The sequence below is a fragment of the Dendropsophus ebraccatus genome, chromosome 4 (genome assembly GCF_027789765.1).
Source record: "Dendropsophus ebraccatus isolate aDenEbr1 chromosome 4, aDenEbr1.pat, whole genome shotgun sequence".
Classification (NCBI taxonomy): Eukaryota; Metazoa; Chordata; class Amphibia; order Anura; family Hylidae; genus Dendropsophus; species Dendropsophus ebraccatus.
Window position 1 is genome coordinate 23,893,695 of NC_091457.1, and position 144,179 is coordinate 24,037,873.

Sequence of the window (144,179 nt, forward strand, 5' to 3'; positions counted from 1 at the left end):
TCTGGAATCTGTAGACATGTACATAGCTATATAACCAAACACAATGCCTAATTCTTCTTCAGTAACAGCCTTGTAATACATGTAGGAATCAATGTTAGTTTCCTGAAGACAATTACTCTATGGAGCCGAACTACATAAGATTGAAGTTCACCTGCTCAGTCTACTTTGTGTTATGATTGGCGGCCATAGTGAGTGTCAGGAATCTCTTACATGCCTGTTCTCTCTTTTAATTTATGTAGTGGATATTAAAATAAGTCATTTATTCAGTATATAAGATCCCAGTACATTACCTGCAGAGACACCTGCCATGGCCACGACCCAGAAACTGCATCCTCACCATTCACAATCCTGGCATAACCAGAAATGACTGGCTTGATGCTTGGCACACCACAACCTGAGGAATAAGTACACAATAGCTATCAATGGAAGGAACCAGTCACCTCCATAATATATTATAATACTGAATGCCTCTACTTACCATAGCTGCCTCCTAACAGGACAAAGCAGGACAGAAGCCACAGAAATGCCATAGTGAGAAGTGGAGGATGAACGGGATTTGTGCAGCTTATATATCCACAAGTAGCCATTCACACATAGAGCTTTACTAGAGATAGGAGCGTCCATGTTCTTATCACACAACCTTGTACTGATATAGAAAATGTCGAAATGTGGAGGTAGAGGAAACTATGTGTAGGTGGGACAGGTGTTACGAGAGGAGCGGGTCTCACAATTACCACATGAAGTAACCAGATGTTCATAACCGTTTTACTTTATTATATTATTAGAGGTGATAAATCTTTTATAGATTGGGGGTTAACCAAGACATGTGTGAAAGATTTTGCATTAAAAAAGTAGCACAGCTTCTTCAGTTTCAGCGCTGTAGCTCAAGAGCCGGAAGTCAGGGTCTCCAATACATTGCTATATCATAGAGATGCATTGGAGAACCTTTCCTTTCGGCCTTCTCCTTTCTTTCAGCCTCAGCAGCGCAACATTTATCAAGTTGTCTCTCGAACTTTGAGGAGTTTTTCAATGCACTTTTTGGTGTTGTCAGGAATGTGCAGTGAGCCTGGTATGAACTGGGCTTGTTTTTACTTTTTGTCGACACACCCGCTTTTCTTCCAGCCTTCTGGCAATGCAGGAGTTACACTGCTCACTGCTGTCCTTGATTGCTGCAGCTGAGCAGTGTTTTTTGATTGACAGATGCATCTGTGGTGTCCTACTACAGGTGTTACGTATATACACCCCTTGCAAAAGTCTGTACTTATTGTATTATTGTGGTTATGAAAGCAGTATTAAGTTTTGCCACTAGATGTCGCTATATTGTGTATGTGTACTTGGAAGCCGCACAGCTGAAGGACATAAAGGGTTACCATTTCTTTGTTTGTCACCAGAATCTGTAGACCAGTAGGATTCTTGTTTTTTTCTGTCCTATCTTCACTCCTTGTTTCTTCTGTAGCATTCTTCACCCACTCACAGCGCACCTTACATGCTGGGAGGAAGTAAGTCACATGGGTGGAGGAGGAGACAAGGTCTTTCGTGTTGGACATTGAGGAGGAAGGACACAAGCCAGATAGCTCTCCACAGTGGTCCTATCTAGGCCCTGGCTCTCTGCTAGGTCCCCATACCTCAGATCAGTCTTAGCTAGCACCCCGCATGGGAAGGACGCAAAACAGTACACCTCTCACAACTTTCCTACAAGTAATGCTACACAGCACCAGTCAGTGTTAAAGCCTCTTAGGAGAAGAGAAGCAAGAGACAACCTCAACCCATGCCATGGTCAAGGAGAAGTTACAGTGCAGGACAGTATACACTGAAGCCAAAGAGCTAAGATGCAGTAAGCCAATGAGCTCTATCTCACAGCGCGGTTGTCAGCAGGGAACCTTCAGCATTCCACTCATCCCAGGTAACAAGGTCTGGGGCCTGTGTAACCCATTAGGAAGGTTCAGCCAATATAGGCATAGGTGGTGTGAAGACTGAAGTCAAACGTCAATACACGGGCACAGGTCTTCTCTTCTTCTTCTTCTTCTAAGTATTCTACCTCATCCTCCAACATCCCGGCAGAGCACAGTACTACATTGGTTGAGACTCTCACGACATCCTCCTCTCTGCTACTCTGTTTATTCATAGTACTCACACTACTCAGTCAACACAACTATATACTACCCTGCACTTTCACTACAGATCTGGTCAATGTATTTTCAAGTATTTATTTGGAACGATTGGCAAGTGTGTTTTCAAGTGCTTTATCCAGAGAAACCTTATATCATTGACTCTGTATTACCTGCTGCACATTTGCAAATAGTAAACCGCTTAACTACCTTTAGGAGACTGTGAGATTTCTCGCAGTCCACCTACACAGCACACACCGGCAACTTGGGACACTTCCTTCCTGTGGGTGGAAGGTTCCGATAGTCCAGGAGGGTCACTACACCACTCTGGCCATCCGTGATCACTCTAACCCAAGGGACCCAGTAGCAACCTGGCAGGACACTGACCACAGTTGAAAAGGGTACAATCAGCCTCATAAAATAAAAGCAGGCGTGCCATCACACCTGTGTGTTCACCTGGCACTGGTGTCACATATTTATACCTCGAGGTCCGGCTGTATCTCGGCCAACCACCACAGAAGTGGCATCACACCTCAACATCTAGCAAATGACCCTCCGCTCCTCCAATGTAACATCACCCAAGGGGTACACCACACCTCTACATGTCTGGAACCTTGAGGATCAGAGCGCTGGTCCAATGAAGATCCGGACCAGGCTCTTGATCCTCATAAATGAAAGCAGAGCCAGTTATTCCCTGCTGGCAATTAAGGTTCATACCCTGATCCAAGCTCCCCCTGTCTTTTCCTGCTATCCCTGTTCTTACTTCTTCTGTTTGCTTGACTCGTTACCTGACCTCCCACTTGACCTTTTGACTATTCGTTTGCTTTCCTGATTTTGTACTGCATAGTCCTTTTGGTTCTGACCTGGTTGTTGACTCTCCCATATTGTGTTTGTCTGTCCTATCTTGTTCAGTGTTACACTATTAAGTGTAGGACACGTCTTCATGGTTGTCCGCGGCCACCTAGGGCCGACTGAGGCAAGTAGGTAGGGACAATGGGTGGGTTTTAGCTTTAGGGCTCACTGTCTAGTCTTGTCTCTGACCTCCCGTCCTGACAGATGTATAGTTTTGTACACCCTTATTGTGTGGAGTAGAGGTGGAAAAAAATTGTAACTTAAAAGTCACATTTAACAAATACGGCTAAAAACTCATTACAGATATACCCACAGCTCTTCTATACTGAAGACACACCACTCCTTAGTGGTGACGGGCAAAAAAAAAGAAATTTTTCCCCCAAATCAGGTTGTCCTCAAAAATGTGTGACATTTTTTACGGCAATTAAAATTGCATCTATCCATACTGTAGATTCACTAGGCCAAATGCAGTGAATGGTTAAAGCATCCCTAGTTTACTGTAGATAAACTATGTCCCTGCCTCTGAAAAAATGGAGTTTGGGGGATTTAAAGGGTACCTGAAATTATGTGTAAAGATATATATTACAGTAGGTCCAACTACGATAGAAGAAACGGCTGGGGAGAGAGCATAATGGGAGTGCAATCCACTTCTTGGCCACTCGCTAATTGCGTCACTATTGTCTACGGGGCTAGAGTGCCGGAATTAGAGTGTCACACAACAAGGATCGCCCTATGAATGGAAAGTATCTATAAGATAAATTTACTGGAAGCCAGTCTGTCTACAATAGAAGTATCAGCATGTTACAGAATTTGGTGAGTTTGATATAGAAATGTCCCTATTGCAATGAACGAGATATTACTAGAGCACAGCATCTCGTGGATTACGAGTTCAACGCTGCTCAGTGTCTCGCTCTTTGCCTGCAAAATTGTTACTAATATAGTTTTGCAGTGACTAATATAATGTAGCTATCAACGCTTAGTCACTAGATGTTACTGTTGTATAAAACATATCCCTATTATTAACCTCACACCTATGGCTGACACTAATGCCTCTCGGCTACATTTAAAAACCAACGCCAGGATGTTGGTATATAATTTGATCAAACCAGATTTTTTTGCAACTCGTATTGTTCTGAAACATGTCTATGAGTTGCAATAACTTGCTGCATATAATATAGGGATGCACTGTGTTTCATATACTACATCAGTCCTCATTTCTCACCTGTTTTGTCCACATTGGATGCATTGAGAATGCATCCAGCGCAGACCTAGAGCCAGACAGCGCAGACCTAGAGCCACGGGACTGGTGAGAGGTGGACATTCACCAATTCTTTATATGGTATACCATCTTATTTATTAACGGAAACAACAATCGTTAACTGTGACAATATATACCATAATATCAATAGTGGACTGACAACTATTCTCTCTTCTCTATTGACATCCCAAGAATCATGCTATAGATATTTATATATTATATTTTACAGATACATATTTTTTTAAACCCTATATGTTTTTTTTTAATTATTATTATTATTATTATTATTATTATTATTATTATTATTATTATTATTTGCTCTATGTTATACTTTTTGCATGTATATGGTGTGATATACGCTTTAGTAAATTTTACCGATATATTTACCATTATTGTTTGCATTTATACACTACCACAGTAACACCATACTGATCTACATTGATCTACACAATACTAAAGAGTTATGATTTAGCCGTTCCAAGGGGGTCATGCTAGAGAGCCTACTAATAATACATATAATTTGATCAAACCATATTGCCTCATGTACCACGTGCAGGTCCCCTGGATCACACGAGTCCTTACACAAACTCGACACTGTGTCTGCGACCGCAAACCCCACAAAGTGAGCGCAAGCAGGGAAGGGAGGCCATAAAATGGCCCTGCAACCCCAATGTCACTGGAGCAAACCCCAAGCCCCCCCCCCAAACCCTGCAGGCAACGCCGGCGGAAAATGCTGCCACCAAGCAACACAAGTGTGAACATGGTCTTACTGCTCACCATTGTCTCTGCAGGTAGAATGGGAAGAATAGGAGGTACTTGCCATGTGTGCACAAGTGCTTCCTGCTGATTGGGGTCACATGGGTCTTATCCGGAGGAGTGCTAGCACTCAGAAAAGAGAGAAAAGTTAAATATGACATGGAGAGAAAGGAGCTGCTGCACCTCACACCTATGGCCGACACGAGTGCCTCTTGGCTTTATTTAAAAACCAACGCCACGACATTGGTAAATAATTTGATCAAATCATATTGCCTCATGTACCACATGCAGGTCCCCTAGATCCCTTCACTAACTCAACACTGTGTTGGTCGTCGACCACAAACCCCGCAAAGCAAGTGCAAGCAGGGAAGGAAGGCCATAGAATGGCTTCTGCAACCTTAACCCCTTCACGTCAGCCATCTGTATATATACGTTCCTATTGCACATGCCCGTGCAGTAGGAATGTACATATACGTTCCTGACTGACAGGGGCTTTGTGATGAGAACGGGATCGCTGCAGGGACAGCGATCCCGCTCTCATCTGTGTACAGCACCGGAGATAATGAGGATCAGCTGCGATCCCGCAGCTGACCCCCATTAACCCCTTAGTGACCGCCGAAACGGCGGTCACTAATGGGCCGGTGCCGCCGCTGTATTTCATCTCCCCCCACCGTGAATCCACGGTGGGGGAGATGAAATAAGTAAAAATCAGACCCCAGATCAGCCCCCTAGTGCCCCAGTCACTAACCCCCCCTCCCGCGGCGGCCATCGGATCCAAGATGGCCGCCGCGATCACTGTGAACAGACTAATGTCTGTTCACAGTGATCAAAAAAGAAAAATGAATGAAAGCCCCATGCTCTCCGCCACGGAGGTAGCGGAGAGCATGGGGCAGTCATCGGGACCCCCCCCCTGTGGGGTCCCGGTACAAGCGATCAGCGGTATATACTATATACCGCTGATCGCTTGTGCCATGTGCCGCCGGCACTTTTTTATCCCTGTCACCATGAATGATTGGTGACAGGGGATAAAAAGTGATGTCCCCCCACCCCCCAAGTCGCCCCCAACCCCCCCTGTCACCCCCCGTCCCCGAGTCACCCTCCCCTACCCCATTATACTCACGGATCCACGGAGCTCCTTCCTCTTCAGTGTCCTGGCTGGTTATGAAGTGCGCATGCGCTCCACAACCAGCCAAGCTCTGAAAATTTAAAGTGACAGAGACCAATTTGGTCTCTGTCACTGAACTATGATTACTGTGATAGAAAATATCACAGTAATCATAGTAATACAGTGAAAATGAATGTATAAAGTACAAAAAGTGACAAACATACAAAAAAATAAACACACACTTTTTATTATAGTAATAATTACAGTTTACTCCCAAATTACCCCTAACCCCCCCCAGATTACCCGTAACCACCGCAGGTTGCCCGTAACCACCGCACGTTGCCCGTAACCACCCCAGGTTGTCCGTAATCACGTCAGATTGCACGTAACCCCCCAGATTACCCGTAACCACCGCACGTTGCCCATAACCACCGCACGTTGCCTGTAACCACCGCACGTTGCCCGTAACCACCGCACGTTGCCAGTGACCCCTTCCAGATTGTCCGTAATCACCCCAGATTGCCTGTAACCACCCCAAATTACATGTAACCACCCCAGATTAGCTATAAGCACTTCACTCTATCCGTAACAATTCTAGATTGTCTGTAACCCCTCCAGGTTGCCCCTAACCACCGCAGGTTGGGCATAACCACCGCAGGTTGGGCATAACCACCCCAGATTGCCTGTAATCATGCCAGATTACATGTAACCCCCCCAGATTGCACGCAACCACCGCAGGTTGCCTCTGACCACCGCACCTTGCCTCTGACCACCGCACGTCGCCTCTGACCACCGCACGTCGCCTCTGACCACCGCACGTCGCCTCTGACCACCGCACGTCGCCTATGACCACCGCACCTTGCCTCTGACCACCGCACGTCGCCTATGACCACCGCACGTCGCCTATGACCACCGCACCTTGCATCTGACCACCGCACCTTGCCTCTGACCACCGCACCTTGCCTCTAACCACCCCAAATTGCCAGTGACCCCCTCCAGATTGCCCGTAACCACGCCAGATTACAGGTACCCACCTCAGATTACCTATTAGCACTTCAGTTTATCCGTAACCACAGCAGGTTGCCTGTAACCACCCCAGATTGTCCGCAACCACCCCAGATTGTCCGTAACCACAGCAGGTTGCCTGTAACCATACCAGATTGTCTGTAACCACAGCAGGTTGTCCGTATTCACCCCACGTTGCCCATAACCACCCCAGGTTGCCTCTAACCACACCAGGTTGCCTCTAACCACCCCAGGTTGCCTCTAACCACACCAGGTTGCCTCTAACCACACCAGGTTGCCTGTAACCACCCCAGGTTGCCGTAACCACAGCAGGTTGCCTGTGACCACCCCATGTTGACCGTATCCACCCCAGATTATCCGTAACCACCCCAGACTGACCGTAACCACCCCAGACTGCCCGTAACCACCCCAGACTGCCCGTAACCACCCCAGACTGCCCGAAACCACCCCAGATTACCCGTAACCACCCCACATTAGCTGTAATCTAATTTTTTTTTATTGTATTTTAGTAACTGCGCTATTCTAATAACTGTTACTAGCTGCGGTTTTGCTCCAGCAAATTGGCGCTTCCTTCCCTTCTGAGCCCTGCTGTGTGCCCATACAGTGGTTTATGCCCACATATGGGGTACCGTTGTACTCAGGAGAACCTGCGTTACAGATTTTGGGGTACATTTTTTATCCTGTTCCTTGTGAAATTTAGAAATTTCAAACTAAACCAACATATTATTGGAAAAAATTCAAGTTTTTCATTTTTACTGGCCAATTTTTGAATACTTTCCTCTAATACCTGTGGGGCCAAAATGCTCATCCTACCCCAATATGAATTCTTTGAGGGGTGTAATTTCCGAAATGGGGTGACTTTTGGGGGATTCTATTCTGTAGACACTACAGGGGCGCTGCAAATACACCTGGTGCTCAGAAATTTCTTCAGAAAAATCTGCAGAGAAAATGCTAATTGGCGCTCCTTCCCTTCTGAGCCCGGCTGTGTGCCCATACAGTGGTTTATGCCCACATATGGGGTACCGTTCTACTCAGGAGACCCTGCGTTACAGATTTTGGGGTGAATTTTCTCTCCTGTTCCTCGTGAAATTGAGAAATTTCCAACTAAAGGAACATATTATTGGAAAAATTCGAGTTTTCCATTTTTACTGTCTACTTTTGAATACTTTCCTCTAATACCTGTGGGGTCAAAATGCTCACCACACACCAAGATGAATTCTTTGAGGGGTGCACTTTCCAAAATGGGGTGACTTATGGCCAGATTTTACTCCGCTGACACTACAGGGGCACTGCAAACCCACCTGGCGCTCAGAAACTTCTTCAGCAAAATCTGCATTGAAAAAGCTAATTGGCGCTCCTTCCCTTCTGAGCCCTGATGTGAGCCCATACAGTGGTTTTATACCGACATATGAGGTACCTTTTTACTCAGGAGAACCTGCGTTACAAATTTAGGGGTACTTTTTTTCTCTTGTTCCTCGTGAAATTGAGAATTTTCAAACTAAATGAACATATTATTGGGAAAATTTGAGTTTTTCATTTTTACTGTCTACTTTTGAATACTTTCCTCTAATATCTGTGGGGTCAAAATGCCTCACCACACCCCAAAATGAATTCTTTGAGGGGTGCACTTTCCAAAATGGGGTGACTTATGGCGAGATTTTACTCCGCTGGCACTACAGGGGCACTGCAAACACACCTGGCGCTCAGAAACTTCTTCAGCAAATTCTGCATTGAAAAAGCTAATTGGCGCTCCTTCCCTTCTGAGCCCCGCTGTGTGCCCATACAGTGGTTTATGCCAACATATGGGGTACCGTTGTACTCAGGAGAACCTGCGTTACAAATTTTGGGGTACTTTTTTTCTCTTGTTCCTCGAGAAATTGAAAAATTTCAAACTAAAGGAACATATTATTGGAAAAAATTTGAGTTTTTCATTTTTACTGTCTAATTTTGAATACTTTCCTCTAACACCTGTGGGGTCAAATTGCTCATCCTACCCCAAGATGAATTCTTTGAGGGGTGTACTTTCCAAAATGGGGTGACTTATGGGTTTTTTTCTCTCTGCTGGACACTACAGGGGCTCTGCAAATGCACCTGGCGCTCGGAAACTTCTTCAGCAAAATCTGCAATGGAAAAGCTAATTGGCGCTCCTTCCCTTCTGAGCCCCGCTGTGTGCCCATGCAGTGGTTTACGCCCACATATGGGGTACCGTAGTACTCAAGAGAACATGTGTTACAAATTTTGGGGTGCTTTTTCTCTCATGTTCCTTTTGAAAATGAGAAACTTTAATCTAAATGTATATATTATTGGAAAATTTAAATTTTTCATTTTTTTACAGCCTAATGGTGAATACTTTCCTCCAGCCCCTGTAGGGTTAAAATGCTCATTATACCCCTAGATTAATTCTTTAAGGTGTCTAGTTTCCAAAATGGGGTCACTTATGGGGGTTTCCAGTATACAAACCTCCTAAATCAACTTAAAATAAGAACTGGTCCCTAAAAAAATCAGTTTTGGAAACTTTCACGAAAATGTGGTAATTTGCTGATACATTTCTAACCCCCGTAACACCCTAAAAAAGTAAAATATGTTTATGAAATGAAGCCAGAATAAAGAGGACATATTGGTAATGTGACTTAGTTACTAATTTATGTAATACAACTTTCTTTTTTTAGAAGCAGGAATTTCAAAGTTCATAAAATGCTAATTTTTTCAACTTTTCATGATATTTTGATGTTTTTCACAAAAAACACACAAAGTAGTGACCAAATTTTGCCACTAATATAAAGTGCCATATGTGACGAAAAAACAATCTCAGAATCGCTAGTATACGTTAAAGCATCACTGAGCTATAAGCGCATAAAGTGAGACAGGTCAGATTTTGAAAAATGAGCCTGGTCTTTTAGGTGCAAATAGGCTCGGTCTTGAAGGGGTTAATGTCACAGGACCAAACCCCAATTCCCCCCCCCCCCCTCATAATTCTAATTTTATATTACTTTTCAGGCTCAGTCGTATAATATTTTCTGTCCTCTGGTCTATCTTGCCTTGCTAGGTGATATCCTATGTAAGAAGGAGCATGTTAGTATTACGCTTAATCTACTATGTAAATTTAATTACTACATAATTTATAAATGATACTAAATAACTACTAGGGGGATATGTCATGATAAGCATTTTATGATGGAACATACAGTGGAGCAAGATGGGACAATCTTGAGGATTCCACACACATTTTATACTTTGCTACTTTTCTATGTCAAAAACATAACACAAATCTATAGCTATAAAACTTTTAACTTAATACAGCTATAAATAACTGGTCACATAATGTAGATACAATGAAGTCCTGCTCCTCTGGTAACACCTGTCTCACTCACACATAGTTTCCTCTACCTCCACATTTCGACATTTTCTATATCAGTACAAGCTTGTGTAATAAGAACATGGACGCTCCTATCTCTAGTAAAGCTCTATGTGTGATTGGCTACTTGTGGATATATAAGCTGCACAAATCCCGTTCATCCTCCACTTCTCACTATGGCATTTCTGTGGCTTCTGTCCTGCTTTGTCCTGTTAGGGGGCAGCTATGGTAAGTATAGGCATTCAGTATTATAATATATTATGGAGATGACTAGTTCCTTCCATTGATAGCTATTATGTACTTATTCCTCAGGTTGTGGTGTGCCAAGCATCAAGCCAGTCATTTCTGGTTATGCCAGGGTTGTGAATGGTGAGGATGCAGTTTCTGGGTCCTGGCCATGGCAGGTGTCTCTGCAGGTAATGTACTGGGATCTTATATACTGTATAATTTACTTATTTTAATGTCCACAATATAAAAGTAAAATAGAGAACAGACATGTTACTTAACACCTGGTAAAAATCCCCGGACCTCACCATACCCAGTACTCATAGCTAGAATTGGATAGAACTCAGATTTCCAAGCCACATTTTTCCACTTATAGTAAGAGTATTTGCCTCCAGCACACTAACATTCTAATATCCAATACTAAAAGATTACTGATAAGGAGACTTTAGGGAGTGTGTGGTTACATAGCCATGTTCATATCTACAGAGCTTAGAATTAGTTCATATACTGTTCTTTCATCTTGTGTTAAAGGCGGGAAACATCAGTAGTATAAGCCAAATTCATAGAATTGAGGTTTTGTGACTCATGGCTCGATAATTACATGGCCAGGGCTGCACGGACATCGCTAGTAATGTTCAGGAAGCCCTTTTTTTCATAATCCATTATCCAAACATCTTTTATTACACCGAGAGATGTGCAGCCAAAGTCAATAGGGATCACAGAGATTATGGGCTGAAGTGAAGTGCACTGCCACAAACTGCTTCCCTCTCGTTCTCCTGATCAGTGGGGTCCACAGCACATGAGATCCCACTTTTTACATGTCCCTGTGTCCCTGTCTTTAGCTACCTTTAGGTTATTATCTATTGGTTCATTTCTTAATGGACATTTCTTGGGAACTATTCTATATAAACAATAAGACTAAGTAGAAAAGATCACCTCAGTGCTACTCACTAAGAGGCTTCAAGCAGGTTCCGCCGGGGGTCCTTCGCTTGAAGTTCCACCCGTTTCATAGAGTCAATGATATTTGTTGGTGAATTCCGCCGTCCACCCAAAAAATTGACAGATTCCGTAGTGTGAACATACCCTAAGGCTCAAAAAATATAGGGCACTCATATGCAGTTCACAACCAGCTGCAGCTAAGCTCAAATGCTCGCAAAGTTGTGCGGTGCTCTGCATATGAAGTTTACGTATGCATACAGTGTAGAATGAAGATGAACTGAAACCTAATTCCATGATTAAGATCGCGGGATAGAGACTCGAGGGCTGAGTCTCCATCCCCCCATCCGAATTATGGAAATAAGTTTTGCTGAGTGCCACATCTTCAGTCACACTGTATAATATTCTATATATTCTAATATATCAGGTTTACAAATAGAAGATATTTTATTAAATCAATTGTAAAATTTCTAAAAAGTGAAATCCTCGATGGTAAAACATAACATTGTTCTTGTGGTTTTGTTTAAACATCAGAGCAGTGGAAATCACTACTGTGGTGGTTCTCTGATCAGCGATCTCTGGGTTGTCACTGCTGCTCACTGTGAGGTCAGGTAAGTTATGTATCATGTATTGTATAGTAAAGCTCTTTTAAACCATAGAGAGACCAGCCTTGATGGGTTACTGCGACCCATGCTGCCAGCTGTGACCACTACAAGTTGGTTGAATGTTATTGTAATGTTCTCTTTAAGAAATTATTTCACTAATTCCTATAATATTTAGTATACGGATTGTAACGCTAGGAGTTGTGGATCCGCTGTACCACCGCTAGCAATGACTAAGCAACACCAGGGACTGGAGTCTAAAGGTCCTATTACACGGGCCGATGGGGGGCCCAATCAATAATGTAAATGAACGCCGATCTGCTAGATTGGCGCTCGTTTACTGGGCCTGTTCTATTTACTGGGCCCGATAATTGTTTAGCAATGTTCTTGCAGCCCCTGTTTAAACACCATACATTACCTACACATGTTGCAGGGTTTCTCCTGCGCTCCTTCTTCCTCCCGGTCCCGTGTGCAGCGGCAGCTTCGGTGCGGCCTGTCTTAGCTGATAGACTGCTCAGCCAATCACTGGCCACAGTGGTGACAGCCAGTGATTGGCTGAGTGGTCTGTCAGCTAAGACAGGTCACACAGAAGATGCTGCTGCGCGCGGGACCGGGAGGAAGAAGGAGCGCAGGAGAAACCCTGCAACATGTGTAGGTAATGTATGGTGTTTGTAAGATCGTCGGTCGCCTGCTGTGCATCACTATTCCACGCAGCGATGCGTGGTGGGTGCCTGATGATTTTAGATTTGAACCTAAATTAAAGATCAGCCAATGACACGATCATTGTCTCTATACCAAGGAGCAAAAATCGTCCGAATCGGGTCGATTCTGCTGATTATGGCTCCGAGGAATAGATCCCTAAGGGGCCGCTGGTTTTCACCAGTCTCCACCACAAGGTGGGTTGGACTTGCTGTGGCAGGTAACCCCCAGACCACTATCCCTGGCTTGGCTTGCTAGCGGTGGCGGGCAAGGTGCAGCTGGAGACACGTAAGCTGACAGGCAGTATTGCAGCAGGACTCACAGCTGGAGTCAGGGCAACAGTCATGAATGGCAGGACTCACAGGCAGGAGTCACGGGAGAGTTGGGACCACACTATAAGAATAAAAATGAGAGGCTATAACACAGGGTCCGGGTAGAGGCAGGAATGTATAGGGGTGTGCTGGTGTGCAGTAACCAATTAAGGAAGTACTGTCTCTTTAAATCTGGGAAAGCCGACACGTGCATGCTCCAGGGGATGCGGATTCACACATCAGCAAGGAGAACACATCATAGGATCGTGGAGCGGTGAGGTGCCAAAGGGGAAGCGCTGCCGGGCCCGGGCATTTGAAGGCTCCTGTGTCCACAGAGAAAGAGAGGAGCTGGGAGAGCGAGTGTGGCAGTGGCTCACAGCACGGGATGTCGCCACAACCCTAACACGAATTCTGACATCATATAACCCATTGATATGGTGTAAATATTAGAGATGAGCAAATTTACTGTAAATCCGGGTTAGTGTGAACATGTATGCTTTGTATTTAAACCCCACTGCCTGGAGAAGATTGGAGAACATAAACTTACTGTAAATTCACTCATCTATAGTAAAGATACAGACACGTACCATACATAGTGGAGGTAGAAGAAACCAGCCATACCTACTCATATATCCCAATACTTTGCTAACCTTACATAGACTTCATTATAAGGGCTCTCCTCACACTGACGTGGCGGCTTTACCAGGAAACAATGACCCGAGGAAATGATTGTGAATATTCATAAAGTAATTACTGTATATATATGAGGAAGCTATAATATACTGTCCATTGTAGAGTAAAGCTTTGTGTATATCCTACTAATAGAGAGAAATGGTGATAAACCTGTATATGTGACATAACATAGACATGTGACAGAACTCTAGATATCATAAATATCATATAACACCAGAAAACTAATATGGTTGTACATCTCTATATACAGTACCTCTGACCATGTCGTTCTGGGTGAATATGACCTTTCCAGCAATGCTGAGCCTATTCAGACTAAATCCATTGCTAGGGTAAGTAGAAACCTTTGATTTCTTTTACTTATTTATTTTTTATGATTTGTTTATTTTGCCTTTTTAGATATGAAAATGCACTTACTATTATAAAAAGTGAATTTAAAGTGGATTTTTTTTTACAGGTCTTCGAACACCCCGGGTTTAGTTTTTTAACTGGTGTAAATGACATTGCGCTTGTGAAGCTGAGCAGCCCTGCTACTATCACCGCTCGTGTGTCCCCTGTGTGCATTGCCGCTAGTGCTGATGTATTCAGTGCAGGGGAGAGATGTGTCACTACTGGATGGGGTGACACAGATGGCAAAAGTAAGTATATACTACCAGACAATAGTGACTGATATAAAAAAAAATGTTACTCAATACAGTTAATTAGGCTATTATTTTCTTTTTTTTTTTTTTTTTCTAACCCTGTTTTTATTGAAATTTTTCAACAGCATCAAAAGGGAAGGGGTACAGAAAGGAAAGGGGAAGGTCAAAAGTAATATAGGAGTACGATCCAATGAGCATAGTGTCTACAAATTACAAAACAAAAATATGATAGCACATTTTTTTCCCCCCATAAAGATAAAGCATATTATAATGGATCGGGGGGCACCCAAAGGAAAGGAGGAGGAGCAGCATCTCGGGGAAGGAGATGAGGTCAGCAGTGAGACTTGATGTCAATGAAAATCAAACGGGTCTCTACCACTAATGTTCTGTTCTAAATACCATGTTGTATTGCAGAAGCATTGCTTCAGTCTGTCTCTTACAGTCAGTGGGATGAGAGGGAGGAACTTAGACCATGTGAGGTAGAAATGTTGGACCTTCTTTTCTTTGAGTAAAGAGGCCTGTACCCAGTCCATACCGAAAAGATGAACTAGTTTCTCAAGAAGGAGCCTTCTTGTCGGTGGAGAGGGTTCTATCCAGCAATGGAGAATGGACTTCCTTGCTGCAGCAGAGACATAAATTAGCAATTGTTTGTTGGTGGCTGATCGTATTGGGGGTTCTTCTGTTGTAATGCCGAATATACACCAAAGGGGGGTGAGGGAGCAGGGAAGTCCAAGACGGGTGGTGACAAATGTGACAACCACCTTCCAAAAAGCCTGTATAGATGGGCATGCCCATAAACGATGAAAGAGGTCAGCGTGTGGGGCCTTGCACTTTAGACAGGAGTGGTCTGTTGTGTTTCCAATAAGGAATCCCCTATGAGGAGAAACATAGGCTCTAAGGGTAATTTTATAAGCCATTTCCCAATAGAAGGCAGAAGGTAGGTATTTTGCGGCAGTGCATAAGGCTTTTAAGCTATCGTCCACCGTGAGGTCATCTATCACTGTGGTCCAGTATGATATTCCTGTGGTGGTGGAGTAATCATATTTGCGGGTCAGCCACATATAATAGGTAGTTATTTGCTTAGGGTTTAATTGCTTGAAAGGTGTCAAAGCCAGGAAAGGGTAATCCCAGTAATCACCAGACATGTTTCGAACCACCTTAACAATGTAACTATAACTTTGGAGATAAAAGAAGGGATGGGGACCCACAATCTCGTTGTGCAGGCAAGCTCATTGAAGGAGAGTGGTCGTTTCTGGGCCTTGTCTACCAGATGTGCCAGACAAGATATCCCGTTTGCATGCCATCTATGAAATATAGGCAGGGAGGTGCCATTTTGGAAGGTAGGGTTAGGCGTTAGTGTTAATAATAGGGAGTAGTGAGGGCTTAAGGAAAGTATACGCCTACTTTTAGTCCAGGCTTTCCAAGTGGTGTGCAGAAGTATGTTACGTTTGACATCTAGGGGTAGCTTAGAGTGGGGGAGGTGTAAGAGGTTGACCAGAGATATGTTTGATGTGAACTGTTGGTCAAGAGTTGTATCTGTATATACTGAAGAGCCAGTTATCCAGTCACCCACCACCCATAGCTGTGTCGCCAGACTATAGAGAGATAGATCGGGGAAGTTGATTCCTCCATATGATTTATGTTGTTGTAAGATGTGAGGTCCTATTCTTGGTCTACGCTTATTATTATTTTCTTTAATGTGTAACCAAATCCAGTGATACCAAGCCAGGTATAACATAACCCCACTGTGATCTACAGAATTTTAGAGAAATTATGGAAATGTTGTTTTGCCTTTAAGCCGGAACAAGTCCAAGTAAACTGCAGCAGGTGGCTCTGCCTATTGTCACCAATACCGACTGTCAGAGATACTTCGAAATTGAAATCAACATGATCTGTGCTGGAGCATCTGGAGCCTCCTCCTGCATGGTATGACACCACACATCTCTGCACGTGTTAAGTTTATAACCTACTTTACTCACAATACTCCAGTTTCTTGTAATTTTGACAGATTTTTTAAGAGCATAATGGCATTTATTTGTATGTAGAAGTATAGAATTCTTGGGGGAGATTTATCAAGCATGGTGTAAAGGAAACTGGCTCAGTTGCCCCTAGCAACCAATCAGATTCCACCTTTCATTCCTCACAGACTCTCACAGATTGGATGCTAGGGGCAACTTATTCAGTTTTTTACTTTACACCATGTTTGATAAATCTCCCCCCTTGTCTTTAGTTTCCCATATACCATCCTTTCATCCACACCTTCTCCCTATTCCTTGGCTAACCTTGATGGACATGTGTTTTTTCAGCCATTCTATGTAGTTATATAATGCATATAGGCACTACACTTTGCACAAATCAATAGTACAACAAAATGTAATAAAGGGCCTCCCTTTACTTATACTTTTAAGATGGCCTTACATTTGCAAGTACTGTCTGCTGGATGTTCATTTAGGAGTAAGATCTCCTGTTTTTCTTGTATACATGACATTCCCTCCCTGTACAATACTCTTCTAGTGTTGTGTTATCACTCCCAGAACAATAGCATGGGGGGAGGGGGGGTTAATAAAAATCCAACATGCACAGTTCTTCTCTCCTCTGACTTTTTTGACTGGGAAGAGTCAGAAGACCTCCGTATAGATAAAGGCCCTATTATACCAAGCGATTATCTTCTATATTAGGTCGAATATTAGCTTTTACTGCCGATAATCGCTTGGTGTAATAGCTAGTGTTAAAAGGCAACGACGGTTTGCTGTTATAGTTTCACCACTATCTATTATGGCCTCCCATTCCGCAGCTCCCCCACGGGGAACAATGAGCAAGTGAGAACTGACCTGTCGGCGATTGCTTGCTCCTCCGAGTAATAAGGCCTTAAAGGGGTTGTCCAGCCTGGGGGCACTTTTTTGGGGGGACCGGGGAGGAGGTGGCTGAAATAAAAGACGTCCACTTACCTCCCCGGTTCCAGCGGCGGGTCCCGCATCGCGGCGCTCCGGTCCCCGGCTCCCGCCCGCTTCCGGGTGTCTGACGCCGCCCGAGACGCTACGTCTCAGGGCCGCTCAGCCACTCAGTGAAAGAGACGGGATCCGTGTGAAGTCCGCTCGGATCCCGCCTCCTTCACTGAGTGGCTGAGCGGCCCTGAGACGTAGCATCTCGGGTGGCGTCAGACACCCGGAAGCGGCCGGGAACCGTGGACCGGAGCGCCGCAATGAGTGACCCGCCGCTGGAACCGGGGAGGTGAGTGGACGTCTTTTATTTCAGCCACCTCCTCCCCGGTCCCCCCAAAAAAGTGCCCCCAGGCTGGACAACCCCTTTAAGACAGCCTGACAAACCTGTTAAAGCCTGGTCAAGATTGACAACTAACACTTGAGACTCTGCTCTAGTATATTCTTTCTTTACCTGGTTATGAAGCACTAGATTCATAAAGGAAGAGGAATCATAAACCACAGACACATTCAACATGTTGCCATACACTGACCACCACATTCAGGGCCGGCGTCAGCACCAGGCATACTCGGGCAAGTGCCGGGGCCCACAGTGTCTCAAGGGGCCCCCCTGCACTTGCCCACACCATTTCTTCCCCTCTCCCTGCGCTCACACACTGACACACATCACACTGTGTGCAGGTGGTGAGCGCACACAATCATTACCTGAGGCTGGGGGGGGAGGGGGGATGAGCCGGGCGCAGGGATGAGGGGGGCGCTGGTGAGCCACTTAAGTCATTTTGTGGCTCCTCCAGGCCTCAGTCTCTCAGCGGACCAGAGGAGAGGGGGCGGGGCTCACTGCACGGCAGCCTGTGGAGGCCAAACAGCAGGTCAGGGCCCAGAAGCTTCCTCGCAGTGCTGCCTGTGCTGTGCTGCCTGCCCCCTCCTGTATTCCTGGGTCTCCTGACCCCTCCACAGCGGTCCCGACAGAGGGAGAAGATGTAACAGGACTGCCAGATACAGAGGTGAGTATATGTGTGACTGAGTATACATGCATATGTGTGCAAGTCTGTATGCAGGTATTGTGTGTGTGTGTGTGTGTGTGTGTAAGTCTGTATGCTAGTGTTGTGTATGAGTATCTGTCTATGTGTGCTGGGAGTAGGAAGGTAGGGTCACCTGTGGCATATCTGCTGCAGTGGATTTATTGCAGATTTTCCCCTTTACTTTCCATGGGGGAGTCACAATATGCAATAAATCCACTGTTGTATTGCTATTTTTTTCTCTCCATTTAGTGTAGGTGATCAGCAGTGTATTATAATAAGTATATAATACACTGCTGATCACCTACACAGAATGGATATATATATATATATATATATTATACACACACACACACACACTCATACAGGGGGGGGGGATAATAAGTATATAATACACTGCTGACCACCTACACAGAATGTGTGTATATATATATATATATATATATATATATATATATATATATATATATATATATATATACACACACTCATACAGGGGGGGATAATAAGTATATAATACACTGCTGTATACCTACACAGAATGGAGAGACATATACTTATTATCACCCTCCTGTATGAGTGTGTGTGTGTGTGTGTATATATATATATATATATATATATATATATATATATATATATATCTCCATTCTGTGTAGGTATACAGCAGTGTATTATATACTTATTATCCTCCTGTATGAGTGTATATATCTCTCAATTCTGTGTAGGTATACAGCAGTGTATTATATACTTATTATCCTCCTCCTGTATGAGTGTGTATATAATACACTGCTGTATACCTACACAGAATGGAGATATATATATACACACTCATACAGGGGGATAATAAGTATATAATACACAGCTGTATACCTACACAGAATGGGGAGATATATACACACTCATACAGGAGGATAATAAGTATATAATACACTGCTGTATACCTACACAGAATGGAGATATACAGTATATACACACTCATACAGGGGGATAATAAGTATATAATACACTGCTGTATACCTACACAGAATGGAGAGATATATACACACACATACAGGAGGATAATAAGTATATAATACACTGCTGTATACCTACACAGAATGGAGATATACAGTATATACACACTCATACAGGGGGATAATAAGTATATAATACACTGCTGTATACCTACACAGAATGGAGAGATATATATACACACACACATACAGGAGGATAATAAGTATATAATACACAGTTGTATACCTACACAGAATGCAGAGATAGAGCCTCTCTAAAAGTGATGCCACATGATTTACTATACAAAGGGGCCCGCTGAGGCTCTGTCGCCCAAGGGCCCACCAAAACCTGGAGCCGACCCTGACCACATTGTACATCCTAATGGTCCCTCATAAAGTCATATATACAGCTTATGCTTTGTACTTACTAGATCAGTTTTGAGGAAAGTCCCAGCTCCTGAACATGAAACAAAGCTGAGTTATACATTGTTGCTTACTGTCTGGTCTACAGACATTAGTGAAGATGCAAGACATTGCCACTTACCCGCTTATAGTCCGTGAGCCAGAATTTCTACCCCTTAGCCAGGAAGTATAGGGCGAATCTAAATCGGCCATCAAATCCAAAATGGTAACTGATTTCAGCAAAACCTCCTGAAATTAATTTCTTGTCCATTTCCCTCATCGCTGCCAGTACTTCCAGTTGGATTAAAAATAAAAAAATGAATCTAATTTCCCTATTAAATAATAAACCAACAAGATCTGTTCATCTGTAGTGAATATATTTATATGGCTCAGTATTAGAGGATTTTAGGGTTATAACATCCTCAGGTCTCCTATAGAGATGAGCGGACCGTTGGACTTTTGGTCCGACGGTATCGGCGCTCTCTTATCATGCCTGTGATCCCAGCCGCATACTTGCGCTCCCACAAATATGCGGCCAGGATATTCCAGGGAATTCAACAGGGATTCCCTGTAATATCCTGGCCGCATATTCCCGTGAGCGCAAGTATGCGGCTGGGATCAAAGGCATAATGAGAGAATGAACTGCTTTCGGACCAAAAGTCCGAGCAGTTCGCTCATCTCTAATCTCCTATATTTGTTTGCATTCCCTGATCACATGTAGATATTGCATCTGAGATCTGTAACTATCCCTCATTATACTGAAGCTCATGCAAAGAAGCTAATGTGCACCTAACATAACCCATAGAAAAGAAACTTCTATTCATACACATATACTTACGTCTTTTCTTCTAATTTTCAGGGTGACTCTGGTGGGCCTCTTGTATGCCAGAGAAATGGAGCTTGGACATTGGCTGGCATTGTATCATTTGGAAGTCCTACTTGTTCTCCTTCTTCTCCTGGAGTTTACGCTCGAGTCACCTCCCTGAGATCCTGGCTGGATCAGACCATTGCTGCTTACTAAAAAACCTACATGTTCTATATCTTCTGTTTTCAGTGAACTGTATTTAGTCTCAAGAGTAAATGACTTTAGTTTTATTTTTAATACTGTCATGTATCACCTCTGTAAACTTTTACCTAATGAAAACAATTTGCTGGACTATCAACTAATTGTTTATTCTCCGTCTTTGGAGCAAAACGGCAAAAAGGAAACTGGATATGAATGGCACCTAAAGGACCCCACTGACATAAAACAGAGTCCATTAGGTTTTCTGCATGAGGCCCGGCATTTTACCAGATAAATTAGTGCAACACGCCATGTACCAATCAGAGACTCCGACACAGGTATAAATCAAACCTAATGGCCATGTAATATCCCCATGTACTATCCAATACTCCCAACGTGTAAGAGGGTGGCTAGGAACAAAATGACAACATGATAGCATTCATAACTTTAGGAGATTCTTTGTACCAACACAACAGTCCATTGCTCTTAACTGGGGTAAGTCAGGGCGTCCAAAAACAGGTTCTTTTGGGGGAATATCCTTCTGCCTAGGTTAAGGGCACAGGTAGTAAGGATTATATTAAGGACACTATGGGGAGATTTATCAAACTGGTGTAAAGTATAATTGTCTTAGCTGCCCCTAGCAACCAATCAGATTCCACCGTTCATTTTTCAAAGAGTCTGTGAAGAATGAAAGGTGAAATCTGATTGGTTGCTAGTCGCAACTAAGACAATTCTACTTTACACCAGTTTGATAAATCTCCCCCTATATGTATTACTGAGGGTGTGCAGGTGTTACTAGGGAGAGGACACCTGTGTGGTGGCTGGGTAAAGTGGTTCCACTGTTTTGTCATTGTTTTTGTCACACTGGCTTAGGAGCTTTGACAAGGTGGTCTTCTGTACAATGTGAGCTGGAATCCACAAAATGTAAGTGCAATGCAAATGTATGTGGGTTAAGGCTTTAAAGCATATAGCAATTAATTTTTCCCCTGTGATGGGGGAATTGGAATCTGCCTCACAGGGGGTTTTGCCTTTCTCTGGATCAACATACTAGGATTCCCTTAGGTTGAACATGATGGACTCTTCTCTTCTTTCAACCACATCAACTATGTAACTATCGGTAACTTATCTGTTCTGATGGTATGTGGGGTGCCGTTTATTGTGAGAAATAGGTAAAATACAGACATGGGAGATTAGCAGAATATTGGCACACTTATTTACTTAAAGTGGTATTCTCATCTAAACTAACTGGCAGAGCTCGTACTTTTGCAAATACATTGATTAAAGGGGTACTCCAGCGGGGGGCACTTTTTTGCTGGGACCGGGGAGGTGGTGGCCGATGCAAAAGACGTCCCCTCACCTCCCCGGTTCCAGCGGCGGGTCCCGCATCGCGGCTCTCCAGTGCCCGTTTCCCGGCTGCTTCCGGGTGTCTTGTGAGACTGAGACGTGACAGCAAAAAAGTTTCCCCCCCCCCCCGCTGGAGTACCCCTTTAAGCAAAGTTACCTTCTTCTCCTAATATGCTGCTCTTTCCCTGCCGCTTCTTTGTTGACAGCTCATTCGCTAACTTGACTTTTGCATATGGGATGCCCCCTCCCTACCCCTTGAAACTACTCCAACCACAATAAAAAACCAACCAAAGATAAAACTGTCGGCTGCTGGTAAACAAAAAAGAAAGACAGGTGCGCTCCCTGGTGCAATATCTCAGATAATTCTTCTGTAGAAATGTGCAGAGGTGTGGGGGCTATCCCAATCACCTGAAAATGTTGTGCTTGAATATATACACAACTCTACACAACACCTCCACAGATGCGTCAACACAGCTCCTCCGAGGACACCGCTGTAGATCCAGTGGTGTAGATCCTAGCAGGGATCAATGGACCGCAATAGCCCCTTAAGGCTGAGCGCAGGAGACTTATGATCCAGTGCCGCATAGATGGTCTCGCGGCAGTGATTTCACAGAATATTACAATCGGAGCAAATAGTAGAATTTTTATTTCATAGATTGTGACGCGTTTCGGCCCATTAGTGCTATCAGGCCTTCCTCAAGCATGAATAAAAAGTGGACATTAACCTGTCTAAAATACCCTTCAGAATACATTCACTTCCGGGTTAGTCTTAGGCAGATGTGAGTGTATAACAAAGGGAAACATCAGCTCACCCTTTTGGCAATTGGTGGTCGTAGTATAATGCAGTTCCCCGGGAAGCAGGAGCACGTGAAAAAAGTTGCGGGACGTCACCCGTGTGAATTGTGTCAAAAACAAGGGGTATCCACAGCTCCTTAAAAAGTATATGCGTTTTTATTGGTACAGCTTAAAAAGTAAAAAAAACATTAAAACCGTGCCGACGCGTTGCGGAGGCAACCCTCCTTAATCATGGCTGGTGTGTATTTAAACATTCAATACCTTTATACATAACAAAAGTGTACCTCCTCCATCCAGGCCCCACCCCCGGGCGGGGAAAAAAGAGCAAGGGGGCCAAAATGGAGGAACCACGTGATACACATTATAAATAAACAAATAAATGATACTGAACCAAACAAAAAACAAGGCAAGTAAATAAGTACATTAGTAAATAAACATTAGGTCTGCGCTACACGTTTGGTGTTGTTTTTTTCATTTATCCCCTTGTAAAAATGAAAAATGAAGGCTAAAACAACATTTTAGTGTAAAAAATTGAATTTTTCCTTTTTTACACCACATTGTTCTGAAAATCTGTGAAGCACCTGTGGGGTCCAGATGCTCACCGCACCCCTTGTTACATTCCTCGAGGGGTGTAGTTTTCTAAATGGTGTCCCTTTAGGGGTGTTTTTAATGTTTTGGCACCCCAGAGCCTCTGCCAACCTGAAGTGGTACTTGTCAAAAATAACCAAATATAACGGAGGCGTTGAAATTCACTGGGCGCTCCTTTATATCTGAGGCTTGTGGTTGCGTCAAATAGCGCAATAGGGCCACATATGGGGTATTTCTATAAACTGCAGAAACGGGGCAATAATTATTGGGGTGCATTTCTCTGGTAATAGGTTTATAATTATGAAAAATATTGGATTACATTAAAATCTCTGCACAGAAAATTAAAATTTTCAAATTTCTTACACACTTAGCTTTTATTTCTGTGACTCCCCTAAAGGGTTAAAACACTTTCTGGATGTGCTTTTGCAGAGTTTGGGGGGTGCAGTTTCTGAAATGGGGTGCTTTGTGGGGCTTTCTAACATACAGGCCCCTCAAATACACTTTAAACCTGAACAGGTCCCTGAAAATATCTGATTTTGAAATTTTACAGAAAATTTGGAAAATTGCTGCTAATGTTTTAAGCTTTCTATTGTCTAAAAAAATTAAATATAGTTTAATAAATGCTGCCTCCATAAATAGACATGTTGCGAATGCTATTTAATATATAATTTAAGTGGCATAAACATTTTCTGTATAAGCAGGAAGGTTTCAAAGTTGGAAAAATGCATTTTTTCACAATTTTTCACGTTATTTTGGTGTTTTTCATAAAGATTCGTTATGAGTATCAACTCCATTTTACCAGAAATGTAAAGTACAATATGTCACGAGAAAACAATCTCAGAATCAGCCAGATAGGTAAAAGCATCCCGAAGTTATTAATGAATAAAGTGACACAGGTCATATTCATAAAATTTGTCTCTGTCCTTAAGGCCATTTCAGGCTCTGTCCTTAAGGGGTTAAGAGCAACCTGGGTCCCTTTAACCCTTTAAGGACCGTGCTAACTTTCGTTTTTGCGTTTTCGTTTTTTGCTCCATGTGCTTAAAAGGCCATAGCACTTGCATTTTACACCTACAGACCCACATGAGTTCTTATTTTTTGCGTCACTAATTGTACTTCGCAATGACAGGCTGAATTTTTTCCATAAAATATGCTGCGAAACCAGAAAAAAATTATATGCGCAGTGAAATTGAAAAAAAAAAACGCAATTATTTTTCTTTGGGGGGCTTCATTTTTACGCCGTGTGTCCTATGGAAAAACTTAGTTGTTATATATGTTCCTCAAGTCATTACGATTAAAACGATATGTAACATGTATAACTTTTATTGTATCTGATGGCCTGTAAAAAATTAAAACCATTGTTAACAAATATACGTTCCTTAAAATCGCTCTACTCCCAGCCTTATAACGCTTTTATCCTTTGGTCTATGGGGCTGTGTCAGGTGTCATTTTTTGCGTTATGATGTGTTCTTTCTATCGGTTCCTTGATTGCGCATATGCGACTTTTTGATCGCTTTATATTACATTTTTTCTGGATTTGATGCGACCAAAAATGCGCAATTTAGCACTTTGGGATTCTTTTACGCTGACGCCGTTTACCGTGCGAGATCAGGAATGTGATTAATTAATAGTTCGGGCGATTACGCACGCGGTGATAAAAAACATGTTTATTTATTTATTTATTTTTATTTGTAAAATGGGAAAAGGGGGTGATTCAGACTTTTATTAGGGGAGGGGATTTTTTATTAATAAAAACACTTTTTTTAACTTTCCCTTACAGTGATATGAAGCCCCCTGGGGGACTTCTATATACACAGAACTGATCTCCCATTGAGATCAATCCTGTGTATATAATAGAGCAATGATCCATCAGATCGGTGCTCTATTATAATGGTCTGCTGCAGACCATCTGAATAGATTGCCGAGCCGGGATCAGCGTCATTCCGACGCTGAGCCCCAGCCGGCTCATTAGAACGGATCTCCCCTCCGCGATCGCATCGCGGGGGGGAGATCCCCCACTGGACACCAGGGAGAGGGGGCACAGCTGCTATTCAAATGCAGCTGTCAGCTTTGACAGCGGCATTTGAATAGTTAATTAGCCGGCCGCGGCGATCGGCCGCGCCGGCTAATACACGCGGTCCCTGGCTGCACTTAGCAACCGGGGACCACGCGCTGCAGAGAGGGCTCACGCCGGGAGCCCTCTCTGTTTACTCTTAACGGCCGCATGACGGGTATACCCGTCATGCGTCGTTAAGAGGTTAAGAGAGAAATGGGTCCCTTTAAGAGTGAAATTGGTCCCTTTAAGAGCGATCTGAGTCCCTTTAAGAGCAACCTGGGTCCCTTTAAGAGCAAAATATGTGCCTTTAAGAGCAAAATGGGTCCTTTTAAGAGCTAAATTGGTCCCTTTAAGAGCAATCTGGGTCCCTTTAAGAGCGATCTAGGTCCCTTTAAGAGCTAAATGGGTCCTTTTAAGCGTGAAATTGGTCCCTTTAAGAGTGAAATTGGTCCCTTTAAGATCGAAATGTGTACCTTTAAGAGCGAAATATGTCCCTTTAAGAGCAAAATGGGTCCTTTTAAGCGTGAAATTGGTCCCTTTAAGAGTGAAATTGGTCCCTTTAAGAGTGACCTGGGTCCCTTTAAGAGCGACCTGGGTCCCTTTAAGAGCGACCTGCGTCCCTTTAAGAGCGACCTGGGTCCCTTTAAGAGCGAAATGGGTCCCTTTAAGAGCGAAATTGGTCCCTTTAAGCGTGAAATTGGTCCCTTTAAGAGTGTGCACTTGATTGCTTTCGGCCGAAAGCAATCCAGTCCAGTGCCTATCTTATTGATCTATGCAGTATAACTATACTGCATAGATCTCAATGATAGATCAGTGTACTTATAGTAGAAGTCCCCCAGGGGAACTTCTAGTATAAGTGTAAAAAAATAATAAAGTTTTATTAATAAAAAAAAAAAACTCCCCTAATAAAAGTTTAAATCACCCCCCTTTTCCCATGTTATAAATAAAAATAAATAAATAAACATGTTTGGTATCGCCACATGCGTAATCGCCCAAACTATTAATTTATCATATTCCTGATCTCTCACGGTAAACTGCGTAAGTGCAAAAAATTCCCAAAATGCAAAATTGTGCTTTTTTGGTGGCATCAAATCCAGAAAAATTGTAATAAAAAGCAATCAAAAAGTTGCATATGTGCAATCCAGGTACCAATAGAAAGAACACATCATGACGCATAAAATGACACCTCACACTGCCCTATAGACCAAAGAATAAAAGTGCTATAAGCATGGGAATAGAACGATTTTAAGTAATATATATATTTGGTAACAATGATTTCAATTTTTTACAAGCCATCACATAAAATAAAAGTTATACATGTTACATATCGTTGTAATCGAAACGACTTGAGGAACATATATAACAAGTCAGTTTTACCCCAGGGCAAACGGCGTAAAAACAAATACCCCCCAATTTAAAAAAAAATTATAATAAAACACTGTTTTGTTTTTTTTTTTCAATTACACCACACATTGAATTTTATGGTTATGCTGTTTACTTTATGGCTTTATGGTTATGCTGTGCAAAAAATAAGGGCTCATGTGGGTTTCTAGGTGAAAAAAATGCAAGTGCTATGGCCTTTTAAGCACAAGGAGGAAAAAAACAGAAGTGCAAAAATGCAAATTGGCCTAGCTCTCTAAGGGTTAAGGGAAATGAGGTGGCACATCTTTGAAAATCTTTCCATAACCACCCAGATAACAATTTTTCCCTTAGAGGGTGGTAAATCAGTGATAAAATCCATATATATGAGTCCAAGGTCTTGCAGGCAAGGGAAGAAGATGTAAAAGACCTTCAGGTAACCTACGAGGTACCTTGGACCTAGCACATACCTAACAAGCCTTTACAAAGAACATCTCTGGCCCAAGATGGCCACCAATAATGACGTGAGAGCAGATACTTTGTGCCAGCAATGCCGGGGTGACCTGCCAACACTGAGCAGTGGGTCTCTGAGACGAAGATTGGGGGGAACAAAGAGTTTCCCCTCCGGAGTATTCCGGGGGCTAGAGACTGAGAGTCTACCACTTGGGCATCAAGGTCAGGTTAAAGGGTGGCAACTACCACTACTGGTGACAAAATAGTTTCAGGTTCTTCCCTGGGTGCACTGCTGGCATCAAATCTGCGAGACAAAGCATTGGCTCTGACATTTTTAGAACCAAAAAGGCCAAAAGGTGATCTCGAAGTTAAATCGAGTTAAAACAGTGCCCACCTTGCTTGGCGAGGGGTAAGGCGTTTCGTCTAATCCAGATTCTTATGATCGGTTAGAACCTTAATTTTATGTTTAGCTCCTTCAAGAAAGTGTCTCCATTCATCGAAGGCCCATTTGATGGCCAGTAGTTCCTTGTTACCAATATCATAGTTACACTCAGTCTTGGAGAATTTTCTTGAGAAGTAGGCAACAGGTCTGAGGTTGATAAGTGTCTTGGAACCTTGCGAGAGTACGGCTCCAAGCCCTAACTCTGAGGCATCAACTTCAATAATGAACGGTTGATCAAAATCAGGCTGGATCTGGACTGAAGCCTCAGAAAAACACCTTTTAAAGGGGTTATCCAGCACTACAAAAACATGTCCACTTTCCCCCTACTGTTGTCTCCAGTTCAGGTGTAATCTGCAATTAAGCTCCATTTACTTCAATGGAACTGAGTTTCTTATCCCCACCCAATCTGGAGACAACAGTAGGGGGAAAGTGGACATGTTTTTGTAGCGCTGGATAACCCCTTTAAGCTGCTCAAATGCCAGTATAGCTTCAGAACTCCAATTCACTAGATCTGCCCCCTTCCTGATCAAGTCAGTCAGGGCTTAGCAATGACAGAAAAACCCTTAATAAATTTTCTGTAATAATTGGCGAAACCCAGAAATCACTGCAGTGCTTTAAGATTAGTGGGATGTTCACATTTCCCAATAGCTGCTACCTTCAGGGGATCCATACCAAATGAGTTAGGGGTAATATTGTATCCCAGAAATGACACCTCTTGGATCCCGAACTGGCATTTGGACAACTCAGCGTAAGGCTATGTTCACACTACATATATTTCAGTCAGTATTGTGGTCCTCATATTGCAACCAAAACCGGGAGTGGATAAAAAACACAGAAAGGATCTGTTCACACAATGTTGAAATTGAGTGGATGGCCGCCATTTAATGGCAAATATTTGCTGTTATTTTAAAACAACGGCCGTTGTATTGAAATAATCGCAGTTATTTACTGTTATATGGCGGCCACCCACTCAATTTCAACATTTTATGAACAGATCCTTTCTGTGTTTTTAATCCACTCCTGGTTTCGGTTGCAATATGAGGACCATAATACTGACTGAAATATACATAGTGTGAATCCAGCCTAAAGGTGATTTTTTCAGAGTAACTCCATAACTTTTATCTCCATACTCCCATTATCTCCTTCTCTGCTTGATAAGAATTAGCAGCAGAGAAGGAGATGATGGGAGTGGTTTGCCCTGTGCGGTCCTAAAGTGTTATCTCCTCCCCCCGTGCTGCCTTCTCCTGCCCCCCCCCGTGTCCCGTTTTGCGTACGGTAACAGGGAGATTAGCTAGCAGCTCCCTGCTGCTAGCTGCGCTTCCTCCTCCTCCTTCTCCCTGTGCTGCCGCCGCCCCCCTCCGTCCTGCCACGTGTCCTCCTCCTCATGCTGCTGCCGACCCCTCTGTCCTGCCACCCGTCCACCCCTCCGTCCTTCCACCCGTCCTCCTCCTCCCCGTCCTGCCACCCCTCCATCCTGCCACCTCTCTTTCCTGCCACCCAGCCACCCCTCTGTCCTGCCACCCAGCCACCCTTCCATCATGCCACCCCTTCATCCTGCCACTCAGCCACCCCTCCGTCCTTCCACCCAGCCACCCCTCCATCCTGCCACCTGTCCTCCTCCTCCTCCCCGTGCTGCTGTCACCCTTCTCCGTCCTGCCACCCATCTTCCTCCTCCTCCCCGTGCTGCCACCGCCTCCTCTGTCCTTCCACCCAGCCAACCCTCTGTCCTGCCACCCGTCCTCCTCCTCCCTGTCCTGCCACCCAGCCACCCCTCCGTCCTGCTACCCCTCTGTCCTCCTCCTCCCCATGCTGCCGCCTCCCCCTCTGTCCTGCCGCCCAGCCACCCCCTCCGTTCTGCCAACCCCTCCGCCCTGCCACCCTCTCCTCTCTCCTCTTACCCTCTCCCCTCAGTCCTGCGGCCGGTCTCCTGCCACCCTCTTCCCTGTCCGCTGCCACCCTTTCCTCTTACCTTCTCCCCTGCCACCCTTTCCCCTCCCCTGCCACCCTCTGTCCTGCCACCCTTTCCTCTTACCCTCTCCCCTTCGTCCTGCCGCCCCTCTCCTGCCACCCTCTCTCCACTCCGCTGCCACCCCCTCCTCTTTCCCTCTCTCCTTTCCTGCCACTCTTTCTCCTCCCCTACCACTCTGTCCTGCCACCCTCTCCTCTTACCCTCTCCCCTCCATCCTGCCGTGCCTCCCCTGCCACCCTCTGTCCTGCCACCCTCTCCTCTTACCCTCTCCCCTCTGTCCTGCCGTGCCTCCCCTGCCACCCTCTGTCCTGCCACCCTCTCCTTTTATCCTCTCCCCTCCATCCTGCCGTCCCTCTCCTGCTACCCGCTCCGCTGCCACCCTCTCCTGTTACCCTCTCTGCTCTCCTGCTACCCTCTCCCCTCCTCTGCCACCTTCTCCTTTTACCCTCTCCCCTCTTTCCTGCCGCCCCTCTCCTGTCACCCTCTCCCATTTGCGCTGCCACCCTATCCTCTTACCCTCTCTCCTCTCCTGCAGCCTCTCTCCTGCCACTCTCTCTCCTCTCCTGCCACCCTTAACTTTTTCCTGCCACTCTCTCCTCTCCATCCTGCCACCATCTCCCCTGGACCGGTGGTGATATAGTGTCCCCTGCCTCTGCCCTCTGCTGTTTTTCTGTTTTGTTTTTAGTAAAAAAATTATGACTGGATGCTATGCCGGTCGGGACTGGTTCTCCTCTCCTCCTGCACCCTGCTGCTGTCACCCCCTCCTGTTCTCCACTGTCTGGCATACCTTGTATGAGGAGGAGAGAAAAGAGAATGTGATGACAGGGGCTGGAGGGATTATTGTTGCTAGGGACAGTACTGTGAAGAGGAGCAACAGCAACAGCTCTGACAGTAAGTGATTGTCGTCAGTGTGTCTGTCTGGCTGCTGGAAGTGATTAAGGGGCCATTTTTTATCCCCTATTGCTGCTGTTCTGGGGTCACTTCCACACTCTGAGGTATATATTCTGATCTCCCACAAAGCATCGAGTCTGTAATGCATCCAGGACCCTCCAAGCACAACAGCTGCAAACAGTACAACTCCCAGCATTTACTGCAGTTTGAAGTCCTCAGGATGTGATGGGATTTGAAGTACAAATGAGCAGACAACTCAAGGGGTTGTCCTCTTGGAAGCTACAACTCCCAGCATTCTCTGAGAGCTTCATAAGTGTAAGGCATTCTGAGAGTTGTTTTTATTGTTATTCCGGGAGTTGTGGTCACAGATACATCAGCACAGGATGGGACCAGGTCAGCATGTCACTTCTGACCGGTTCTTTATTTGGGTGCCCCCCCATGATCAGTTCTATTGGTGGCCACAGGTACCCCAGTCCCATACTGGGGCCTGCACAGACTACAGTACAGTCCTTTAGTGGGCCCTGGCATCTGTGCTGTAGGGCCCTCCTGAGAAACCAGGACACATGTACCAGATACTCGGGCGTACATATGTGTGCGCCTTCAAGGCAGAAAGGTGAAGAAACAAATGGGTTATGGGGGGCCAAACACATTTTTTTTCACAGGGGCCCTTTGCAGTCTGTGTCTGCTCCTGCACACTGGTATACTATTATGTCCTAATTGTGGTTTCATGTGGACGCATGATTTTCATTGGTCAATGCATTATTGCGTAGCTACCATGAAGGCAGGGAAGGAGACTGCTATGGGGACCTTGCAGCAAAGGGTCTTCATAATATGCCACTGACAACCGACCCAGTGGGTATATGTATGTATCCGTGGGTATATGTGTGCATACCTCCCTTGCTAACCACATATTCTCGGCCTATTCCCCGATGCCAGCACTGACTCTGTCTGGTTCTTGGGAACCAGCTGCTACTCACACTGGGACCACATTAGTAGAGCGACCTGGTGCCCTTTATCCACAGAAGTCCAGCTTCCACATCATCAAATGTGATAAAAAATGAAGACCTAGAGGGCACTTACGCTGAACTTACTGGTGAGTAGCACAGTGGATCCACACTCGCTGTCTATTACACTGATAATAAGTGTATATTGGTAATTTGTATAGCTTTTGGGGGGCAATACAATACGTTATTAAAAATTTTCACCGGACTTCTCCTTTAATAAACTCACTGACTCCTGGCCCCCAACCCCCACTCCCCCTCAGAATAGAGAATATGTAAGAGGTTAAGAACTCATTCAATGAATGACAGGGAACCTCTTCTTTCTGCTCCACTACACAGTGCTCTTTCAGTTGTCACACAGGCCTGCGGCCTTCTTTTTCAGCTCTACAGCACTGCCAATGACTGACCTGGCAGCAGATCTGAGGTGTCAGAAGGTGGAGCCAGCCAGGAAACCATCCACAGGAGGACCCCAGGGCCAGGTGAATGGGGGCAGAGGAGAAGGAAGATGATGGGGATGGGGAGAGGGGTGGGGGGGTCGGCTGGTGCTTCATCATCAGATAGCAGTATTAAGCAGAGCACACAACATCACGCACACACCACAGTCACTGACACGCACACACCACAGTCACTGACACGCACACACCACAGTCACTGACACGCACACACCACAGTCACTGACACACACACACACCACAGTCACTGACACGCACACACCACAGTCACTGACACACACACACCACAGTCACTGACACACACACCTCAGTCACTGACACACACAGGCAGCAGCCAGCCAGCCCAGTACTCTGCAAAATATATCTGCTCCCCCTTCTCTTCCTCTGGCCTGTCAGCAACAGCGTGCAGGCTCTGCAGCATCCAGCAATGTGTGACAACTGACTGTCACTGTGTGACAACTGACTGACAATAAATGTCATGGTGAGACGGAATTGTCAGCGGTGCGGCCTCACCTCAGTGACTTCCAGACAGTGACCACATACACAGCCACTATCAGTGTCTGGCAGCACGTGCCCCTCCCAATTCCCTATCCATGTCTGGCAGTGGCCTGATCGGTATCTCTCTCAGAAGCAGGAGACAGCAGACCCACTGCCTCCACGATAAGTGTCTGACAGCGACCCCCTGGACTGGTAATGGGGCCAGCCCACCGGGTGTGCCAGATTACCAATCCATAGTTGCCAACATTTGAAATTTTTTTTCCAGAGCCACTTTAGCATTGACAACAAGGGGTGTGGCTTATCCTTCATGTGGTTTTAGTGGGTGTGGCCTATCGTGAATGTGGTTTACGGAGTGTGGCTTGTCACCAGTGTTTTGGGTTGGGTTTTTCCCCCAGAATTCTCCAGTTAGAACTTTACAGTCAGAACAACACAAAAGGATGAGGGTTGTAATAATAGTACTACAGGAATAGAGGAGGGGTGTAGTAGTGTACTACAGGAATAGAGGAGGGGTGTAGTAGTACAGGTATAGATGAGGGGTGTAGTAGCAATACAGGAATAGATAAGGGGTACAGTAATACTAGTAACTAGGAGTCATGGGGCCCCATAGCAAACAACTGCATGGGCCCCCATGAAACCTTAGTAGCTGGGAGTGACTGGGGCAGACTGGGGGTGACTAGAGCAGACTGGAGGTGACTGGGGTAGACTGGGAAGAGGTTCGCCTAGTGGATTCTAATTGTAACTTGTTTGAGAATCACTGCCCTTCGGTGGAAATATGTAAGTGAAAAATCAATTATTTTTGAGAATGCAAATATTTAATAAAAAATAGAAGAAATATGACATTTAGGTCTTTAGTAAGTGGCAATAGTCTGATCCAGCCAGGATCTCAGGACGGTAACTCTAGCGTAAACTGCAGGGAAAGAAATAGGACAAGTAGGATTTCCCCAGGAGACAACACCAGCCAAGGTCCAAGCTCCATTTCTCTGGCATACAAGAGGCCCACCAGAGTCACCCTGAAAATTAGGAGAAAAGAAGTAAGTATACATGTATAAATATAGGGGAGATTAATCAAACTGGTGTAAAGTAGAAATGGCCCCTAGCAACCAATCAGATTCCACTTTTCTTTCCTCTTTTCTATGGCTTATATTAGATTCACAAAAGCTTCTTTACATAAGCTTCAGTATAATGGGGCATACAGATCTGTCACATAGGGGGAGTCAGAAGTAACAGCTACGTGTGATCAGGGAATGTATACAGATATAGGATACCTGCAGATGTTATCACTCTAAGCTCCCTTGTTAATGATACGTTCACTGCAGATCAATGCATCCTGGTAACTTATTATTTAGTAAGGCTGGGTTCACACTACGCTTTTCCTATCCGTTTAACGTATACGCTTTATGAAAACAGATGCAATTGTGTGAAATCCGTTTGGATCCATTTTTCCTTTAAATTCCATTATAAGAAAAAAAAAAAAAGGAACAAAATAGTGTTGACTACGTTTTTCTTTCTGTTAAAAGTAATCAATTAAAAACAAATGCATTGAACGGATAGGAAAAAAACAGTGTGAACCCAGTCTAAGGGTGGTATTACACGGGCCGAGCAGGGCCCGATAATACCTGTAAACGAGCAGCGATCTGCTAGATCGTTGCTCGTTTACTGGACCTATTACACGGCCCGATAATCGTTTGACAAGAGCTGCAAGGACATCGTTACCGATGTCCTTGCAGCCCTTGCTAAACTGGCATACATTACCCATCCACGTTCCAGGGCTGCTCCTACGTCCGCTTCTCCCAGGGGTCCCGCGCGCTCTCTAGCGTCACAGCAGCCTGTCAGCTGGTAGGCCGCTCAGCCAATCACAGGCCGGGACTGCCGCGGCCTGTGATTGGCTGAGCGGCCTATCAGCTGACAGGCCTCTGTGACGCTAGAGCGCGCGCGGGACGCAGGGAGAAGCGGACGGCAGGAGTAGCCCTGGAACGTGGATGGGTAATGTATATCGTTAGTCGCCGGCCACGCACTGCTATTACACGCAGCGGTGCGCGGTCGGCGCCCGACGAAAATAGGTTCTAAACTATATCAACGATCAGCCGATGATCGTTGTCATTGGCTGATCGTTGCATTTATTACACAGAGCGATAATCGGCCGAATCGGGCCAATTCGGCCGATTATCGTTCCGTGTAATACCACCCTTAGGCTATAAAAATAATCTTTCTGTACCTTGCAGCACTTATTGGGGGACATTTATCAAGACTGGCGTACAAGTATGGCAGTCTTAAATAAAGCCCCACCCCCAGCTTCCTGGACTGATTTACTTAGAAAAACTGTCTGACGTTGCACGTGATGCAGACATTGCGCAGCTTATGTATACTTACTACACCTCCTCCCCGCCTTGCTGTTTACCTCTGGCCGTTCATCAAGCAAGCGGGGAATGACATGCGCTACAGAAAAGGGGCCAATCTGATAAATGTCCCCCAATGTTTCTAGTTATGCATAGAAATTCTTAGTAATAGGATTAGTGACAATGTGATATGTGAACACATATCTGCAATTTCATGTCACTTTCCAGGATCACTTGTTCATAGTTTGTACATCTGAAGTAACACTATATCTGGCCATATCATAACTTGTATGTGGCATTTACACCTGTTCTATCCTCTGTAGGCTTCATTTCTAATTCTTACTTATTCCTGGGCTACTTAGTGGACACTAGCTGCTATGATGTCCTCCATACACTGCACACATTCAAAGAAGAGGGGATCCTGCTTTACTTTGTCTCTATTGTACACATTAAGAAAGGGCAGCAGCATGGAGAGCAACATAGAACCCCAATGAGCAGTTATAAGTTCAGCACTGAGGGAAGTGTAACACTTACTAAATATAATCAGTATCTCTCCCCTTTATATACATTTCTATGGGCAGCTGAATCCTGATACTTCGGTCAGCTGATCTCAAGATAGATTTGAGCAGTTTATAAAGTAGCCTAAGTGAAAAGAAGCTTTTCCTTACATTCACTTGTACAAGCCTTGATGTAAAGTTTGCTGGGGCAATAGCTGGAAAAATGTGAGTAAAGTAGATAATGGACAGGACATACCTTGCAGGAGACGGCTCCAGCTGCTCCGGCACAGATCATGTTGCTCTGGACTGTTGGATAATCACTTCCGAAGTGTTTCTGACACTCAGTATTGGTGAGAAGAGGCAGAGCCACCTGCTGCAGTTTGCTTGGTCTTGTTTGAGCTAAAAGTTAGATTGAGATTGAGGTCGACCTACAAAGTATCTCTGGGATTCTGGCGATCAAGGTGCCGTCATGCTATGCCCAGCTAGGTATTGCTATATTGAGCTGTTATTGTCTAACATCTACTTACCTATACCATTTATGTATCCCCATCCAGTAGTGACACATCTCTCCCCTGTACTGAATACATCAGCACTAGCGGCAATGCACACAGGGGACACACGAGCGGTGATAGTAGCAGGGCTGCTCAGCTTCAGAAGTTTGATGTCATTTGTATAGGCAAAAGGGTTATAGCCGGGGTGTGTGAAAACCTGTGAAATAAATCTGCCTTAAAATCCTGTTATATAAAATTTTATTCAAGAGAAATAAAAATGCAGAACATGGCTGTAGTGTTTCTGCTTACCCTAGCTACGGATTTAGTCTGAATAGGCTCAGCAGAGGAGGAGAAGTCAAATTCACCCAGAACTACACGGTCAGAGGTTCTGTATATAGAGATGTACAACCATATTAGCTGCCGCAAAAGTTCTTATGTCTTATATTGATGAGATGTACATTACTCCAGTGTCATACATGTATACCATTCACAGCAGGTGCTACCACCATACCCACAGTATTTAGGTATGGATAAAAATGTTCTCCACAATGGACAGTATTTTATTCATTCCTCATTTATATACAGTGATTACTATTAGGAATATTTACAATCATTTCACCTAAAGGGTCATTGTTATCACTAATAGTTCTGGCTACAGTGCGCTTGTGTCATTCAACAATGACAGGATGGTTAAAATACTTCAAAATGTGTCCCTATCTCTCCCTCGACAATGGAACCTCCTCTCATATGACAGTGGACCTGGCTGGATCATGTCTCTGGGCTCCAGTTCCACCCTTTGAGTGATGTCACCATCTATAACCAGCCCTTTCAGCCTACACCACCATCTCTTTGCCTTATACACAGATACACATACAGCTTTACTGGAACATTTAGGAAGATGGATCTGTGTTCACAGCATGCTGCCTTGTGATGAATGATGCTACAGACCATACAGGGAGTGAATGAAGCAGGTGCTGCGATCTTTGGGTATGGTACTAGCAGGACTGCTAAAATATCAGTACTGAGCAACTGCTTAACCAGGAGGTACAACCAGGAAGTAGAGAAATATGAACCCAAAATCAACTCACAACAGGGGCAGAAAGGTAAGTGTTGCTATTTGCTTTCACAGCATATTAGTTTTATACCTTATGTCATAACTCCACTTTAATACTCATCAATGGGTCATATGATATGATAAACCATAAACTAAATACTATAGGTAGTAGTCAGTTACCAATGATAGCATGCTAAAATTCCTTGTCACTTGTCAGGGTGTCAGGAGGATTTATTCTACCAACATGTGAAGGTCCCAGCTGGCAGCATATAGTTGTCTCACATCAAAAATACCCATCAAGACTGTTTTGTCTATGGCTCTGTGGGATTTCAGAAGAGATTTACTCTAAAATAAATGATACAAGACTTACCTGACAGAACAGTGAGCAGCAGTGAGAACCCAGAGATCACTGATCAGAGATCCACCACAGTAGTGGGCTCCGGTGCTGGTCTATAGACATTTAATAAAAAAGATACATGAGAACAATGTTCGGCTTCACTACCAAAGATTTTACCTTTCTGTTGTTCTATTCCTCTTTATTGTTCTATAACCAAACATCTGATATCCCAGAATTCCCAATACTCTAGAACACATATAGAATAGTCCCCAGTGATGTTCTCTGAGAGGTCCATTAACAGTCCACAATGTCAGTGTAGTTATATCCTGACAGTATCCTCACTTTGAATAAGCGCTCAGTGTTTATCAAGGTATTATTATTTGGACTGGAACAAATAACCCAGGGTTAGGTTTTCAGGGGAAAGAACAGTTTTTTAAGGGAGTCAGGGCAAATAAAAAATAAGCAACACACAGCCTACTAATCTCCAACTGCTGGCCTTCCAATGGGGCTTGGGGTCCCGTCGGTCACTGCTTCTAAGCTATATCTTGAAATACAGGAAATGCCTGATCAGCCAATCACTGTCTGTGATTGGCTGATCAGGCGATTCCTGCAGGAAGTGGTGAGCAGCAGGGATGCGGGCACCATCAGAATAGCAGCAGGTTACTGGGCAGATCAGTATTGCTTATGTGTTATTTTTCAGTATTCAATATTTAAATATGTTAAAGTGATTTCTTTAAGATGGAGGCTTAAAGTGATTATCCTAATGTAATCTAAGTTATCCAACCCCACTAGTTAGGAGAATTGTGCCCTTATTATATGAGGTGGCAGCATTCATGCTCAGTCATATCTCTGTTCACTGCTAACTAGAGGACTTACGAACATAACTAAGCTTAGCACTCAGCAATGGGGATAGGGGATATAACTATTTCTTGAAATACCCCTTTTAATCCAAGATGAAAGAACAAGTACAAGCTCCTTCTGGAATCTGTAGACATGTACATAGCTATATAACCAAACACAATGCCTAATTCTTCTTCAGTAACAGCCTTGTAATACATGTAGGAATCAATGTTAGTTTCCTGAAGACAATTACTCTATGGAGCCGAACTACATAAGATTGAAGTTCACCTGCTCAGTCTACTTTGTGTTATGATTGGCGGCCATAGTGAGTGTCAGAAATCTCTTACATGCCTGTTCTCTCTTTTAATTTTATGTAGTGGATATTAAAATAAGTCATTTATTCAGTATATAAGATCCCAGTACATTACCTGCAGAGACACCTGCCATGGCCACGACCCAGAAACTGCATCCTCACCATTCACAATCCTGGCATAACCAGAAATGACTGGCTTGATGCTTGGCACACCACAACCTGAGGAATAAGTACACAATAGCTATCAATGGAAGGAACCAGTCACCTCCATAATATATTATAATACTGAATTCCTCTACTTACCATAGCTGCCCCCTAACAGGACAAAGCAGGACAGAAGCCACAGAAATGCCATAGTGAGAAGTGGAGGATAAACGGGATTTGTGCAGCTTATATACCCACAAGTAGCCAATCACACATAGAGCTTTACTAGCGATAGGAGCGTCCATGTTCTTATTACACAACCTTGTACTGATATAGAAAATGTCGAAATGTGGAGGTAGAGGAAACTATGTGTAGGTGGGACAGGTGTTACGAGAGGAGCGGGTCTCACAATTACCACATGACGTAACCAGATGTTCATAACCGTTTTACTTTATTATATTATTAGAGGTGATAAATCTTTTATAGATTGGGGGTTAACCAAGACATGTGTGAAAGATTTTGCATTAAAAAAGTAGCACAGCTTCTTCAGTTTCAGCGCTGTAGCTCAAGAGGCCGGAAGTCAGGGTCTCCAATACATTGCTATATCATAGAGATGCATTGGAGAACCTTTCCTTTCGGCCTTCTCCTTTCTTTCAGCCTCAGCAGCGCAACATTTATCAAGTTGTCTCTCGAACTTTGAGGAGTTTTTCAATGCACTTTTTGGTGTTGTCAGGAATGTGCAGTGAGCCTGGTATGAACTGGGCTTGTTTTTACTTTTTGTCGACACACCCGCTTTTCTTCCAGCCTTCTGGCAATGCAGGAGTTACACTGCTCACTGCTGTCCTTGATTGCTGCAGCTGAGCAGTGTTTTTTGATTGACAGATGCATCTGTGGTGTCCTACTACAGGTGTTACGTATATACACCCCTTGCAAAAGTCTGTACTTATTGTATTATTGTGGTTATGAAAGCAGTATTAAGTTTTGCCACTAGATGTCGCTATATTGTGTATGTGTACTTGGAAGCCGCACAGCTGAAGGACATAAAGGGGTACCATTTCTTTGTTTGTCACCAGAATCTGTAGACCAGTAGGATTCTTGTTTTTTTCTGTCCTATCTTCACTCCTTGTTTCTTCTGTAGCATTCTTCACCCACTCACAGCGCACCTTACATGCTGGGAGGAAGTAAGTCACATGGGTGGAGGAGGAGACAAGGTCTTTCGTGTTGGACATTGAGGAGGAAGGACACAAGCCAGATAGCTCTCCACAGTGGTCCTATCTAGGCCCTGGCTCTCTGCTAGGTCCCCATACCTCAGATCAGTCTTAGCTAGCACCCCGCATGGGAAGGACGCAAAACAGTACACCTCTCACAACTTTCCTACAAGTAATGCTACACAGCACCAGTCAGTGTTAAAGCCTCTTAGGAGAAGAGAAGCAAGAGACAACCTCAACCCATGCCATGGTCAAGGAGAAGTTACAGTGCAGGACAGTATACACTGAAGCCAAAGAGCTAAGATGCAGTAAGCCAATGAGCTCTATCTCACAGCGCGGTTGTCAGCAGGGAACCTTCAGCATTCCACTCATCCCAGGTAACAAGGTCTGGGGCCTGTGTAACCCATTAGGAAGGTTCAGCCAATATAGGCATAGGTGGTGTGAAGACTGAAGTCAAACGTCAATACACGGGCACAGGTCTTCTTCTTCTTCTTCTTCTTCTAAGTATTCTACCTCATCCTCCAACATCCCGGCAGAGCACAGTACTACATTGGTTGAGACTCTCACGACATCCTCCTCTCTGCTACTCTGTTTATTCATACTACTCAACACTACTCAGTCAACACAACTATATACTACCCTGCAATTTCACTACAGATCTGGTCAATGTATTTTCAAGTATTTATTTGGAACGATTGGCAAGTGTGTTTTCAAGTGCTTTATCCAGAGAAACCTTATATCATTGACTCTGTATTACCTGCTGCACATTTGCAAATAGTAAACCGGCTTAACTACCTTTAGGAGACTGTGAGATTTCTCGCAGTCCACCTACACAGCACACACCGCAACTTGGGACACTTCCTTCCTGTGGGTGGAAGGTTCCGATAGTCCAGGAGGGTCACTACACCACTCTGGCCATCCGTGATCACTCTAACCCAAGGGACCCAGTAGCAACCTGGCAGGACACTGACCACAGTTGAAAAGGGTACAATCAGCCTCATAAAATAAAAGCAGGCGTGCCATCACACCTGTGTGTTCACCTGGCACTGGTGTCACATATTTATACCTCGAGGTCCGGCTGTATCTCGGCCAACCACCACAGAAGTGGCATCACACCTCAACATCTAGCAAATGACCCTCCGCTCCTCCAATGTAACATCACCCAAGGGGTACACCACACCTCTACCTGTCTGGAACCTTGAGGATCAGAGCGCTGGTCCAATGAAGATCCGGACCAGGCTCTTGATCCTCATAAATGAAAGCAGAGCCAGTTATTCCCTGCTGGCAATTAAGGTTCATACCCTGATCCAAGCTCCCCCTGTCTTTTCCTGCTATCCCTGTTCTTACTTCTTCTGTTTGCTTGACTCGTTACCTGACCTCCCACTTGACCTTTTGACTATTCGTTTGCTTTCCTGATTTTGTACTGCATAGTCCTTTTGGTTCTGACCTGGTTGTTGACTCTCCCATATTGTGTTTGTCTGTCTATCTTGTTCAGTGTTACACTTATTAAGTGTAGGACACGTCTTCATGGTTGTCCGCGGCCACCTAGGGCTGACTGAGGCAAGTAGGTAGGGACAATGGGTGGGTTTAGCTTTAGGGCTCACTGTCTAGTCTTGTCTCTGACCTCCCGTCCTGACAGATGTATAGTTTGTACACCACTTATTGTGTGGAGTAGAGGTGGAAAAAAAATTGTAACTTGAAAGTCACATTTAACAAATACGGCTAAAAACTCATTACAGATATACCACAGCTCTTCTATACTGAAGACACACACTCCTTAGTGGTGACGGGCAAAAAAAAAGAAATTTTTCCCCAAATCAGGTGTCCTTAAAAATGTGTGACATTTTTTACGGCATTAAAATTGCATCTATCCATACTGTAGATTCACTAGGCCAAATGCAGTGAATGGTTAAAGCATCCCTAGTTTACTGTAGATAAACTATGTCCCTGCCTCTGAAAAAATGGAGTTTTGGGGGATTTAAAGGGTACCTGAAATTATGTGTAAAGATATATATTACAGTAGGTCCAACTACGATATGAAGAAACGGCTGGGGAGAGAGCATAATGGGAGTGCAATCCACTTCTTGGCCACTCGCTAATTGCGTCACTATTGTCTACGGGGCTAGAGTGCCGGAATTAGAGTGTCACACAACAAGGATCGCCCTATGAATGGAAAGTATCTATAAGATAAATTTACTGGAAGCCAGTCTGTCTACAATAGAAGTATCAGCATGTTACAGAATTTGGTGAGTTTGATATAGAAATGTCCCTATTGCAATGAACGAGATATTACTAGAGCACAGCATCTCGTGGATACGAGTTCAACGCTGCTCAGTGTCTCGCTCTTTGCCTGCAAAATTGTGACTAATATAGTTTAGCAGTGACTAATATAATGTAGCTATCACGCTTAGTCACTAGATGTTACTGTTGTATAAAACATATCCCTATTATTAACCTCACACCTATGGCTGACACTAATGCCTCTCGGCTACATTTAAAAACCAACGCCAGGATGTTGGTATATAATTTGATCAAACCAGATTTTTTTGCAACTCATTACTGAGGAAAGAACAGAGTATTGTTCTGAAACATGTCTATGAGTTGCAATAACTTGCTGAATATAATATAGCGATGCACTGTGTTTCATATACTACATCAGTCCTCATTTCTCACCTGTTTTGTCCACATTGGATGCATTGAGAATGCATCCAGCGCAGACCTAGAGCCAGACAGCGCAGACCTAGAGCCACGGGACTGGTGAGAGGTGGACATTCACCAATTCTTTATATGGTATACATCTTATTTATTAACGGAAACAACAATCATTAACTGTTACAATATATACCATTATATCAAATAGTGGACTGACAACTAACCAAATACAAACACAGTGGTCATAAACATCGGCGACCTGCAAGGGCCCTGCAAAGTCGCCAATAGATAAAACTATGTATTTCTCTATTGACATCCCAAGAATCATGCTATAGATATTTATATATTATATTTTACAGATACATATTTTTTTAACCCTATATGTTTTTTAATTATTATTATTATTATTATTTGCTCTATGTTATACTTTTTGCATGTATATGGTGTGATATACGCTTTAGTAAATTTTACCGATATATTTACCATTATTGTTTGCATTTATACACTACCACAGTAACACCATACTGATCTACATTGATCTACACAATACTAAAGAGTTATGATTTAGCCGTTCCAAGGGGGTCATGCTAGAGAGCCTACTAATAATACATATAATTTGATCAAACCATATTGTCTCATGTACCACGTGCAGGTCCCCTGGATCACATGAGTCCTTACACAAACTCGACACTGTGTCTGCGACCGCAAACCCCACAAAGTGAGCGCAAGCAGGGAAGGGAGGCCATAAAATGGCCCTGCAACCCCAATGTCACTGGACCAAACCACAAGCCCCCCGCCCCCCCCCCCAACCCAGCAGGCACCGCCGGCGGAAAATGCTGCCACCAAGCAACACAAGTGTGAACATGGTCTTACTGCTCACCATTGTCTCTGCAGGTAGAAAGGGAAGAATAGGAGGTACTTGCCATGTGTGCACAAGTGCTTCCTGCTGATTGGGGTCACATGGGTCTTATCCGGAGGAGTGCTAGCACTCAGAAAAGAGAGAAAAGTTAAATATGACATGGAGAGAAAGGAGCTGCTGCACCTCACACCTATGGCCGACACCAGTGCCTCTTGGCTTTATTTAAAAACCAACGCCAGGACATTGGTATATAATTTGATCAAATCATATTGCCTCATGTACCACATGCAGGACCCCCGGATCACATAAGTCCCTTCACTAACTCAACACTGTGTTGGTCGTCGACCACAAACCCCGCAAAGCAAGTGCAAGCAGGGAAGGAAGGCCATAGAATGGCTTCTGCAACCTTAATGTTACAGGACCAAACCCCAATGCCCCCCCCCCCCCCCCCCCCCCATAATTCTAATTTTATATTACTTTTCAGGCTCAGTCGTATAATATTTTCTGTCCTCTGGTCTGTCTTGCCATGCTAGGTGATATCCTATATAAGAAGGAGCATGTTAGTATTATGCTTAATCTACTATGTAAATTTAATTACTACATAATTTATAAATGATACTAAATAACTACTAGGGGGATATGTCATGATAAGCATTTTATGATGGAACATACAGTGGAGCAAGATGGGACAATCTTGAGGATTCCACACACATTTTATACTTTGCTACTTTTCTATGTCAAAAACATAACACAAATCTATAGCTATAAAACTTTTAACTCAATACAGCTATAAATAACTGCTCACATAATGTGGATACAATGACGTCCTGCTCCTCTGGTAACACCTGTCTCACTCACACAGTTTCCTCTACCTCCACATTTCGACATTTTCTATATCAGTACAAGGTTGTGTAATAAGAACATGGACGCTCCTATCTCTAGTAAAGCTCTATGTGTGAATGGCTACTTGTGGATATATAAGCTGCACAAATCCCGTTCATCCTCCACTTCTCACTATGGCATTTCTGTGGCTTCTGTCCTGCTTTGTCCTGTTAGGGGGCAGCTATGGTAAGTAGAGGCATTCAGTATTATAATATATTATGGAGATGACTAGTTCCTTCCATTGATAGCTATTATGTACTTATTCCTCAGGTTGTGGTGTGCCAAGCATCAAGCCAGTCATTTCTGGTTATGCCAGGATTGTGAATGGTGAGGATGCAGTTTCTGGGTCCTGGCCATGGCAGGTGTCTCTGCAGGTAATGTACTGGGATCTTATATACTGTATAATTTACTTATTTTAATGTCCACAATATAAAAGTAAAAAAGAGAACAGACATGTTACTTAACACCTGGTAAAAATCCCCGGACCTCACCATACCCAGTACTCATAGCTAGAATTGGATAGAGCTCAGATTTCCAAGCCACATTTTTCCACTTATAGTAAGAGTATTTGCCTCCAGCACACTAACATTCTAATATCCAATACTAAAAGATTACTGATAAGGAGACTTTATGGAGTGTGTGGTTACATAGCCATGTTCATATCTACAGAGCTTAGAATTAGTTCATATACTGTTCTTTCATCTTGTGTTAAAGGCGGGAATCAGCAGTAATATAAGCCAAAGTCATAGAATTGAGGTTTTGTGACTCATGGCTCGATAATTACATGGCCAGGGCTGCACGGACATCGCTAGTAATGTTCTGGAAGCCCTTTTAATCATCCATTATCCAAACATCTTTTATTACACAGAGAGATGTGCAGCCAAAGTCAATGGGGATCACAGAGATTATGGGCTGAAGTGAAGTGCACTGCCATAAACTGCTTCCCTCTCGTTCTCCTGATCAGTGGGGTCCACAGCACATGAGATCCCACTTTTTACATGTCCCTGTGTCCCTGTCTTTAGCTACCTTTAGGTTATTATCTATTGGTTCATTTCTTAATGGACATTTCTTGGGAACTGTTCTATATAAACAATAAGACTAAGTAGAAAAGATCACCTCAGTGCTACTCACTAAGGATACCTTCACACTACGGAATCTGCACAGAGGCTTCAAGCAGGTTCCGCCGGGGGTCCTTCGCTTGAAGTTCCACCCGTTTCATAGAGTCAATGATATTTGTTGGTGAATTCCGCCGTCCACCCAAAAAATTGACAGATTCCGTAGTGTGAACATACCCTAAGGCTCAAAAAATATATGGCACTCATATGCAGTTCACAACCAGCTGCAGCTAAGCTCAAATGCGCGCAAAGTTGTGCGGTGCTCTGCATATGAAGTTTACGTATGCATACAGTGTAGAATGAAGATGAACTGAAACCTAATTCCATGATTAAGATCGCGGGATAGAGACTCGAGGGCTGAGTCTCCATCCCCCCATCTGAATTATGGAAATAAGTTTTGCTGAGTGCCACATCTTCAGTCACACTGTATAATATTCTATACATTCTAATATATCAGGTTTACAAATAGAAGATATTTTATTAAATCAATTGTAAAATTTCTAAAAAGTGAAATCCTCGATGGTAAAACATAACATTGTTCTTGTGGTTTTGTTTAAACATCAGAGCAGTGGATATCACTACTGTGGTGGTTCTCTGATCAGCGATCTCTGGGTTGTCACTGCTGCTCACTGTGAGGTCAGGTAAGTTATGTATCATGTATTGTATAGTAAAGCTCTTTTAAACCATAGATAGACCAGCCTTCATGGGTTACTGTGACCCATGCTGCCAGCTGTGACCACTACAAGTTGGTAGAATAAATGTTATTGTAATGTTATCTTTAAGAAATTAATTCACTAATTCCTATAATATTTAGTTTACTGATTGTAACGCTAGGAGTTGTGGACCCACTGTACCACCACTAGCAATGACTAAGCCACACCAGGGACTGGATTCTAAAGGTCCTATTCCACGGGCCGATGGGTGGCCCAGTCAATAATGTAAACGAGCGCCGATCTTCTAGATCGGCGCTCGTTTACTGGGCCTATTCCACGGACGATAATCGTTTAGCGATGTCCTTGCAGCCCTTGTTTAAACACCATACATTACCTACACATGTTGCAGAGCTTCTTCTATGCTCCTTCTTCCTCCCGGTCCCGTGTGCAGCAGCAACTTTGGTGTGGCCTGTCTTAGGTGACAGACTGCTCAGCCAATCACTGGCCGCAGTGGTCCTGGCCAGTGATTGGCTGAGCGGTCTGTCAGCTAAGACAGGCCACACCGAAGATGCTGCTGCACGCGGGACCAGGAGGAAAAAGCAACACAAGAGAAGCCTTGCAACATGTGTAGGTAATGTATGGTGTTTGTAAGATCGTCGGTCGGTGGGCGCCCGATGATTTTAGGTTTGAACCTAAATAAACGATCAGCCGATGATCATTGGCTGATCCTTGTCTCTATTCCACAGCCAATTCGGCCGATTATCGCTCAGTAGAATAGGCCCCTAAGGGGCTGCTGGTTTTAACCAGTGTCCACCGCAAGGTGGGTTGGACTTGCGGTGGCAGGTGACCTCCAGGTCAATATCCCTGGCTTGGCTTACTAGCGGTGGCGGGCAAGGTGCAGCTGGAGGCACACGTAGGCTGGCAGGCAGTATTGCAGCAGGATTCACAGCTGGAGTCAGGGCAACAGTCATGAATGGCAGGACTCACAGGCAGGAATCATGGGCAGGAGTCATGGGAGAGTTGGGACCACACTATAAGAATAACAATGAGAGACTCTAACACAGTGTCAGGGTGGAGGCAGGAATTTATAGGGGTGTGCTGGTGTGCAGTAACAAATTAAGGAAGTACTATCTATTTAAATCTGGGAACGACGACACTCGCATGCCCCAGAAGGTGGGGATTCACACATTGGCGAGGAAAACACATCAAAGAAACGTGGAGCACTGAGGTGCCAAAGGTGAAGCGGGCATGTGGGCTCCGGTGTCCACAGATAGCGGAGAGCGAGTGTGGCAGTGGCCCATAGCACGGGATGCCGCCACAGCCCTTACACGGATTCTGACATCATTTAACCCAATTATATGATGTAAAGATTAGAGATGAGCAAATTTACTGTAAATTCGGGTTAGTGCGAACATGGATGCTCTGTATTTAAACCCCACTGCCTGTATAAGATTGGAGAACACTGTAAATTCACTCATCTCTAGTAAAGATAAAGACACTTACCATACATAGTGGAGGTAGGAGAAACCAGCCACATCTACTCATATATCCCAATACTTTGCTAAGCTACATGGACTTCATTATAAGGGCTCTCCTCACACTGACGTGGCGGCTTTACCTGGAAACAATGACCCGAGGGAATGATTGTGAATATTCATAAAGTAATTACTATATATATATGAGGAAAGTATAATATACTGTCCATTGTAGAGTAAAGCTTTGTGTATATCCTACTAATAGAGAGAAGTGGTGATAAAACTGTATGCGTGATATTATAGAACTCTAGATATCATAAATATCATATAACACCAGAAAAGTAATATGGTTGTACATCTCTATATACAGTACCTCTGACCATGTAGTTCTGGGTGAATATGACCTTTCCAGCAATGCTGAGCCTATTCAGACTAAATCCATTGCTAGGGTAAGTAGAAACCTTTGATTTCTTTTATTTATTTATTTTTTTATGATTCGTTCATTTTGCCTTTTTAAATATAAAAATGCACTTACTATCATAAAAAGTGAATTTAAAGTGTTTTTTTTTTGTTTTTTTTTTACAGGTCTTCTCACACCCTGGGTTTAGTTTTTTAACTGCTGTAAATGACATTGCACTTGTGAAGCTGAGCAGCCCTGCTACTATCACCGCTCGGGTGTCCCCTGTGTGCATTGCCGCTAGTGCCGATGTATTCAGTGCTGGGGAGAGATGTGTCACTACTGGATGGGGTGACACAGATGGCGAAGGTAAGTATATACTACCAGACAATAGTGACAGATATAAAAAAAAAATGTTACCCAATACAGTTATTTAGGCTATTATTTTCTTTTAGGGTTCACACTACGTTTATTTCAGTCAGTATTGTGGTCCTCTTATTGCAACCAAAACCAGGAAAGGATTAAAAACACAGAAAGGATCTGTTCACACAATGTTGAAAATGTTGAAATTGAGTGGATGGCCGCCATTTAATGGCAAATATTTGCTGTTATTTTAAAACAACGGCTGTTATATTGAAATAATGGCAGTTATTTACTTTTATATGGCGGCCATCCACTCAATTTCAACATTGTGTGAACAGAGCCTTTCTGTGTTTTTAATCCACTCAATAGTGAGGACCACAATACTGACTGAAATATACGTAGTGTGAACCCAGCTTAATGTGTAACCAAATCTAGTGATACCGAGCCAGGTATCAAATAACCCCACTGTGATCTACAGAATTTCAGAGAAATGATGGAAATGTTGTTTTTCCTTTAAGCCGGAACAAGTCCAAGTAAACTGCAGCAGGTGGCTCTGCCTATTGTCACCCATACTGACTGTCAGACATACCTCGGAAATGAAATTGAAATCAAAATCGAGAGCAACATGATCTGTGCTGGAGCATCTGGAGCCTCTTCCTGCATGGTATGACACCAAACATCTCTGCTCATGTTCAGTTTATAACCTACTTTACTCACAATACTCCAGTTTCTTGTACTTTTGACAGATTTTTTAGAGAATAATGGCATTTGTTTGTATGTAGACGTATAGAATTCTTGGGGGAGATTTATCAAACATGGTGTAAAGTGAAACTGACTCAGTTGCCCCTAGCAACCAATCAGATTCCACCTTTCATTCCTCACAGACTCCTTGGAAAATGAGAAGTGGAATCTTATTGGTTGCTAGGGGCAGCTGAGCCAGTTTCACTTTACACCATTTTTGATAAATCTCCCCCCTTGTCTTTCGTTCCCCATATACCATCCTTTCATCCACACCTTCTCCCTATTCCTTGGCTAACCTTGATGGACGTGTTTTTTCAGCCATTCTATGTAGTTATATAATATATATAGGCACTACACTTTGCACAAATCAATAGTACAACCAAATGTAATAAAGGGCCTCCCTTTACTTATACTTTTAAGACGGCCTTACATTTGCAAGAACTGTTTGCCGGATGTTCATTTAGGAGTTAAATCTCAGTTTTGTTTTGTTTTTTAATACATGACATTCCCTCCCTGTACAATACTCCTCTAGTGTTGTGTTATCACTCCCAGAACAATAGCATGGGGGGAGGGGGGGTTAATAAAAATCCAACATGCACGGTCCTTCTCTCCTCTGACTTTTTTTGACTGGGAAGATAGATATAGATAGAGGCCCTATTATACCAAGCGATTATCTTCTATATTTGGTCGATTATTAGCTGTTACGGCCGATAATCGCTTGGTGTTTAGCTAGTGGTAAAAGGCAATGATCAGCCGACATGCACAATGTTGGCTGATCCTTGTCTCTCAATATGTTCAAAAAAACTACAACGATAAAGACGATTTGCTGGTTGACGGTCCATGTTATAGTTTCGCCACTATCTCTTATGGGCTCCCCTTTCGCAGCTCTCCATGGCCCCCCACGGGGAACAATGAGCAAGTGAAAACTGACCTGTCGGCGCTTGCTTGCTCCTCCGAGTAATAAGGCCTTTTGACTGCCTGACAAACCTGTCAAAGCCTGGTCATGGTTGACAACTAACACTTGAGACTCTGCTCTAGTATATACTAGATTCATAAAGGGAGAGGAATCATAAACAACAGGCACATTCAACACGCTGCAATACACTGACCACCACATTGTACATCCTAATGGTCCCTCATAAAGTCAGATATACAGCGTATGCCTTGTACTTACTAGATCAGTTTTGAGGAAAGTCCCAGCTCCTGAACATGAAACAAAGCTGAGTTATACATTGTTGCTTACCGTCTGGTCTACAGACATTAGTGAAGATGCAAGGCATTGCCACTTAGGGTCCTATTCCACGGGACGAGGAGGGCCCCATTCAACGATGTAAACGAGCGGCGATCTGCTAGGGCCTGGGCCTATTCCACGGCCCGATGATCGTTGAGCGAGGGCTGCAAAGACATCGTTACCGATGTCCTTGCAGCATCATACATTACCTGGCTGTAGGGCTTGTCCTCCGCTCCGTCTCCTCCCCGGGTCCCCCGCGCTTTATCTTCTGAGTGGCCGGTCAGCTGACAGGCCACACAATTACAGGCCGCGGCGGTCCCGGCCTGTGATTGGCTGAGCTCTCCGTCAGCTGACCTGCTATTCAGAAGATAGAGCGCGGGACCCGGGGATGAAGACAGCGCGGAGAAGAAGCCCTGCAGCCAGGTAATGTATGATGATGCTGCTGCTGCTTCTTCTCAAAACGTCGGTCGCCCGCCGCGCACCGCTATTCAACCGTAGCGATGCGCGGTGGGGGAATGATGATTTTAGGTCTGGCCCTAAATGAACGATCAGCCGATGACACGATCATCGGCTGATCGTTCTCTCTATTTCACCGAACAATAATCGTCCGAATCGGGCCAAATGGGGCCGATCCGGACGATTATCGTTATTGTGGAATAGGGCCCTTACCCTCTTTTAGTCCGTGAGCCAGAATCTCTACCCCTGAGTCAGGGAGTATAGGGCGAATCCAAATCGGCCATCAAATCCAAAATGTTGACTGTTTAAGCAAAACCTCCTGAAATATATTTTTTGGCCATTTTCCTCATCACTGTCAGGGCTTCCAGTTGGATTAAAAAAAAAAAAAATCTAATTTCCATATTAAATAATAAACCAACAAGATCTGTTCATCTGTAGTAAATATATTTATATGGGTCAGTATTAGAGGAGTATTAACATCCTCGGGTCTCCTATATGTGTTTGCATTCCCTGATCACATGTAGATATTGCATCTGAGATCCTGAACTATCCCTCATTATACTGAAGCTCATGTAAAGAAGCTAATGTGCACCTAACATAACCCATAGAAAGAAACTTCTATTCATACACATATACTTACGTCTTTTCTTCTAATTTTCAGGGTGACTCTGGTGGGCCTCTTGTATGCCAGAGAAATGGAGCTTGGACCTTGGCTGGCATTGTATCATTTGGAAGTCCTACTTGTTCTCCTTCTTCTCCTGCAGTATACGCTCGAGTCACCTCCCTGAGATCCTGGCTGGATCAGACCATTGCTGCTTACTAAAAAACCTACATGTTCTATATCTTCTGTTCTCAGTGAACTGTATTTAGTCTCAACAGTAAAGGACTTTAGTTTTATTTTTTATACTGTCATGTATCACCTCAGTAAACTTTTACCTAATGAAAACAATTTGCTGGACTGTCAACTAATTGTTTATGCTCTGTCTTTGGAGCAAAACGGCAAAAAGGAAACTGGATATGGTCCGAAACTGCCGAGGTTCGGGTTCGTATGAACCCGAACGCTCGGCATCAAATTCCCGCTGTCTGCCCGCTCCGTGCAACTGGTGGATACAGCGGGAGGACCACCTGGAAAACTGGGATACAGCCTATGGCTATGGCTGTATCCCAGTTTTCCAGGCGGTCCTCCCGCTGTATCCACCCTCTCCACGGTGCGGGCAGACAGCGGGAATCATTTCCGAGAGTTCGTGTTCGTACGAACCTGAACTGAACTCGGTTCGGACCATCCCTAAATGACATCTAAAGGACCCCACTGACATAAAACAGAGTCCATTAGGTTTTCTGCATGAGGCCCGGCATTTTACCAGATAAATTAGTGCAACATGCCATGTACCAGTCAGAGCCTCCGACACAGGTATAAATCAAACCTAATGCCCATGCAATATCCCCATGTACTATCCAATACTCCCAATGTGTAAGAGGGTAAGAGGGTGGCTAGGAACAAAATGACAACATAATAGCCTTCATAACTTTAGGAGATTCTTTGTACCAACACAACGGTCCATAGCTCTAGTCAGGGCGTCCAAAAACAAGTTTCTTTTTTTGGGGATATCCTTCTGCCTAGGTTTAGGGCACAGGTAATAAGGATTATATTAGGGACACTATGGGGGAGATTTATCATACTGGTGTAAAGTAGAATTGTCTTTGTTGCACCTAGCAACCAATCAGATTCCGCCTTTCATTTTTCAAAGAGTCTGTGAAGAATGAAAGGTGGAATCTGATTGGTTGCTAGGGGCAACTAAGACAATTCTACTTTACACCAGTTTGATAAATCTCCCCCATATGTATTACTGAGGGTGTACAGGTGTTGCTAGGAAGAGGACACCTGTGTGGTGGCTGGGAATAGTTGTTTCACTATTAGTGGTTTTATTATGTGGGTTAATGCTGTATAGCATATAGCAATGAATTTTTTCCCTGTGATGGGGGAATTAGAATCTGCCTCACAGGGGGTTTCGCCTATCTCTGGATCAACATAGTAGGATTCCTTTAGGTTGAACTGGATGGACTCTTGTCTTCTTTCAACCCTATAAAAGGGGTATTCCAGCAAGTGGGCTATTTTGGGATCTGGCCAGGGAGTAGGTGGCTGAGAGAAAAGACGTCCACTCACCTCCCTGGATCCAGCGGCGGGTCCCGTATCGCGGCGCTCCGGTCCCCGGCCGCTTCCTGGTGTCTGACGCGGGCTCGAGACGTGACGTCTTAAGTCCGCTCAGCCAGTCAGTGACAGAGGCGGGATCCGTTTCAAGTCCGCTCAGATCCGGCCTCTGTCACTGACTGACTTGTGATGTCCCATCTCGAGCCCGCGTCAGACACCAGGAGGAAGGGGCCGGGGCCCGCCGCTGGATCCGGAGAGGTGAGTGGACGTCTTTTCTCTCAGCCACCTTCTCCCTGGCCAGATCCCAAAATAGCCCCCCCCCCCTGGAGTACCCCTTTAACTATGTAACTATAGGTAACTATCTTTTCTGATGGTATGTGGGGTGTCGTTTATTGTGAGAAATAGGTAAAAGACAGACATGGGAGATTAGCTGAATTTTGGCAAACTTCTTTACTTAAAATGGTATTCTCATCTAACCAACTGGCAGAGCTCACTAAGTTAAGTACTTTTGTGGCTAACTCGACTTTTGGATATGGGATGCCCCCTCGCTACCCCTTGAAACAACTCCAACTACAATAAAAACCAGCCAAAGATAAAACTGTCAGGTGCTGGTTAACAAAAAAGAAAGACAAGGGCGTTCCCTTGTGCAATATCTCAGATAATTCTTCTGTAGAAGTGTGCAGAGGTCTGGGGGTTATCCTACTCCCCTGAAAAGGTTGTGCTAGAATATATGCACAACTCTACACAACACTTGCACAGATGCGTCAACGTAGCTCCTCCGAGGACTAGAGATGAGCGAATCTCTAGTTTAGCGGTTACGCTAAACAGAAATGTAATATACGTGACATAGCGTCTATATTCAAATCTCGGTTCCCACGAGAGTTTGGACGGAGTTGTTTACTAGGCGCAATTCACTAATAGTTAATACGTCTGGCAGAGCCGTAGAATACATAAACACTCGGCGCTTCCCTAATATAAGGTACAGGGTAGCTATAAGTATAATAGATACAAATAGTATAGTTGTAATAGCGGTGAAAAAGTTACAAATATCTATAGAATAAATACTTTATGGTGGACATCTATCCTTAGGGAAGGTGAACGAACTATAAATAATTAAATTAGGAATGTATATAAGTATGAATAAATAATAAATAAACACCTGGATTGATAAATATCAGTAAAAATAGATTGTTATAGGTTAAATATAATTTATAAAAATAAGTATGTCTACAAAAAGTTTACAAAGTGTCAGTCTGTTAGAGAGTACAGAAATCTCCTAGGGGGGCCGGGGGCCGCACCTCCCTTTTTAACTGGAAGCGATCGCAACAATCGCTTCCAGTTAAATGTAAGGAAGTGTTCTGATTGACAGAGCGGGAAGCCGTAGGCTTCCCGCCCTGTCAATCACTCTTGTGACCGCAAGCAGAGATTTGCTTGCGATCACAAGAGTGTCGCAAGCTCCGTTGCGAAGTGCCGCCAGCGCCATCACTGACCTCAGTGTGCACCGCGGCGGCTAGGACTTCCGGTTCATGGAGCGAATACCGGAAGTCCCAGCCACCACGGCGCACACTGAGGTCAGTGATGGCGCTGGCGGCACTTCGCAACGGAGCTGCTCACCTGTCAGGAGAAGAGGAGGCCGGCGACCGACGGGGGATCGTGTGGTTGGGTGAGTAGTCTTGTGGGGTTTTTTTTATTTTTATCAGAGGGGGTAAGATAAGGGGGGGGGGGGCTGTATACAGGGGGAGGACAACATAGGGGGGGTATATACAGGGGGAGGACAACATAAGGGGGGCTGTATACAGGGGGAGGACAGCATAAGGGGGGCTATATACAGGGGGGGGACAACATAAGGGGGGCTGTATACAGGTTGGAGGACAACATTAGGGGGGCTGTATACAGGGGGGGAACAACATAAGGGGCTATATACAGGGGGGAGGACAACATAAGGGGCTATATACAGGGGGGAGGACAACATAAGGGGCTATATACAGGGGGGAGGACAACATAAGGGGCTATATACAGGGGGGAGGACAACATAAGGGGCTATATACAGGGGGAGGACAACATAAGGGGCTATATACAGGGGGAGGACAACAGAAGGGGGGCTATATACAGGGGAGGACAACAGAAGGGGGGCTGTATACAGGGGGAGGACAACATAAGGGGGGCTATATACAGGGGGAGGACAACATAAGGGGGGCCTGTATACAGGGGGAGGATAACATAAGGGGGCTGTATACAGGGGGAGAACAACATAAGGGGGGCTGTATACAGGGGGAGGACAACATAATGGGGGCTGTATACAGGGTGGAGGACAACATAATGGGGGCTGTATACAGGGTGGAGGACAACATAAGGGGCTGTATACAGGGGAGGACAACATAAGGGGGGCCTGTATACAGGGGGAGGATAACATAAGGGGGCTGTATACAGGGGGAGAACAACATAAGGGGGGCTGTATACAGGGGGAGGACAACATAATGGGGGCTGTATACAGGGTGGAGGACAACATAAGGGGCTGTATACAGGGGAGGACAACATAAGGGGGGCTGTATACAGGGGAAGGACAACATAAGGGGGGTATATACAGGGGAAGGACAACATAAGGGGGCTATATACAGGGGAAGGACAACATAAGGGGGCTATATACAGGGGAAGGACAACATAAGGGGGCTATATACAGGGGAAGGACAACATAAGAGGCTATATACAGGAAAGGACAATATAAGGGGGCTGTATACAGGAAAGGACAACATAAGGGGGGCTATATACAGGGGAAGGACAACATAAGGGGCTATATACAGGGGAAGGAAAACATAAGGGGCTATATGGGGCAAGGACAACCTAAGGGGGCTATACGGGGGAATAGACAACATAAGGAGCTATATGGGGGGTAGGGATGGCCAACATAAGGGGGCTATCTATATGGGGGGATGGATAACACAAGCGGGCCAGTTATAAGGGGGATAACACAGGGAGCCATCTAGAAGGGACACTGGTTGGGGGCAATTTATAAGGAGGACAACACTGAGGAGGCATCTATAAAGGGCACTACACAGAGGGGGACAACAATGGGGGGCATCTATAAGGGTAACTATACTGGGTGCGGTGTGTATACAATAGGGCATGCACAGAGAGGGGCATCTACTTTAGTGGACTACACAGAGGGGTCATCTATAAGGGGACTACACAGAGGGGGCTATATACTATAGGGCAGGAATAGGGAACCTTGGCTCTCCAGCTGTTGCAAAACTACAGCTTTAGCTGTGGCTGTCCAGGCATGATGGGAGTTGTAGTTTTGCAACAGCTGGAGAGGTTCCCTACCCCTGATATAGGGAATGCACAGAGGTTGTCATCTACTGTAAGGGGATTACACAGAGGGGGATCTCTACTATAGTAGAGGCACACAGGGCCATCTATATGGAGAACTGAACAAGGGGCCATCTACAAGGTGTGTACACTAATATATATATATACACACACACACACACACACACATACACACGCTACAAATAGTCAGGGCTAATCACTGAGAGAAGGTGTAAAGGGGACAATACAGATGTGTAGTTTGTAGAGAGATGAGGATGGTGACAGAGTGAGGAGCCTAATATATTTCTCTCGCAGATTCTGTGGATTCGTGGCTCGGAGAAGCTCTCATAACGGCCCAGGACAGATGGAGAAGAAGATGAAAAGGGAAGAACTCCGATCAGAGAAGACATCCCCCTGTGAGTCACTAAATCTATGTGCACTGTAACGTATATAGTGTAGAGCTGGGGCTACCTCTATATGACTGTATGAGGGGATATTGATCTTTTTTTTCAGAGGATTTTATTCAGTAGCAGCGGTGGTGTTAGTCAGTATTTGGTGGTGTTAGTCAGTATGTGGTGGTGTTAGTCAGTATGTGGGGGTATTATTTGTTACTTGTAATCTGGTGTGGTGTTCATTGGTCTTAGTATACCAGATTTGGTCAGTAACAATATGGTAGCAATGGTTGTGGTGTTGCGGTAATATTTCCCCCTTGTATACTGGTAATATTGGTCTCAGTATACAGGATTTGGTCAGTAACAGTATAGCGGTAATATGTATGGTGATACTATTTCCCTCCTGTATACTGGTTTATTGGTAATATCGGTCTTGATAGACAGGATTTGGTCAGTTACTATGTAGCGGTAATATGTGTGGGGATATTTGCTCTTTGTATACTGGTGTTATTGGTAGCTGTATGACTTGTATCTAAGTATACAGTGCTATCATGCAAAAAAAATTGTCTTATAGCCCAATTACACCGGCCAATAATTGGTAACAAGCGCTCCTAGGAAGTCAATTCAGCCGATGATCGGCCCATGTAAAAGTGCCAGAGATCTGCTGACATGCAAGCAAATGTCCCATAGTCGACTGATTTGATCTTTTGTGCGGCTAAGATCATTGCTGTCGGCTGCACATCACCTGCCCTGCTGATTAGCAATCATTTGCAGCCCTATGCTGCCCCATATCACGCCGTGTTAATGGACCCTTATTAATGTTACCATAGATAAGTGCGGTGGCAGAAGGGTGGGCCCCAAGAATGATTTCCCCTGGTGGGCCAAGGCACTCCAGTCCGACACTGGCTGTAGCAGCGTCAGGCTTCTCCCGCGCCGCGCTCCTTTACCTCAGACTGCTGCACGGGGGTGAGTATTGTAACCCCCGGGGGAGTTACTGTGTGTGTTTGGGTCTGCAGGGATAGTGTGTGGGGAATGGTGATCAGGTAGTACTCTATGTGTGTGTATGGGTCAGATGAGGGTAGTGTGTGTGTGTGTGTAGGAGAAGGAGGATGGGGGTAGTGTGTGTGTGTGTGTGTGTGTGTGTAGGAGAAGGAGGATGGGGGTAGTGTGTGTGTAGGAGGATGGGAGTAGTGTGTGTGTGTGTGTGTGTGTGTAGGAGAAGGAGGATGGGGGTAGTGTGTGTGTAGGAGGATGGGAGTAGTGTGTGTGTGTGTGTGTGTAGGAGAAGGAGGATGGGGGTAGTGTGTGTGTAGGAGGATGGGAGTAGTGTGTGTGGAGGAGGAGGATGGGAGTAGTGTGTGTGGAGGAGGATGGGAGTAGTGTGTGTGTGTGTAGGAGGAGGAGGAGGATGGGAGTAGTGTGTGTGTGGGAGGAGGAGGATGGGAGTAGTGTGTGTGAAGGAGGATGGGAGTAGTGTGTGTGTAGGAGGAGGAGGATGGGGGTAGTGTGTGTGTAGGAGGATGGGGGTAGTGTGTGTGTGTAGGAGAAGGAGGATGGGGGTAGTGTGTGTGTGGGAGGAGGAGGATGGGAGTAGTGTGTGTGGAGGAGGATGGGAGTAGTGTGTGTGTGGAGGAGGAGGATGGGGGTAGTGTGTGTGGAGGAGGATGGGGGTAGTGTGTGTAGGAGGAGGAGGATGGGGGTAGTGTGTGTGTAGGAGGATGGGAGTAATGTGTGTGAAGGAGAAGGAGGATGGGGGTAGTGTGTGTGTGGGAGGAGGAGGATGGGAGTAGTGTGTGTGTGGGAGGAGGAGGATGGGAGTAGTGTGTGTGTGGAGGAGGAGGATGGGGGTAGTGTGTGTGTAGGAGGAGGAGGATGGGGGTAGTGTGTGTGGAGGAGGATGGGGTAGTGTGTGTGTAGGAGAAGGAGGATGGGGGTAGTGTGTGTGTAGGAGGAGGAGGATGGGGGTAGTGTGTGTGGTGGAGGAGGAGGATGGGAGTAGTGTGTGTGGAGGAGGATGGGAGTAGTGTGTGTGTGTAGGAGGAGGAGGATGGGGGAAGTGTGTGTGTAGGAGGAGGATGGAAGTAGTGTGTGTGTTGGAGGAGGATGGGAGTAGTGTGTGTGTGTGGAGGAGGAGGATGGGGGTAGTGTGTGTAGGTGGAGGAGGATGGGGGTAGTGTGTGTAGGTGGAGGAGGATGGGGGTAGTGTGTGTAGGAGGAGGAGGATGGGGGTAGTGTGTGTAGGAGGAGGAGGATGGGGGTAGTGTGTGTGTGTAGGAGGAGGAAGATGGGGGTAGTGTGTGTGTGTGTGTGTGTTTGTGTAGGAGGATGGGGGTAGTGTGTGTGTAGGAGGAGGATGGGGGTAGTGTGTGTGTAGGAGGAGGAGGATGGGGGTAGTGTGTGTGTGTGTGTGTAGGGGGAGGAGGATGAGGGTAGTGTGTGTGTGTAGGGGGGCAAATGGGGGTAGTGTGTGTGTGGGGGGTCAGATGGGGTAGTGTGTAGGGAGCAGGTTTATTGTAGGCAGAGGGGGGAACTTTATTACTATGGTGGGTACAGTAGCTGCTATATTACTATATAGGGGCATAGAAGTGGGGGGGGGGGGCATTTTTACTATGGGGGACACAGCAGGGGGCAATAATACTATATTTGGGTGCACAGCAGGAGACATTACTACTATATGAGGGGCACAGCAGGAGGTAGTATTACTATGTGGGGGCACAGCAGGAGACATTATTACTATATGGAGGCACAGTAGGAGACATTACTATATGGAAGCACAGCAGGGGACATTATTACTATATGGAGGCACAGTAGGAGACATTACTATATGGGAGCAAAGCAGGGGACATAATTACTATATGGAGGCACAGTAGGGGCATTTAACAAAGTGGGATAGCACAGCAGGGAGCATTATTACTATATTTGGGTGCACAGCAGGGGATATTCTGTATGGGAATGCTGCACAGCAGGGGGGCTATTCTATATAGGGAGGATGCTGAGCAGGGGGGCTATTCTATATGGGGATGCAGCACAACAGGGGGAGCTATTCGATATTGGGATGCTGCACAGCAGAGGGGATGCTGCACAACAGGGGGGATTCTGTATGGGGATGCTGAACAGCAGAGGGTATGCTATATAGTAATGCTGCACAACAGGTGGTATTCTACATGGTAATGCTGCACAGCAGGAGGGAAGTTCTATATGGGGATGCTGCACAGCAGAGGGGGGCATATACTGTATGGGGTCTGATGCATGGGGGGCATATACTTTATAGTGTGTGTTGCACAGGGGGCCATATACTACATGAGGACTGCTGCATGGGAACCTATACTATTTGGAGGCACAAGGAAGCACAGGTAGGGCATATAGGGCACAGAGGAGACCTAATTACTGTTTGTGCTGGAGCAAGGAGCCTAAAATGTTTTTCCTGGCAGATTCTGGAGAGAAGGGTTATGGCTGGGACCGAATGGAAAAGAAAGAGAAAAGTGAGTGACTCTGATCAGAGAAGACGTCAGCTGTGAGTCACAATTTCAAATACTAGCCTATGTGATCGTCTGTTTAAAAAAAAAAAATGTGTGTGTGTATATATATATATTGTAGCATAAACAGTCCATAACAGAAATATAGCAACACTGTGCTTAAAGACCAAAACAAAACAAAAGGTCTTGCCCGTCTGGGCGCTAACTAACACAACAGGTTACCTCTCTGGCACTTCGATAACAGTATCGCAGGGTATGGACAATCCCCAGCAGCAGTGGTATCCCTTGCTCCCAGCAACTACAGCATGCAGGCTGTTTCCTCCTGGCTGAGAGCAAGGACCTGTACACTGTGTGAGCTTTTTGCCTTCTCAGGCTGATTGGGATCAGAGCTCACCTGATCCCAAAACCCACACTGGATCGAGGGGGAGGGAATGGCAGGTCCCACTACCAACCTATCCGCCATTCCAGTAAATCCGGCCCGGAAAACTTAAACAACGACTCAGCAGCATACCACTGCTGAGCAACCGATCTCTCCCAGATTTACCATCTCACACTAAGCTGTAACCTAGGTGAGATGTACATCACCTCGCACACTTTACCAGTGACATGTCTACAATATATATATATATATATATATATATATATATATATATATATATATATATATATATGTGTGTGTGTGTGTAACGTCACTGCAGAAGTCAACTCGGGGCCCGTGACCCGGATGTTTTAGGACCCTAGCAACGCCCCTGCCCATGGACACTAGATCCTGTCTGTTCCCTCAGCCTCAGCCTATGGGAAATGGAGCAGGGGGAAAAGGGGCTGGGCTGAGCAGGGACTTGTGGGAGAAGGCTGGAGAAGGAGGGGAGCCTGGAGCCATCTTGGAAGGAGCAGCATGGTCTAAAGCAGGCATGTCCAAAGTCCGGCCGGAGGGCCATTTGCGGCCTGCGTTCCGAACTTTTACGGCCCCCCAGGTATCCAGCTTGCCATTATCTGCCTGTGTTATAAAGCATATAGCATGTAGCATGTAAAATGGTCGGCCCTCGCACATGTTCACTTCATCAAATTTGGCACTCTTCAAAAAAAGTTTGGACATGCCTGGTCTAAAGAGACTGTGGCATACCCCCTGCAAAGAGTAAATTCTACTTACAGGCAGACAAGAGAAAGGGTCTGCTGCACCCAAGAGACTACATCCTGCAGTGAGAATAGAGACAGAGAGATCAGTAGCTGTATCATCTGCACAGAGCATCCAGGTCCTGCTGACAGGAGGATTCTGCCTGTGACCCCACAGCAAGCACCGACTCCTGCAATCATCACCCCTGCTGGAGTTATAGTCAAGACAGTAAGTGCACCACCACATCCACGTGCAACAAGTTCCTGAGTAACTGGGCCCCAACAAAAGACTAATCTTATAGCTGGCCAGCAGACTATCAGTGAGTCATAGGGGCAGATAGGAGTGTGCTTTTGGTCTTTGACCAGAGACTGTGTGGGGTGTTAGTAGTTGGGATACACTACTGTATATTGTTTTATTACTACTGTTTCCCTACTAGGGTTTTCCCTTATGCTGATTTGTCATCTGTTCCCTACCTGTTTATTACCTTACCCAGACAGTTATCTCCCTGTGGTCTCCCTTTCCCCTAATAAATCTGTTATTATCCTGTTACTCCTTCTCTGGAGTGAGTGTGTACTGAAGCTGGGCAGGGGTTTTCCCAAATCAATCCCTGGCAATAACATTAACAATTTACTGCATACCCAAAGAGCTGCAATCAAGATTTGGGTGGAGGCACTGCGCTATAGTGAGGTGAGGGCTACATTACTACACACCCTGCCTACAGAGGTCGGCCCAAAGGGGTGTTACATCTTTTTTTTGTAAAACTGTTTATTTTAATTTTACAATTTTTCCAATAAACAAGACAACGAACATCAGTCACAAAGAAGTGCATAGACATTTGTGAGGAATACACAGCAATGTAGAACAAGTACCAATTTGCAATAGTGACAATAGAGTAACAGGCGAACTACAGCAGCCTAGTAAGTGGATATGCATCACTGCTTCTCACCTCAGTACCCAGGAGAGAGCACTTATTCGCTAAAGTGATACAACATGGCAAATCTCTGTAGTCACATTTCGTACTTCAGAACAAAAACAAAGAAAACCCATCCAAACAGATAAACGGACAAACATACACACAGACAAACCAACAGACAGGGGGGGACAGGGGAAAAGACACTAGGAAGGAGCTAGAGCGCCCAAAGTCGTGTCCCACGGTTCCCATATTTTCTCAAACTTTTCCACCCTATTGTCGTTCAGTGCAGTCAAGTATTCCATCCGCCTGATTTCCCTAATTCTCTGAATAAGCATATCTCGGGTTGGGGCCTGCGTGCTCTTCCACGTGGCAGGTATCGCACACTTGGCCGCTGCAAGGATGTGCAGGAGGAGTCTGGCTTCTGGTTTTCTCAACTGTTTGGGCGGGACATTGAGTAGGTATGTAAGTATATCTAGTGGGAGTCGTTTGCGTAGGATCGAGTGTAACAAGTCTCTAACTACTCTCCAGTACTGTTGTATTAGCGGACACTCCCAGAATAAATGTATCAGTGTGCCTTGCGCTTGGGAGCATCTCCAATACAGGGGAGACGTAGCCGGGAACAAGCGGTTCAATAAATCAGGAGTGTGATACCAATGCATGAGGATTTTATATTGGTTCCCCTTATAGCTTACACATGCTGAGGCCTTCACCGCTTGGGACCATATAATTTGCCACAGAGTGAAAGGGATGCGTCTCCCCAGATCCGTCTCCCATTTAGACATGTAGCTCCAGCCCCGGGAGGGGTCATCAGGAGGGAAGGCTAGCAAGTTATGTATACTGGTGATGAGTCCACTAGTAGATGTGTTTAGTTTGCATAACCACTCAAAAGGAGAAGGTTTAGAGAAAGGTCCGTCTTCACACAGGGAAGTTGCATATTGGCAGAGGTCGTCGTAGAAGTGTCAGGCTAGCGGAGGTAGGCCATATCTATCCTGAAGCTTAAGGAAAAGCAAGATGGTCCGTTTTAGGGGGTCTATGATGTCGGCATAGTGAAAGGCTTTAGCACGTAACCATGGGTCGATTGCCTCTGCCACCATACCATTAGGGATGGCAGAGGTGTACAGGAAGGAGGTCAAGGGGGAGAACCGAGATTGTAAAGCAAATTTATCCCTGGCTTCCACCCATACTTGTCTCGTCAGTCGCATGGGGCCTAGCATATCTCTATCTGGGATATCGAGGAGGGGGTTCCAAATTAAGACACTTGGATGAATGGGCGCCAGCCACAGCTTTTCGATTTGCGTCCATTTCGTGTACGCCCAAAGAGACGTCCACGCTGGAACTCTGCGGAGGTGAGTTGCTAAATAATATCTATGGACATCTGGGACTCCCAGACCCCCGTGGTCCGTTTTTGCTGTGAGGATCTGAGCTGAGATTCTATGACGCCCATTCCTCCAGATGAACTTCAGGAGTACCTTCTGAAAGGAGAACAGGAACTTTTTGGAAATTGGGACAGGGAGGGTTTCATACAGATAGAGAAGCTTCGGGAGGATGGACATTTTTACGGCCGCTACCCTACCCAATAGGGACAAGGGGAGAGGGTCCCATTTAGAGAGGAGCGACGTCACTTCCTGTAGGAGTGGTGGGAAGTTAGTTTTGAACAAGGTGGTGAAGGAGGGGGTTATGTTAGTTCCCAGATACCGAAGGGCATTATTTTTCCACTTGTAAGGGAAGGAGGACTGTAACGTCTCAGTCACGGAAAGTGGAAGGTTAATTGGCAAGACTTCCGTTTTTGTCTTGTTGATTTTATAGCCCGATAACCTCCCATACTCGTCCAAGATGCTGTGTAGGTTAGGGAGGGAGGTCTGGGGGTCACGAAGGGTCAACAGAATGTTATCCGCAAATAAAGATAATTTAAATTCTTTCTCATGAATCAGTATCCCCTTGACATCAGGGCTAAGTCGTATGCGAGCTGCCAGTGGCTCTATACAGAGGACGAACAGCAGGGGCGACAGGGGGCACCCCTGTCTGGTCCCATTATGTATGGATATGCAAGGGGAAATTGCATGGGGGAGGCGCACCTCGGCAGTCGGGGAAGAATACAGGGAGCATATTGCGGACAAAAAGGGCCCCGAAAATCCAAAGGCTTTCAGTGTGGCCATTAGAAAAGGCCAGCCCAGCCTGTCAAAGGCTTTTTCCGCGTCTAGGCTCAAAAGGAGCCCTCCAGCCTTGGTCTTATTAAGGACTTCAATTAGGTCTATGGTTCTTCGTGTGTTGTCCCCCGACTGACGATTGAGTACGAAACCCACCTGGTCTTTGTCGATGAGTTTCGGAAGGAGCGCTCCAAGTCTATTCGCCAGTAATTTTGTGAACATTTTTAGATCTGAGTTTAACAATGAAATGGGCCGATACCTGTCACAGTCTTTGGGATCTTTATTTGGTTTGGGCACGACCGTTATGTAGGAATCAAGCATTCGTTGTGGGACAGGAGATCCGGAAAGAAAGGAGTTAAATAGGGGCAGGAGGTGTGGGGATAACTCAGCCGAGAAGGTCTTGTAGTACGAGTATGGGAGGCCATCAGGGCCCGGAGATTTCCCGTTAGGGAGTTCCTTAAGTACCTCAGCAAGTTCCTCATGGGTGAGTGGACTATTCAGAGTGGTCAGGTCATCTGGTAAGAGGGTTGGCAACTGACAGGAAAGTAGGTATTCCTGAAGGGCCCTCGCTCTAACATCTGGGTCGGGTGGCAATTGGGAAGGCAAAGAGTATAGGTTAGAATAGTAATCAGCGAACAATGATGCCATGCGCACCGGGTCGTACGCCATACCCCCAGTTGAGTCCCTAATAGCAGATGGCGACTTCGTGCATCTATTATCCCGGAGCTGGGCTGCCAACAAAGAGTGTGCTTTATTGGCTTTTTCATAATATTTATGTCTCGTGTAAGTCAGTAATTTTTCCACCTTCAGAATTGCCAAGTCTTTCAGCTTTGCACGAGTCTCCACTAGCTGCCGGAGTATACGAACCGACGGGGAAGTGATCATCTGGGTCTCCAATGTTCTGACCCGTGAAGCTAGGTCCTGCGCCTGGAAGTTTGCATCCTTCTTCAGCTTAGTGGAGAGTGCTATACAGTGCCCTCTAAGAACTGACTTGTGGGCCTCCCATAAGGTGGCCTGTGAAGATACACTGCCCATATTCAGTTGGAAGTAGTCATTGATACATTTTCTCAAAGAATCTCTATGGGCCGAGTGTTTCACCAAGAGCTCGTTGAGGCGCCAATGGCAAACACGACGAGGTGTATGTATATCTTTGAGATCAAGGACCACCGGGGAATGGTCTGACCAAGTAATCCCTGGGATGTCAACATGATCCGTCAATCTCAGGCCCAAGATATTACCAAAGAAAAAGTCAATGTGAGTGTGGACTAAGTGTGGGTGAGAGAAGAAGGTGAACGACTTCTCGTTTGGATGTGTCACTCTCCACAGGTCAAACAGATCATGTCTCCTAATCAGTTGTCGGAATTTCTGAGATGCAAGGCTCACAGCCTGCGGGGTAGGGCCCAGGGTCTGAGGGTGGCGGTCCGTCGAGGGTGAGGACGGTACATTAAAATCACCCCCCACCAGAAGGGTTGGGGAGGAGAGCGTGCTTGCCAGGACACTGACTTTATTAAGTACTGTCACTAAAAATTTTACTTGACCCGTGTTGGGGCTGTACACGTTACAAAGAACCACAGGGGAACCCTGCAGGGTACCTGCTAGAATTATATAACGGCCTCCCGTGTCTATATCTGAATGTGTGACCAGGAGTGGGCATGATTTAGAGATCACAATCGCTACCCCTGCCCTTTTCCTGTCTAGTGCCGCCGAGTAGGTCGTTGGGAATTGAAAATGGGCAAATTTGAATGTGCATGACCCGTCATGGTGCGTCTCCTGGAGGAATACTATGTCAGCTTTTAGAGCTTTTAGCTCCCGAAGGAGAAGGCGCCTCTTAACGTTTGAGTTGAGGCCCTTTACACTAAACGTGATCAGACGCACCATGACAGGGCATGAACAGATAGTATATCTCGCATACCTTGTGGACCACTTAGCGCGGCTACCCGGTAAAGGCAGGGCAGGTCCCATCTCCAGGCAGAAGGCACAGCTGGGAATCGGAGTAAACAACAGAGTAAACATCAGCTCTAATAAGAAGGGGGGGAGGAAGAAAAAAACATAAATAACTCACAACAACATAAAAACACCACATCAAACAAGAGAACAACAACATTTCTACTATCTACGTGACCATCAACTCACTCGGACAGTCCCTATCCAAACACTCGTAACAGATGAACGATGTTGAAGGCCCACTGAGACCCTACAAGGCCACCCAGGGGCTAATAGGTTTTAGATAGGAGGGGGGGGAACGAGGCAGACGCCTCAGCTAACAGACACTCACTGTCTAAAGAGTTGTATATATGAAAAAAATAACACTCTATCTACATCCAGCTCAGAGCTAACCCGCAATAAACAATAAGATTGGAACAGGATTAAGGCAGTTAAACGATAACATGGAGAAAGCAAAGGGGGGATCCCTATATGGCTAAGAAACAATCGCCATCAGACCCATCAATACCCCAGCAGGGGCGTAGAAAGCACCGATGCTATGGCACAGCTCCCAGTTCAGCGGGGGTTAGACCTCGGGGGAGATCGGAGGTCAGGGGGAGAGCGCATCTGAGAACCTCGCTTTTTCCTTTGACGAGTCGAGGTCCACACTGGCCTGGGGGGAGGTGGTGGGGGGATCAGCTCCCAATCCGGTAGGTCTGGTAGCGGAACGTCCAGGGCAGAGCAGAACTGATCCAAGTCTTCTGCAGAGTGCAGGGTCAAGGTTGTACCATTCCGCCGAACGTTGAGGCTAAAGGGGAACCCCACCGGTAGGGGATATTTCAATCCCTGAGGCATTGAAGCAATGGACGTAATAACCTGCGTTTCTGGAGCGTCACCCACGACAGATCAGGAAGAAGCTGAATATAGGTTCCTCGGAAGTTAATGTCATTCAACTCTCTGGATTTTTGCATAATGGCTCCCTTAAGCATGAAATCAGTCACACAGCAAATTATGTCCCTTGCTTGGGAGCTGCCACCTCTAGGTCTGAGGGCTCTGTGAGCCCGATCTAGCTTTATCTCGTGGTCCTGTGGTGCACCCAGGATTTGATTAAACAATGCAGAAAGAATTTCTCTCAGATCTTCAGCATGTGGGGATTCAGGGAGGCCTCTAACTCGTATGTTGTGTCTGCGCCCCCTATTATCAAGATCTTCTAGGTGGCGTTGGTAGTCCCCCAGAGCATTATGTTGTGCCAGAACAGTGGACTGTAGATCCATTATATAGGATCTGGTGTCATCATGGTCAGTTTCCAGAGAGTCCACCCTGTTCCCCATCTGCTGCAGGTCATGGCGCAACGCTGCAATTTCCCCTCAGCAGGCAGCTTTAACTTCATGTATCAAGGCCTTAAAGTCCTCTTTGGTAGGTATATTACGGAGGTATTTACTCAGGGGGTGATCAGGGGCCAGGTTGTCATCATCAGATTCCAATGGAGGCGATCCCCATGTCCCCACAGTTCCTGCATGGGGGAGCTCAGTATGCTCCAGTACATGTAAACTGTCCTCAGAGCCCATAGAGAACCAGTCTGGAGGTGAGGAGGACGGCCCAGGTGGGGGTGCTATTCTGGGGCCTTTGGTCTTGTTTGGGGGCCTAGGTGGCAGTGGGGGCTGCTGTGATGGGGCAGGAGGGTCCGGCTCCTGTAATGAGGAGGCCGCGTCTTCAGCGGCAATGGCGGCCGCCACGTGTGGGGCATGGTTACCTCGGTCCACGCCGCCGTCATAGGATGTCGGGCTGCCATGGTTGGAGGCAAGATGGGGCGAGTCCGGGGCTCCCTCGGGCGTCTCCGCTGCCTCTCTGTGCTGGGCCAGTGGGGGAGGATGCTCAGCTAGTCGCTGCAGCGCCGGGCGTCCCGCCGGCGCCATCTTGGAATGCGCGGCGGCCTGGTCCGAGACCCAAAAGGTGTCCAGGGGGCCCGGAATTACGGCTCCCGGTGCCTGGGATTTGGTGACCGTCTTCTGGGAGCCTCTTCTGGTCATGGTCAAGGTGCGTGGGGACCCGATGGCTGCGGATAAACTGTGTGGCGGGTCAGCTCTGAGCGGAGCTCTGCAATGTGCGTCCGTTTACTCCGGCATCTAGACACGCCCCCGGGGTGTTACATCTTATTGCATTTTTTTTTTTTTTTTTTTTTATTAGGTATAAACATTTACGACAAAGCAATCAACATAAAGTGAAAAGAAGCAACAAATGCAAAATAAAAATCTTTATTCACAGATATTTCACCAGGGCATTACATTTCCCTCCCAGTTAATGAGAATTCCAGAATGCTTCTCAGAAAGGCTGTCAAGGACCTGGAGAATTCCTTGGACACTCTGCTCCACTGTAAGAGGGGCCTGAACAAAATAGTTGTAAAAGTTAAAGGTTGAGGCTTTCTTAGGATCGATTCACATTTTTTTTTTTTTTTTTTACTTTTTTTATTTTTATTGTATATTTTGAAACAATCAGCATATAAAAATTACAATACAAAAAAACACACTTTTCCCCCGTACATCACAAATACTTTACAAAAAAGAACACCAAAAACAAAATAGCCCTCTTCCACCCCCCAACCCCCCCTCCCTCCCATCCCCCTGCCAAGAGAGTACTACTCAACAACTTTATCTCATATAAAATTTCTCATATCTTGTCATACACCTTTCCCATTCTTTAATGTTTGGAACCCCAGGGGCCATCCATCCTCTAGCTATAATCAGTCTAGCATAGAACAATAACCTGATTATTTTCTGTTTTGTTTTTCTATTTGCTTTAACCTCCAAGGTTTCTCCTAATATACTTAACTTTGGCTCCAGCTCCACAACCACTCCTGTATATTTCAAAATATTATCATGAACCTGGAGCCAAAATTTTCTTAACTCTACACATTCCCAAAACATATGCAGAAATCCAGCCTCCTTTTGGCCACATTTAGGACATTCGTCAGTTTCCCTCTTTTTAATCCTGTATAAAAAACTTGGGGTATAATATAACCGATGTAGAATTTTAAACTGTATTATCTGGAAGTCCATTGACACTGAGACCATCTTCATATTTTTTAATATATTATCCCATTGATTTTCCTCAATCCAACCTAGATCTTCTTCCCATTTTTTTTTACTTTTCTTACTATGGTCCTGATCTTGTCTTAAATTATTATACATTATTGTTAACCCTTTTTTTCTATGTTCTGAGTCCTAATTCTTTCAATAAATTTATTCGGAACTGAGAAACTTCCCTCATTTTTCCTTATGGTCAGGTCTACAGCACTTTTCAATCTAATATAATCAAACCAAACTCTCTTGTGTAGATGAAATTCCCCTCTCAATTCTTCCCAACTTTTAATTCCCCCCCCCCCCTGATTATATCCCCAATGTAATTTATACCTGCTACCCTAAGATTCTTCAACTCTCCTAACTTATATACTTCCTCTAAAAATCTATTTTTCCGAATAAGTGCAAAATTGAGGATACCTTTTACCTTCAATATCTTTTTAATTTCCTTCCATGTTCTTACTAAATCTTTGACCATTACCCATTGCTTCCATCTATCCTCCTCCAAATAACCTGCTTCCAAAATTTGAAATATGTCACTACTCTCTTCTCCTAATTCCCCAATCAGAAAATTAAAAAAATCATACTTCTTAGAATTAAGAAAACATATCCCTTGTGCAGCTACAAAATATTTATATAAATCAGGTACTCCCAGACCTCCCTTTTCTTTTAACTCACATAACCCTTCCAATTTCATTCTTACATGTTTCCTACCCCAAATTAATGCGTTCAATGCTCCCCTTAATCTCTTAAAGTAATTATTTTCAACCCATATAGGTGCTGCACTAAATAAATATAACAACTTGGGTAAAATAATACTTTTTATTAGAATAATCCTGTCTGCATTTGATAGCCATAATTTTTCCCATATATTGATCTTATCCTCAATTGCCTTCACCACTACTTTCGTGTTCAAAAGATTAAACTGTTCAATCTTCCTAGATATCTGGATCCCTAAATATCTAAAACTCTCCCCCTTCCCTAAAGTACGCAGGGGAGCATAAGGTTTAATCCTATCTTCATCTAACACCATCAGCACCGATTTCTTCCAATTAATAGCTAGCCCTGAATAGGACCCCATTTCCTCTACTAAATTAATAACTTTTGGTACACTAATCTTTGGATATTTAAGAAAAAATAATAAATCATCCGCGTACAGGGATATCCTATCCCCTCCACCCCTCGCCCCAAAGCCTACCATTTCAGGATCTTCTCTAACTTGTATAGCTAAAGGTTCTATTGCCAGGGCGAAGAGTAGGGGGGAAAGAGGACATCCCTGCCGGGTGCCCCTACTCAGACCAAAGGAGGCAGACTTCTCTCCGTTCACCAATACCACTGCTTTTGCTTCTTCATACAGAACCTGAATCATCCCTATAATTTTTTCCCCAAACCCATATCTCCTCAACACACCCCAGAGGAATTCCCACTCCACCCTGTCAAAGGCCTTAGTAGCGTCCAATGACAGGATGGAGTGGTCCCCCCCCCCCCTCAGCTATCTGCATATTCTCAAAGACTCTCCGGATATTACTTCTCGCCATTCTCCCCGCCACAAAACCGCATTGATCAGGGTGAACTAGTTCCCCCACCACCTTTCCCACCCGGATCGCGAGTGCCTTTGCAAAAATTTTTGCATCACTATTTATCAGAGATATCGGTCTATAGGATTCACACTCAAGGGGATCCTTATCTGGTTTCTGTAACAGTACTATTGTTGCTTCTCTCATCGATACGGGCAACTTACCTCTCACTAAGGCTTCACTAATAACTTTATATAGTCCCCCTACAAGGGTTTCCCTCCCGGTGTTGAATTCCCTTTTATACTATCCAGGGCTCTATTTAATTCTTCTACCGTAATTGGTTGATCCAGCGCTTCTCTCGATTCCTCACTAATTCTGGGAAAAGTAATTTTGTCCAGGTACCCAGCAAGATCCCCCTTTTCTCTCCTATACTCTGAGGTGTACAGTTTCTCAAAATAACTCCTAAATTCCTCTCCTATCTGTTCCTGCGCATTGACTATAACCCCATTCCCCCCTCTCATCGCAGAAATTCTTTTTTTTCCCCTTTGGTTCTGCACTATTGCCATAAGTTTTTTTATTCGGCTTCCCAGAATTCTTAAATCTATCTTCACCAAAAAACTCCATTTGATTTTGTGCCTTATCTAATAAATAATTCTCTAATTCTTCCTGACTTATTTTTAACCCTTAGACGACCCAGGGCGTATAGTTACGCCATGGAAGTCTGTCCCCAGACGACCTAGGGCGTAACTGTACGCCCTGGGTGTTTCTCCCGCTATGAAGCGCGCTCCGGAGCGGAGCGCGCTTCATAGCAGGTGGGGGCCGGCTGCAATCAGCAGCCGGGACCTCACCGGTAATGACACGCTGCAGCGATCGCGCTGCCGCGTGTCATTAACTCCTTAAACGCCGCGATCGCGGCGCGACCGCGGCGTTTAAGTGTAAGTGACAGGGGGAGTCCCCTGTCACCTACCGATCGGGACCCCCGCAGTGTGACTGCGGGGGTCCCGATCGGTAAAACGGACCGCCGGAGCTCTCTCACCTGCCTCCGTGCGGTCCGATCGGCGCTCTGCTGCACTAAGCCTGCACAGGCAGGCTCAATGAGCAGAGCGCCGATAACACTGATCAATGCTATGCCTATGGCATAGCATTCATCAGTGTAAAAATCCAAGTAGTGAATGTAAAAGTCCCCCAAAGGGACTTCAAATGTGTAAAAAAAAAAAGTTAAAAACACTAACACACTACCCCAAAACCCCTCCCCCAATAAAAGTTGAAATCACCCCCCTTTCCCATTATATAAATAAAACATATAAAAATAAATAAATAGATAAACATATAATATACCGTAGCGTGCGTAATTGTCCGATCTATTAAAATATAAAAAGCGTCATTGCGAACGGTAAACGGCGTACACGAAAAGAGGGAAAAAAGTGCGCGGATTACCGATTTTATGTTACATTATATATATAAAAAAATTAATAAAAAGTGATCAAAACGTCCGATCTTCACAAATATGGTATTAATAAAAACTAGAGATCATGGCGGAAAAAATGACACCCCATACAGCCCCGTAGGTGAAAAAATAAAACCGTTATAAGCGTCACAATAGTCCCATTTTATTTATAATTAATTGCCAAAAAAAAGGATTTCATTTAAAAAAAATATATAACATTAGAGAATCTGCGTAAACCTGCATATGGTTGTGTTCGGACTGACCTATAGAGTAATGGTATCATGTCGCTTTTACCATATAGTGCATTACGTAGACACAGGAACCCCCCAAACGTTACCATATTGCATTCTTTTTTGCGATTTCACCAATTTATATCTTCATAAATAATATATTTGGAATTCCATCGTACATGTTATGGTAAAATGAATGACGCCATTACAAAGTACAACTATTCCTGTAAAAAACAAGCACTTACATGGCTTGTAGATAGAAAACTGAGAGTGCTGGAGCTCTTAGAAGGGGAGGAGGGAAAAACGGAAACACTAAGATCAAAATTTGCGCGGTCCACTGGGTCATTTTGGGCCTGGTCCTCAAAGGGTTAAAGTGTGCTCACTCTCTTGTGTCTTTTCTCTTTTATGTATTTCCTCAGCTTTCTTTAATTTCCCCATTAACTCCCCTTCTTTCTGTCTAAACCCTTTTTTTAATTTAGTAATAATCCCAAAAAGTTTGCCTTTAAACGTGTCCCACACTATATAGCCCGGAGCAGTGCCCCAATTAAGTGCCCATAATTCTTTAAATTCTTCTTTTAACTTATCTTTATCTTGTATTAATTTCAGCCAATGTGCATTTATACGAATCGGTGTATTTATTCTAACCCTGGTACTAACTAACTCCACAACCACTGGTGAATGATCAGAAAAACACCTTTTTAAATAATCTATTCTACACACTTTTTGCGCCATCGCTTCATTACCCATCACCAAATCTATTCTGGAAAGAGTTTTCACAGTTTTATTCCAACAAGAGAATTCTTTTTTCATAGGGTTTTTTTCCCTCCATAAATCCCGCCAGGCAAATTCTCTAATCAACTTTGCCAGTCGGGATCCACTTATACCCCTTACTGGTTCAACCATCCTGGACCTGTCCAGGTTTTCATCTAACGTAGTGTTAAAATCCCCCATTATCAATATAGGGCATTTATTCTTTCCTGTGGCATATTCAAACAGGTTCTCCAGGATGGTTGACCTAAAGGGAGGGGGGATATAAATAAATGCCAAGATACAAATAAAACTTTCAATTTTACAGTAGAGGAAAACATAACACCCTTCTTTGTCAATTTTTTTATCTATCAGTTCCCAATCCATACTACGATGGATTAGTACCGACACACCCCTAGCATAATTTGAATACACAGAATGATAGTAGTGAGACCACCATTTTTTAGTGAGTACCTTAACAGTATTACTAAGCAAATGCGTTTCTAGGAAGCATACAACTGCTGGTAACATTTTTCTGACATAATTTGAAATTGCTAACCGTTTTAGTTTATCTGAAAGGCCCCTGACATTCCAACATACTATTCTATAAACCATTTATTCCGTAAAGAAAAAAACACCAAAACACCCATCTTTGTAAGTGTACCCTCCTCCCCCCTCCCACATTCCCCTCTTGGCAGCCCACCTTCCCCCTCCCTCCCAATCCTACCCTCCCCCCCTCCCATATCCCCCCATCCCCACCTCCCCACATCCCCCCCCCCCAAGTGACTCCAAAGAATCCCCTTAGAGTCTCTAACTTGAGACTAATTTTTTCCGCTGAACCTCTAGCCTGACCATCAATTATACAGTTCTCTCACAGCCCCTTAGTTTCGATCCAAACTATCGCCTCCTCCGGTGTATTAAAGAACCAACTCCTCTCTTCATATATTATTCTCAACCTTGCCGGGAATAAGAGAGCATATTTGATCTTCTTCTCCTGTAACTTTTTCTTTACTTGAAAATAACTCATTCTCTTCTTCTGTGTCTCTATTGCATAATCTGGATAGATATGTATTTTTGCATTATTATACGCAATGCCTCCCTCCTCCCTTCCCTTTCTCAGGATTACATCTCTGTCCCCATAACACAAAATTTTTGCAATAAGCGAACGTGGTCTATTTCCTGGAGGAGGGGGTTTGGCCGGGACCCTATGAGCCCTTTCTATGCAAAAATGTTGAGATAATTTTTCTTTCCCAATCATTTCATTCAACCATCTCTGGAGAAAAACCTCTGGATTTTTTCCCTCTAACCCCTCTGGGAGACCAATGACTCTAATATTACTCCTCCTTGCCCTATCTTCCATATCAGTGACCTTAGATTTCAAACTCTTATTTTCCAATCTCAACTCTTCTACATCTTCTTTCACCTTTTTCATCTCATCTTCTAACCCACTAATCCTCTGTTCTGCTTCTTCAAATCTATCTCTTATCTTGTCTAATTCATTTCTTACTATAGACACTTCGGTACCGATAGACCCTACCTGTGTGGAAAGCTCAGAGATTGAATTATCACATTTTTTTTATCGCTGACAATATTTCTGTTAACCATCCCGGCTGCACCTCTTTCTCACAAGGTGGCTCCCCTTCTTTTGTCTCCTCATTATTCCATTTTCCTCCTCCCCCAATCTTTCCCTTATTTAATCCAGGAGATCCAAACAGTTTTTCCATTTTTAGGGGGGCCCTATTATCCTTTCCCTCCTTAACTGGGCTCAATGATTTTTTACTAGACTTTTTCTTGTTCTCCATTATTGCTATTACCAACAATTGCTGACCCTAGATTTAAAAAAAAAAAAAAACACACAGATTAGTAACCAAATTGTCTCAAGTCCAACAAAATATTTGAATGACAATATAAATCAGAAGAGCAACATCGCCACCTTTTCCTTCAGAAAAAAAACCGAAGATACCAATAAGTTTCCACCACCCGCCCACCTAGAGTCCCATTAACCTCTCAAAGTTATCCACTTAAAATGTTAGTAAGGCGCGTGTTATTTGCTATTAGATGAATGAGATTTAGCGATAGTCTTACGCAAAGTCTGTTGCAGGGAATTCCACAATGCAGTTCATTTCATGTGTATCTAGATGTCCTGTAATAAATTAATAGCCACCTGGCAGTAGTACGCACCGTCTCTGCAAAGCCCACAGCTCCTCTCACAAGCAAATGGGCTTCTTTCCTCCTGGAAAAAAAAATGCCGCAGTCTTATTGTAATCTCAGGACCCCACTCTCACTGGGTACCCAAAGTCACAGCAAGGCATATATTTTCCACTGCTTAATAAATGACAGTCTTGCATCAAGTCTGTTCCAGGCATTTACTCCATACTATTCATATATACCTGGGGGTCTGGGATAAGTTAATAGCCACCTGGCACCAAACACAGAGTCTCTGCACAGCCCCCTGCCCCTCTCACCAGCAGGTGGGCCTTTCCATTTTAAAGAGTGCCGTATTTTGATGGCTTATTGCGATCTCAGGTCCCCCCTCTCACTGGTTACCCTGAGACGCTTTCCCTATTCTCCCCGATGCAACCCCTCAGGTAACTGAATCCTCTCTCGAGCTGGCGCTGTTTCTGGAGGTTACCTTACTCCTCCTGGCCTGTTGCTCCCCTGACGCCGCTCTCACTGGCTTCTGCCGCTCTCACTGGCTTCTGTGGGGCTCCAGACCACCGCCTCTCCGGACCGCAGATTTCCACTGCCTGGGCCGAGGCCTAGGCCACGTATCTACTGTGTCTCCACAGACCGCCTCTCTCACTGGCGTTCTCGGGACCGTAGCGCTTCTCTGCTCCACTCTCCGGCCCGGACCACGTGGTCTCCGCACACGTCAGACGCCTCTCTCACTGGCGTCCAATGGCAACCATACGCCTCCCGGCTGTGCCTTTGTCCGACCCCCAGCCAGGCCAGCCACGGATCCACTAGCAGACCACCTCCAATTACTGCCGAACTGCCGCAGCCTCCCTTCGCCTCGTCAGCCTCTCATCGCCGGCACCCCCGCATAAGACTCCACAGAGAGAAAACAAATGCAGGATCTCCACCAGGTCAGTTCATGCTCAGAGGTCAGTGGACGGTGCGTGCCTTAGCTCCGCCCCATGCTCCTCAGCCATCAGGATCGATTCACATTACATCACATTCCCAATCAATGATTTTGGCCTGTTTGTAACTCAACATCTAAGAGCCATAACTCCCTGTTTTTCCCTATTTCTCCCTATTGAATTATTAATTTTAAAAAATGTGTAGGCCCCTTTTCCATAACCAGTGAGGTAAAACAAAACAGCACAATTTTTTTACCCTCCAGGACTGCCGGTACCTGGTTCCTTCTAGTACCCTTGTAGCAGTGGGTACTGAAGTAATAATGCAGAACAGGGGCGTAGCTAGGATTCACGGGACCCCATAGCAAAAAACTGTAAGGGCCCCCTCCCCTACGCACAAAACAAAGCACTGCATGTATATGTATATATATATATATATATATATATATATATAATAGCAAGAAATTGCAGCACTTCCAAAGTAGTGAAAAAAAACTGGTGGTTTATTTGGTGTAGCAAATAACAAAATTCAGCAACGTTTCTGTCTCATCACGAGACCTTTCTCAAGCATAAAAAATCAGTGACTCATATCCTTTTATATACTAAGTGAAATACAAAACAGGTGTCTAATCACAGTGAAGTCATGTGACTAAAATGCACAAGTGAAAAATAATAATACAAGATCGGGTTCCAATCAGGAACAATGTGTAATTACAAAGAATGTATACATTACAATTCATCCAGTGTTGTGTATACGCAGTGATACCAATATTAAAACATATGACATATAATAAATCGGCGGGGTTAGCTTCCACTCACCACTGCTCAGAGAAGAAAAAGGTAGGCTGTACTTGTCTCCATGCTTGTTCGCCCTCGTTGTGAATGGTTTGTAAACAACATCAGCCCGCATGCGCGGGTCAAAGGGTGTGTATCAACTGGCTTACGTCATTGTAACATCACAACAAGACCAGTGTCACTATTGTCAGGTATGTAATTGATATCCAGCTGCAGGAGCTTCTGTCGCCTCTGCTGTGACTTCACACTGGTCATGGAGTTAGTAAAGGTTCAATATGTTGTGGCCCTACGATCCATAGAAACCGCAAGTGTTACAAGATCTCATGTGAACACTGGCTATGTTGGAGCACACAAAGGAGCTAAACAATGGGTCTAATAGACATAAAGGGATAGGAACTCATTCCAGTGAAAGCGGGGTTATCCGGTGGAGTGGAAAGCATTACCGCGTAGCGGAATCGCTTTCCAGTCATAAAACCTGGAAGTCAAACCGGGACCCACAATGTGGACCTCGGGACATCCAGACGGTCACCCAAACCCCTGTATAACTTTTCCCTCATCTAACCCAAAGCCCCAAGTAAATACTGATATAACGCATATCACATAACAGTGTGACCATGGCCATAGACAACTAAACAGTCAAAAAAAATCCGGGCAGTGTGTGGAGAACAAAAAACAGCAATAAATCAGAGCAGTGATTGGTGGGTAGCTTTCCTCGCCGTTCCTCAAAAGAGAAATCTACAAAAAAAGAAAGAAGAGAGAAAGGATATAAGTAACTACAAATACAGAGTAAGACAAGAGAAAATCATCTAGATAAGTTTTCGGACAAACCATTTACCTGCAAAATTCATTTGTACATTTTAGTTGTAATTACAAATTCCACATTTAACCCTTTAGGTTGCAATGTATCCAGCCTGTGAATCCACATCAGCTCACGTTTTTTAAGCAATGTGGTTCGATCACCTCCCCTTTTAAGGGGTGGTATGTGATCCAGAATTTTAAACTTTAGATCACTCTCCCTATGTCCCAAATCCAAAAAATGTTTGGACACTGGTAAATCCTGTCTTTTCGATCTGATTGAATACCTGTGTTGATTCAATCTGGTTCTCATGTCTCGGGTTGTTTCTCCAATGTATAAAAGTTTACATGGGCACCAGAGGACATAAATTATCCAACTGGAAGTACAGGTAAGATAGAAATTAATGTTGTACACTCTACCAGTAGATGGATGTGTAAAATTAGGCCCTTTATCCATATATGTGCAACTGACACACTGTCTACATGGAAAAGACCCTTTGTTCATCACCATAAGAAATCTTTGTCCACTGCCGGTTTCTTTTGTAGTCAATTCCCCTTTAACTAGACTATCCCTTAAATTTTTATTCCTTCTATAGGACATCAAGGGTGGTATTTGTAGTTCCGGTACATTTTTGTAACTCTCTTTTATGATATTCCAATGCTGTCTAACCACATTGGCTATTTTAGGGGAAAGGTCACTGTAGGTGGTAACAAACGGTATTCTCTTGTCCGTGCTAGCCCTGTTAATTACCGGTTCCACTGACACTATTTTTTCTTTATGTTCCCTCAGGAGACCCCGCGGGTACCCTCTCTCGACAAACTCTTCTGTCATAGTGTTGAGTGCTGCTTCCAACTTTCTAGGGGAGTCTGTGATCCTGCGCGCCCTAAGCATCTGGCTAAAGGGTAAGCTACGGACCATAGGTCTCGGATGGCAGCTGTCAAAGCGCAAGCTGAGGTTGGCATCAGTCGGCTTCCTGTAAATTTCTGTGTGTATCTGTCCGTTCTCAAAAGTAACTGTTACATCAAGAAAATTAATAGTTTCCCTTGACCAGGTGAGTGTGAATTGGATGTTCGGCTCAATGCTATTCAAAAACTCATGGAACTCCGTCAGCTGTTGTGTACTCCCCGTCCACATTAAGAAAATATCGTCTATGAATCTCCACCACCCCAGCACATGGCTGAAGTGGTGGGACCCATAGACACATGTCTCCTCCAGTCTAGCAATGTATGCATTTGCAAAAGTGGGGGCCACATTGGCCCCCATGGCCACACCTTTTCGCTGTATGTACAGTATGCCATCAAAGAGAAAATAATTATTGGAAAGGACCATGTCAAGAAGTGTAAGGATAAAGGAATGAGATGTAGGGGGAATGTCAAGTGTATTTAAACCCTCTTTAATTGCTTCCAGGCCTGCTGCGTGAGGGATTGAGGTGTACAAGCTGACAATATCAAATGAGGCCAAAATGACACTATCAGGTAACTCCACCCCCTTGACCTTTTGTAGAAAATCACCAGTATCTTTGATGTAAGATCTAATGTCTGTTGCTAGTGGTCGTAAGACTCTGTCGAGGAACACAGATGCATGCTGCATCACTGAATCCCTGCTGGAGACAATAGGTCTCCCTGGTGGACATTGTAAATTCTTGTGGATCTTTGGCAAAAAATAAATAATAGGTGTAACTGGGTGTTTAACAGTTAAAAAATCAGCCAAAGGCTGATCTATAACGTCTTCATCAAGTGCCTCTTTGATCAACACAGAAAGTTTTTTAACAATATCCTGTACCGGATCCTTTTTTAAAACTTCATATACCGACACATCCTCCAACTGTCTCAGTGCTTCAGTAACGTACATCGCTTTGTCCATGACCACGATCGCACCGCCTTTATCGGCCGGTTTGATAACCAGATCGTGGTCATGGACAAGCGAATCTAGTGCCACTCTCTCCTCTGCAGTAATGTTGGGAAAGAGAATGTTGTGACCTTGGCTCTCCTTTCTAATGTCTGCTATGCCTTCCTGAACTAGTTTGGAAAATGTCTCCAAAGCTGGAGGTGTGGTGGGTGGTTGAAAGTTACTATCAGGAAACAATTGCAACTTCTTAGCACTAAACATACTTTTTTCATTACACTCAGATACAGACACATCCTGTTTGGTAGCAAACCATAGTTTTAAATTAATCCTCCTAAAAAACTGTGACATATCTAATTCAAGTTGGAACCAATCAATGGGTGAGCTCGGACAGAAGCTTAACCCCTTAGCTAACAAAGTCATTTGTGCACAATTTAATTGAGTAGAGGAAATATTTACCACTCCTTTGGTGTTATTTTCCTCTGATTGGTCTGTCTGGGGGTTGGAGTTTTCGTGCTCTTGCTTCGCGTTTTCTTTGTTTCTGTTATGTCTGCGCCCTCCACGTCTGGTAGGACGTCTGTACTGTGTCCTAAAAAAACTTCTCCTTCCTCGACAGTAGAGAACTTCCTCTGCGTTTTCTTGTTTGGTTTATTGAAATCTTGTGAATTTTTGGTTGCTTTACTTTTTTCTTTAAATGAAGATTGATTGGTCCGTCCAGAGAAATCTTTCCAGGTGTAGACTTTGCCAGTGCGATAGTCCATTTCATCCCTGTACCACTTGTGTCTCTTTATATCTTGGATTTCTTTTTTATATTTCTCAATAAAGGCTGTATGTTTGGTCATGAACTTGGTGTATTCCTCGCCTGTAGATGTATTTCTCAGCGTGGTATCCCACTCACTGACTTTGGTTTTAACCATGGTTAATTCTTTTCTGAGGAATTCAATGTTCAACATTAAAATGTCCAAACCATATTTTGTGGAAATGTTTTCAAACCTTGTGCAGAATTCCATATCGTTGGTAAAGAAATTAGGCTTTAGGGCTGTGCGGATCCCTCTGGGAATCATATCGTGCCGTAGGTATTCACCAAGTGCTCCCATGTGCAATTGGATGTTAATCATCCGTTTGGTTTCAAATTCTAAGGTTCTTTGTACATCAATGAACTTTGGTTTCTTCAGGTAAGTGGTATCTTCACCCAGCTCATCTAGAATCTTAGTCTTGTCAGCTCGTGTATAAGAAAAAATAGGGTCAATAAAAGTCTCTGTACTAGTAGAAGGACCTACGCCAGATTCCGTGTCCTCCATCTTGAAAAATGCTCTTTCAAATAGTAGGTGCAATCTCCAGATCCAATACGTAAACAACAGAACGGAGTGCACTCTCAGGAGTAAGTGCTCGGAGTGCCAGCAATGGAGACTGGATCACGTCTCCTCTTCAATAATAGCAAGAAATTGCAGCACTTCCAAAGTAGTGAAAAAAAACTGGTGGTTTATTTGGTGTAGCAAATAACAAAATTCAGCAACGTTTCTGTCTCATCACGAGACCTTTCTCAAGCATAAAAAATCAGTGACTCATATCCTTTTATATACTAAGTGAAATACAAAACAGGTGTCTAATCACAGTGAAGTCATGTGACTAAAATGCACAAGTGAAAAATAATAATACAAGATCGGGTTCCAATCAGGAACAATGTGTAATTACAAAGAATGTATACATTACAATTCATCCAGTGTTGTGTATACGCAGTGATACCAATATTAAAACATATGACATATAATAAATCGGCGGGGTTAGCTTCCACTCACCACTGCTCAGAGAAGAAAAAGGTAGGCTGTACTTGTCTCCATGCTTGTTCGCCCTCGTTGTGAATGGTTTGTAAACAACATCAGCCCGCATGCGCGGGTCAAAGGGTGTGTATCAACTGGCTTACGTCATTGTAACATCACAACAAGACCAGTGTCACTATTGTCAGGTATGTAATTGATATCCAGCTGCAGGAGCTTCTGTCGCCTCTGCTGTGACTTCACACTGGTCATGGAGTTAGTAAAGGTTCAATATGTTGTGGCCCTACGATCCATAGAAACCGCAAGTGTTACAAGATCTCATGTGAACACTGGCTATGTTGGAGCACACAAAGGAGCTAAACAATGGGTCTAATAGACATAAAGGGATAGGAACTCATTCCAGTGAAAGCGGGGTTATCCGGTGGAGTGGAAAGCATTACCGCGTAGCGGAATCGCTTTCCAGTCATAAAACCTGGAAGTCAAACCGGGACCCACAATGTGGACCTCGGGACATCCAGACGGTCACCCAAACCCCTGTATAACTTTTCCCTCATCTAACCCAAAGCCCCAAGTAAATACTGATATAACGCATATCACATAACAGTGTGACCATGGCCATAGACAACTAAACAGTCAAAAAAAATCCGGGCAGTGTGTGGAGAACAAAAAACAGCAATAAATCAGAGCAGTGATTGGTGGGTAGCTTTCCTCGCCGTTCCTCAAAAGAGAAATCTACAAAAAAAGAAAGAAGAGAGAAAGGATATAAGTAACTACAAATACAGAGTAAGACAAGAGAAAATCATCTAGATAAGTTTTCGGACAAACCATTTACCTGCAAAATTCATTTGTACATTTGTACATATATATATAATGTCCTGTGGCCAGATGCAGAATCATGGCTACAGCCACAAATTTGACAGGCAGAGCAGAGAGCCAATAGCTGCTTGTTCTGTCAGGCCACTATACTTACCTACAAGAGCCCATTTGGAACCCTTATGGATAAATACATAGGTGCAGGAGCAGACTACCTTCTGCTTAACCCCTCATGTGCTTCAGTATGTAAGTGACCCAATGTTCAGAAGACAAGGAAATCTTTGCTCTACTGCTGGTGCACTGATAACCCTCGACCTCTGCACAGCAGGCAGTGAAAACAGAGATCAGGGGTTATCAGTGCAGGGAAGCAAAGTTTTTTTTTTGTCTTCTGCCTGTTAACCCTTTTTTGTGTTGCAGCATGTAAGCAAACATTGGGTCACTTACACACTGCAGTAAATAAGGTGTGAAGCAGATGGACACAGGAGGCTCTTATCTTCTCCCCCGGGCCCCCCTCCTGCACGGGCCCCATAGCAACCGCCTACCCTGCCTCTATGGTAGCTACGCCACTGATGCAGAGGGTAGTGTTAGCCATTTTTTGGGTTAACACTAAGACCCAGATAAGTAATATATTTAGTAATGTGTTTATTTTGTTTGTTTATTATTTATTTTATTTTTTTTTTGCAGTGAAATAGACACAGAGGCAGACTGTGCAAGTAGATTTTCAATGGCAGCTATGGAGACCTTCAGAAGGCCCCTGGCTGCCATTGTAACCCACTGCCACCCTGCAATTGTAGACAAAAAAAGAAAAAAATGATACTTGCAGATGGCGCTGTCCCAAAACAAGTCCAAGGTTACACCAAAGTAGTAGAAACAAGATCCATATTTATTGTTCAAGCACAATGTTTACGCGTTTCAGGAGTTAGGTAATCTCCCTTCCTCAGAACAGTGCATAAAGTACAGTCCAGTAATAGTGTCGTTTAAATAGGAAAAAAACACCCGCCAAAACCGCCCATTTTCCAAGGGGAGGGGGAGGGAGAGGAGGGACATAAAAGAACATAAAACCAAAAAACAAACTAGCATAGCAAATTTATAAAACAATCCCTATGGTCTAAACTATAGTCCGATAGATCTTACAATGTATTAAATACACACTGGGAGAAGCTCAATTCCGGCGCGGCTCCAGCACTGGCAGGGATCGTTGGAGATGATCACATACGTAAGCTTCGTACGCTAATTGCGTACCTCACGGGAGCTTTCCGCTAATGACGTACATCAAAGCAGTCTTTCAAAGAGGATTTCCAGCTACCCCGGTGGGGTGATATGCATACAGCCCAAGGGGCTTATAGGTGAGTGTAATCATTCACTCTTCTTCTCCACACACTCTGCCACAGTAAGACACGAGGCGCCCGTGCCCTTGTTTTTTCTTCCTTTTTTTACTTTACCCTGCAATTGTGTCATGCTGGTGCAGATCAGATTTCTAAAAGATGCGCAATCCATCATTTCATTCTTCACCTGCTACAGTTACTACTGATCGTGGCATGTAGAGGGTTACACTGCCAAATTTGTTTTAGTTTTAATTTTTTTTTTAAAAGAAAAAAAGTAAGTAGATTCATTGGTCTTCAATAGGACATCCGTTGTTGTTAAAGGTTTGTCTATTTTGTTAAAAATGCCCCTTTAGGCTATGTTCACACTACGTACGGATCCGTACGCATTTCGTACGGCGCCGTACATGTGCGGCTGAAACAACGGGCGTGCAAATATTCGATGTGCGGGCGGATGCGTACGCAATGTGTACGCAATGCGTACGCATTGCGAAAGTACGCCCGTAGTCTACTTACGCTTCCCGAGCCCCCTACGAAGCGATCTGACAGCGGTCTTTTACTTGGAAATCTTCACCTAGCCCCGGACACCCCACAGAACCTTTTGGATCGGCATAGAAGAGTGGAAAAATGAAGAAATCACCACTTCGTACGGATCCGCGGGATACGCTACGGGCGTAAGTTACAGCCTTCCAACCGGAAACAATGGTCTGGTTCATTTCTTACGGCGCCGTATACGATCCCGGCGTACATTCGTACGAAGTGTGAACTGTGCAGCCGGGATCGTATACTTTGCATTGTACGCTAACTACGTAAGTTTCCGGCCACATATTCACGGAGCGTACTACTGCCGGAAGCTTACGTAGTGTGAACATAGCCTTAAGCTGTGCTCCTTTTCTTTAAGTCATGCCCACCTTCTGTACTTTTTAGCCACAAACTGAGCCATGATTTTAGCTTAATGTGTACCTGTGCTTAAAACATTTGATTTGTCATAGGGACATATGAAATGTTTTTATCACTAATGGTCTCAGTGTTGGGCAGAACAAGTGGGTAGAAGCAGGTGGTAGCATGCTTTACTCCTTATCTCTAAGTGAAGTCCCTTCTGTTATGGGAGTTTTTTATTGTAATAATAACAATATTGTATAAAAAATCTACTCACTTCTTCACCTCCAAGGTCTGTTTGAACCCATCCTGGATGGAGAGCAGTGCACAGAATACCATCTTTCTTGTAACCCTGGGACTGGCACTGTGTCAGCATATTAAGAGCGGCCTGCAACCAAAACAATTCAATGCACAATTGTCAAAAATAAAGAAGAAACCAATCTCCGAATTCTACAGTTCATAAAATACATGAAAGGAGGGGATTTAAAGGGTCTGGTTTATCATTGTATTCGCATTGGGGGTAACTTATCAAGTTCTGTATGCCATGGATAGCCAAAGATGCTCAAATGTAGTAAACTGTACCTCTAAAGTTAAATTCATATCCACAAACAAGTCCATTCTGGGCTGTTGGGTTGCTGAAAAATACAGCAGCCAAGGAGTTCCAAGAAAAAGCCCTGTTATTGTAGATAGTCTCATGCTCAGAACTCAACTCAATGGGCACCAAAAAGCAACTGTGTCACCCAGCATGGAATAAGTCTAGTCACTATTTGGTTGGTAACCAAAACCAGGAGAGGGTCCAAAAAAATTCAAATTTCCATTATAATGCCACAATTAATTTCTTGTATGTAAGGAATATTCATGCATTTGGCTCATTATACTGACAAAACGCTGCAGTGATAAGATACTGTAATGCCTATCACAGAGGTATGTTAAAATTTTACCGTGGAAGTCTAAGTATTCCGATACCGTCTGATCATAAGAACAAGTTGGGAGATGACAGTGCTGCCCCGCACCTCTCTGAGCAAAAGGCCTTGCTCTGTATGAATGAGTTGGCCCAAATAACTTGTCCATCTTGGTCATGTGACAAAGTCTAGAGAGAATGCGCTTAGTGTAGACATTGTCTGGGTCTTTATCATGATTGGTCTTGACTGATTAAAACCTTTGATCTATCTGTATCGCTATCATTGACAAATCTAAAGAAAAAATTATGTGTGATTTTTAATATTTTACTGCATACCTTGCTGCATCGATAAGAAAGCGCTGGGTAATCATTGTAGGACCCTAAAGTATCCTGTATGGATCCTAACCGCGAGGAAACATTTATTATAGCCGACTTGCTGCAACTTAGAGGCTTCTCCGGATTTTCTTCTGCAGCTTTTTTTAAAAATGGCAGCAATTCCTAAAAACAACACAAAACAAAAAAAATATTACCAATGTTTTGTAAGTTAAGAAATATATTAGAGTAACTGTGTTATAATCATAACTCTAGTTAGTTACAGGTGTAACCTTCATCTACATATAAGGAGACAAGCAGCATATACCTATATTAACACATACACATATATAACACATACGCGTATACAATATAACACATACACATATACAATATAAGGCTATGTTCACGGTTCATGGAACGGCAGGTACTGCAGTATCATCTGGATGGATGATCTTTAGCGCCGCTAAGTTCTGATGTGGCCGCATCCGTACATGTCTGCATCAGAACTTCCCACTGCACACTATGGAGCGAGCGTGCACTGACTGTGAATAGCGGCCGCAGAAAACTGACACGCCGCTAGGGATCCCAGCCGGAGTGTATACCATGTAGGTAGGGATTCCTGCAGCCTGCAGCACTACGTAAGTGCTGCAGGGATCACGGTTGTTGTAACAACGGCCGTGATTCCAGCGGCACTTACGTAGTGTGAACATAGCCTAATACTGTATTCTCAATGTGGAGTTGCAGCTGAGTGCAAAGTATAGTAAGACACAGATAAATCCTTTACAGCCAACTGTACCCTCGACCAGCTGGACTAAAAACTCATCAACCTCCAATCATTCACTTTTGATAAATGCTGAATGAATTCTGAATAAATTTTGCCCCTGGATTTAAAGGAGTACTCCGGTGAAAAACTTTTCTTCGCTAAATAACACACATTACAACATTGTTATACAACATTGTAATGTGTGTTATTTACGTGAATGGCCCCCTGCCCCATGTTTCCACACACCATTTTGCCATTTAGATGATGAATAATAGATAGCTCAACAAAGCAAATTCACAGAAACTGCGTCCCCATTAGGCTCTTTATCCATTCTGTTAAATGCTTTAATATACATTTCTTTATCGCTAAAGCTTCTGATTTTGACATTTAATAAATGCCTCCAATGGATAAAAAATATGTACAAAGAATAGGTACAAAGAATAAAAAAAAAAAACATAAAATATTACTTTTTATAGATTCCTATAAATCATTGTACCTCCATGGTGATTTTTCTTTGGGAAAAAATGAGGAACAAAACATTTTGTGAAAAATTTTACTGGACTCAATGATTTTTTTTTTTTACACAGTTGCACTACCACATACAGCAAATAAATGCAAACCCTAACATATGCTAGCTGAGCAGCAGATCTCTGTTAATCCTTAAAGGGGTACTCCAGCGGGGGGGGGCACTTTTTTGCTGGGACCGCTCACCTCCCCGGTTCCAGCGGCGGGTCCCGCATCGTGGCGCTCCGGTCCCTGGTTCCCGGCCGCTTCCTGGTGTGTGACGCAGGCTCGAGACGATACGCCTCAGATCCACCAGTCAGTGACAGAGGCGGGATCTGAGCAAACTTGAAACGGATCCCGCCTCCTTCACTGACTGGTTGAGCAGACCTGAGACGTCATGTCTCGGGCCTGCGTCAGACACCAGGAAGCGTCCGGGCACCGGAGCGCGGACCCGCCGCTGGAACCGGGGAGGTGAGTGGACATCTTTTCCCTCAGCCACCTCCTCCCTGGTCCCAGCAAAAAAGTGCCCCCCCGCTGGAGTACCCCTTTAAGGAACTCATGCTTACAGTTGTGGTTTGCCTTGTTTGCCACCCAAGCCACAGATTGTAATTGACCAGATAGTAATGGATAGTAGTTATCAGATAAATTGGTAATCAGTGTGCAAGGATTCATACTCCATAAGGGTATGTGCACACTAGGGCTGGGCGATATTGACCTAAATCATTATCGCGGTTAATCGTACATGTAGCCGCGGTAACGATAACTGAACGATAATTATGACACGCCCCTTAGGTAAGCCACACCCTTCTGCAAGCCACACCCACTTAACCGTGCCAACCTGGGGATATTTTGTTTTAATAGAGTAAAAAAAAAGTAACTCACTGAGCAGCAACACAAGGATGAGCCATTTAGTCTATTGTCATTATTTGTTATTATAATTAGGGGGTCTCAGAGAACCTGGACATGTATATACAGGTATACAGCTACAATAGGACATGTATTTACGGGTATACAGCAATGTACAAAGTACAGGACGTGTATATACAGGTATAGCGCTATGTACTACATAGCTGTATACCTGTGTATGCATGTCCTGCAGTGCGTACATAGCTGTATACCCGTATATACACGTCCTGTAGTGGCAGTATTATATATGTATGTCCACAATACAAGACGTGTATACACAGGTATACAGCTATGCAGGTTCTACATTAAAAACACATGCACACTCAGCTAAGCTGAGCATTCATGTGTCTAATGGTGCGTTTACACAGGCAAATTTAACGGACAGATCTTTGAAGCCAAAGCCAGGAACAGACTATAAACAAGGATCAGGTCATAAAGCAAAGCCTGAGATTTCTCCTCTTTTTAAATCCATTCCTGGCTTTGGCTTCCAAAATCTGTCAGATAAATCTCTGTGTAAATACACCCTTAGAGGATCACAAAAGGCAGCTGGGGGTGGAGCAGGGGCATAGCTAGGATTCATGACACCCCATAGCAAAAAAAAAAAAAAAATACATGGGCCCCCATGAATTTTGTATGAGCCCCCCAACCTCTGGCAGCACATCAAATAGAAGAGGGGGCAGCTGAAGCGGGGGCAAGGGGGACTGCAATTAGAACTGGGGCAGAGTGGCAGCAGCTGGGGGTGATCTGGGCAGAAGGGGGGACAGAAGCTGGGGGTGATCTGGGCAGAAGGGGGGGCAGAAGCTGGGGGTAAGCTGGGGGTGATCTGGGCAGAAAGGGGGGGGCAGAAGCTGGGGGTGATCTGGGCAGAAAGGGGGGGGGCAGAAGCTGGGGGTGATCTGGGCAGAAAGGGGGGCAGAAGCTGGGGGTGATCTAGGCAGAAGGGGGGGCAGAAGCTGGGGGTGATCTAGGCAGAAGGGGGGGCAGAAGCTGGGGGTGATCTGGGCAGAAAGGGGGGCAGAAGCTGGGGGTGATCTAGGCAGAAGGGGGGGCAGAAGCGGGGGGAGATCTAGGCAGAAGGGGGGGCATCTAGGCAGAAGGGGGGGGCAGAAGCTGGGGGAGATCTAGGCAGAAGGGGGGGCAGAAGCTGGGGGAGATCTAGGCAGAAGGGGGGGGCAGAAGCTGGGGGAGATCTAGGCAGAAGGGGGGCAGAAGCTGGGGGAGATCTAGGCAGAAGGGGGGGCAGAAGCTGGGGGAGATCTAGGCAGAAGGGGGGGGCAGAAGCTGGGGGTGATCTAGGCAGAAGGGGGGGGGGCAGAAGCTGGGGGTGATATAAACTGTATATTCTCCCTTGTCACTAGGGAGAAGATACAGCACTGGCACACACTTGGCCCTCACGGCTGCCACCTCCTCTCCACCCCGCGACCCCCCCCCCCCCCCCCCCGTCGCTGACCTGCTCCTCATACCCGGCACACACGCAGCATTTCTGACAGTCGCCGACCCGCTCTTCATAACCAGCACTGAGTTCACACGCGGCCCTCCTGGCCGCACGCACCCGCAGGTTCCCGGTCTCTGGAGAAGGAAGTTGCAGGGACCGGGGGATCGTGTGATGGATGGCGTCGCTGCGCTGGGGCTGTATAGCGGGATGTGGGGGCGCAGTGCAGACCCCCGATCCCGCTATACAGCTTCACCATCCACAGTGACGCCATCCATCACACGATCCCCCGGTCCCTGCAACTTCCTTCTCCAGAGACCGGGAACCTGCGGGTGCGTGCGGCCAGGAGGGCCGCGTGTGAACTCAGTGCTGGTTATGAAGAGCGGGTCGGCTCTTCCGGAGTGAGTGGCGGCCGGGAATGCCGCGTGTCTGCCAGGTATGAGGAGCGGGTCAGCCACTGTTCGGGGTGAGAGGAGATGGGGGGCGATGGGCTGCTGCCAACTGTTAGACTGCTGCAGGGCAGGGGATGGGAGGTCAACTGCCCCAATAGTAAATATGCGTCCTGGATGGAATCCCAGGCAGGTTGGGGGCGGGGACACTGGGGAGCTGAGGGGGCGGAGGAGAAATACCGCAAATACCGCCCTGGCAAAGTTGAGGTCGGTTTACCGACGCCAGGGACGGTATCGGTATTTTCGCGGTATACCGCCCAGCCCTAGTGCACACTATGGAATACATGCGGCAATTTCAAGCGGAGCGAGCGAGTCAGACTTTGCCTGAAGTTCCATTTGTCCCATAGACTCAATGATATTCTCAAACAAAATCTGCCATAGGTCCAAAGAATTGACATGTCAATTCTTTGGGCGGACAACTAATTTCAGTTAAGAATAACATTGAATCTGCCGCACAGACTGCACTTGAAATTTTCAGACATATTCCGTAGTGTGCACATACCCCAAGGCAGACTGATGCTCTGGGGCACCCCTGGAGAGAAGGATATCAGCCCTGGTTTGTTTCAACCTAATTTAATGTTATGATATAAATAACAATCCCAGACTCCAAGAGCTCCAAGTATTTTTAGGTAGCGGGGGGTGGGACAATGGTCATTGGGTAATGGCAATAACATGGAGATGTCATCAGCATGGGGAACATTTCTTCTATTAAAGGAGTACTCCAACAAAAGGTAAAGAAAACCCTGCTGAACCCACCAAACAACTATTTTTTTCCTAGATGTTAACCCTTTCATGACCTGGGGTCATTGATTGCTCAATTCCCAGGTCATGTTTGGACATCAGCTTATGGGATCATAATATTACCATCTTGTGACAGCGGAGGGGAGAGAGCGGAGGGGGCAGAGGGCACAGCCGCACGACCGGCGCGCGCCCTGCTTCCTTCCCTCCCCTCTCCGGCCTCTGCAGGAGTTTCCATGGCCACCATCGGGGCTCTGCGATCATTTTGCAGAGCACTGATTGACACCGAACAGAGAATTCTCCCTCTGTATAGATAATGCGGTGGTGCTGTCTGATCTGGTGCTGAGAGTTGCGACTGGTCCGCCGCTATCACTGACAGCCGGGATCCGCAGCGGATTATCCTCGATCGTAAATTAACATCACTGCAGCATCAGGCATAGGCTGCAGCAACATTAATTTACTGTGCAGCGGCGGGAGGAGGTAAAGGAGATAAATAATTTGCCCATTTGGATTGTACATATATCAAACTAATTGCGCCTGTTTTTAGTCTAATATATCTAGTTTGTGCTCAAAATAAATCTAATATGAATTTATGAAGCTTTTTTAGACAAGACTATCCAAATTAGATGCGACTTTTTGAATTAGATTTTTTGTTGTTAATTAGATCGAAAGTGCGCCAGAATTCTTTTTTAGCTAAATTTATTAACTGCGCAATTTTTTCAAAAAGTCGCATATATTTGCGCATCGCTACGTCTGCTCCGAACCAGGTGAATTTATTAGACTAATTAAAAGACCATTATTTTCAAGACACATTTACTATGCTATTAGACAATTTACATAAATTTGACTAAACACATTAGATTGGAAATTATGCCAAAACATCTTTGACAAAATCGTCTTTTTAGATTTGTTAGTAAATATCCCCCATTGTATCTTTTCCTTCTGGAGACAGAAAACAGTAAAATCTCAGAAAATTGTAATTTCTTACTTTTGCCACTAAAAATGGTCCGATCAGATTTGTGCTGTAAACATTCATGAAGTCCTCAGAGTCGGCACAGTCAAGATCACTTTTCGATGCAATCCCAGCGTTATTAATAAGTAAATTGAGCCCAGCTCCATTCAGATGTTTTCCCACTTCCTTTGATGCCTCTTTGATGCTATTGGCATCTGTGGTTTCTGTGAAACAAAGAAAAATAGTAGCATAAAGTACAAACAATCTACACTATTACTTTTTTATTTCTTTTTTTTTGCCCTTACACCTTCCTTAACAATTATTTAGCCAAGAGTTTTCTCTCCTTGGCTAAAGGAGGCCAGATGAAGCGCGCATGTGCGAAAACGGCTGTAGCCTTAGTGAGACGCTCCTGCTACTGTATGTAATAATCTAATCTATATGGTGGAGACTCGGCAGAATGGACACCAATAAAATTGCCGCAGCTTTGTTTCTTCTGGACGTGCTATTGATTGTATGCCAGAGCACCACCAACGACAGTGCTACAGTGTCCATATATCCAAGCTGGACTAGATATGACTCAATTTCCCGGAAGCTAAAAGAAGCAGTGCCAAGGTCTTTACCATGTATTCTCTATGAACACAGTAATCAAGACACCAATCAGCTGACGATAACAATCATTGACTGATCGTGTCTTTTGGTCCTGACCTAAAATTATCGGCCACCGGCTGTGCATCGCAATGTGTAACAGCGATGCGTGACGAATGGCTGATGACTGGAAAGAAAATAATAAAGTATATATGTTACCTCTCCATGCTTCCTAGTGTCTTTCTGACTTTTCCCCGTTCCCTACAGCCAAAAATGTAGCTTCAGAGCTGGACTCTGAAGTGACAGGCTGCTCGGCCAATCACTGGCTGGGATAGGACACCCTGTATTATAAGCCAGAAAGTGATCAGTAGGGGCTAGCATTGTCAGAATGACAGTAGCAGGTAATCGGGAAAACAAGAAATTTTTTTTTATGTATTTGTTAATTTTTTTATGAACAGACGGAAAAACTATACTATGGGTTTGGTGGAAAAGTATGGAGCAGGCTTAGATACTGAGCCCAATCCATACATGACAGGTACTAAGTGATACCTGCAGCTGGCACTTTTATTTTACTGGCATTTAAAATTATTTTAGTAAAGGTTTTTATTCAGTGGTATCATGGCGGTCATGATGTGCGTTCCTATACTGGTTAAAGAGTACTGGTTAAAGAGTATACTGGTTAACGTTAGAAGTATCTAATCTGCTGATATTTCCCTATTGCACAAGAGACACTGAGGATGAAGGTATGTTTCTTACCTTTATCCTTAGAGTTATTTTTTTGCTATTAGGAGTTTACTCCCTATGCATTTTAGTGCACTGGGGGCAGGAGTACTACCCCCGATGCACCGATCTACCCCAGCTGGAAAGCTCTACTTATTAGAACGGACTCCTAACAGCATGGAACCAGCACTGAGGATCAAGGTAAAAAACGTACCTGCATCCCCAGCTCCCCGTGTACAATAGGGACATAGCAGGTTAGATTCCCTTAGATTCCCCTTTAAATCCCTTCCCCCACCCTTCACACGTCCGGAAAATCTGTCCGAATTTCCTATCAGGAAATCCGGACAGATTCCTGGACCCATAGGCTTACATTAGTCACAGACACCCTTCCTGATTTTTCCTGAAGGGTGTCCGTTTTGAAATTAAAACTCCCACCGTGTCCTGCTGACAGGTCATGATAGGAGTTGCACTTCTGCAGCCTGTGGCCACCCAGGTTCCAGAACTATAACTCTCATCATGCCCCTGCTGACAGGTCATGATAGGAGTTGCACTTCTGCAGCCTGTGGCCACCCAGGTTCCAGAACTATAACTCTCATCATGCCCCTGCTGACAGATCATGATGGGAGTTTTACTTTTGCAGCCTGTGGCCATCCAGGTTGCACAACTACAACTCTCATCATGCCCCTGCTGACAGGTCATGATGGGAGTTGTACTTCTGCAGTCTGTGGCCATCCAGGTACACTAGGGGCTGTGTGGGTACTTGTGATGTATGTTTGCATACTAGACCATATTGAGAACACTTTTTTATTTTTCTCATCAGAAAATCCTGAAGGTTTTTCCTGATGGTTTCCTGAAGGTAAAAACGGATTTCTGTCAGGAAATCCTGATACTTTCCTGATGACATTTGAGGCCTCCTGATCAGGATTTCCTGACAGTAAAAACTGACACGGACGTGTGAATGGGGCCTTTGGCAAAATTGTCTTGCATGAAACTGGTCCCTGGTGGGGGCCACTGTTCTAGTACATTGATACTATAGAAATGTATACATTGCTATACCTAATACATACCTAACTTTATCACAACCACATTTGGATGTTTTGCAGCAAGATCATTCAGCTTCTGTGGAAATAAAGATATTACTAGTATCAATGGAGCCATGTTATTTTCTTACACCATAGACTTCAGAAAGAGATGCACTGCCATTGAAACTGGTGGGATAGCAAACTAATTTATTACAGGGGTTGCCTGGGAGTTTCTGAATGTATGTATAAATATTTTTAAATAAAATCAAATGCAAGAAGTGCATTATTTACCTAAAAGGGGAGAGTCTATACACGCGCTCTGCTTCCTCCTATAGTAAGTACAGATTTTTTTATTTTACCATCATACTATCACAACTCACTCTGCATGGATACTTAAAGGGGTTATCCAGCACTACAAAAACATGCAGAATAGAGCCCATTAGTGATCGCCGTAAAAATCCGTATCGGCGGTCACTAATAACATAATACACGTATTCTCTGGGTCACTACGGTTACGGCGAAACCACATTTGTATAGGTTTTTTTAACTATTATCACTTTGGCGCAATAGAAACTATCTTCCTAGCAAAAACCCACAAAAACTGTCGCCGCATTGCAAGATCCATAGCCTTCTCATCTTTTGCGCGACAGAGCTGGTTTTGGGCTTATTTTTTGCGGGAAGATCTGTAGTTTCTAATGATACCAAGTTTTATATGTATATGACTTTTTGATCTCTTTTATGACGTATTTTCTAAAGTGGATTGATAAAATACAGCTATTCTGGTACTGTTTTTTAATTATTTTTTTTTACAGCGTGTGTCGTGCGATATAATTATTGATATAGTTTTATGGATTGGGTCGTTGCGGACGTAATGATACCAAATATGTATAGGATTTGTGTTTTTGATCACTTTTATGTCACGTTTTATTGGGTATGGGGAATGTAATGCATCTTTATTATTCAGGGGGGCTGGGGGGGTTGTGTTGTGTTTGGTGCAAATTTTTTTTCACTTTTTTTTACTTTTACACTGATGTACATTACTGTACACTAGTGTAAAATACTTTGATCACTGATACAATACACTGCACTACCTAATGTACTGCAGTGTATTGTATCATGCCTCATGCTGACAGGCAATAGCCGCGGCCACCCCTGTCAGCATGAGGCATCTCCATGGTGACCCCGGGGGCCTTCATTAGGACCCCGGGATCACCATGGAGACATCGGGACACCGGACGGCGCCGCGGGACATCGCGATCGCGTAAGTGACCCACGGCGCCGTCCGGGATCCATGGTTTGACAGCGGCATTTAACGGGTTAAACTGCCCGGAGCGAAGAATCCGGGCAGTTACAGGGGGGTGTCAGCGGTAATTTATTCTGATGCGCCCGCCGTTAAAAGGCGTACGCATCGGAATAAAGCCCATTAGTGGCCGCCCTGAAAAGGCAGCATGGCGGTCACTAAGGAGTTAAAATCGCTTGTATTATAGATATTTATTGTTTTCAGAAAAATGACCCTGAAATGACAGCTACGCTTTAATGCAATATTAAATATATCCAGAATGTAAAAAGAACAACATCTCCCCTACTATATCCCCCTCTCCTCTGAAACCCCCCAGACAGGATGACAGCTATAAAAGTCCTACATGATTTTGTACATGTTTCTCCTCTCTTTAGCACACGTCTGTTGCCATCTACTACATTGCTCATGAACTTCAGACAGTAACCTGTGCTCTCTGGGTTCGGTCAGTGCAAATAGCATAAATGTGCTTGGTCCAGGTTCTCTAGGTCCTCACTACCGACTGATGTCAATACAGCTTCGTCTGGTCTCTTCGTTTTTGTGACCTTCAGTGTCAGCAGGTTTTGGGTTCAGAATCGTTATATTGAGATATTAGGTAAAGCAACTCTGTTACACAATAAAAATCTTTGAATGGTCATATAATTAAGAGTGAGGCACTGGGGGTTGGAAGTCTGTTCAGGCATGATGGAATGATTGGAATTTTGGTTTTGCAATAGCTGGAGGGTCAAAGGTTACCTACCACTGACCTCTGACCTCTAACATGTCAAAAAATGAAAGACTTTTTTTAGGATTATGTATTTTGCTTCATATTTAACAATTAAAGACTTGTATTTCAGTGTGAATATATATTATATATATTTGCTTTAAAGGGATTCTTCAGCGTAAATCTTTTTTCTTTCAAATCAACTGGTGTCAGAAAGTTATATAGATTTGTAATTTACTTCTATTAAAAAAATCTCAAGTCTTCCAGTACTTATAAGCTGCTGTATGTTGTGCAGGAAATGTTGTTTTATTTTCAGTCTGACACAGTGCTCTCTGCTGAAATTTCTGGCCGAGACAGGAACTCTCGTTTTTTTATGAATCCCCATTGAAAACCTTTCCTGCGCAGGCCAGAGATGTTAGCAGAGAGCACTGTGTCAGACTTAAAGAGGATGCACCACCTGTTACATCTTCTTCAAGCTAATCCCACGGATCAAACAGCGCCGTCACGGGGAAGCTGGTGCAGCGGTCCGTTTTTCGGACTGCTGCACGGCGCTGTTCTATGCACCGGAACCGGCCGGTGCTCAAGCACTGGAGGTAGGCCGGGCCACCCCAGTGGGAGGGAATTCCCTCCCCTGTATGACGCGGCTCCGTTAGAATGAATAGAGCCGCGTCATACAGGGGAGGAATTCCCTCCCATTGGGGGAGGACCGCGGCACCGGCTTTCCAGTGACGGCGCCATTCAATCTGTGGGTTTAGCTTAAAGAGGATGTACCTGGTGGTACATCCTCTTTACAATAAAACACTTCCTGCAGGACATACAGCAGCTAATAAGTACTGGAAGACTTGAGATTTTTTTAATAGAAATAAATTGCAAATCGATATTACTTTCTGACACCAGTTGATTTGAAAGAAAAAGATTTTCGCTGGACAACCCCTTTAAGTCCTCTTCTGCCTTTTTTATGGTTTACAAAAGAAAAAAAAAAAGAAAAGAAAAAAACCTCTATGAAAAGAATTGATACTAAATATATTGCATGAGCCCCTGTGATAATCTGCTCAAAGTAGATGGTACTGAAAGATCTGGGCCAATCACACATCATGTATAGGCAAGAAGGTTACCAATAATATCAGATCATTTCTGCTGATGACTTCTCTTCTCTGCTTTGTTACCACTGAAGATGCAGATGGATATGTACAGTAACACATGTAGGGAAGGAAAATCATATTAGCCACTACATGTCTGTTGCAGATTGATGGGAAAGAGTCTGGTTCCGCTCTTGGCAGCTTATAGTTTAAACAGGACACCTAAAAAAAACTTCTTCAGATATGTCTAGATGCTATCACTCCTATAGCAGAAACATCTTGTGTGATGTACAGATTTATACAAAGTCTGAGGCACAGATATTTACCTTATTCCGAGGAGAGCTGGGATCACGACACGTTGCAAAGATTTGTTTCGGTGGGTTTTGTTGTTCCACGAGCTGCCGGACAAGCTCATATCCTATTCCTCGGTTGCTTCCTGTAATGAGAAGTCTTAAGGGGCCCATGTTACTTCTTCGTCCTCTGTGTTAGTGCTCAATGACTGAGTAGGTGGGGTTTGGTTATTATATAGAGTAGTCAGTTAGAATGAGTCAGCATAACTTGATACTAACAAGCTCCAATACAGGGGCCAGAAGCAGCTATCTCTGCAAGCTAAGTTATTTTATATTGGTATCTGCGAGCGAGTTTTGGAGCGTGCGAGTTTTTGATCTGAAGTGTTTTTGTCTCAAGTGTGGGACTTTAATATTCAGGGACTTTAGATTCAGGGAATTAAGAGGAGAACAAATTGTTTATTTGCTTTTGAACAAATTGTTTGATTGCTCTTGTTGTTCGTTTTTTATATATACTTTATATCCCCATAAAAAATAAGCGCCATGTTTGACAAGGCGGCCCAATGTACATCTTGTGCGATGTATGCAGTCCTTGATCAACCGATCGAGGGTGCATACCATTGTGGGAGATGTGTGCATGTTGCTGGTTTGGAAGCCCAGATCCTGGATCTACATGTGCAGCTGCAAAGATTGAGATGCATTGGCAAACTGGAAAGGGGTCTGCTGCTCACTGGGCAAGCGCTCCAAGGGGTAGATGGGGGAGAGAGGGATATCATGGAGGTGCAGGAGGAAGAGGTAGCTAGTTGGGTCACAGTTAGAAAACAGTGTAGAGGGAACAGTGCAAGGGAGGCTAGTCCTGATCTGGCACACCCCAACAAGTTTGCCAAATTGGCGGATGAGGGGGATGTTGATTCATGGGTTGCATTGCTGCAGCAGGACACTGCCTCTGAAAGCCAGAGGGGTGTCTGGTCCAGTAAGGTGGGAAATAGGATGGCAATGGCCCAGCAGTCATGGTGCACATTGGCACCAATGATAAAGTTAGAGGTAGGTGGCGGGTCCTTAAAAACGACTTCAGGGACTTAGGCAGGAAGCTTAAGACTAGGACCTCCAAGGTGATATTTTCTGAAATATTACCTGTACCACGAGTCACACCTGAGAGACAGCGGGAGATTAGGGAGGTAAATAAGTGGCTCAAGAGATGGTGTAGGATAGAGGTGTTTGAGTTCATGGAGAACTGGGTCGACTTCTCTGTCCATTATAGGCTCTACGGTAGGGACGGGCTGCATCTCAATGGGGAGGGTGCAGCCGTGCTGGTGGAGAAGATGGCTAAGAGGTTGGAGGAGTGTTTAAACTAGGTAAACTAGGGACCCGGGGGGGGGGGGGAGGGGGGCGGGGGCAACTATAATACAGTAAGTGAAGACAGAGTAGACGGAAAGCTGGGGCTAGATTATGGAACTGGGGGTGGAGCAGCAGGAGGGGATAGAATAGTTACTAGTGATAAGAGGAAAGGAAATTTGGACAAACATATTAAATTTATGTATACTAATGCTCGAAGCCTCACTAATAAAGCTGAGGAATTAGAACTTATAATGGTGGAAAAGAAATATGATATAGTGGGGATAAGTGAGACATGGCTGGATGAGAGCTATGACTGGGCCGTTAATATCCAGGGTTAGAGTCTATTCAGAAATGACCGTAAAAATAAGAAAGGGGGAGGGGTCTGCCTATATGTTAAATCCCGCCTTAAGCTCATTCTGCAGGAGGATATAAGAACTGATAATGTGGAGTCTCTTTGGGTAGAAATAAGGGGAGGGACGAAGAATAATACAATTCTTATAGGAGTAAGTTATAAATCTCCAAGTATGGTGAAAGAATCAGAAAATTTTCCTGTAAGACAAATAGATGTGGCAGCGAAGCAGGGTGATGTCATTATTATGGGGGACTTTAACTACTCAATATAAACTGGAAAGCAGAAACCTGCAACTCCAGCAAAGGAAGCGGGGTTTTGGAAATAATAAAAGATAATTACCTTTCCCAACTAGTAAAGGAACCAACAAGAGGGGGGGCGCTTCTGGACCTGATCTTAACCAATAGGCCAGACAGAATATCAAAAGTAGAGGTGGGGGGTCACCTAGGTAATAGTGACCATAACATAGTAAGTTTTCAATTATCCTTCAATAAAATGCTTAGTAGAGTGGCTACAAAAACATGAAATTTCAGGAAGGCTAATTTCCAAAAACTAAGAGAGGACCTTCGGGACAAAGACTGGGACAATGCCTTCAGAAATAAAACTACACAAGAGAAATGGGACATATTTAAGTGGACCCTTGGTAGATCATGTGAATGGCACATACCATATGGGAATAAGCGTAGTAGAAATAGGAGAAATCCAATGTGGATAACTACAGCTGTAAGGTAGTGGGGAAGCATTGAGCAACTATAGACAGAAGAATAGAATGTGTAAAAATCAAATAAAAGAAGCAAAAATTGCAACAGAAAGAAGGATTGCCCCAGAATGTAAAATGGATCCCAAAATGTTCTTCACCTATATAAATAACAAAAGACTTAAAACTGAAAATGTTGGTTCCCTCAAACATAATCTGGGTGTAATGGTGGAGGGGGAAGAGGAAAAGGCCAATCTACTAAACACTTTCTTTTCTACTGTATTCACAGAGGAGAATCCCATAACAGACGACATGACTAGGGATAATGTATATCCTCCCATAAATTCCACCTGCCTAACACAACAAGAAGTGGGGCGACGCCTTAAAAACATTAAAATCCATAAGTCACCGGGCCCAGAAGGTATCCATCCTAGAGTTTTGTAAGAATTAAGTACTGTGTTAGACAGACCGTTATTCCTAATATTTAAAGATTCTATAATGACAGGGATTGTTCCACAGGACTGGCGCATAGCTAATGTGGTACCAATATTCAAGAAGGGGCCAAAGAGTGATCCTGCAAACTACAGGCCCGTAAGTCTAACATCCATAGTGGGTAAAGTATTTGAGGGGTTTGTAAGAGATGCTATACTGGAGTATCTAAATGAAAATAATCTTATAACACAGCACCAGCATGGATTTATGAGGGACTAATCTGATCAGCTTCTATGAAGAGGTAAGTTATAGACTGGACCTGGGGGAGGCTGTGGATGTTGTATATCTGGACTTTTCAAAGGCATTTGATACTGTGCCGCATGAAAGGTTGGTCTACAAAATGAGGATGCTGGGACTGGGGGAAAACATATGCAAATTGGTAAGTAACTGGTTGTGTGATAGAAAACAGAGGGTGGTCATTGATGGAACATATTCAGATTAGGTTTTAGTTACTAGTGGGGTACCACAGGGGTCAGTGTTGGGTCCACTTCTTTATAATATTTTTATTAATGATCTTGAAGAGGAGCTACAGAGTAGAATCTCCATTTCTTCAGATGATACTAAACTGGGTAGAGTAATCAGCACAGTGGAGGATAATATCATATTACAGAGGGATTTGGAGAAGCTGGAGGCTTGGGCGGTGAAATGGCAAATGAAGTTTAATGTGGATAAATGTAAGGTTAGGCATTTTGGCCGTAGAAATAAGTACAGTTATGTGCTAAATAATAAAACACTGGGTAAAACTGCTTCTGAAAAGGGGGATAGCAAACCCAACTTTAGTGATCAGTGCCAGGCAGCAGCTGCCAAGGCTAATAAAATAATGGCATGCATCAAAAGAGGCAAAGATGCTAAAGATGAGAACATAGTTTTGCCTCTTTATAAATCACGGGTCAGACCCAGGGCCGGATTAAAGGGAGGGCACAAGGTGAAGTGGTGTCTGGGAGCCAGTCCCTCATGCAAAAAGCATGTGGAAACCCTACCTGGACAGAGCACTGGCCACACTGCATGCTGTCTAGGGAGGGAGGGAGGTGTAGGGTTAATCCTGTGTAAGCATCTCCCTCCCGGCAGGCTCCGACTCCCCCCTGGTGGGTCTTTGAATGGATTCTTCCTGTCAAGCTTCCGGGTGCCTGTCTCTTGCCGAGGTCCTCACTCCCCCTTGCCCCTCCCCATCACTGAGGAGAGGACTGCGTGGGACCTTAACAAGGAAACCTGATCTCTCCAGCAGGGATGTGACATCATGGAGCATGCTGAAGCATCTGTCACAGTGGCTGAAGGAACAGAGAAGAGCCAGAAGAGAGAAAACCTGTCATCTGCCCAGATCAGGTGAGTATGAGGTTTTGTTTTGTATTGGCACATCAGAGCAGGGGTATATACTATAGAGTCATATATGAAAGCAGGGATATATACTATAGGGGCATATATCAGAGCAGGGGTATATATTATAGGGGCATATATCAGAGCAGGGGGCATATACTATGGGGGCATATATCAGAGCCAAGGGCATATACTATGGGGACATATATCAGAGCAGGGGTATATACTATAGGGGCATATATATATATATATATATATATATATATATATCACCTGTGTGCAGCATATGACATGTAGCCTGTGTGCAGCCTATGATATATAGCCTGTATGCAGCCTATGATATATAGCCTTTGTGCAGCCTATGATATATAGCCTGTGTGCAGTGTATGGTATATAGCCTGTGTGCAGCCTATGATATATTGCCTGTGATCAGTGTATGGTATATAGCCTGTGTGCAGGCTATAATATATAGCCTGTGTGCAGTGTATGGTATATAGCCTGTGTGCAGCCTATGATATATACCTTGTGTGCAGCATATGACATATAGCCTGTGTGCAGTGTATGGTATATAGCCTGTGTGCAGTGTATGATATACAGCCTGTGTACAGTGTATGATATATGTCATGGCGGTCCGCGCCGCCTCCGCTCCCGAGCGCCGCCCGGCCCCATCTCTTACCTTCTGCAGGAGGTCCCCTGCATCTCCTGGGGCTCCCGTGTCCTCTTCTCCCCTTACTCCCGGCGTCTGCGCTGCATGCCAAGGAGTCTCAGTGTGTCAGAGCCGGCGCGCGCGTCCCCACCTCCTGGGGCGCGCGCGCGCCGACTCTGCTATGTCTTAAAGGCACAGTGTCCCCACAATTGGTCTGGCCATTTTCTCTGCCCCTATTAAGGGCTGCCCCTTCCCCTGTTCCTGATCTATAGTGCCCTTTGCCTATCAGAGAAAGCGTTCCCTACTTACTGTCATTTCTAGTGTACCAGTCCTTTGCTCACGTTTCCTGACTCCGTCCTTGTACGCCGCCTGCCCTGACCTCTCTGCCTGTCCCTGACTACGTCCTTGCCTTACGATTTTGTACTTCGCCTCTACTCGCCACCTACACAAGCAAGTCGCGCCAGGGGTAGCGACCTGGGGGTCGCCTGCCGCAGCAAGCCCATCCTGCCTTGCGGCGGGCTCTGGTGAAGACCAGCGGCCCCTTAGACTCCGCTCCCTGGTGCGGCTCAGTACCATCGCTTGTGTGGGCCACGTGGATCCACTGACCCCAGCCGTTACAGTTAGATCCGGCCATGGATCCCGGCGAGGTGCCAGACATCCGAAGCCTTACCCGAGTGGTCGCTCAACAGAGCCAGCAGATCGCCCAGCAATCGCAGCAGATGCAGCAACTCTCCGCCATGGTACAGCGGCTTCTTACGGCTCCACAGCCTCCAACTGCATCCGTGTTGCCTCCTACAGCACAACCCGCAGCCTCCGCTCTTGGACCAAACCTTCGCCTGGCGCTTCCCTCTAAATATGACGGGGATCCCAAGCTGTGCAGAGGCTTCGTGACACAGTGCTCCATGCACATTGAGCTTATGGCCAACCAATTTAATACGGAACGGTCCAAGGTGGCGTTTATAATCAGTCTGCTCTCTGGGAAAGCACTGGCCTAGGCCACTCCTTTGTGGGACTGGGATGACCCTGTTACAGCCAACGTGCAAGCCTTTGTCTCAGAGTTCCGTGGTGTCTTTGAAGAGCCAGCCCGAGCTTCCTCCGCTGAGACCGCCCTTCTGAACTTGCGCCAGGGAAGATCTTCCGTAGGAGAGTATGCGGTTCAGTTCCGTACTCTGGCAGCTTTGCTCGATTGGAACAATGCCGCTTTGGTCGCCACTTTTAAGAATGGCCTAGCCAGCCATGTCAAGGATGTGCTATCCAGCCGAGACTTGCCGTCCTCCTTGACGGATCTTATTCACCTGGCAACGCGTATTGACGTCCGCTTCTCTGAAAGAGAAGAAGTCCGACAGGAACGTGAATTGGTCCGCCCCCGTCGAACCTTCCGCTTGGCTCCAGCCTTCCAGAGACCTCCTGTTCCCTTGTCTCAACCCTCAGCCGAGGAACCTATGCAAGTGGACCGAGTCCGCTTGTCTCCGGAAGAGAGGACTCGTCGTCGGGAACACAATTTGTGCCTGTATTGTGCCAGTCCCGACCACTTTCGCCTAAACTGTCCTCAGCGCCCTCAGCGTCCGGGAAATGCCCGCACCTAGGTCACGGGAGAGAGGCCCTCCTAGGTGTGTGTACTACCTCTCCGCGTTTATCCCTACCAGTACTGATCACCGCCCTGTCGGGTCGGCAACATCTGGCCACCGCATTCCTGGATTCAGGTTCTGCAGGTAATTTTCTTCGTGCTGATTTGGTTCAAAGATGTCAACTCCCCATGGAGCCCCTTGCCAAGGCCCTGTGCATCTCCTCTGTTATGGGGGAACCTCTTGGAGAGACCATTCGGTACCGCACAGTGTCTGTGAATCTTCAGGTGGGGGCTCTGCACAAGGAGAAGATTACGTTCTTTGTACTACCGCACTCCTCTTCTGAGATTCTCCTGGGACTTTCCTGGCTACAACGGCACAAACCTACCCTGAATTGGAACACTGGAGAAGTCTTACGCTGGAGCCCTGTCTGTTTCTCACGTTGTATACAGGTCCCCCCCCTGTGTCCCGACTCCAGTTCCACCTAAGCCACTACCAGGGTTACCGACCGCCTATCAGGACTTTGCAGACATTTTTTCAGAGAAACAAGCTGAAGTCCTACCTCCACATCGTCCCTTCGATTGTCCCATCGATCTCCTGCCAGGTGCTACTCCGCCACGTGGAAGAGTGTATCCTCTCTCCGTCCCGGAAACCCAGGCCATGACGGAATATATAAAAGAAAATCTTCAGAGAGGGTTTATTCGAAAATCCACGTCCCCCGCAGGAGCGGGTTTCTTCTTTGTACAGAAGAAGGATGGCTCTCTGAGACCCTGCATCGATTATAGGGGTCTCAATAAGATTACTCTCAAGAACAGATACCCTCTTCCTCTGATCTCAGAGTTGTTCGATCGCTTCCATGGAGCCCAGATATTCTCCAAGCTCGACCTGCGGGGTGCTTATAATCTAATTCGTATCCGCAAGGGAGATGAATGGAAGACGGCCTTTAACACCCGTGATGGCCACTACGAATATCTGGTCATGCCCTTTGGCCTTTGTAATGCGCCAGCCGTCTTCCAAGATTTTGTGAATGAGATTTTTCGTGACCTGCTCTACGCCTGTGTGGTGGTATATTTAGATGATATCCTCATCTATTCCCCCAACTTGGACTCTCATGTCAAGCATGTACGTCTGGTCCTCCAACGTCTGAGGGAGAACCGCTTGTATGCCAAACTGGAGAAATGTCTATTTCATCAATCCAGCCTTCCTTTCCTGGGTTATGTCGTTTCTAACAAGGGTCTCCAGATGGATCCCGCTAAACTTTCGGCTGTCCTCCAGTGGCCTCGCCCCGTCGGACTTCGAGCCATCCAGCGCTTTCTTGGCTTCGCCAACTATTACCGGCAATTCATTCCGCACTATTCTACACTTGTTGCACCCATTGTCAATCTTACCCGGAAGACTGTTAATCCTAAGGTATGGCCACCTGAAGCAGAAGAAGCCTTTCAACGCCTTAAGACGTCCTTTGCCTCGGCACCCGTCCTATCTCGCCCAGATCCCACCAGACCTTTCTCCGTGGAGGTGGACACATCTTCTGTAGGTGCTGGGGCAGTTCTTACACAAAAAATGCCAAGGGTAAGATCCGCACCTACGGCTACTTCTCTAAAACCTTTTCTCCAGCCGAGAAGAATTATACCATTGGAGATCGGGAACTCTTGGCTATCAAGATGGCCCTTGAAGAATGGCGTCACCTTCTGGAGGGGGCTAGACATCCGGTCAACATCTTTACGGATCACAAAAATCTGCTGTACCTCCAGACGGCCCAGCGCCTTAATCCTAGGCAAGCCCGTTGGTCCCTCTTCTTTTCCCGTTTAATTTCTTCATCCATTTCCGCCCCACGGAGAAAAACATCAAGGCCGATGCCTTGTCCCGCGCTTCTGATGTCCTGGGACAAGATTCTACTCCTCGTCATATTGTACCACCAGAACGCCTGCTTCCTGTGGCTTCCGCCGATCTTCGTCTCCTACCTCCATGAAAGACGTATGTTCGTCCAGCTCTTCGAAGACGAATTCTTAAATGGGGACATAGCTCCCTATTGGCTGGACACCCAGGTGTACACAAATCTCTTCACCTTATCTCCCGTTACTACTGGTGGCCAACGTTAGGGAGGGATGTCAAAGACTTTGTGTCCTCATGCTCTTCTTGTGCCCGCAACAAGATCTCTCGGCAGAGACCGCCTGGCCTACTCCATCCGCTACCGGTCCCAGAAGCCCCTTGGCAGCACATTGCTATGGACTTTATCACAGACCTACCCTCCTCTGCCGGCAATACTATAGTCTGGACAGTGACCGACCGTTTCTCTAAGATGTCGCACTTCATCCCACTACCTGGTCTCCCATCTGCTCCCCGTCTAGCTAATCTCTTCTTCCTGCACATATTCCGCCTGCATGAACTACCAGTCACCATTACGTCAGATCGAGGAACACAGTTTATCTCTAAGTTCTGGTGGGCTCTCTGTCACCGCCTTCAAGTGAAACTAAACTTCTCCTCAGCCTATCATCCTCAGTGTAACGGTCAAGCGGAAAGAGTGAATCAAATTCTGGGTTGCTATTTACGTCACTTTGTGTCGGCTCGACAAGATGACTGGTCCAATTTGCTACCCTGGGCTGAGTTCTCCTATAATCATCTAGAGTCCAGCTCCACAGGAGAATCCCCATTCTACATCGTCTACGGTCGTCATCATCGTCCTCCTCTACCTCTGTCCTCCTCTTCTTCTCCAGACGTGCTTGCTGTCAACGTCCTGGTCCAAGACTTCTCGGCCATCTGGGAGAAGACTCGTCAGTCATTGTTGCAGGCTTCCTCCCGTATGAAATCTCAGGCAGACAAAAAGAGAAGACCTGCCGTATCTTTTAACCCTGGGGACAAGGTATGGCTATCTTCCAAATACATACGCCTGAAGATACCCAGCTACAAATTGGGACCTCGTTTCTTGGGTCCTTTTGTGGTTTTGAGACGCATCAACCCCGTGGCCTACAAGCTCCGTTTGCCATCCTCTATGCGGATCCCCAACTGCTTTCATGTTTCCCTTCTGAGACCTGTAGTCCTTAATCGCTATTCCCGTGAACCTTCCCCACCTTCTCCTCAAGTGGACACCACGGACGTCTATACTGTCGAGGACATTTTTGCCATGAAGACAGTTCAAGGGAAACGTTACTTCCTAGTCGACTGGAGAGGTTTTGGTCCTGAAGAGAGGTCTTGGGAACCTGAAGCTAACATCCTGGACCGCAATCTCGTAAAGAACTTCTTGCAGGTCAGAAAGAGGGGGGGCCAAAGGGGGGGGGTACTGTCATGGCGGTCCGTGCCGCCTCCGCTCCCGAGCGCCGCCCGGCCCCGTCTCTTACCTTCTGCAGAAGGTCCCCTGCATCTCCTGGGGCTCCCGTGTCCTCTTCTCCCCTGACTCCCGGCGTCTGCGCTGCACGCCGGGGAGTCTCAGTGTGTCAGAGCCGGCGCGTGCGTCCCCGCCTCCTGGGGCGCGCGCGCGCCGGCTCTGCTATGTCTTAAAGGCACAGTGTCCCCACAATTGGTCTGGCCATTTTCTCTGCCCCTATTAAAGGCTGCCCCTTCCTGTTCCCTTTGCCGGATCTATAGTGCCCTTTGCCTATCAGAGAAAGCGTTCCCTACTTACTGTCATTTCTAGTGTACCAGTCCTTTGCTCACGTTTCCTGACTCCGTCCTTGTACGCCGCCTGCCCTGACCTCTCTGCCTGTCCCTGACTACGTCCTTGCCTTACGATTTTGTACTTCGCCTCTACTCGCCACCTATACAAGCAAGTCGCGCCAGGGGTAGCGACCTGGGGGTCGCCTGCCGCAGCAAGCCCATCCTGCCTTGCGGCGGGCTCTGGTGAAGACCAGCGGCCCCTTAGACTCCGCTCCCTGGTGCGGCTCAGTACCATCGCTTGTGTGGGCCACGTGGATCCACTGACCCCAGCCGTTACAATAAATAGCCTGTGTGCATTGTATGATATACAGCCTGTGTGCAGTGTATGGTATATAGCCTGTGTGCAGCCTATGATATACAGCCTGTGTGTGGCATATGACATACAGCCTGTGTGCAGTGTATGATATACAGCCTGTGTACAGTGTATGGTGTATATATAGCCTTTGTGCAGCATATGACATGTAGCCTTTGTGCAGCTATATATGCAATGATCCTTAGGGTATATTCACATGTAGCATATCCGCTATAGATTATACACAGCCTTTAAGTACTTTCTGCTCTTTACTGATTCAGGTAGTTTATATGGTTGGGAACTGAAGATGGGACCTAGACTTGCAAGTCCAGGTCTGGGTGGCTAACACAGTGGGCAAGAGAGCACAGAAAGTGCTAAAGTGCTGTGCTCTTGCATTGAATTAAGTGGGAACACACCGCAATGCTCTGCCCCTCCCTCATCCTGTCTCTAGGGCCTAGCATCTTCCTCTGGACTGAAGCCTCTAGGGACTATCATATGCAGAACAGAGGAGGATGCTGAGCTATACAGCCAGGAGTGAGGAGAGGTAGGTGCTAAGTCCCCTACAGTAATCAGCCACCTGTATAGATCACTGTATGGTTTATTTGTGGGGGAAGAAAATGGGGGGGCCCCCAACAAAATTGTTGCCGAGGGCCTCCACCAACCTTAATCCGGCCCTGGTCAGACCACATATGGAATACTGTGCACAGTTGTGGGCACCAGTATATAAGAAGGACATAGCTGAACTGGAGCAGGTGCAGAAGAGGGCAACAAAGGTCATTAAGGGAATGGGTGGGTTACAGTACCAGGACAGAAAAAAAGACGTCTTAGGGGCAATCTGATTACAATGTACAAATGGACATGTATGAATGGACAGTACAGAGATCTTTGTAGTGGTCTTTTTACTCCTAGGTCTGTAACCATGACAAGGGGGCATCCTCTAGAGGAAAGAAGATTTTATCATCAGCATCGAAACGGGTTCTTTACTGTACGAGCGGTAAGACTGTGGAACTCTCTGCCACATGATGTTGTCATGGCCGATTCATTAAATAAGTTCAAGGGAGGCCTGGATGCTTTTCTTGAACAACATAATATTAAGTTATGGGCATTAGATTTCCGGTGATACGTTGATCCAGGGATTATTCTGATTGCCATTGGAGTCGTGAAGGAATTTTCTACTTTCGATGGGGCAATTGTCATCTGCCTCATAGGGGTTTTTTCCTTCCCCTGGATTAAAACTGTAGGGTTTCCCAAGGTTGAACCTGATGGACTCTTGTCTTCTTTCAACCTTATTAACTATGTTACTATGTTACTAATTGCTCTTTTTTTGTGTGTTTTAGATCTACCCTCAGCTAACATCCATGCTTCCAATGTTTTACGAAAAATATTTAACATTTAACCCCTTCAAGTTTCTTAATAAGAAAAAGTAAAAAAGAATTGATTTTGAATAATTCCAGGAAAAATATAAGAATATTTTTAGTATAAGATAATATTTAATGTATATTTATAGTGTAAAGGTAATACAGTTTTATACTAGAATGTGGCTTCCCCAAGCAGTGATCTGTTTGGCACTGACATAGGGTTGGCCACTCTCTGAAAGTTTTTCTAAATCATATGAATGTGTATACTAGGCGACTTCAATTGTTACAATATCACTCAGCCCCCTACATTGCACCTGTGTTTCAATGAAGGGGGCTGAGTGATGTAAAGGTCACTTTCCCCTACACACACTGCTATGTTATGGGCAGGATCACTGCATGGATGGGCTAGAAAGCAATGGCGGTAGAAGAAGGCTGATGTCACCTAATGCTATATGTCACCTACTGTGTGGCCAATCCCTTTAGAAGATTGATTTTTATCCTTGACCCCCACAATGACATCACTGCAGAGATATCATTAGATAGTGGTCCCCAGAATAGTCCTGATGCAGTAGTAGCGTAATCGTGGACATAAGGCAAAAGTCATCACCTGGTGAGATATCATCAGATTGTGGTCCCCAGAATAGTCCTGCTCATGCAGTAGTAGCGTCGCAATGGACATAAGCCAATGGTCATCACCTGGTGAGTGGTCAGAAAGTGACAAGCCAGAGGATGAGGCATAACTGTAATCAGTAACAAAGCCATGGGTCAGGACAAAGAGAACTTTAGGTACCAGACAATTTAAAGATCGATACAGTAGTAAGGTAAAAACAAAAGTGAATAAAAAAAAAAACTGTAGTGCATTTTTTGTGAAACCAGGAGGCTCCAATGAAGGATGGATGCAGGAGAAGGCGGTTCAAGTTGTCTAGTGGGTGACTATATTCTAGAGCGTAGACTACTCACTGAGAGGCAGCTGTGGAATCAAAGAGATTACATCTTTTAGGGCATATAGTAAAGGCCCTATTCCGCGGAACAAATGTTGTTCGTATTGGGCCGATATCGGCCGCTACGAACGATAATTGTCCCGTGGAATAGAGTGCAACGATCAGCCGACATTGTTCATGTCGGCTGATCGTCGCAGTCGCTTGATACAAGTGACTGATACAGCAACGATCTGCTGCCGTCGCTCCATTGAATAGGAGAATCGGCAGCAGACGCTGCTGTATCCTATGGGCTGCCCGGACGATCAGCGATCCTCCGAGCAGCCCTCCCCCGCAGCTCCCCGCCGCCCCTCCAGCACTCACCCGCTCGCTGCAGCCGCGTTGAATAGCGGCGGTGAATAGCGGCAGCGAGTGGGGAACGAGGAGCAAACGAGCGATGAGAGCGCTCGTTTGCTCCTCTTAACGACCGGTGGAATAGGGGCATTACTCTTGCATTGCCAGAGGCTAAAAGGCAAAGCGGGTGGGGCTGAACAAATAAAAACAGAACCTCCCCCCCTCCCATGAGGGGACTCAGGACCCTCACTCAAAGGGCCTGGTTTAGAGGGATTGCAAGCATGGAATTGGCGAATGAGTCGAGGAGCGTGGTATCCTTGCTTGCCACCCAAGTTCGCTTGTCTGGTCCGACCCCCTTGCAGTGAGTAAGGTACTGGACTGAGTTCTGCACATGACAAGAATCTTTTTTTTTTTTTTTTCCCTTTAAATCTCGTATTCCTGCTCACCCTGGATAACCAGTGGAGCAGGGAGGGCCGAAGGCATCACAGAATTAACATACCTCTTCAACAACGTTTAATGAAAGACATTATGAATCCTCATGACCTCAGGCAACTGCAACCTAAAAGAAACAGGGTAAATGACCTCAGTGATGACATAAGGACCAATGTTTTTAGGCGCAGGTTTACCACAAGGAACTCTTAAAGCGACTCTGCACCCACAATCTACCCCCCCCCCCCCCCCCCCCCAAACCGCTTGTACCTTCGGATAGCTGCTTTTAATCCAAGATCTGTCCTGGGGTCAGTTTGGCAGGTGATGCAGTTATTGTCCTAAAAATCAACTTTTACACTTGCAGCCCCGTGCCCAATGGGCGTGGCCTAGACTGTGTATGCATTAGGCTGGCACAACCTCTCTGTCACTCCCCACCCTCTTCATCATTAGGAATGCTCCAAGCAGATTGTCTCCTATTCCCCACCTGTGTCAGCCCGGCACATGGGCTGGATTGTTAAGGCACCTGACAGGAGAAAATGTTCCAGTGACATTCCTAATGATGATGCCCGGGTGACCTGCCAACACTGAGCAGTGGGTCTTTTTTAGGACCCTGAGACTAAGATTGGTGGGAACAGTTTTTCCCTCCGGAGTATTCTGAGGGGCTAGAGACTGAGAGTCCACCACTTGGGCAGCAAGGTCAGGTTGAAGGGTGGCAACGACCCCTCCTGGTGACAAAATAGTTTCAGGTTCTTACCTGGGGGCACTGCTGCCATCAAATCTGCGAGACAAAGCATCGGCTCTGACATTCTTAGAATCAGGCCGGAAGGTGATCTCAAAGTTAAATTGAGTAAAAAACAGCGCCCACCTTGCTTTGGCCTTATCAAGATAAATTAGATTTTTAGTATCAGTTAGAACCTTAATTTTAGGTTTAGCTCCTTCAAGAAAGTGTCTCCATTCATCGAAGGCCCATTTGATGGCCAGTAGTTCCCTGTTACCAATTAGTGTTGATTGAACTGTTCGAGAAAAGTTAGGTTCAAGTCGAACATCTCGATTTTCTCGAACTCAAACCAAACCAAGCATTTTACTGTTGGTTCGAGTTAGCGTTCGAGTTCAAGTTAGTGTTCAAGCTCCTTTTCGCCAGCCAATCAGTGCAGAGCACATAGAAGTGTCAGAAACGTCATTGCTGAGGTGAAGGGGTCTCATTGGCTGCTAAAATTATATGACAATTTTATATATATATATATATATATATATATATATATATATATATATATATATATATAATTTGATGTGTTCTGGGCGCCATTTTCTGCTCATTCACTGTGCTGTACAGGCTGCTCTCTCAGTGTATCATTGTCTCTCTGCATGCTGGCATTTCCATTAGACAGATAAGAAGTGAGATTAGTGATATTACTGAGATAGATATTGAAATTAGTAAGATTACTGAGATTAGTGGGGTGTTAAGCAAGGTTAGGCAAGCATATTTGCAACAAGCATTTTCCTGTCCATAGACAGCATTGCAGTCATAGTAATACTTAGCTTTGGTATTGCAGGCTGCATTTTGGATTTGCCAATTTATACGTAGTCCCCGAAAGTGTATTTTGCTTTGCTCACATCTGTTATACAGTAATTAAACGTGCATCTCATTTATGTATGTGCATTTGTTTAGTGATTACAGCTGTATTCCTATTCCCTGAAAAACGTCATTGGTCCTTCACCAAAAATACTAAATACTTGACATCCGTTATACAGTAATTAAACGTACATCTCATTTGTGTATGTGCATTTGTTTAGTGATTACGGTTGTGTTCCTATAAGCTGAAAAACGTCCTCTGTCCGTCACCTAAAATATGAAATACTTGACATCTGTTATACAGTAATTAAACGTACATCTGATTTGTGTACATGGATTTGTTCAATGATTAAAGCGGTATTCCTATCAGCTGACATATGTTCTTTGTCCGTCATAAAAATAAATGGAATACTTCACATCTGTTATACCCAGTAATTAATTGTACATCTGATTTGAGTATGTGGATTTATCGAGCGTGGGTAGATCTGTTGTTGTTGTTTTTTTTATTTTCTTCTTCTATATAAGATTTCATATCTATCTTGTGAACATGATGAGAACCAGAGGTGGTAGGTGAGCAATATCAGGTGTAGGAAGGGGAGCTAGAGGTAGTGCACAAGGCACTGCTTCCGGTGCTCTGGCCAACATACTAGTGTGGGCTTTATAGAGAAATATACAAATAAAGAGGATTGTCAGCAAAAAAAGACCACTGGGTCCATCTAGGCTGCCCTATTAGTTTTTCCCTTTTATTATCTTAGGATAGATATATGTATACACCAGGCAGGCTATTGTAGATTTACCAACTACATCTGCTGAAAGTTTTCTTAACCTCTTAAGGACATATGACGTACCCCTACGTCATATGTCCTCACTTGCACTTCAAAGCGGGGCCGCGCGGCGGCCCCGCTTTGAAGTGCCGCGATCCCGGGTGCCGCGAGTAGCCCGGGACCGCTGCTATTAGCGGGCACGGTCTGATCGCCGTGCCCGCTAATTAGCTAATCGGAGGCAGCTGTCAAAGTTGACAGCTGCCTCCGATTACCGGAGGCAACGTTTCCCTGGGGTCTAGTGGGGGAGATCGCTCCTCCGGGACCTTGTCCCGGAGGAGCGATCTCCGTTACTGATGCCGGCCGGGGACGCGTCCAAGATGGCGCCGTCCTCGGCTCGGCACTCGTTCGTTTTCGGCTGCAGCAGCCGAAAGCAAACGAGTGCCGATCTCATGGATCTCTGCAGCATATCTATGCTGCAGAGATCTCAATGAGAGATCCAAGTGTATATACTAGAAGTCCCCCAGGGGGGCTTCTAGTATATGTGTAAAAAAAAAAAAAAAAAGTGTTGTTAATAGTAAAAAGCCCCCTCCCCTAATAAAAGTCTGAATCACCCCCCTTTTCCCAGGTTTTAAATAAAAGTAAACAAATAAATAAATAAATAAACATGTTTGGTATCGCCGCGTGCGTAATCGCCCGAACTATTAATTAATCACATTCCTGATCTCGTACGGTAAACGGCATCAGCGCCAAAAAATCCCAAAGTGCAAAATTGCGCATTTTTGGTCGCATCAAATCCAGAAAAAATGTAATATAAAGCGATCAAAAAGTCGTATATGCGCAATCAAGGTACCGATAGAAAGATCACATCATGGCGCAAAAAATGACACCTCGCACAGCCCCATAGACCAAAGGATAAAAGTGCTATAAGCCTGGGAATGGAGCGATTTTAAGGAACGTATATTGGTTAACAACGGTTTGAATTTTTTACAGGCCATCAAATACAATATAAGTTATACATGTTATATATCGTTTTAATCGTAACGACTTGAGGAACATGCATAACAAGTCAGTTTTACCCCAGGGCGAATGGCGTAAAAACACATTTCCCCCAAATAAAAGAAATGCGTTTTTTTTTTCAATTTCACCACACTTTGAATTTTTTTCTGGTTTCGCAGTGTACTTTATGCAAAAATTCAGCCTGTACTTGCAAAGTACAATTAGTGACGCAAAAAATAAGGGGTCATGTGGGTTTCTAGGTGGAAAAATGCAAGTGCTATGACCTTTTAAACACAAGGAGGAAAAACCGAAAACGTAAAAACGAAAATGGGCCATGTCCTTAAAGGGTTAAAGCATCTCATACTCTTTCTGTAAAGTAATATTTTCTCACGTTGCTTCTGATCTTTCCCCCAACTAACCTCTTGTTCTTGAGTTCAGTTTTTTTCCTAAAAACACTTCCCTCTTGAACCTCATTTACTCCTTTAGGCTATGTTCACACTACGTAAAACTTCTCACCACAGAACTACGGCCGTAGTTTTGAGGGGTAGAACATAGCCTTATTTTCAATGGGATCCCGGCCGGAGCTTACACACATCGTATGCGCTCCGGCCAGGATCCCATGCGGCGCCGGAACAAAACTGGCTATGGGAAGCTCTGATGCGGGCGCACGCTGATGTGCCCGCATCAGAGCTCTGCGGGCGGAAAGGTCACCCGGCCGGTACTTAAGTACCGGCCAGATTGATCCGGGCTGAGGCCAGCCGTTCCGTGACCCGGCCGGGGTCACGGAACAGCCGGGTGTTCACATAGTGTGAACATAGCCTTAACATGTATAAAGATTTCATATCATGTCCCCCCTTTCCCTTCTTCCTTCAGACTATATAGATTCACATCCTTAAGTCTTTCCTTCAGGTGTTATGCCTGACACCCTCCACCATTTTTGTTATTCGTCTTTGGACCCGTTCTATTTTAACAATATCTTTGTTTAGGTGAGTTCTCAAGAACTGGGCACAGTATTCCAGATGTGTTCTCACTAGAGCTCTATACAGCATAATCACAATCTCCTTCTTCCTACTGGAATTCTGAGTCAGTCTCCCATGCCGGTACGTGCCGAGCCTTAAAGGGCTACTCCGACGCTGATTAAAAAAAAAACAACCAATCATAAACATAGTTTTTACATATATCATCGCTCCTGAGTAGGGATGGTCCGAACCGAGTTTGGTTCGGGTTCATACGAACCCGAACTCTCTGTAATGATTCCCGCTGTCTGCCCGCTCCGTGCAGCGGGCGGATGCAGCGGGAGGACCGCCTGGAAAAATGGCCATAGCCATAGGCTGTATCCAATTTTTCCAGGCGGTCCTCCCGCTGGATCCGCCCACTGCACGGAGCGGGCAGACGGCGGGAATCCGATGCCGAGCGTTCGGGTTCTTCTGAACCCGAACCTCGGCGGGTTCGGACCATCCCTACTCCTGAGTCTGTCTTCATTTGAATTTACCTATATGTATATAATGCACACTTTCAGCGCTACCTTGTATGGTTTTGTTCACACTCGCTATTTGCTATAGAGTAGGAGCTGCATATTGATAGTTGTGAGTTGAGAGTTGGAACCTGCTAACAACCTCAGTGTATAAAAAGTCTTATGTTATTTTGTATCTGATCGCGCTCCTCCACATTGTGACTAACAAGGCATCAGTAGTGTAAAACATATAATCATTAATCAAAGCAATCTTGCATAACACCAAGTTACCATTCAGTTAGATATATTCCTATAAACATTCACTCAGAGCACTCTGTTAATTAGCTGCACCAGCTGTAATCTACAGTGTGTTGGTGCAGACACTTGATCACAATATGTCCTGTTCACATTCACTCACTGGCATCCTGCAGCTTTAAAATTTTTGTTCCGATGTGCCATAAGTGTAGGTTTTTGGTATGAAGAAAGGATGTAGATCCACAAAAGTTTGTACACACAGAGAGCGCGTCCGGCCGGCGGCGTTACTCACTGTTTGTGAACTACTTTCGGGGAAAAAAATCCTTTATGGTGCGTTCACACCTACAGGATCTGCAGCTGATTTTCTGCAGCAGATTTCATTTAAATAACTGAACACAGCATCAAATCTGCTGCAGATCTGCTGCATATCCTGTAGGTGTGAACGCACCCTTAAAGTCCCGTCACACTATCTACGAAGTCAACAGAAGGGTCGAAATTAGAGATGAGCGAGTACTAAAATGCTCGGGTGCTTGTTACTCGAGACCAATATTTCCCGATGCTCGGGTCCTCGTTTCGAGTAACGAACCCCATTGAAGTCAATGGGAAGCTTGAGCATTTTTGCAGGGGACCAAAGCTCTGCACAGGAAGGATTGAGTGAAAACCTGGAAACCTCAGAAAATGATAGAAACAACACGGACATGGACAGAAAACATCCGGGGCAGCATATATGGATGCCTCTGAGGCTGGCTAATTGCAACATTACGCCAAATTATGGGCAACAGCCGGGTGGTGGCCCTAAATACAATTTAGCTGACCCAAACCAAGATGGGCAAGGCACATGTTCTGGAAAGCACCCAACTAGGTGCAACTGGGAGGACTTTTGGTGTAGTCTATGGAGTCTGTGTGTACCAGGTACCAGGTGCTGTATATTTTAGAGCACCCGTTACACTTCACATTGCAGAGCCAGGATAGGTGTAGTTGCACTACAGATCCCAGCAAGCCAAGGTAGAGCAGCCGCAAAAATGAGTACTGAGACGGACTTTGGGCAATTTCTTTGGGGTCTATGTGGACCACGTGTTGTCCCCTTTCTGGCACCAGTCGCTCTGGACAGTGTGCAGCCAAGATGGTGGCAGCTGCACTACAAGTCCCAGCCAGCAGCCACGAGGGGGCCAAAAAAAATTTAATTGGAGACCTTAGAAGGACTGTTGGGTTCTTTGTGGATGATTCCTGCCTAACACACTATTTTCCCCACCCTAACACTCTTCCTGACAGACAGCAGCTCTCTCCCTAAGAACATCCAGCCTGTGTCTGAGGCGAGCATCGAGGGACCTGATTCTAATATGCCCAGGTCATCTGATATGGCCAGCCAATCATTGCTATTGACATGTAGGGTTCCCACTTGATGCTAGGAGGTCGCAAAGACTCTCCTGCATGATGATTGGCTGAGAAAAAGCCGCCAAACATGGAAAGGGAAGATGCTATTGTCTTGAGCATTGCGAGATGCTCGTCCAAGTAATGAGCACCATTGAGTACCCTAATATTCGAACGAGTACCAAGCTCGGACCAGCATGCTCGCTCATCTCTAGTTAGAGGTTTTGAGAGGTACTGCCTCCTTTGTCAAGAAGATCTATCCATCCTGCAGGTATGACTTTTATAGACAGTGCGGACCTTGAAAAAAACTTTCCTTTGTCCATATTTCGAATACATGCAAACAATTAAATTTCTGAGTTCAATCCTGTTGACATGATTGTGTTAAAGTTAAAAATTCTGCTTTTGACATCCTTTTTATATAATTGCCTTTTCTTCAGTCACTCTTCACTTTCTCAGTTGCACCAAACTCTGAGCCGTTCACCTCTGCTTTGTGAATTTCTCTGTAATGATTGGATAGAGGATGTCCATCATATTGCCTTTGGATGTTGTATATATGCTCATTAATACGTGTACATATGGCTCTTTTTGTCCTCCCTATGTACATCTTCCACATGGGCATCTTATATAATATATGACACCCTTGGAACGGCATGTGATATGGTCATTAATTTTTACCTTTTGTGTTTTTTCTGAATTGGATATTTCTGTTATTCCAGTTTTTCTATACATCAATTTGCAAGGTCTGCAAGTTTTTATAATTCTTCTTTGTCATAAATCTAGAATTGCTCTCCTCATCTATATCTGGTTTAATCAACTCACGCCTATCCATGTCCTCCACTTTCTTTATTGTGTCTCTCAGAGAACTAGCATTATATCCCTTTTGAATGAATTTATTATTCAAGTTTTTAGCTTCCATTTGGTAATCCCCTGTATGTGCACGATTCCTTCTAAGACTTAAAAACTGTCTCTTTTGTATGTTTAAAAGCCATGAAGGTACGTGACAGCTATCCAAAGCTCAACTATAATTAGGTGTAAAATTTTAATAAAAATAACTTTTATTAATATCAATTAAAAATTCCTCCAACGACTTTTCACTCCCTTTCCATATAAAAACAATGTCATCAATAAATCTTTTCCATAGGACGAGGTAACCCATTGGCATAAATGGTAGACTCTTCCCATTTGCCCATGTATAAATTAGAATACGCCAGCGCGAACCTCGTCCCCATAGCGGTACCCCACGTTTGGAGGTAAAAAGACCCCTCATATAGAAAATAGTTTTTAGTTAAAATAAATTCCATACATTCCACTATAAAATTTACTTGATCTTCTGGATTTTTTTTTTTTTTAAAGAAAATATTCCACTGCTTCCCTGCCTTTGTTGTTTTCAATGATAGTGTACAAAAATGTTACGTCCAGTGTACCCAAAATATATTCGGGGTTCCACTCGATCGTGTCTAAAATTTGCAATACGTGTTTACTATCTTTTAGATAGGCAATCTTTTAGATAGTATCCACATATTTAGATAAATTCGCTGTTAGACAGTCGATGCCTGAGACGATAGGCCTACCCTGAGGATTGTCTGGTTATTTGTGGACTTTTGGTATGTGGTGAAACACAGCCTCGGAGTCTGGTTATAAATAAAATTTGCCTACTTCCATAATGAACTCTTGTTCTCTCCCTTTATCTACTAGCTGTTTCCAATGGTTTGAAAATTCTTCAGTTGGATCCTTTTTTTTTTGTTTTTTTATATGTTTTACTGTCATTCAGAATTCGGCATATTTCTCTGTGTCTTGTATCACTATCCACCCCCCCCCCCCCCCCCCCCCCCCCCCCTTCTTTGTCTTCCGGGCGAATAATGATACCATTGTTCTCCTGTAGGGTTTTTAAAGATTCTCTTTCCTTTCTACTTAAATATTCATAATTTTTTATGCTTTACTTCTTTCATTTTTCTTATGTCAGATGTCACCATTTTTCAAATGTAATAAAAGACTGAATATTCATTTAATGGACAGAATGTGGATTTTGGTTTTAAATCTGTATAAGTATAATAAGAATTATTCATGTTCCTAGTTTGTTCTGTTATACTTTTTTTTATGTGTATTTTTTTTATAGAAATATTTTTTTAGAGCTAGATTTCGCAAAATTTTTTGTAGACCAATATAGGCTTCAAATGTATTAAATTTATTAGTCGGTACAAATTTTAAGCCCTTTGGCAACAGTTTTTCCTCATTCAATTCCAATTTCTATTTACTGAGATTAAAAAAAAAATTGTAGGTTTTCCTTACTTTCCTTTTCTTTTGTTGTCATCACTTTTTTAAAGTTTTTTTTCTTTTGGGTGAATTGCCCACCTCTACATCCTCTTTTTTGTTTGCTCTTGTACTTCTGTGAAAAAAACGCATGATGTTTTCCCCCACTTTTTATAGGGCCAAAAGGTTTTTCTTTAGTTTTATTCATCTTTTTTGTTTTTCCTTTACTCTTTGTATTTTTCTCCAGATTTTTTGCACTTTGTCCTGTCTGTTTTGTACACCGTGGTTCTGAGTCTGCAGAGAGTGGTGTGAGTCTTCTACTGTGGAATATGAAATTATTAATTGTATCTACATGGACTATACTTATGCAACATAAAACAGCCCGACTGTTTGTCTATTTCAGGTTTTTTATGGACTTATACACACAAGTCACTATTCACATTGGGTTCGATATAACACAGGGAATTACCTATATGTTTGTAATACAAACTCGTACTGTGATGGACACCTGAATCCACCAATCATTTGCACTGTTTAATTATGTCACCTGTTATTTAAGGAAATTAAGTTATTCACTGAGCATGCTTGAAAATGACAACGTGAGGTTGTCGAAACGTCGCACCTATGAACTATTGCTGTGCTGTGCACCAGTTTTTTATTTGATTTTTTGCACAAAATAAATTTGGATTTTTTTTCACCTGAATGGGCGTGCTGCGGAATATTTTTACTTTGTTAATCACATGGTCCGGAATCAAGACCTATCTGCTGGCACCCGCCCATATCGTTTAAAAGAGTGCTGCTTCATGATTTGAACTCTACATAAATATATAAATATATATATATATATATATATATATATATATATATATTGCAGATACATTATACCATTGTGAGGTGTCCTACTAGGGGTGTTACTGTTACATACACCCTTCGCAAAAGTCTGTACTTTTTGTGGTCTTATTGGTGGTCAGTATTAAGAGTTGTCCACTAGATGTCGCTGTATTGTATATTAGTTTGTAGAAGCCGCACAGCTGAATGATTGCAAAGGGTTATCGTGTTTGTGTGTTACCAGAATCTGTAGACCAGTAGGATTTCTGCCTTCTTATTTCCTATCACCTGTCCTTTCTGTTCTCCTATTGCACTCTTTTTACCCAATCACAGCGGGCGGGGGGGCACTTCACAATTGCATTGAGCTGACTCTTTAAAGGCCTTGTATTGTGAGAACCTTTGGGGTGTACTGCCAAATAGTCATGTAATATTTAAAGCAGCTGTCTGGAGACTTTTTGTTATAAGCCAAAGGTGCTTTGACAGGGCAAAGAAAACTGTACTCTGACCCCTGCTGCCAACGGAGCCTGGTCCTGCTGCCCAACACTTTCTGGCATCAGTGGAGCACACTGTGCCAGTCGAGGAAAGTATTTTTAGAGAAAAAAAAAACTGGACTCAAGAACAAGTGAGAGGTTAGTTGGCAAAAAAAATTGTTGGAGAAAAGATAACTTTACTGAAAGAGTGAATGCTTGAAACAAACTTCCAGCAGATGTGGTAGGTAAATTTTTTAGGTAGATGCCCCAGTAGGTATATAATCCCCCAATAATTATGACTTATTAGGTATAAACCTCCATTAGGTAGAGTCCACCAGTAGGTAAATAAAACCTCATTGGTTAGATGCCCCCTTACAGGCAGGGCCCTCACTCTTAATGTTGGCCTTTATGGTTAAGGCTATGTTCACACGGCGTCACGGAACGGCGTGTCTGTGCCCGGATCATCGCGGCCGGTACTTAAGTACCGGACGGATTATCCGTCCGGCCGCAGAGCTCTGATGCGGGCGCATCAGCGTGCGCCCGCATCAGAGCTTCCCATAGCACACAGTGAAGCAAGCGGCTGGAGCCGCTTGCTTCATTGTGTGAACTGACAGGTCTTTCTGCGGCCGGAATTCACAGAATTCCAGCCGCAGAAAACTGATATGTCATTTTTTTCCTCATTGCACATAAGGCTATGTTCAACTCCGCAAAACTAAGGCCGTAGTTTTACATAGTGTAAATATGTACCTCTGTAATACAAAATATGTATTACACCACATATTTCTTGGATGCATGGTGCAAGCTGTGTGTAACAGCCGTGGCACGTACCTCTTCCTGCTGCCCCGCTGTTGTCCCCTCTAGCTGCAGCCGCACTCCTTTTCCAGGCTGCATGTGGTCCCAGGTTTTCCCTGTCTCCTGCAGTGCCTCTTTCTCCCACACATTTCGGAGCGATTCCTGTCCATGATTCCTTGTTCCTGCTACCTGTGGTTCCTGTCTGTGACTGCTATCTCTATTTTAGCCATGAGTCCTGCTGTGTTCCAGCCTGCCTGCCTATCTGTGTCCAGCTGCACCTCGCCCGCCACCGCTAGCAAGCCAAGCCAGGGGTAACAACCTGGCATTCGCCTGCCACAGCAAATATAACCGGCCTTGCAGTGGGCTCTGGTGAAGACTAGTAGCCCCTTAGACTCTGTTCCCTGGTGCGGCTTACGTCATCGCTAGTGGTGGTACAGAGGATCCTCGACTCCAGTCCTGACACTGTGGTTTGTATGTCTGACCTTAGCAACGTCCCTTTGATGAAATCTCTGCACAGTCTGGTGTGAGACAGACTTGTGTATTCCATTTGTGTCTTGTTGATACCTAGGGATCACCACACCAGAGCAGGGCCGGTTTTAGACTAAATGTGGCCCTGGGCAAAGTTGTAGGTGGGGCCCCAAATGCTGAAATATTGTAGCAACAATTTAAGGTCCCCATACATTTGACACTTTTGTTGGTGGTACCTGCTGCTCGTGGTGGGTTTGGCCATCAGTGTAAGGTGTATGGGGCTCTCTGGACAGTCCTCTGACAGATTATATCAGTGGACATAGGGGGTTAGGCTTGATGGAAAATCAACATCCAACCTCTTTGTTCTCAGAGAGACAAGCCACCATCAGATCTGTCTGGCTATGGCTTACCCCTCCTATAGTGGACACAGGAACACTCAGATGTGCCGAACGTTCCTGTGTATGGGGAGGACGGGGTCGTATGGGAGATATAATTGTTAGCTGAAGGATTGTTCAGCCAGCAGCTACTGAAAGTGTATGGCCACTTTAAGGGCCGTATTACACAGCCTGATATTCCGGAGGAGTGAGCGCCAATCTGGTAGAATGGAGCTCGCTTAGCAAGCCTACTACATGGCTCAATTATCGTGCAGCAATAATGATATATATATATATATATATATATATCATTAGTGATGTGTGTGCAGCCCTTGCTGTATATAGTGAACAATAAAGATATATACTACCTGGTCACGTTCCCCGTTGTCCTCAGGCCTTGTCTGGGATATATACTACCTGATCATCAGCCAATGATTTTAAAACTTGCAAAAAGACAATGATTAGTTGATGACTGTTGTCTATACACAGAGCGATATCGGCCGGATTAGGACAATTTTCGCTCAGTGTATTAGGGCCCTTAGTCACAGTCAGTCAGTTCAGAAGGTTACATGCCAGGACTGCCGCTACAGGCCAGGACCGAAGCACATGTCAGGACCCCCGCTACAGGCCAGGACTGCCTCTACATGTCGGGGCCACTGCTACATGCCAGGACTGCTGTTAGTGTTGTAAAGATGTGTTGTATAGATTGACCACTGCATAATGACACCATATACAGACCAATATTAGCACCACACCATGACCGCCACATAATGACTCTATATATACACCATATACAGACCAATATTACTGCCATAGAGTGACCGCCACATAATGACTCTGTATACAGGACTTGGTGGTGTCCCCTTTGGGTGTGGTCCCCAAGAAGGAGCCGAACAAGTTTAGGCTCATCCAGCATCTTTCTCACCAGCATGGGCAGTCTGTAAACAATGGCATCGACCCGGAGCTTTGTTCGGTGGTGTACACCTCGTTTGACGAGGCTGTCGGGTGGGTGAGAGAGTATGGTCCAGGGGCCTTGATGGCGAAAACGGACATCGAGTCCGCTTTACGTCTCCTTCCAGTACATCCAGTGAGCATGCGTTTGCTAGGCTGCTTCTGGGAGGGCGCCTTCTTTGTTGATAGGTGTCTTCCCATGGGTTGCTCTCTTTCGTGCGCTTACTTTGAGGCCTTTAGCACTTTCCTTGAATGGGTGGTTTGGGACTTGGCGAGGGTGCGGACGGTCATTCATTATTTGGATGACTTTCTGTTCCTCAGTCCTGCTTGGGACCATGGAGTGGGTATGTGGTCGTTTCGGGGTTCCCCTGGCACGGGATAAGACGGAAGGTCCGGCGACTGCGCTCAAACTCCTGGGTATCATGATTGATTCCGTTCGGATGGAGTGCAGATTGCCTGCTGATAAGCTCGAGGCTCTGAAGGGGGAGGTAGGGCGGGCTCGAGCTTGGCGGAAGGTAAAGCGGGAACTTCAGTCGCTGCTGGGCAAGTTGAATTTGCCTGCAGGATCATGCCAATGGGGAGGGTGTTCTGTAGGTGGTTGGCGGGGGCGACAGCGGGTGTGAGGGCTCCGCATCACTTTGTCAGAGTGAGTAAGGACTTGCGGGAAGACTTGGCGGTATGGGCGGCATTCCTGGCGACCAACAACGGGAGATCATAGGTCCTGGCGCCGGTTGTGGACAGCTTTGACTGGGAGCTCTTTACTGACGCAGCGGGAGGAGTGGGGTTTTGGGCTTACTGTAAGGACTAATGGTGTGCGGAGAAATAGCCGACTGCTTGGTGCGAGAGGGGGTTGGTGGTGAACCTTGCTCTCCTGAAACTTTTTCCTATAGTTTTGGCGGTGGAAATTTGGGGGGAGAGGTTTTGGAACAGGAAGGTTCACTTCCATTGTGACAACATGGCGGTGGTCATGGCGATCAACAACGGGTCGGCTTCCTCTCCCCCAGTTGTGCGCTTGCTAAGACACTTAGTCCTGTGCTGTATGTCCCTTAACTCTTAGGTAGTGGCGGTCCACGTGCCTGGCGTCCAAAACTCAGTGGCCGACTCTTTGTCTCGTCAGCAGTGGGAGCGGTTCCGGTTGTTGGTCCCAGAGGCGGCAGAAGAAGGGATCGCATGCCCTCTACATCTGTGGAGTCTAGTCTGCTGACGGCGGGGGAGCTTATACGGATTTCGCTGGTAGGCGGTACTTGGAGCGCATATTCTGCGGCCTGGGAGGAGTGGTTGGCATGGGAGAGGGGTTGGGGTGTGGTGCGGTCTGAGGATGATCGGGTTTTGGCAGTGTTGGGGTGGCTGGGTACGGTGGCGGGCTGGTCGGTCGCCAGAGTCAATCGCTTTGTGGCCACCCTGGCTTTTGGTTTTAAACTGCGTGGGCTCAAGGATGTCACAAAGAATTTTCTGGTGAGCCAGGCCCTGAAGGGTTTTCGTAAAGGAGAATCGCAGCCCGACAAGCCGGTTTCCTTCGCTTTACTGGAACGGATCGGGGCGTGCCTGGATTCTGTGTGTCGGTCCGAGCTGGAGGTTGTTCTGTTTCGTTTGGCCTTCTCATGGGCGTTTTTTGGTGCGTTACAGGTGGGAGAGTTGGTGTCGAGTTTGCAATGCCTCGTGGTGAGGGAGGTGGGGGAGGACAGGTATTTTTTGTGAAGTAACAAATGGTTTCATGTCCCCCCCCCCCTTTTCTTTTGTTTCTGGTGTGTGTGTTTTCACAGATGCTGGCCCGGTCTAAGTTTGGATTATTCGTAGTCGTCATTCGTATGTGACGCAAGGTGCGCAGCGAGCTGATGTTCGCCCGGAGGGACGTCAACTCGGCTTTCCTAGGGATGTGGCGGCGGTGCGATGGCTCGGCATGGGGGGCATGGTGTGGAATCGCGTTTTGCCTGAGTTTCACCGTTTCGCGTGGCTGTGGGGAGTGGCTGTGCGACAACGGGATCTGGAGGAGTGTTCTGAAAATTTTTGGTTGGGTGATGGGGTTCATTTGAACGCTGTGGGGACTGACTTGTAGGCGTTGGCTTTGCAAGAGGGGGTAGAAAGGGCCCTGTATCGGTGGAGGAGCTCTCACGTTTGAGGTGATCAAAGTGCTCGCAGTGGCGGGTTAAGGGGTCATTGGGGTTAGCAAAAATGGAAAAGTAAGGGGGACACGTGGGGAGGTGCACCCCTATTTCCCCTTGTTTGTTTTATGGATCATCTGGGGACATGAGGATTGTGGGCTCCTGACTGGGTGGTGTCCCGGGGAGTAATCTGGGGTATGGATAATCGGCCAGTGTGTTTTGAACTGGGGCAGGGCTCTTGAGCCTGTGGGAACCGGCTGGGGGTCAGTGGTAAGGTGGTAACAGTAATATAGACTGTTGGTATAACCAATGGGTGGCCGGTTATGTTTTAGCCTCAAGGACCTCCTTCCCGTTCTAGTTCAAGTGGATAGGGATAGCACAGTTATTGCTATTTATTTTCTTGATGGTGGTTTATGTTAATTATTTTTTGTCAATAAAATTGGCTGCTGTGGCCAATTTTTTTTTTTTAAAAACCAGGGTTGGTGTCTTTATTTACTGGGGCATATGTGGGAGTGGTGGTTTGGAGGTTACAGAGGGATCAGCTTTCCCGGGTCAAGAGAAGGCCGGACGAAACAAAGTTTAAGGGAGGCCTGCATGACAGGGGAAATGGCACGGAGGGGGTTAACAGTGGAGCTCCTTTTTGAGCGGGAGTTGCTAGGGGGAGGTCCAGGGTGGGGAGGGGACATATAAAAGGCTCTTCCGGGTTGGGGTCAATCACCTCATGAGGAGCAGCAGCGAGGAGTCCCGCCCGCCCTCCCTTTATTTTGTTTTTTGTTGCTAAAGGGAGGTTTTCCTGCGGGGTCAGCTGGGGTGGCGCGGTGAGGGTTGTTCTTTTTGTCATAGCAGCGGTTCGTGGGTTAGGGGGTCCTTGGGGTTGGCAAAAATGCAAAAGTAAGGGGGACACGTGGGGAGGTGCACCCCTATTTCCCCTTGCTTGTATTATGGATCATCTGGGGACATGAGGATTGTGGACTCCTGACTGGGTGGTGTCCCGGGGAGTAATCTGGGGTATGGATAATCGGGCAGTGTGTTTTGAACTGGGGTAGGGCTCCTGAGCCTGTGGGAACCGGCTGGGGGTCAGTGGTAAGGTGGTAACAGTAATATAGACTGTTGGTATAACCGATTAGTGGCCGGTTATGTTTTAGCCTCAAGGACCTCCTTCCCGTTCTAGTTCAAGTGGATAGGGATAGCACAGTTATTGCTATTTATTTTCTTGATGTTGGTTTATGTTAATTATTTGTTTGTCAATAAAATTGGCTGCTGTGGCCTATTTTTTTTTTAAAAAACCAGGGTCGGTGTCTTTATTTACTGGGGCATATGTGGGGGTGGTGGTTTGGAGGTTACAGAGGGATCAGCTTTCCCTTGTCATGTATTTTTGGTTACAATTTAAATGCACTCTTGTCTGTCTTATAAAGCTTTAACTTTCAACCAAAGTTACTTCTGTCTGCAAATGTTTTGGTGACCTTTGCATACTCAAATGTGACCTCAGACTCCTCATACTGTTTTGCCTTCCAAAATAAAAGGGCTGTGTCTTCTGACCTTGTGTTGTAAGTTGGTTTTATAAGACAAGTCAGATGTTAACCCCCTATAACCTCTTTTACACACACTGATATACTATTGTGCCCTAATGGTGGTTTTACTATTTGCTGTGGCCGCAGGATTTTCTTTGGTCAATGCATTATTGTGCAATTCAAAAGTATTGCTAGGAGATGTGTGTATATATATATATATATATATATATATATATATATATATATATATATATGCGTAGCTACCATGAAGGCAGGGGTGGCGACTGCTATGGGGCTGCTCTATATATTTATATATATATATATATATATATATATATATATATATATATATATATATATATATATATATAATATATTGACCTCTCTTAACTGCGACTCTGCAGAGTATAGTGCCCTATGACGTAGCTACCATGAAGGCAGGGGAGGCGACTGCTATGGGGCCCTTGCAGTAAAGGGGCCCTTAGAGTAAAGGGGCCCGGGAAAGCCTGCCCTGCCTCCATGATGTGCCACTGACAGCCTACCACCGCACACACCCCCCTCCCCCAGGGGCCCGGAGAGAGAGTTGGACCTGTCACTGTATTCTTCAGCCTGCTAACTGTAGTGCATGGTGAGTGCGCTCTCCTACCGGCTGCACATAGAGCTCACCGGTCTCTGGAGAAGGCTGCTGGGACTGCAGGGTAAGGTGATCGCATCGCTGCAGGTCCTGGGGCTGTACAGCAGGATCGGGGGTCTTCACTACACCCCCCTGATCCTGCTGAACAGCTCCAGGACTCGCAGCGATGCAATCACCTTACCCTCCAGTCCCTGCGGCCTCCTGCAGAGAGCGGGGAGCTCCATGTTTATGCTGTAGGAAAAACTATACAAGGGCAGGGCCGTATTTACCCATTCCGGTTGCAGCAGCTCTTCCTCCGGATGCCGGCTGTACAAGTGATGTGCAGTGAGGCGGCAGTCCCTATGTGCCAGACGCTCTCTGGGACATGTCCTTTCCCTGGCAGTACGGAGTGCACCCTCCACTCCCAGGCACCGCTCACCTCGGGTCCCGCTGCTATGCCTGCAAAGCTGTTAGGTCTCTGCATGGGGGGCAGCGCTAGAGACTGCGCTGCTCAGGTTCAGATGGTCACTTGTCTGTGGTGGCAGAGTGACTGTGATGGGCGTCTCGCTCCTGGTGCTTGGCCGGTAGAGAATGGCAGCTACAAGAAACACGTTGTGCGGCCCCATGTTCTGCCTTGTGCAGCTCTTTCTCTGCCGCACACCTCACCGCCTCGGACCGGCCGCCGCCGCACACCTCACCGCCCGCAATGATTTTTTGTGAAAATCGAATTTACGATTTTCTCAAAAAATCTAATCGATTCTGAAATTCTGTGCGAATTAATCAAATTAATTTGATTAATCGCCCAGCCCTAGTATATATGTAAATGTCAGTGAATTTATGTATCTGTGGGTAAATATGTATATGTCAGTGTATGTATGTATCGGTAACATTGGTGTATGTGTGTGTGTTTTTGTAGGAATGTATCTGGGTATATATGTAGAAATGTATATAGTTGCTAAACGGCACTGTGTGGCTCAAGGCTCCGGTTGGGTGCTCTGCCCCACGGTTTCAGACCCAGGTTCCGAAGGTAATCCACAAACAAGAGGCAAGAGGCGGCACTCCAAGTCTTAAAGTGAAAAAAGTGGTGTTTATTAAACACCACTTTTTTCACTTTAAGACTTGGAGTGCCGCCTCTTGCCTTTTGTTTGGGTATATGTATATGTCAGTGTGTGTATGTATCTGAGTATACAGTGGTACCTTGGTTTAAGAGCGTTTTGGTTTAAGAGCTCACAGTTTTTCAAAATTGTGACTTGGTTTAAGAGCATTGTTTTGGTTTAAGGGCGAGTGGGGGAGGGACACGGTCTGCACAGGGTGGTCTACAGCCCTGTTCTCTGACCCAGAGAGTCTCCCTCACCTTCCAAATCATGTTAGATCTACTTCAGGCTGGGGCTTGCATTAGGGTACAGGAATGTGGAGGTAATCTCTCCATAGCAGTAACCCCTCTCTCCCCAGACAGAGAGTGCTGCTATATTGTGCCCACATATGTCCTGCTCGGTCCTTCATGCTCCCCGCAGTCTCTGTCAGTCCTGATTGGTCCAGGCTGAATACACACCCCATCCCCATTGCTGTCATGTGACCACACAGACCTCTGACAGCAGCCCTGCTTCTCTATTATAGCCTGTTGCACTACACTACTGCATTATGGGGATCTGCAGTTCCATCTTCTATCTACTGTACAGAACAAATTATGCTCGTAATCCAATGCAACACTGTATATGTATATGTCAGTGTGTGTATGTATCTGGGTATATATGTATATGTCAGTATATGGACCTGAGGCTATATATGAATATGTCAGTGTCTGTATGTGTACGCCAGCAATGCCTCAAGTGATTGACAGGTTTGCTCCCAAAGATGTTCTGCAGCAGCTTCTATTAATGCCGAGGTCTTTTAAGAGAACGCACCACTAAAAGAAAATACTTCCCAGCTTATACTGTCTCTCATTCCAATAAACTGGTGACTGACAGATCGGTTTATATAGAGATGTTCTGCAGCAGATATTATAACTGGGTCATTAGTTCCTATTACACTTATTACACAGATATGATTTTCCTGTGTACAGTCTATTCATGGTCTATACATCGGCGCTTGTGTAATCCCATTCTAGTGTAAATGTGTGTATGTCAGTGGTGTATCTGTATATATAGTAATGGTGCCTCTGTGTGTGTATATATGTGCGTCATCCATAGGATCCATAGGCCCCGTACAGTATTTTGCTATTGGGCCCCATGAATCCTAGCTACGCCCCTGCTGGTGCCTCATTAGTGTACATAGTAACATAGTTAACCCCTTTATGCCAAAGGACATTGATACACGGATGTCCAGGTCAAATTGAAGCAATGTTCCTCCTCGCCTTCTAAGAGCCATAACGCTTCTTTTTTTATACCTACAGGGCTGGTTGAGGTGTAATTTTTTGCACCGTGATCTCTATTTTTTATTGATATCATAGTGGTGTAAAAGAAAAATTATGATTGCTTTTTATTAATCCAGGGTATACATTTTAACCCCTAGGCAACCATGGGTGTACCTGTACGTCCAGGGCCACCTATGGGTGTTTAGAGCGGGGCTGCTAATGGGCACGGTCCGATCGCCGTGTCCGCTAATAAGGTAATCGGATGCAGCTGTCAAAGATGACAGCTGCATCCGATTACCTGATGCAACCGTTCCCTGGTGTCTAGTGAGGTGGATCGCTCCTCGGGCCGGGGTCTGCGCCTAATCGCGCCGGATCGGCACTCGGTTGCTTCCGGCTGCAGCAAAAAGTCACATATGCGAAATCAAGGTACCGATAGAAAGAACACATCACAAGCCTGCTCTGCCTCCATGATGTGCCACTGACAGCCTACCACCGCACACACACCCCTCCCCCAGGGGCCCGGAGAGAGAGTTGGACCTGTCACTGTATTCTTCAGCCTGCTAACTGTAGTGCATGGTGAGCGCGCTAGAGACTGCGCTGCTCAGGTTCAGATGGTCACTCGTCTGTGGTGGCAGAGTGACTGTGATGGGCGTCTCGCTCCTGGTGCTTGGCCGGTAGAGAATGGCAGCTACAAGAGCCACGTTGTGCGGCCCCATGTTCTGCCTTGTGCAGCTCTTTCTCTGCCGCACACCTCACCGCCTCGGACCGGCCGCTGCCGCACACCTCACCGCCCGCAATGATTCTGAAATTCTGTGTGAATTAATCAAATTAATTTGATTAATCGCCCAGCCCTAGTATATATGTAAATGTCAGTGAATTTATGTATCTGTGGGTAAATATGTATATGTCAGTGTATGTATGTATCGGTAACATTGGTGTATGTGTGTGTGTGTGTTTTTGTAGGAATGTATCTGGGTATATATGTATATGTCATGATGTTTTTTTTTTCTTTTTTCGTTTATGCTGTTCACCATGCTGGAACAATATTGTTATATTTTATTATATCAGACAATTCTGCACGCTATCATATATAATATGCTTATTTTTTATATTTTTTTAATATGGGAAAGAAGGTAATATAACATTTATTGGGGCTTTATTTTATAAGGATTTTATTTTATTTATTTATTTATTTATTTTTTACACATTTTATGTTGCAGTTATAAGTCCCTTGAATGCTGTGCCATAGCATAGCATAGATCAGTACTATTTGCAATCTGTACCCCCACCTGTCAGTGTAAGTGATCGGGACCACTGCAGCCATGCCCCGTTGCCCCGTACACATTACAAGCCCCTTCACTACAGGAACATATATATAAGTTCCTACTGCACGGGGCATGTGCAATAGGAATGTATACATACGTATTGTGGAGTGAAGGGGTTATTAAGGTTGAAAATACAAGAGTCCATCAAGTTCAATCTACAGAAACCCTGCTGTGTTGACCTGGAGGAAGGAAAAACCCTTGGGCTCCGTGCACACGAAGCAAAAGTGACGGAACATGTTCATTCTTCAGGGAGGAGAGACGTGGCGCGTGAGCCTCCCATAGACAGGGAGGCTGACGCCATTCTGTGCCGTGGAATTCCGCCACTTTTGCCTGTCTAGGTATCTGATGGTTAGTCCTGGCGTAGTCAAGGTTTTCCCAAGTGACACTTACCTCACCTGTGCGTTTACCACTGCATACTTGTTACTAGAAAGACTCTCCAACAAAAACTATCTTGTCTCTCCAACTCTAACTAAATGACTAGGAAAGAGCCTCCCACCAGGAACTAGCTATCCTATAAAGGGGTGACCCGGACTAACTTCCTAATGGTGAGGGAAAATGCTAGAAAGAAGTTTGAGGCATCCAAGTCACTGACTGGACAACATAAAGCAACGCAAGAACATAATTAACCTAGGGCTGGGCAATATGGCCAAAAATAAAATCTCAATTTTTAAAAATTTTTAGACAATTCGATTTAAATCTCATTTTTTTATTTTTTGCTAAATAAACAAAACATTTTTCTCCTTGCAGTGTCAGATACTATTTTAATGATGTTTCAGACAACTGTATTGCTTTCCTGTGTAACAGTGCTCCCCCTATGCCCCCATGCAGTAGACAAGCCCATTTGTGGCCCCATGTAGTAGACAAGCCTCCTCTGTGCTCCATATAAGTAGTTTTCCCACATATGTGCCACTCGGTGCACTCATATAGTATAGGAGATCTTCTTTGTGCCTTTATCTAGGTAGGGTGTAGTAGTGGAGGTATAGTAGAGGTATAGTGAAGGGGTGTAGTAGTAGTAGTACAGGTATAGATGAGGGGTGTAGTAGTAGCACAGGTATAGATGAGGGGTGTAGTAGTAGTTCAGATATAGATAAGGGGTGTAGTAGAAGCACATTTTTTTTTTTTTTTAAGTTTGTAGGGTGCAATCAATAGCAACCTAGTAACATCATGCTGGGAAGGACTATTTATTTTTGCTCTTTCCAGTCTAATAATACCAGACTATTACCACCCTAGACCCACACCATTTTTTGACGCTCTGGGACTACTGGCACCTGGTTATAATATGGGGATAATGCAGAAGGCTGTGTTCCCACATTGTATTAAAATAAATGCTATGTTTGGACACAGCCTAACACTTACCCCTCCCTTGTCCTGTCTGTATGGCCTCTTCCTCTGTACTGGAGCTTCTAGTGATTATGTTATGGTCACTAAAGGCTGAAGTGCAGCTGAGGAAACAGTCAGGAGCAGGAAGAGGCAAGTGCTGTGTCCCTATACAGCATGCAGCAATTTGAATAGATCGATAGGCAAGGTAGAGTGTGGTCGGCACCACAGGCGCGTAATCAGTAGGTAACTCTGCAACATATAAATGGTTCCAAAACAGGGTGCTCCAATATACAGTAAATACTAATACATAGAAGAACGTAGAAAAAGATACGGGCACTCACTGGTAAAACTGGAAACTTTATTTAGGCTCAGTTCACAGCGGGAACTTGAATAGATCGCTGCACACCCAACCTCCCCATCCGCCCTAAGTCCTGTGCTGTCCAGTTAAAAGGGGTTAATTGACTTAGAGCTATAATCCCCCCCCCCTGATTTTATTAGGTATCACATTAACAACGCAGCAATTGATATAAAATGCAAGAGATGCAACAAATGTAATAACAAATATGTTTACAGAATACAGATATTTCACCAGGGGATCACTTTCCCCTCCCAGCTAATGAAAATTCCAGAATGCTTCTCAGAGAGGCTGTGCAGGACCTTGAGAATTCCTTGGACACTCTGCTCCACTGTTAGAGGGGCCTAAAAAAAATCAGATGGAAAAGTTATGATGAGGTTACATGTTGATACCTTTTTTAAGATCTATGCACATCACATCCTGTTGACCGCTTATCCCATCATATTTTTGGTAAGTTTGTAACTCACCATCTAAGACTCATTTTTTTTTTTTTTTTTGCGGGCCAGTATTACTTGTTATAGACACCTTTAACTGAAAGAAGAACCAGCAGTTCTCTAGTTTTTGATATGGTAAAACTGATACGTCATCTTTTTTTTTCAAAGTTAGTCATGTTTTACAGCAGTATACATGGTTTGACTTTTTTTTTTTTTAGCATTTTTATTACATATGACACCTTATTTCACACATAAGTCACTTGACCCCTTCCTAGCTGGGCCAGGTGCAGTGCCTTCCACCAACTGAGCTGAGTGCACTACACCAAGCCCAATAAAGACAAGGTTAAGTCACGTACCCTCTTCCTTGCCAGGCTGGGCTCAGTGGGCTCAGCACAGCCAGTGGGGGACAGTAGCAATCTATACATACTGTTGAGGAGCAGAAACCTGTCAAAATGGAGGGCACAGAGCACCTATCTTTTCCTGCTTTTAGCTGTGTCTTCCTTTGTATTGCATGCTCTAGTGAAGGTCACATGTTCACTAGAGGCTGCAGTGCAGAGGAAGTGAAAATACAAACAGGGAAGGGAAGGTAAGTGTTAGCCTGTGTTCCCACATTGTGTTTATATTAAAAACATAGAAACACTGATTTATTTTTTTCAATTTTCTCTCTGTTTTTTGTTTCTCACATACCGGATCCTGAGAACTAGGTCAGATTTGGTGGACTACGTTTATTTTTTTTATTTTTTCATAAAGTGCTTATGCATAGCTGGATATGCATAAGTAGGCGTTCACATCGGAGACAGAAGCCAGGTAAGCGTAACAGTACACTGAGGGCCAAGGAACACCTCCAGTGCACCAGAGGTTCTAATTTGCACAATTTATTTAGGAAAAAATTACTCCAAAACAGCGCCACCTAAAAGAATAAAAACTACACAGCGAGGAGCTGGGGGCTACAGGGACAACCTGCTGATAATTTTCCTTTTAAAGTGCCTAGGGTTGCATATACTTCAAATACAGGCCATTTAATGTTTTTTCATTGTATATTGCCGATCATTTTATGTTTTTCTATTGACAGGCATATTGCTTTATGCTCAAATACTCCTAGATGTTTTCAATTATAATAGAATTCTTATTACACAATCATTATAGTACAATATGCAATTAAGCTTTGCAGAGGGGCATTCAATTCTGTATTTATGTAATTTTAAATGTTTTTTTTTTATTTTAGCCAGTTTACAATAAAGCTATTTTTTTTTTTTTTTGGGGGGGGGGGGGGGGGTCAATATGGTAGCATTTTTATTTACTTTGTTCTGTTCATAGGTACAGTATACTCATCTCAAGTGACATAGTCTATCTTGTAGAGCTCGTACAGTTAAATTTTTGCTAATAAATTAATTTAGCAAACTTCTCCTCATAAGCTGCTCTTTCCCTTGTATTGTTGACTGCTCACTGTCTTTGAGATATATACATGTATATAACTATATACACACCCAGTATCGGACTGGCCCAGCGGAGGACTGGAGAATCCTCCGGTGGGCCCCCAGCTACGTAACACTGACTGACAGATTGTTTCTCACTGTTTCTTTATTGGTGGGCCCCCAGGGTCATTTCTCTGGTGGGCTCCAGGTACCCCAGTCCAACACTGTACACACCAGCCAGACCACTTCTTCTAGAGAATGTGGTGGTTATAACCTAGACAACGAGCTGTCAACAATGGAAAAGAAAGCATATAACTATGTTAGGTGAGATGAAAATGTCCCTTTAACATAATGATAAATATATATTATATATATATATATATAAATCTACTCACCTGAACACCTCCAAGGTCTGTTTTAACCCATCCTGGATGGAGAGCAGTGCATAAAATACCATCATTCTTGTAACCCTGGGACTGGCACTGTGTCAGCATATTAAGAGCGGCCTGAAACCAAAATAACAATTTAAAGTGTCACTGTCATTTGAGAAACTTTTGACATGTCAGAGAACGGGTCCTGGTCCAAGTATTCAGACCTGTAATGATCAGGAGAGTGAGCCCTGTTCTGTGTTGGAAAAAAGAGTAGAGCTCATAACGTAAAAGGCCCTATTACACAAAACTATTATTGGCCAATATCAGCCGTTACGGTCAATAATTGTCTTGTGTAATAGAAGGTCAGCGATCAGCCGACATGAACCATGTCGGCTGCTTGTTGACTATCATTGTCTTTCAATATGTTGCAACACTTGGGAGACGAATAGCTACCGGCACTGCTTTCAATATGTTGCCGTCGCTCCGTGGAATAGAAGCGGCAGCAGCAGACCGCTGCTATCTTCTATGGGCTGCCCAGACGATCCAGCGATCATCCGGGCAGCCCACCACAAGCTCTCATTGACCCCTGGCTCTTACCCGCTCGCTATCAACACATGTAATAGCAGCAGCAGCGACCAGGGAATGCGGAGTAAGCAATCGCTGACCTGACAGGTCGGTACTCGTTTGCTCCTCTGCATCGCCCTTTGTAATAAGGGGCTTAATACTACCTATATAATTAAATAAATAATCAGTGCAATAGGGGCTTTAGTCTATGAACCACAACCTTTTTTTTTTCTTACACAGAGTGGGGAAAGGACGCGCTGCAGCACGGTCCTCTACCCGCTCGTTCTCCCGATCTTTACAGGTCAGACTCAGGACTAATCAAAACCTTTGACATGTCTTTATGACATGTTAAAAGTTTTTCCAAACTACAGTGACACATTAAATGTACAATCACCATCTAGGAAAACTTTACGAGAAATTTACTTTCATAACATTGTTAAAAGCAGGGGATTATGAGGTGTGGCTTATCATCGTAGTCACTTTGCAGTGAATTTATCAAAATTTTGTATTCCTTGGAAAGCCAAAGATGCTCAAATGTATCAAATGGTACCAGTAAAGTTTAGTTCCCGTTCCCAAACCAGTCCACTCTGGGCTGTTGGGTAACTCAAATCTATAGCATTCAGGAAGTTCCATGAACAAGTCCTGTTAATTGCAATTGTAGGCTCATGCAAAGAACTCACTGGCCATCAAACAGCAACTGTTTATTCCAACATAGAATGAGTCTTTCACTGTTTTATTTGTATTATTTTAATCACTATTTGGTCAGTAACCAAAACCAGGAGTGGGTCCAAATTAAAGGAAAAATATGCAAAATTTTCAGGTGCTATTCTGATCCGGCTCCATTTCTTGGTGTATGCATGCTCTGGTGCATTACATGCGCTGAACTTGCATGTCACCACCAGAGGCAGAATCAGAAGTGGTGCCCTTCGCCATGCAACCGCAAGCACACAAATGGTTTGCTAGCATCCTACATATATAGAATTGTGGGACAAATTTTTTAGATTGGCATTGGACATTATAAATATTTTGGACATTGGTTTGTAGAGTACATACTCATTACACTGATTGACATTGATATTGTCCAGTGGAGCTTTTTGTATACGCTTGATAACATACAGAAATATGGTTGTAAAGTGTAGCTGTCACATAGATTTTTCTTTTTTATCTGACAAGAGCTAAGTCTAGATCTCGACTGATCAGTAGAAAGAGCAGCGTTGCTTTGCATCTCTCTAGCCACTCTGTATCTATGTGAGCGAGATGGCCCAATAGATTTACATTATACAGTAAGTCCATATGTGTCATGGGAAACACAGTTGAGAGAGAATGCATTGACTTCTCCTGGGTCTTTATCGTAATTGGCCTCGACTAGTGTTGATGAGGGATGAGTGAAATGGGCTTTGTTTATGTATGAAGCAAACTGATTGGCTTTAAAATCCCTCAATGTGGTCCTCCAACTTTTTCCACCAGTCGGAGGAACACATAAAAACTTAGATACAGCTGTGGCTGTATCCATATTTTTCCGGGTAGTCCTTGAGTTGCCCTCGACTTTCTCCATAGAGCGGGCAGACAGCAGTAATCAAAAGCCGATCGGTTTGCTTCATACAAAGCTAAACAAAGCCCACTTTCCTCATCTCTAGTGTTGATCAATTACTAAAATACTCAAGTGCTACTTACTAGAGTTGGGCATTTTTTAACCATGTGCATCAGGGGGTTAAGGTAAAGGGGTACTCCAGGCAGGAGGCTTGTTTTCAGTATCGCCGGGTGGGGGTGGATGAAAACAATGTCATCCACTTACCTTCCCATCTGCAGTACTGGGCCCACATCCGGCCCCTCACGTCAGGCGGCTCTTGAGACGTAACATTGGCTGGCCCTCTCAACCATTCAGTAGCAGAGGTGGGACCACTGCCTCATGTCCTGTCTGACACATGATCAGCTAGAGACCCAGTTTGATGAGGGACCTAGCATTGGAGCCAGGGAGTAAGTGGATGTCATTGTCTTCATCTGCTCATTCCCCGTCAATACTGAAAAAAAGGCCCCCCACCTGGAGTACCTCTTTAAGTATAGTTTCAACCCATGGATTTAAGGTTGTGGAAATGCATTATGCATTTTTACATCCTTAGGATATGTTTCACACTACGTAAAAACTACGGCCGTAGTTCTCGCCACAGAACTACGTCCGTAGTTTTGAGGGGTGGAACATAGCCTTATTTTCAATGGGATCCCGGCCGGAGCGTACACACATCGGAAAAAACTGACTACGGCGCCGGAAAAAAACTGACATGTCAGTTTTCTGCGGACCGGAATTCAGTGAATTCCGGCCGCAGAAAAGACCTGTCAGTTCACACTGGGCCGCTTGCTTCACTGTGGGCTATGGGAAGCTTTGATGCGGGTGCACGCTGATGCGCCCGCATCAGAGCTCTGCGGCCGGAAAGATTACCCAGCCGGGGTTCACGGAACGGCCAGGTGTTCACGTAGTGTGAACATAGCCTGAAAGGGGTATTTCAAGATAAAAACTAAATTGCCAGTATTGGGAAACAAGTAAGAGATCGCTAAGGGGTCTGACCTCCATACCCCCCACCAATCTCCATATTGGTCCGTTGCTCCTCCGTTTTGAACAGCAGGCTCCATTCATTTTTTTTGGGGAGCCACTGGAGAGAGCCGAGCACATCAGTCTTTCACATCACTTTTTCCCGCCGCTCTATTCAAAACAAAGGAGCTGCGGGCTGATATGGAGATCACTGGTAGTACGGAGGCCGGACACCTCCGACACGCTTTCAACACGCTTTTAATATTCTGTGCTCACTCGACTTTATTTTTGACCAATTAAACTTTTCATCTGTCTCTATGACATTTTGACAGCACACATTTATCTGTAGCAAAACATACAATGACAGATGTTCTTATATTTTACTGCATACCTTGCTGCATCGATAGGAAGCATTTGGTAAAGGTTGACGGTTTCTGACGCAATCTGTATGGATCCTAACACAGAGGAAACGTTTATTATAGCAGACCTGCTCCAACTTAAAGGTTTCTCCTGATTTTCTTCTGCAGCTTTTTTTAAAAATGGCTAGCAATTCCTGAAAAAAATATTTGCAATTTTTGTAGGTTAAGAAATATATTGTATAATTCTAGTCAATTACAGGTTTAGGCCGGTTTCACACGTAGTAACAGTGCGGGCGTTAAAATTTCTGTCCCGTACATCTCCGGGTGGTCTGGCGGCTGTATTTGAAAACCACTTACGGTCTTATCGTAAGAGTCCGGCCGTAGTGTCATGATGTGTCTTGGCTTGTTTGGCCCCGCTCAAAAGCATGTATTTGATTCATGAATCTGCCCCCGGGCCAAATAAGCACACCCACATCCCTATAAAATCTCCGCCCACTCGCGAAGTACGCCCATATGCTTGTAGTGTTTTGAATGCCAAAAAAATAAAAAAAAGATGTCTGATGGCGCTAATAATGCGCCCTATGGGCCAGCCCGGCGTATGAGGCCTGCGCCGCAAGCACCAGCTCGTGGTGCTTTCGATCCTGTGGAAGATGCGTAATTATTACCAGCGTTTGTGTGTAAGTCTCTATATATTTTTTTTTTTTTTTTTTTTTTTTTTTTTTTTTTTTTTTAAAGCTTTATGTAACTTATTTCAAACTAGCCTTACAAACTGTTTAGGCTTATATCCGTAAACATTGATTTAAATGTATTGTTTATGCAAGCTCCCTTAAGTACTGTTGACCAAAGGTCCTTAATGCAACTGTGTAATAATTTTGTGACTAATTGAGATGTCTTAAAAATAATAAATTTAATTTTTTTAAAAATTCTTCTCAGAGGCAAAAAGACGCAGAGCAGCGCCGTCTGCAGGAGGTGGGACGGCGATATTGGGTCCACCCCATCAATGTTCGGAGGGAGACCCGGGGCCACATTGGTTGCCTGTATGATGATTTGCGACGGTATGTCGATTTGAATACATCAAAGTCGTCAAATCTTTGAATGTAATATTGCAAATGTAAAGGTTACTGTCCACAAATGTTTACCCCAAAGTCCATAATTTTATTATGTTTTTTGTTTATCCTTACAACGTTTGATGTTAATTTCAACATTTGTAAACCGTATGACATCTTCCTATGATGTGTGTTGTGTGTAATATTAGTGATCAATATTTTTCTTAATTTGTTGCAGACATCCTGACAAGTTCCAGGACTTCGTGCGCCTGCCTATGGAGGCCTTTGATAATTTACTTTTCCATTTTGACCCCACATCTCCAGAGACAGGACACCTACATGCGGAAATCCATCCCTCCTGTGGGACGTCTGCTCATAACGTTAAGGTGAAGATGCTTTATTTTAATGCGAACTATTTGTTCATGTAATTGTAGTGAAATCTAATATAGTGTTAAAATATGTAATAATTTAATATGTAGCTGAATGTGAAATAGAATCATAAATACTATTTTTCATTTTTTCACAGATTCTTGGCGACAGGGGAGAGTTATGTATCGTTGCACCTCCAATTCAGGGTTGGTACGTCCACCATCTCTGGAATTGTGAGGTGCACGTGCGCCGTGATCTGGGAGCATTTGCAGCCCATCGTGATGCCCAGTCCGACCCGGGAGATTTGGTTGCAGTCAGCAGCAGGCTTTCAGGTCTGTGGCCAATTTCCCCAACTGTATAGGGGCGGTTGATGGTAAGCACATACGTGTGAAGCAACCACCGCGATCAGGATCACAGTATTTCAATTATAAGAAATTTTTTTCTGTGGTCCTGATCGCGGTTGTTGATTCCACGTATCGTTTCCTTGCCATCGACGTCGGCTCCTATGGCAGTACTGGGGACTCCCGGGCGCTACTGAGATCAGAGTTTGGGAGGCGAATACTGTTAGATCGCGTGACTCTACCTCCTCCCACTCCTCTTCCGGGTACCACGCATCCCGCTCCATTCGTCATGGTAGGGGAATCAAGCCTTCCTTTACTCAACAACCTGCTGCGCCCTTACCCACGGAGAGGGCTGGATGAACGGGGGAGACTATTTAACCGGAGGCTGAGCCGGGCACGTAACTTCGTGGAGTGCGCCTTCGGGATCATGACTAGTCAGTGGAGAGTGTTTACCACTGCCCTGCAGTTGAAATTGGCCACAGTTGACATGGTCATTAAAGCTGCCTGTGTTCTCCACAACTACCTTCGGGACTATGCTCCCACCCCGGAGGGGAACGTGGAGACACTGCCAGCTTTTAGTGCCCCTATCAACTATGGCCAAGGGAGACAACTCAACCGCGGGATAGTGGTCAGGAACCTCTTTGCTGACTACTTCATGACTCCTGAAGGCGCCGTGCCCGTGCCCCCTTTCACAGCCTCCCTTATGAGCCACGGCAACAGGACTGATGTTTTCCCGCATGTATGTCACCTGTCTCTGGGATGTGTGTTTTTTTATTTTCTTTTGTTGTTTGAACCCGATGATTGGTTGATATTTAATTTTCATTCTCTTTTTACTAAAACAAAAAATATATTTTCTTATTCGACCTAAACAATGTGTCTGCCTTTTCAATGTATGTAAAACATGTTGTGTGTTCCCACATAGTAGTGTTCGAAAATACACATTACCTCACTCGATATACTACTGGCCAGTAATTATCGAGCATGGTCACATCATGCTAATGTTAATTGTATAGTCCTTTGAACCTAGTGTGCTGAAAGAGTTGATGTGATCAAAACATGTGCATTTTCCTATGGAGTGACCAGCAGGTGCGCACTATATGTCTAACTTTCTAGTGTGGGATATGTAACAGGATCTGATATCTTCTAGTGCCACAGTCCATCTCACTTCTTAACAATCACTATTAACACACCACATATATCCCTCCACACATCACCCAGGTGCGCCAGCTGGATGTGGTCTACTTAGGTTGCGGTTCAAAAATATTATTTTATCATCCATTTTTTTTTCTGTAAAACACAGAAGAGTGTATTCAAAGATTAGAAATCTCGCTCTTTACTTGATCACCTGTTCCTTGTCTACAGTCATCTCCTGGATTTCTTATCCAAAATCCATCACATCAATCTGCCAGTGTAAACGCTACATTAGTAGTTTATTGTGTGTACGTTTATATATCCTCCACTTTGTACATAATGACCACATGCTGGATGTCCTGCAGGAGGAGATTTCTACTACCATCGGACATAGAGCTCTATGTGGAAATGATAGTGTCATGATAATAACATTAATGTCCCAAATATGTTAGTGCTCATCACAAGCCTCTCCTGCTCTGCCCACTTCCTGCCTTGGCTACAGATGTCAGCATAGAGCAGGCTCAGACCTCAAAAAGAAGGAATCGCAGCATTCACTACATCTTCGCTAGTGGCTTCACAATACGTGTATTTCACTCAGTATAGCTAACAAAAACAGCAGTGGATTCTAAACACCCAAAGGATCTCGACACAATGTTGTAATGTTGTGGATGTGCGCCATTAAAACACTAAATAAGGACATTTCCAAATAACATCCATTCTTAGAAAAAAACTTAGCAATATTTCACTTTAAATGGCGCACAGCCACTCTATTTCTACATTGTGTGAACACAGCCTTTGTGTTTTTAAGCCACTACTGGTTTTGTTAACAATACTGACCAAAATATACTGACTCAAATACACGTATTGTGAACCTACTACGAACATGTAGTGAATGTTGCGATTCCTTGTTTGTCATGTATGACAGTGCTCTCTGCTGCCATCTGTGGCCAAGGCAGGAAGTGGCCACAGCAGGAGAGTGTTGGCCTGATAAATGAAATACTTAACTACATTATAATATTTCCTATCATGACACATTCATTTTAACACATACAGCAATGTCTCACATATGATTAGAAATATTCTCCTGAAGGACATCCAGCATGTGTTCATTTTCTACTAACGTAAAGCATACAACAAAATTTTATAAGACACAATAGCAACATTCAATACAGCTTTCTATGCAAACAAAGTCCACTAAGTATTTTGAAGCGTATTTCGTAGTTCCTTAGTGGCAGTCAATAATCATTTGTTTTTTTAACCCTTAAACACTAAAACATAAACAAGTAAAAAATAAGATTTCGGGAAACAACAAGATATGTCGCAATGGATTTATTACATGTCAAAAAATAAAACATTCACATGATAGTGTGTGGGTGGATGTGGGCGAGGGTGTGTGGAGACTACTTTGGACCATGTTGACAGAAGTTAGAATAGTGTGCAGAGGCAATAGTGTGGGCAATATGTGAAGGACACAGCCAGCCTGACTGTATTCTGGCACCACAAAAATAAAAGGGACATCCCAATCCCCCCAAGCTGTTATTGTCATCCCTAGCTAATGTGATGCCAGACCTTCTAAACAGTGTGTTATTGATGTGGTCCTGGTGCACACAAATGTTAGGAAATTATTAATGCTAGTAAGGCGCGGTTGGCACTAAGGCCCTACAGTGTAGCAGACAAGGGGTGGTGTTGGTGTAGCTGAGGAGAGGGAGTGCGGAACAAACACAAATGTTGTTGGACGGTCAAGGCACATGTCACTCTCTCTCGCCAGGCTCCACAGGACCCTCTTGACATCTTGGTGGTGGAGTCCTGGCCAACCCCTCTGCCAGATTAGGTTCTTCATTCTCTTCATCCGATGAGGCCTCTGCTGGTTGCTGAACTACTTGTGGTCTGAGGAGAAAACAACACTGGTCACTATCTAAGATGGCACTTTTGTTTAAGGACATATTTAGCCAGATAACTAAAATGGAGGCATCCAATGCAGGATTACACTCTGCCTGCTTTCACACTATTTTCTATGTACGAGGTGCCACACTAGAACTTTTTACAATATATTCACACACTGTTGACCCAAAATGTGGGTCTTCACAAGGCCACCCGAGTGGAACATTAGTTTACTCTATGGACACATTGCGTACATTGTTTAAACATTATGAAGACAGTCCACGCTATTGGCATAACTGCCATTTCATGTTCTGGATTAGATCCTGGAGGGATCAAAAGCTGTTCCCAAAGCGGTTAGGCCAGGCTGCATTTGTTAGTTATCTGGTGTCCAGCAGGGGGCGCCTCATCTTCCCGAAATCGAGATTACTCTAAAGTGTTCACTAAATATACTGCTCCCCCTGCTGGAGCCTCGATGTATACAATCTATATAAATCTAACACATGTCTATGTCTGCACACATAAGACACTGAGCTACTTCCATCATCATCTGCTACTACCATGGACACATGCAATTAACACACACACTTACCTGCGGCGTCTGGGGGAATTCAAAATGAAACGCAGCATTGGGGCAAAACGCAAAGCGGCCAGTTCTTCTTGGGCGGGCCCACGCCTGATCAGCTGCCGTCGCTGCCTGATGAATCGGTCCCTCACACTGGACCACCTGGTCTCCACATAGTTAGCTTCAAGCAAAAGCATCCACACATTAGGAATATATCAGCGTCAGGTGACCATAACACTCGAGTTAATGGTTTGCCACAGTGGCTAAACAACTTACCAATTATCCATTGCTGTAATCTAGTATGCTGGTCCCAATCTGGGTATACAATCCGGGCAACCTCCCTCCATGCGGCACTCCGTGTTAGCCGGCTTCTGTACCCAGGCGCAGGGCCGTCCCATAGCACTGGCCGAGCATGGACCTGAAAATCCAAAATAATTACAGTAACGTCT

The 144,179-nt window shown here is 44.8% G+C and overlaps 4 protein-coding genes, 1 long non-coding RNA gene and 1 pseudogene across 5 annotated transcripts; 2 read left to right on the forward strand and 4 right to left on the reverse strand.

The window, feature by feature from the left end:
* The window catches only part of LOC138789236 (chymotrypsinogen 2-like), a 38,159-nt pseudogene extending 37,629 nt beyond the window's left edge, over positions 1 to 530 (reverse strand).
* Positions 531 to 10,570: 10,040 nt separating this feature from the next.
* Positions 10,571 to 20,937, forward strand: LOC138789237 (chymotrypsinogen 2-like). The gene is made up of 7 exons (XM_069967842.1): positions 10,571 to 10,688; positions 10,773 to 10,881; positions 12,158 to 12,232; positions 14,177 to 14,255; positions 14,381 to 14,561; positions 16,363 to 16,490; positions 20,776 to 20,937. Exons 1-7 carry the CDS (start codon positions 10,637 to 10,639, stop codon positions 20,935 to 20,937), a joined length of 786 nt encoding a protein of 261 aa, XP_069823943.1. The 5' UTR covers positions 10,571 to 10,636.
* A 6,997-nt stretch (positions 20,938 to 27,934) lies between these two features.
* LOC138789238 (chymotrypsinogen 2-like) lies at positions 27,935 to 38,987 on the reverse strand. The gene is made up of 8 exons (XM_069967843.1): positions 38,936 to 38,987; positions 38,748 to 38,851; positions 37,513 to 37,592; positions 36,398 to 36,476; positions 36,125 to 36,305; positions 35,854 to 35,996; positions 33,765 to 33,774; positions 27,935 to 28,167 (listed from the first exon to the last, which is right to left on the reverse strand). The coding sequence occupies exons 1-8, from the start codon at positions 38,985 to 38,987 to the stop codon at positions 27,935 to 27,937; spliced, it is 882 nt and encodes a 293-aa protein (XP_069823944.1).
* A 5,500-nt stretch (positions 38,988 to 44,487) lies between these two features.
* Positions 44,488 to 51,687, forward strand: LOC138787945 (chymotrypsinogen B-like). The gene is made up of 7 exons (XM_069965269.1): positions 44,488 to 44,563; positions 44,648 to 44,756; positions 46,059 to 46,133; positions 47,991 to 48,069; positions 48,206 to 48,386; positions 48,899 to 49,044; positions 51,470 to 51,687. The coding sequence occupies exons 1-7, from the start codon at positions 44,512 to 44,514 to the stop codon at positions 51,629 to 51,631; spliced, it is 804 nt and encodes a 267-aa protein (XP_069821370.1). The 5' UTR covers positions 44,488 to 44,511; the 3' UTR covers positions 51,632 to 51,687.
* Positions 51,688 to 68,464: 16,777 nt separating this feature from the next.
* On the reverse strand, positions 68,465 to 97,415 carry LOC138787944 (C-signal-like). The gene is made up of 6 exons (XM_069965268.1): positions 97,244 to 97,415; positions 93,884 to 93,935; positions 91,548 to 91,735; positions 85,789 to 85,950; positions 84,829 to 84,939; positions 68,465 to 68,612 (listed from the first exon to the last, which is right to left on the reverse strand). Exons 1-6 carry the CDS (start codon positions 97,379 to 97,381, stop codon positions 68,499 to 68,501), a joined length of 765 nt encoding a protein of 254 aa, XP_069821369.1. The 5' UTR covers positions 97,382 to 97,415; the 3' UTR covers positions 68,465 to 68,498.
* A 35,297-nt stretch (positions 97,416 to 132,712) lies between these two features.
* On the reverse strand, positions 132,713 to 135,081 carry LOC138789514 (uncharacterized). The gene is made up of 2 exons (XR_011362727.1): positions 134,975 to 135,081; positions 132,713 to 133,074 (listed from the first exon to the last, which is right to left on the reverse strand). It is a non-coding gene; the product is annotated as an uncharacterized lncRNA (long non-coding RNA).
* Between the last annotated feature and the right edge of the window lie 9,098 nt (positions 135,082 to 144,179).

Bases quoted from the DNA above. Each gene is read 5' to 3' on its own strand.
- LOC138787945 (XM_069965269.1), top strand. From the start codon at position 44,512: ATGGCATTTCTGTGGCTTCTGTCCTGCTTTGTCCTGTTAGGGGGCAGC. The intron at 46,134-47,990 runs GTAAGTTATGTA...CTCTATATACAG, and splicing joins GCTGCTCACTGTGAGGTCAG to TACCTCTGACCATGTAGTTC. The intron at 48,070-48,205 runs GTAAGTAGAAAC...TTTTTTTTACAG, and splicing joins AGACTAAATCCATTGCTAGG to GTCTTCTCACACCCTGGGTT.
- LOC138789237 (XM_069967842.1), top strand. From the start codon at position 10,637: ATGGCATTTCTGTGGCTTCTGTCCTGCTTTGTCCTGTTAGGGGGCAGC. The intron at 10,689-10,772 runs GTAAGTATAGGC...CTTATTCCTCAG, and splicing joins CCTGTTAGGGGGCAGCTATG to GTTGTGGTGTGCCAAGCATC. The intron at 14,256-14,380 runs GTAAGTAGAAAC...TTTTTTTTACAG, and splicing joins AGACTAAATCCATTGCTAGG to GTCTTCGAACACCCCGGGTT.
- LOC138787944 (XM_069965268.1), bottom strand. From the start codon at position 97,381: ATGGGCCCCTTAAGACTTCTCATTACAGGAAGCAACCGAGGAATAGGA. The intron at 85,951-91,547 runs GTAAGAAATTAC...TGTTGTTTTTAG, and splicing joins GACCATTTTTAGTGGCAAAA to GAATTGCTGCCATTTTTAAA. The intron at 84,940-85,788 runs GTATGCAGTAAA...TTTTGGTTGCAG, and splicing joins TTTCTTATCGATGCAGCAAG to GCCGCTCTTAATATGCTGAC.
- LOC138789238 (XM_069967843.1), bottom strand. From the start codon at position 38,987: ATGGCATTTCTGTGGCTTCTGTCCTGCTTTGTCCTGTTAGGGGGCAGC. The intron at 36,306-36,397 runs GTAAGCAGAAAC...TTTATTTCACAG, and splicing joins AGACTAAATCCGTAGCTAGG to GTTTTCACACACCCCGGCTA. The intron at 35,997-36,124 runs GTAAGTAGATGT...TCTAACTTTTAG, and splicing joins GGGATACATAAATGGTATAG to CTCAAACAAGACCAAGCAAA.